Raw genomic sequence first — 144,179 nt, 5'->3', positions numbered from 1 at the left:
ACCAACCATCAAAAGCATGCAGCTGGACAACTTTGTCTAGACAGTAAAGTTGACCACTATCAAAATTTCCTCTCTCTTGTGAAACAATGGTACCTATTACAAAACAATCGCAGTCGATTAAGCTCCCCTGCCCCCAATTAGAGAATCAATAGTATATCATGTTTATACTGTATCGCAAGTACTATACCATATGTACTATACCACATGTACTATCATACGGGAAATAGTGCACTGACATTTGTCTATTTAGAAATGTCTCTCAAAAGAGTGAGAGAAATGAATGCAGATAATTAGTCCATATGCTTGAAAATCAATATCAATATACACTTGGCAGGAATATGAAATGTACTGCAGCTCAGCTGCAGCAAACATGTGATATCCCAGATTCTGACTTTCAGTTATACAATAGCAGGCCTACTTACTATCCAATGCATACATGTAGTTTTGTTTGTGCATGATAATATGTACATGTACCTGTCTGGGATTGTAGCATACATAATAAATAAATTATATAAAATATGCACACCAGAAATTAGCCTCAGGCATTGCATATCATGGAACAAAAACAAAATACAGGAATGAAATAAACTTACTCTGGATATATTCTTTACGCATATACTTCTGTTCATTTCCACTAATAAAATATATTGGGCCATGTTTTTGTCACCTTCGACAAAATAAGGTGCTTTAATACTGTTGCTACTTTTTGATGCCGCATATCTAACTGAATTTGGACATGAAAAAGAGCCTTAGCTTTGTTTTTTACTTTTTTGCACCATATCAGAACGAGCCTTTAAACATCAGTTCAAGGAATGAATGCTGATGAAAATATCAAGATGTGTTAAAGAATAATACAGTATTCCTGATATCAAAAGGAAACCCTTTCATGGTTTCTATTTCAGTTGTCAAAACCGGTGTGTATTTTGAGGAAAGCTTCCAATAGATGATGAAAATCTCTGTCACACTGTAAAATTTTCAGTTTATATCAAGACATTTTTTTATAAAACTCTTCCCTGGGATATATTTTCAGGGGAAATGTGTACAATCTACCGAGTATAAATTTAACGAAGGTTACGCTCCACTCTTAAACTGGCTAGCACCTCCTTAATTCAATCATCTCACGAGTCCCACACCACCAATTCTATTTGAACTTGCCCCTGATTCAATAGACTTTTGATTAGAGCTCCTATAGAGAGAGGTGGAACAGACCAAGATAGGAGAAAAATGAGAAGGGTCAAAATAAAATTTGAGCTTTTGTCTTTTGTAATGTGTAGTAGCTCTCATAAGGGGTGAGACAATATGCTCTGTGTATTTGGAGTAATGCAAGATTGTGTTTGACATGGATGGAAGATGTTTCTTCAATCGAAGAATTTGCTTGTTCTCTGGTTGATTTCTTTCTACTTCTCGTATCGACTGCAACTGATGCTTACTCTCTCTATCTCTCTTTTTAATGTTACTTTGTATCATTCTTTTTCTTTCCCTCCCCTTGTTCCTCTCTGCTACCTCTGTCTTCTCTTGTTGACCATGTAAAACTCATACTTCTAGTTTTCCTCTTCCTCTTTCTACTTCTTCCTTTCTCCTTCTTTCTCCTTCTTTCTCTTTCTCCTGTTCTTTCTCCTTCATTTTCTTCCCCTTCTTTCTCTTTCTCCTTCACTTTTTTCTCCTTATGTCTCTTTCTTCTCCTTCACTTCTCTATCTTATTCTCTTCACACATACATCTTCCAACAAATATTTATCATTACTTGAAAATGGCAATCAATCTACAAGTCCTTCTTGCAGCCTTTCTATCTCTTCTGCATAAGGATGAGACAGGAAAAAGAATATTATTATACTTATATCTCTACCCAACTTTTTAGAAAGGAAATCTAAATGACAACTGAAAGTTCTGTTCTGTGGTTAGAAAGCATAGCATTAAGGTGATTACCACCAGCAGACAAAAATCAAACCAGAGGCCCGTATAACACAAAGGTTAGCAATTAATTGGATGCTTGATTTTCACGATTGATTATACATTATAGTGCAATCAGTTGCAACAGAAATGTTTTACGATGATTGCTAAGCGCTGTGTTACGGACTCCAGGATCACCAAAGCCTTGAAATAGTAAGTGCCTTTCCTAGATAAATGATAACATGGCCTTTACATAACACTACAGTATAAACCATACACTGTATACAAAGCATAAACACAATGTAATAAACAATGGTTAATTCATGCAACTCTGGGATAAGGTCAAGGCTACAGAATATCAATACAGCATTAGGATGACTTTAATACACACACTCAGGCCATTGTAAAACCAGTCCCACAAGCCGCCTCATTCCAAGAAGTGATCAATGCCCATTAATGGACCTGAACTATTACATGTATGTACACAGAACTGAACACAGACAATTTTTCAACCATGGGAACTGAAAATTCAGACAAAAAAATGTATCAAACTTCCTACATACAATGTATTGCAATAAAGCGCTAGTTAATGCAGATGGTTTCATCATACACAGTGTAGTGCTTAGAGCTTTCAAGCTAAATAGGTTAGTGCTGGCAAGATGACCTAGATAATTTACAGATATTCTTCCAGCTACATCTCCCTTTTCTCTCGCTATTCGAATTAACATATCATCGCATTGCATGTATTGCTTGGAACTTGCATTAAAAGAGGAAAATGGAATTTAGACTGGTATTCTTAATAACAATATTTCTTACTCAAAGGGATGTGTTGTGCAGAATATATAGGCCTACCATTCAAACTTCAAGGGAAAAGGAAAATGAAAAGTGAAAAGAAAATTCCCATGACAGTTCAATGGACTCTCAAGAGAACTAGCCTGGAGAGCACTTCATAATTTTGCATCAATCATTTTTGCTGACAACTAACATAAGGGACTGAATTGATCTATATGCTGTGAGAACATTGGTACAGTAATACAAGGTGGTTTCAAACCGCATTGATCACAATCCCTGTTAAATTACGAGAACTTTTTTAGGCTAAAAAAATACCCATTATTATTCCTGCATTCACACCGCCCCGAAACATACCCTTCGGGATAAGTTCCTGAAGTTACGAGCATGCGCACTATATGGTCTGATAAGCAGGCAAAGCTCAAGATTCAAAGTCACTAGCCCAGCAGCCACCCACGGCTTCCGCGCCCAACGACACGCTAGGCTAAAAGTTCCCGTAAATTGCTTTCACATTGTCAAAATACCTGCGACCTTGGAAAAATCCCCGCAAAAGTTCTCGTAATTTCGCCAAGTACCTACCATTTAGCAGGTATTTTCGTTCGGGGAAATTATGCATAATTTGCTTTCACATTACCAAAATACCTGGTATTTTCTGATCAGGGTAAATTTCCCGATCAGAGAATACCTGGAACTGACGAACTTCGAGGCCGTCTGAAACCACCTTATGACAACTTTTTTAGACATTCTCCAGATCTACTATAGATATGAACTTCCTACGAAAAATACAGAGTACAATGAGTGACCTAGACCTCGACCCAGTGTCACAAAACTTGTTATGATTATGAATGACTTGATGCAATATTTTAAATAAGCTTGAGGAAGTATGGCATTTGATTGGTTGGAAGTACAGTTTCATAAATCAAGAATTTGTGACTGATAAATTCAAACCTGCTCAAACACACAGCAGTGTATAGGATCACCCATCTGCGAATTCCATAATTCCATTTCCTATAGAATGTTGGTAAAACCAGAAACATGTACAAAAAGACCATCTCCATATAATGACCACTGTTAATATCTCTTTAGATATTTATATACATAAACACTGCTTTAGTGACTACCAATACCATGAGCAGTCAATATGTGCATAATATGTAGATCACTGCATTGCTGAATATTACTGAACGTGATAGAGGACCAGGGGAGCGTTTCATCAACATTTTTGTCTGACAACTTTCTTTCATTCTGATTGGCTGAGAGGCACTGTTACTATGGTAATTGTCGGATGAAACAGGACTTGTCTGATAAAATCCTTTCATGAAACACTACCCAGGCCATAAAACCACCTGCCTTTGATGATTATGTTTCATGTCTACCCTGAGGTACATGTAGACCTTCAGTGTTTCCTTGGATGGAGTAATCTAAAGCAAGGTCCCATCACAGGTCATACAGGTGGCTGCAATGAGAAACAAAAAGGCTGGTGGGGAGACTAGTACCAAGTGCTGGTCCACCATCTGCATTCCACCCACAGAATTGCATCCAATCACATCATCAAGGAGCGGAAGCAACAACTCATCTCACAGGGAGCAATGTTTGAGACCTGCCAAAGACAGTCGAAACCCACGCATGCTAATACACCCATCTCCTTCATAATACTATAGCAGGATTCTCAAGAGGGGCTCATCTATCTTTAAGACTGAAAAACAATCGCATGATCAAGCTCAAATTACTTGAAATAAAAAGAGTTCCAATGGTCTGTTAAAGAGAGAAGTGGATTGGAAAGGGAAAGGTCTGTATTTGCATACAAGTGCAATAAATTACAAATGGCATATCATAGGCCTAAATGTTATTTTCCATGTAGCCTACATTATTCTAAAACTGTGGTTTGACAGTCAATATCATATACAGTATGTACTGCAATGATTAACTAGAGTAAAAAAAAATCAAAAAATCAAATGCCCTCATGTTTCTAAAAAGAGATGTAAAAATAAGGAAATAAAAATGAACCAACTGATAAAGAAAAAATGTGCAACATTTTGGAAATTATGGTGATATTATAATCTTTCATAGTGTTTGTTTTTTATCATTCAATTTTTGTCTTCCATACACCTGTATACCAATGTCAATTTCTTGATTTTCCAGCCACTTCCTCTTCTCTACTTTTCAATTCATCACATCTTCCTCAAGAAAATGTGATTATAACCTATCCAATGGACACCGGTAATGTGGCCTTTCAAACCCTTCACAAAGTCTAAACCTCTAGGCAATAATCATCCAATTTGAATTTTCCTGAAAAATAAAGAGTAAAAGATAAATTTACATTTTTCAAAATGCAAGAGGAAAATCAAATACCATTCAGTAGAAGAAGCAACACTGCATCAACTCAAGTTCTTGTAGGAAGGGCATTTTCAAGATCTTCTCTGCACAAAATGTTACAGACTCCAAACAGTTGGGCTGACTGTCCAGTCCATGGTACACAAAGGGTTAAAAAAAAGGGTGATCATTCATAGACAGACACTTGATGTAGCCGGTATGAAATACTTCATAACTATGTTTACTTCATCCTACTCTTACCTTTATTCCTCCTATATCACTCCTATTCCATCACTGACTACTTGTCTCATTCTCTTGCTAAGCACACATCTCTATTCACTGAGAGTAATGAGCTCATTCATGATCACAGTTTAACGACCTATCATCAGTCATCTGTATTTGAAACCCATTGGCTACCATCATGCTCTTTCCACTACCTGCACAAGCATGTAAATGCGGGCAGACAGTTGGGATTGCCCACCTCGACCACATAATTGAATGACGATTCCAACAATGAAACTCCCACAGCTCTCATGCAAAAGGTTGCTTACAGTAGTTCAGTCTAGATTTTGGTTGATGGATAAAACAAATATCATTATTGTGGGACAATGTGTGCAATTATGCAAAAAAGTGAATACTTCAACTTGTAATGTTATTAGAGCGACAAAGTCAAACGCAAAAGTTTGCAATTAGCTCTGCCCCTCAAATAGATCAAATCTACAATAGCAGACCTGCCAATCTCTGGGAATGAAAAACTGTATTCTGTAATAAAAAAAAAATATATCCCCCCCCCAAGAAAAAGTATTTCATAATAAAATGCTTGGCGCACTCCCTCATCGCAGTTAAAGCTAAAATGCTCTCTGCTGATTGCAGATGAAAAAAAAACATTGAAACATGTGTATATTTTCACCCTGTTTTTTTTTTTTAATACCAAAAACATATTTTTTAAAGAAAAAACGTACTGCCATATTTTGGTTGCAAAAACGTACTACATAATTTGCCTAAAACGTACTGGTTGGCAGTCCTGCAATAGTGAACAAAAATGCTGGCCAGAGCAGAAGTCCATAATTTTTTCAAAGACTATGAACCTTTCCATGATTAGTTTTAACAAACTAAAAATACATGTGATTAGGCCTAAATCGCTTAACTGATCCCACAATGTCCCAGTTCACAAGGAATTTATTCTGGATTTGGATCTACTGTCATTAATCATGCACATACTATCATTTGCATTCATGTCTTTCTCTTTAAAATTTGGGTAATACCATTCATTTTGTTTTCCAATTCCGCACAATCCGCCCATGTACAAACATACATGTATGAACTTGAGCTTCGTTTAAGGTATCAATTTTCTAACATTGAGTGAATTATCATGTGAACTCTCCTTCTTATTCATGTGGCCCCTGGACCCCTGAAGAGGCTGTCCTTCAAGTGTCAATTTATTGTCTTCCAGATCTCTAGCACGAAATATTAATACAAGGGTCAATTGTGACTGACTGGATGAATATATTCAAACATCAGTCTGCATTTAGATAAGACATTATGTCAACTAGTGAAGATGCTGGCTGAAACAAATTCTATGACAAAGTGAAATCAATCATCTAGTGGACGATGCACTTACATTTTGTGTCATACCGTTTGTCCAGGATAGTTATTTGGCATTTGCCAATGACAGGCCATGCTGCGCTGGACAGGTGCTTGAGAGATTAATGTATAAAATCAATGTGCAAGTTAACTTTTCAATGGCCTAAATTCGCAAGGTTGATTTTGCAATTGCATCTTGTACCTGTTCCTATTTTCACATTTGTTTTGCTTTTGTTGGTTATTTTTGTTGGAGGGGGGGGGGGGTTACATACATTTAAAGGCTACATGTAGGTGCATAATTCTGAGAATGTGTCATAGTGTACTGTTTTTAATACTATTATCAGTTTCCAACATGAACATGGTTGTACAGCAATGGCACCACTGGAAAACAGGCGGTCTCAGCTTTCACATGCTATCCTGTCAAGGATGGACAGAAGCATTCAATCTAAAAAAAAATGTATTAATAAAGTAACTTAAGTTATTACAATCTAAAACAAAGAGCAAAAAGCATTGCTTCTGTGGAGAATTCATGGTGATATCGGGGAGCGTTTCATGAAAGGACTTGTCGGACGTTTTATCCGACAAGTCCCATTTTATCAGACAGTTACCATAGTAACAGTGCCTCACACTCTCACAGCCAATCAGAGTCAGAGAAAGATGTCAGATCTGACAACTTGTCGGACAAAAATGTTGATGAAACACTCCCCAGGATCATACATTATGTGTGGATGTCTTCTATTAAAATTCATGTCACTGATGACACTCTCTCACTGCCATACTCCTAAAGCATACCCACGCTATCTCTTCAATTACAAAATTGTTTATAATGAACAATGTTTGGACACTAGTGTATTACATGTAGATACCATTAGATTTAAAATGTATGACATTCACAACTTTTCAAGAGCACTTTAAGCCAAGGTCGAACCCTCATGTAGATCAAAAATAATTTGTATGCTCCTTCATTCTATCATGGTTTGGAAGATTTTAAAACTACAAACTGTAGACAACGCAAATGAAAACAATTACACATACATGTCTACCCTCATAGATAGGATGAAAATGGAAGAGAAAATAAATCAAACAATCATGATTCTTCATAAGTCTGAACAGTTAAAGAAACTTCTGGAGCTAATATAATACATCTCTACCCTCATAGATAGGATGAAAATGGAAGAGAAAATAAATCAAACAATCATGATTCTTCATAAGTCTGAACAGTTAAAGAAACTTCTGGAGCTAATATAATACATGTATATCAAAGAAGAGATAAAATGACTGATGCATGCCACTTGAAGAGCACACACAATATTGCAAGTGGTAAAATGTTTGAGATTCTGGTAATATGAATCTCTTCACGTCATGCTAATGTGAGCTGAGAACTGAATTCAATTAAGAAGTGATACACCTGTAAGTGACATATTGAATTAAATTTTGAAAGAAGTGGCAAGTGCCATATTAAATTAATGTTAAAACAAAACAAAAATCAGATCGATGTAAATCAGTGATGCTTCACCAATGGTTTGAACAGTGCATAATATTTAAAGTATTATATTGAATTAAATCATAGTGAGAAGTGAAGTGAAATCCCTGTTAAGGTTATAATGAAATCAAATTAAAAGGTAGCGCTTGATAAATACTGCAAGGCTCGACATTAGCGGTGGCCCGGGGCCACCAAAAATTCATCTCGGGCAACCATTATTAAAAAAATGTTGAGGTTTGGTGGCCCGAATCAGGCAACCAATAATTTTCAAAGTAGCGCAATTTTTATCCCGATTTTGCATGCATTTATCAACTTTCTACAGTTCACCTTGCAAGCCAATTCGTCATGCGCCTTTTTTGTTAATCTACACACAAATACACACACACAAAGATTGCATAGTCATGACTGTATGTAGGCCTACGGCTAGCATACAGTAACTATTATTCAGCCGGCCGCGCCGGCTGTCTGGCTGAGCTTTGCATGCATGAAACCACTGCAGCCAGCTGTGCGCTAGCAGACTATTCAGACTCAGGGAGCTTCGATACGAAATGTTACTGCTAAGAAATCTTCCCCAGAACTTTGAAAATCTACGTCAAAGTTTCATTTTACACCAATGAAATGTCCTTCTACAGTCCGTATTACTGAAACCCGATTATTTGCAAGCATTAAAAGGAGGAATTATGACCTCTCTTTTGACTCAAAAAGACCGATTTCCAAATGCATTAATACACATAAAACACATAGGCTAGTACATCACAGTCCCACATGTGCATTTGTATGTATGTTGATAGTTGGTTTCTTTCGAAGCTGTGTCTCTTCTAGCCAAAAATAAATAGACAGCTTCTTTCTTTCTTGTTCAATGACTTCTTAAACCACTCTTAAGGAAGTAAATACTTTGGGAAGGCATTTCATTGATATGAAATATGAATTTTTCCATCATTTTGTCAAATATAGGGAAGGAATTTTCTCACTGTTTTTTTCCAGATAACTTTTGCTGTTTTCTTATTTTTTCCATTTTTTTTAGTGATTAAACCATTTATACACCTTCCCATTGAATATGCCTGATTAAAGAATATGTTTCTACTGAATACTGATAATAATAATTTTCCCCATTTTTTATAATTTTGTCTTATTCATTTTCTTAAATTTTCTTTTGTTTTTTTCTCAAATTTTGTTTCCTGTTCTTTGTTTTTTCTTTCTCCATTTTTTCTTTTGTTTCATTTCACTTATTCATTTTACAATTTTTGTTTTCTTTTTTTCAATATACTATTCTAAAAATTATTTTTGTTTATTTCCCCCTTTTATACATTGTTCTAATTCTGCAGCATATTTTTCTGTGATTTTCTCCTGCTATAATATGCTGGAAAAGAGAAAATAATCTGGATTTGGGGCCTGCACAATCTAGGTTTTACGATCAAAAAGGAAGAAAGGAAAAATCATTGTTTTGTAAATCTGAGTTTGCTATGTGCACTATTTATTTACTTTACCATTATGAGTGTGTGTCTATATGGAGATTAAAAGTCCACACAACCTGGGAACAATACAATTCTTTTATTCTCTTTCACTCATTTCATATTTACAATGATAGAACAATTTATATATTACCACAAAATAAGCAAAGAAAAATAATAGCAAGCACGATTTACATACAAGATGTACAAAGAATAGTGGTAGCGACTGCAGAATATTTCAGAAGTTTGTTTTATTCATTTTAATTAATGTTTTTCTTTATATTTTTCGGGCCACCAAACTTTACTGCTGGGCCACCAAAAAAAATTATTTGAAGGTTTTGGTGGCCCGAACGGGCCACCACCAAAAAAAGTTAATGTGGAGCCTTGAATACTGTATCAACTTTACGTTTTTTGAAGGATGAGAAACCAAATGCTCGACATCCAAGGTTATACACATGTAGCTTACAGGTTTAAAACAAAATGTTCTTTCTCCCGTAATGTATTGAATGGACCTCTTGTTTTATTTCTATAGTATCTACTATATTAATGTAGATGTAATCCATAATTCACATTGTGAGAATATAATACCAAACTCTGGATCTTAATCACATCAATCACTGTCAAACATTCAACAAACCGTGCATGCTTCACTAACATTCACATGTTAATGATTAATCCACTTTTCATTACGCATCTTGCACGATCCCAGGCCTGATTTCTACATCATGGATTTTCTTCCCCAAAAATAAGTATGCTAGAAAATCAGACAAGTTATTGCAGTGGCTTGCAGCCTACAGTGAATTTTTAATTGTTAGTCAATGAGACTGGATTATTTTATTTCTGTTGGAAATGATGATAGATGGCATCATACATGTATATTCATTGACAAAGTTTTCAATAAAAATAACCAGGACAAGTATATGTATTTTAGGCCAAATGTTAATTTAGATGTCATATGATCATGGATTGCATATACAGTTCACATGGATCAAAATGAATAGCAGGATTGGATCTGCAGCTAATCCACCATATTGAAAATTATGATATTTTATAGCAGTTTTAGCCATACTGAACATGAAATATGTATCATCCATCAAGATTCACTATAAAGAGAGTATTGGTTAGAGCAAGAAGAGTACAAGGGATATTGTTTAGTAACCTTGATCTGCTCGTAATTACCTCATACTGGGAATGACCTGCATATAAACCTAATTTCCTTTCCATCAAAACAATGGAGAATCCTGCTGTCTCATTATCATAGGACAAGCTCAAGAAGCCTCGTTCACACATGTAAACTAAACCTTTGGAGGAGAGTTCAATGAAGCATCTTGTAACTGATTGTCCCTGACAAATTTGCTATCAGCCAATCACAATAACATGCAAGCTTTTTAGTAGCTTTTAAATTTAATCGGTGAAAGTAACTGACAGAGAACTTTATGAAACAATTCCAAAGACCATCACAAAAAGCAATGAGTATTCAATGCTCAACAGGGCAGCTTACAATTACGACTGCAAAATTGCACGATGATACCATTATTATTACATCGACCTTTCCTGAAATCCCTTTGATCTTAATACTAGCAGTTCAGTTCAGCCATGTTACCCATCAGTATTAGCCAACAATGATGACAGTATTAACCAACAATGATGACAATATTAAGTGTTTTTTATGGACAGCTTGCTGCAGTAACTTCTTTTTTTTGTCTTTTATAAGTTAAGTGCAGGAAATAGTACAGTGATCTGTAAAGCTTTCTATTTCTTAGGAAGTGAAAGAGGCGGGAAGGTGGGATGGTCTAATATTTCCATATAGGGTCAAAAAGTTAGAGAGTTCATTCATTGTTGAAAGCTACAATACAATGTTTGCATAATCATTACTTCCCCTGGTTTGAGATAACAGGGAAACAACAATGCCTCATCACCATCATGGCAGGTGATCAAACCACTTGACTTTTTATCATTCATAGATAATTCAACGAGAATTCTAACCTATTAGAGTATGTCACATTTGTTGGTAAATATCGTCGCACGCACCACGAACCGTCCTCTCTGCGCACTTCGATGCGAAAGTTAGTTTTGCAGAAGACGCATTTAAAGAAAGACTTTTTTAAAACCAGCAATAAGTGCACCTACAGTACAAGGAGAGCAAATTATTTACCTGCATCTTTGTTCGACCTGTCAGGTTCCAAAGTTTCATCCCGTATCTTTATATTTTCTTGAAGTGAATTATTTACGCCACAGTGGGCATCGTAACAGAGAGGACGGTTCGTGGAATATATACAGTGCGCTATCACAATTCGCGATTTCACCACAAGAGGACGGTTCGTGGTGCGTGCGACGATATGATAATAAAATGACCATGAAAGTAGAACACCAAAGCTTATCATATACAGTAGCAGCAGAACAGGTTGAAAGTGGGTGGGGGTCTGACCATGGATGTAAAGAAAAATAACACACGATCTAATGGTCATTTTTACGTTATTGTACACACTTTAAAAGGGGGAAAAAAGAGGGAGGGCTGAACAATTCTGGAATTTTAACTATACAAGTGTGAGCATATATCATAAAGTTTGTGATGTAAGCACAAACGTCATGTGGGAGATTAATATGACCAAAAAGGTGAACATAATGTACGGAATAAAAGAAATGTTAAACAGAGCAACAGATTCCTTGTGAGATATCACTTTGGTAACATGAGTAATTCAATTACTACACCATGTGAGGCTAGACACATGTCAGAGGATAGCTGACACATCTCATCTTCAATAAAACATTCTGCTATCTCCTCTTCATATATTCATCTCTCTCCTCCTCCTCCTCTTCTTTTTCCTTGTCTCTCTCACTCTCTGATTCCTTCTTTCTATGTTTTCTTTTTCATTCCCATCCCCCATACAGTAACACACACATACACTTATAAACCCCCACATGCTTTCTTTTTCTCTTTAGTCTTTACTTCACTTCACTTTTTTCTTTGCTGTATTCAATATTGCAATGCATAGGCACACCTTTAAACTTCAATTCTACATGTATGCTTTAATTGCAAGAACAGTCAGAACAGTAATTGTTCATCTTTGTGCACATGCATTCTTCACCCCTATTAACATTTTTTTAAATGCTCGATAACATAACAATAATCTGTTCCACAGGAAATCAGGAGAAAAAAATCTTATCATAGCAAGAGTGGAAGTTTCAATGAATTACCTTTTAAATCCGAACAAAGAGACTGCCTAAATGCCGCATTTCATCTCTGCATCAAAATCTAGCATCAAAACGGCACTAGCAGAAATAAACAAGGTTGGTTTAGAAAGATATCCTTTTTACTACTCTATCTCTCCAGCCACATAAATCATCCAACATATATACTCGTCATATATCAAACAAATACTCTGTCATATTGTCATTCATTCATTCACTAAATTGGGTAGACCATCAACCACTCTCTCAAAGACCTCTTCTTCTGTTTATGATATATTTGGAATGACTCTACCCCGTGAACTGATGGTGGCACATCAGAGAAAGAGTGAAGGCATATTGTATACAGAGGGCAGCACTGCTTCACACAGATGAATCCAACTGCAGAGCACTGCAGTCATTTGCATATTTGGCTGCAATAACTGGAGGATTCCAAAGAAGATATACCCTTTCAATATGTGTTGCAATAAGCCAGGAGTGTGCTGCTATGTCAGAGCTTAAATCATCTTTTGTTATGTACCTATCTATTTGAATCCTAAACTGACAGGATGTGTTCATAATTTATCAAGACAAACTTTAGACCAAGAAAAACATTTGTCAGGGTGAACTTTTCTTTAAAGTGTTAAGAGCCGACTTCAAATCATTAGAGATTTAAAAACAAATACATTCAAATCAAATCCAGGTTTGGAATTCACTACCCACAGTCAATCCAAATATAAAGTCCCTGCACTTACAAGAGTAATTTTATAGTGGGCATGTCACAATTCACAAAGCTAAGCTGCAGGACAATTCACTTCCATTGGCTAAACCATACAGCCCTGCAAATATTCATGACATATGATATGATTTATTATTACCTACAAGTTTCCTGAAATATATGCAAAACTATTTTTCTTTTCAAAATTTCAATAAAAATATTCATGCAAAAAGGGGTAGTGTGCCCCTTGACATCCTCCTTTATCAGGCCAAAATCATGGATTTCCCCAAAGCAAAATTTATCATCCTTTTCATTTATCATCCTCTTCACTTTCATTTCTCATTTGTTTGGCAATACCTCAGAATGGCCATTTTTATGAGATATGAAATCCTGTATTACATGTATGTGCACAGGAAGAATATATAGGAAGTACTAGTCTATCTATTCAGACACTCCATTCTATCATAACCTCAGAGGTATGAGTACATGAATATTGGATATTTCAATGAGCAGGAATATTCAACCATGGCTGTACATGTATGCAGCACAGGGGAGGGGGGAGTTTCCCCAAAAAAATGAAAACCTACACTTTTTTTACTGAAAATTTACATAACATTGACTAAAAGAGTGCACGAAATCCTTTAATTTCACTTTGGAAAATGCAAAAACGTGTCCTGCCCCCAGGAAAAAAAAATTCTGTATACGGCCATGTATTCGTTCACAGTGAGATCTTAAATATTAAGTCTGTTCTCTGAAATTGAATTAAAAACTAGAATTTAATTCGTCATGCGGACGAATTAGGTGGTCTGTCATGATTTGTCATTCAGTGTCGGCTGATGTATGAAATAAATCATTTAGATATCATTGATAATCTTGATCGTAGACATCCTAAGAATAAGTTTTGACCATTACTAAATGTGATTATTGATGTGGTGATGACAATCGTCAGACATACATCAGAAAAAGTCATGTCCCATAGAGATTACACGCAAAATGAGGAAAAATGACATGCCTCTTTTCATCGCTGTTTTACGCAATGATGCGTTTCTCAAAACGAAAATTTATGTTAACTGAGGAGAAAGAGTACCTTCGAAACTACATCATATTAAAATCTGGGCGAAAAACGATCTCTATTCGAGAAGTTACAACCAAATTTGCATAAATTTGATGACGTCATTTTTGAAAAAATGAAATTTTTAGTTTAGGCGCCATTTTGATGACGTCACGATATAATTTAGGGACAATGGTGACATGAAATCAAATCTACAACTCATACTCTATCGATATATGAAAAAAAAATTGGGGGTCAATGGACTATTTAAAGAGCTACAGTGAATTTTCAATAGGCATGTTTTTGCCCATATATGGCCTATAGTGAGAGCTCGCGCGCACACGTGCTGCAAACTTTAACGGGTGTTAATTTCGTCATTAATGGTCGTAAAAGGTTGATCAAGGTATCAGATTGTTCAGAATTTTATTATCAATGCAATTATGTAAAGAAAACGGTGATTTCGCGTTGCGTTAAGGCGTTACGCGCGGAAACGCGCGCGCATGCTTGCGTGCGCGCAAAATTTTGAAATGCTTAAAATGACCTGAAACATACTCTCGTTTGGTCAAAAAGTGATTTTGAGCATTTTGAAATTTTGACGCACGCGTACGCGCGCGTCGTGACCTTCAGGTGACCTTTGATGACATGATTTGATGACCCTTGACCTGAACTTAGTGTGATGTTAATTTGATTGATTTTTGATGATTGATAATGGAGATATGATTGATAATGTGATTTTACAAAATGGCGCCTAGATGACGTCATCATGACCTGATGACCTTGAAAAGCTTCACTGCACGTGTCCATGACAGATCCTATAGATGACATGAAATTCAATGAAATTGACCCAGTCCATTTTCAGATAACTTGGCGACAAGAAAATCCGTAAAAATAAATAAATAAGAAAATTCTGACGAAATTAAGAGGTGATCTGTCATAGACAGACCACCTAAAAACAACTTGGTTACATATTTCAGGCTGTAGTGACTACAGATGGTGCATTTGGGGGTATTTGACAGCAAATTGTAAGCTTACTATCAGAATACTTGCTAAGGGATCTAACATTCAGTTTCAGCTGCCTTCATGCATGTAGCCTATATTTTTTTGCATTTCAATGAGAAATTTTCAACAAATATTTTTCTGCTGAATAAAAATCTTGATCAAAAAGAGCATTTCTCATCTGGCTACGAATAAAATGCCAGTTCATATATAGCCAAATATCGTAAAAATTAATTGAATAAAAATGAGTCACAAATCATTTACAGAATTTACTAAATACAAATTACATGTTTTTAAAATATAGAGGAAAAACAAATCTTGACACAATTCAACACATTGGCTTCTAAAATATCACAATCCCAATAGGTATACAAGAACATGGGATGAACAAGAGATTAAAAAAAGGAAACGGAAACATTGAATTGAAGTAAAATATGGAAGAAAAATCGAAAGAATTGTGTAGAAATCCAAAGGAAATATAAACAAATGGGAATGAAACCAAGATGGATAGCAGTGCAGCATCGTAAGATTGTGCAGTGATATCCTAAGAGGAGTAGAGAATTTCAAATAAAGCATTCTCTGAGATACCAGGTCATAAATCATCATAAGTGTATGATGCCAAGGAAAGGAAGACATCCTCAGAAACCAATGACTATAAGATGACATCAACAGAGCCAATACAGACTTTGATGAAGCTTGCATTTACAAATTAAAGATACATGTTACCTTCTAAAATTATATGATATAGAAATCAGTCAACTAATGATAAAAACAGGACAATGTCATTCACAGTGAACAGGAATATTTGGAAAACTCAATTACACATCTATATTCAAATCAAATACTTAAAAACTAAAATCTAAAATTCAATATTCAAGTTCATGTGCACTTCTTGCATCATTTGAATTTAAAGGTCAAGTCCACCCCAGAAAAATGCCAATTTAAATAGATAGAGAAAATTAAACTAGCATAATGCTGAAAATTTTGACATCAAAATCAGATGTAAAATAAGAAAGTTGTGATATTTTAAAGTTTTGCTTATTTTTCACAATACAGTGATATGCATAACACAGTGACATGCAAATGAGAAAGTCGATGATGTCCCTCACTATTTCTTTTGTTTTTTGTTTTCTATTACTTTGAATTATACAATATTTCATTTTTACGGATTTGGCAATAAGTACATGTACATGTACCAACTTGACTGAACCATATAGTACTAAGCAATGCTGATTCCACATGTTTAGGGAGGTATTAATATTTGTTTCACTTGAAATGAGGAAAAAAATAGAACATTTCATAAAATAAAATACAAAAAAAATGAGTGGATCTGTGGATGACATCATGATTCAGTCTTCTCATTTGCATACCGTCCAGGATGTGCATACAACTGTTTTGTGAAATTAAGCGAAATTTTAAAATGTCATAACTTTCTTATTTTACATCCGATTTTGATGAAGTTTTTTGTGTTATGCTTGTTGGATTTTTCTTGTTTTATTCAAATCAACTTTTTGTTGGGATGGACTTGTCCTTTAAGTAACTAGCTTGATGTGCATGCATTTTCAGCAGATAGTTTCATTTTGACTCACATTTTGGTAATATTTGAAAAACTATGAAAATTCCTCTAAAATTATTTTCCACAATAAATCATTTATGGGAAAAATATATATTCAAAAAAGCAAGGGGCCCCTACAGAAAACTAGTGAAATTACCTATTTCTTCAGAAACAAAACAGACATACATGTATGTAAATAAATAATTTTGTAAAACTGTATGTACATGTAATACCACATGAAATAAAACTGCATGTAGAGTTAATCGACTAACTGAAAATGCCTCTTGTTTATCAAGAAACTTTAGTTTGCAATTCAAAATAGGTAAACATTTCCCCCTCATGAATAATACACATGCTTTTGTATGCATACATTTACACATCATTTTTTTCTATAATATGCTAAATGAGTACAATACAGGAAGTATTTGACAGTTCCTACTACAAATATGAATGTAGGCCAACAACAGGTTGTTGAAGGGCATTCTTATCAGTTTGCCAAAAAACAGGTTAATGTTCAAATCCATTACATACATGTAGTATGATGCATATTAAAGATCCCTTCTAAATTTGCTAAATAGAGATCTTTCAAAGCAATTTTCTTGTATTTACATGGTACATGTACATGTACATGTAGCTTAGAATAAATGTAACCCTGGGCTTTTAAAGACCACAAACAAGAAACAACAAATACCATTGCCAAAGAAGTGGCAGCAGCCCCCAATATGCTACATAGCCAGCAAGTATAGTGATTGACAGAAATATAATTTCATATTTACCCCCAAAATATTTAAGTGCACCACATGACCTACATGTATGTATGCAAAACATGAACTTTGATGTACTTTTCACCCAGGTGAGCAAACTACATGTACACTTAATACATGTATATACATGTAGGGTACAATAATTATGCAGTAATAAATGAGTTTTGACTGATTTATTGCTGCTTCATTGTCAACTCTTGGTACTCCAGGGTCCAAATGAAGATCAAATCAAAAGCAAACCTTGAATGGATCCTTCTGATTTTATTTTTTAATTTTTCTATTTTTCATACTGCAGTTCCCCCCCCCCCCCCCCTCCTCTTCCAGATCTTAAATTCTAGTTTAAGCAATGATATTTAAGAGTAGGATGGAAGCACACATCTGGATATACAGGTCTCTGTACATCTTATGCTTGCATTGATCAACATTTTAGAAGACTCGGTTTTGAGCGTATGACAACGTTATACCTGTCTTGTTTTTGTTTGCTTTTTTCATTTTTAAGTTCCAAGGATTACAATCTAGGGGTCGATGCGTCTTGGGGCATTGGCTTAAAATAGGGCAGTATGCACCAGCCAAAGTTTTCAAATTAGCGCGCTATTTCTGATCGGGCAAATTATCGCGATCTGAACAATCTCGAGATTATTTGAAATGGAGACGCAAGTTCATAGGGTTAATCTTGAGATTGCAAACCCAAATCAACTTGGGATTATTTGTAAAATAGCGCGCTATTTTACAAATTATCTTGCTAATTCGCAGGTGCAAATGCACTCAGGATTATTTATTCACAGCGTCAGACCATAAAGCATAGCCTCGCTCGAGCAGGAATCGCTCTTCTTGCGATGGTGAAGACACGGTTTCTTGAATCTCGAGATAAATCACAAAAGGGCTGATCAAGCTAAAATCTCAAGATAAAGCAAACTTGGGCCGGTGCAGCACTACCTACATGTAATGAGCCATGACAACACATTGTTTAAAAGAGTGCGCAGGAGTGGAAAGAAATAAACTACCTTTTCTAAATTTTATCAGCTAACACTAAAAAGGTAAAGTGATAATTGTTTAGAACTTTTCAATTACAGAACCAAATTTGACAAATTTAGTGATTTGAGCTTATGGAAGGCAATAAAACTCCTTTTCGCTAAATAAGTCGACGCACACATAAATTCAAAAAGAGTAAAAAAAAAAAAGCACTTGAGAAAAGTGTGAGAATCGACAGGCTAAATGATTCAGTAGGATCCATAACAATAAATGACATTCAAAACTACAAACACATTTTAATATTGATGTTACAATGTGTAACCTGTGAATACATAATTAGGAATGTGAAAACATATTAGCATTATCATGTACACACGTCATCTCCAATTTTAAGCTCTAATTAGGACTCAGAATTGATTACCATATGCCACTGGTGCTGCATTTCCAAAGAGGATGTAATAATGATTTGAATGGCTTTGTACAGTAGGCCTACATTTCCCCAGGGGTAAAGGAAAAATGACAGATTCTACAACATACATATTTATCACAGAAATACATGTTACATTAGGTGGTTTCAGACCGCCTCGAAGTTCGCCAGTTCCAGGTATTCTCTGATCGGGAAATTTACCCCGATCAGAAAATACCAGGTATTTTGGTAATGTGAAAGCAAACTACGCGTAATCTCCCCAAAAGAAAATACCTGCTAAATAGTAGGTACATGTACTTGGCGAAATTACAAGAACTTTCGTGGGGATTTTTCCAAGGTCGCAGGTATTTTGGCGATGTGAAAGCAAATTACGGAACTTTTAGCCCAGCGTGTCGTTGGGCGCGGGAGCTGTGGGTAGCTGCTGGGCTAGTGATTTTGAATCTCGCGCCTTGCCTGCTTATCAGACCATACTATGCGCATGCTCGTAACTTCAGTAACTTATCCCGAAGGGTATGTTTCGGGGCGGTGTGAATGCAGGAATAATTAATGGGTATTTTTTAGCCGAAAACAGTTCCCGTAATTTAACGGGGATTCTTGTGATCGAGGCGGTTTGAAACCACCTATTGTGAAATAGGTGGGGGTCTCCATTTTTCTTATTGAAGCCAGGTACTGTTAGATTCAAAGGATATGAAATATGATGTGGCATATAAATTGTGGTATTTTGACAACTCACTGATCTGTGGTCCAGGTCTCTACTACAGCATTAATGGGTACCCTTAAGCAGGAAATTTATCTGCATATGCCAATCTATCAAGCAATGTTTACATGTAGGCCTACATGTACATATACGTACTAAAACTAAATCCACTTTTGTCTCACTGACTTAGAATTAGACTAATTTCTCACATACCGGGACCACTTGTTCCTATATTAAAGATTCACATTTCAACTGAAGATGAAAAAGGTAATAAACCTCTCAAGTTTGTTTCTAATTGATTTTCAAAGGCAGAATAATGCTACAAATGCACATTTCAAACCCACATAAAAATGCAACCAAAGAAATACGATGTTCAACATGCTTTAATCCTACCAAAGAATCAAGATCTAGAGTACTTACATTGCACAAATGTTAAGGTTTGCATGTAATGTACCAAAATCAGATAGTGAATATTGACATGAATGTTGCATCAATGTTGTTTGACCAAGGAGTAAAACTTTCAGAGAAGTGTCATCTCAAAAGCACCTTTATTTGAGATTACTATCAGCAATCTACATTGGTGTTTACACAAAATAATGTTTTGAACTTTTCACACATTTCAAATAATCCATTTTGAATTCCTGAAAAATGTACACTCTAAATTTAAAGGATTTTAAAAATCTAATTTGGCTGTGAATAGTGAACAGCTGAATATTGAATTTATATTCAAACCCTTTAGATTTAAATATAGTGCAAGAAGATTTGAATTAATTCATTTGAGATCTAACAGTTTACTGTTAAGGTTAAAAAAACAATCCAATATTCCGCTTGTCACTATTCAAAACCAATATTGATTCATTTCAAATCCTAATGTAGTGTATAAATATCCTATAATTCTAAAATGCGAAGACTTAACCCAAACTGAAAATTAAAATCTGGGTAATGCATACCTGCAACCCAACAGACGAATAATCACTACATGCATAATATTGACTCAGTGAATTGTATAGGTCTGACCTTTGAAACACCATTGTTCAGTTCATTCAACCTTTTCATTTAACCCTTGGATCAAGAGGTTAATTTCAGTCTACATATTGGATCAGTACTCTTTGATCAGGTCACTCCCATTGATGTACAGCACTCTGGTGTGTTGAGATCAATTTTGTGCCAAGTAAAACAAACGCTAATGATATTGATGATGATTTCTGCATGAAATAAATGCAATATCTTTTCAATGGGGAACTCCCTTTGAGCAGCATTACTGCACAGATTGACCTCACGAAGATGGGTCAAGTTTTACACATATATGCATTCCCCGCAAAACTTGCCACTACAGTACAAGCAAATGTAATATGATTGAGATACATTCTGCTTGCAACAGAAATTCCCTTCAAATCACTTCTTCTTTTTCCATGTCAAAGAAAAAAAATGCAGCTATTTCTCATGATTATAAAAAAAAAAATTGTAAGAACATAACTGTGGTTTCAACTTTTCAACTACAGTACTGGTATTTAAAAATATATGAGGGAGGGGGGCTCCAACACTTGAGCATGTACACTGAAGCTTAAATGCACATTTTATCTCAGAGATCATAGTAAATTACAAAAAGGTGTTCAAAAGCAACAAAGATATTATCCAATATCCATCCACAGAGGGCCAAAGTTACTGCTCTAATACATGTATCATGTACCAGTAGTGTATCACCCTTCAGAGCACCTCTTGCTCATAGCTCGCTCTCTATGTGTCCTAACAGTTGACTCATAATGCCTACCACTTGCTGTAAATTTAATTATACACCAAGAATTAGGCTTATATCTTGACTCAAGTCAATTAGCATTGAAATGACATCATTACGGGTAGAGTAAATGGCTATGACATGCACAGAGGGAGATAGCATAACATGATACATCTAATGTGCATGGACTTTTTCTTACAATGTATTTAATGAGGAAGGTTCTTTGGAGGATCAAGGCATGGATCCATGGGGAGGGGCAAAAGGTATAGGCACTCCCTGTAGAATTGGGGGGGGAACAAATCCCTTTCCCAAAAATTAAAAAATAAAAATGACATTCACATAAGACTGTGCCAATTCTCTTTTTATTTTTGCTTGTCAAGTAATTCAAGAGAAAAAAATCTCCATTTTGGACTGATAACCTTTTTATATATACTTGTCAAGTTTTTTAAAACAAAACGTGACCTTTAAAAAAAGAACCTACATGTAGTTCCATGTAGGGGAGGAAATATGGAAATCTAGCCAATTGTCTTGCATTACACAAGCACATGACACAGGTACTGTATTAAAAATAACCATAAATATCTCAGTGTAGTAAGTTTTTACAATACACCATGTATCTTTCATGTGCAAGTGGTGTACTGTGAAACCTACTACACTATTCTTCTTCCCCATGGAAACCTTCAGAAGTTACATCATATCTTCATTAATGCTTGCTGTATTAAGTTAACCCCCCCCCCCTTCAATGTACATGTAGGTTCTGATGAAGCAAGTGCATACACATAATGCTTGACTGAATTCCATTAAAGCATTCAACTTTCATCACTCCCTCTCTCATAAAGTCTCATAAAGAGTTGTCCACCATGCAAGGGATTAATCTTGATTGTTAATCCCTAAAAGACTTTGAATAGAATGTGGAACCATGATTCAAACTCTGGACAAGGATCCAAAAGGCTATTATTGATTTTGATTTGAATACTGATTTGACAACAACAATGACAATTTGATTAAAGTGCAAGACTGTGCATGTACACAGACATATTGAAGTATCATTTAACAACATTATACAAATATCCTAATTTGGAACATAATAATTTTAATTTACACCAATCACAACACTTGCCCACTGGATGAAAACATTTTTATATGATGATTCAGCTATTATTTGAAATGTATAATGTATGAATGAGTACAGAAATAATGTATTTTGAAATTTGGAGGATACTTGACATAAAAGCAGTTGTGGTAATAACCTAAACATTGCTTCTAAGTTCTAATCGAATGTTCGCCAGATGTCGACTACTGATTTGAGACATATTTGATTATCAAAAGTACATGGTTATAATCTTTGACATTTGATAACAAAATGCGGGATGAATTAATGTAGGACTGTTATTTTTACATTGGTTTCCTTTTAATAAGTTAAGTTGTTATTCAATGGTAATTATTTAAGTGCAGCTTTGGAATTTAGTTCAGCTTTATTTACATGAACACCCTTGATGCTTGTGTTGTCATCCATTTCAATTTGACTTTTAACATGCTTCTCTAGTCATTCATTTCCTATTGAGATGTGTCCATTCATTACATTCCCACATCTGGGCCCCATCTTACAAAGAATTGTGATTGATCCGAACAATCACAACTATGTATAGCCAGAAAGATCAACATCTATTATGCATGTTTGTTCAAAATATTTTCTGACTATGATTTATATTCATACATTTGTTGTTTTCTTGAAAATTCACTGTGCTTCTCTTTGTTTAAAAAGGACATTGTGCAAATTTCCTGTAGAAAAAGATTATGACACTGATGGATTTCCATAGAGTTACGACTGATTGGATCAATCATGACTCTTTGTAAGACGGGGCCCTGAATTTCTTGTTCAACATTATTCATTTTCATCCCAACATGGTATTCATCTCCATCCACTTGTCTTATTGATTATTTTTACAAACTGGGACTCTTATTAGTTAGCTCTTCCATTCTCTTTATTTTGATTGGATGATAATACCTAATTTGAATATACAGGGTATGTAAATTGTTGTATTATTTTAGCTCTGATGTGGCAAAGAAGTATGAGACTTCATAGATTTCAATTATGTTACTGTATGTTCCTGTGTCTCCCGAGTTACATGTAGTTCTTCTTTTTCTTCTCTGTTTGCTGATATGTGCCTAAGCTTGAGTTTCTAACCTTCTTCAGTTTAAATACCCGCAGGGGGCCACTTCCTTTGATGAGTTGATACCAGGGGAGCGTTTCATGAAAGTACTTGTCGGACGTTTTATCCGACAAGTCCTGTTTTATCCGACAGTTACCATGGTAACACTGCCTCTCAGCCAATCAAAATCAAGGAAAGATGTCAGATCTGACAACTTGTCGGACAAAAATGTTGATGAAACGTTCACCAGGAGCGACCAAAGAAATGTGTAAAGGGTCTCTTTTTCAAGATTTGGCATTTTGCGTATGTAACATAATATGGTGTCAAAAACACTAAAATACTGTAAAAAGGGTATACATTTTGCTAGAAAAGCTACGTGTTAACTGCCAAATTTTCGAGGGTATGAAAAAAACAAAATGCTTTATAAAGGATGTACTTTTTTCCCAAACACTACATGTTTAGAGTCTGATTTGAGCGAGGTGGGGCTATACTACACCCAATGTATATAAGGGAAAGCGGACATCTGTGACAGAACAATTTAGATGTAAATATCATTTTGCTTGTTTAGGAGGTCAATTCAATGAATACTTGTAAAGGGTATCGTTTTGTTTCCAATAATTGTTAAGGGTTTGGTTTCACATGCTAATACTTGTTAAAGCTAAATGAAAGTAGTTGCAGTAAAACACTGATTTCATGACAAAGTCTGTAAAACCAAAGTCAAGTATTACTATATCATCATGGATCTAGATCTGGTACAGTTACATAAACTGAACTTTGTGAAATCATAAAATCTAAGCTGAAAAACGATCACACTGAAGATCACCAACACAGATAGGCACATGTGGGACAATTCATACTAAACTTTAAATAATTCCAAGCATTCCAACTCTTTCAAGACATGACAATGATGCTTAGTGGCCTGATCTTTTCAAATGAAAAGTTTCTAAAGGTGCGCATTTACTATCTTGACTTTGCAGGCTTTTTTCCAACTTTTCTCGACTCCAATTGCAAGCCAGTTTGTATGCATTTTTTTCTTTGATCTACATCAAGACACACACAGTTGGTATACTTAGCAAAATACAATAATTCTGGCCGAACCTACCATTCTATTTCACAATAGAAACAAAGGACGTGAAACAGAGAATTTTGGCATGACGGGGTGGGGCCCATGTCTGCACTGTACCAAAAATTTAACTTATGATTTAACATGAATTTCTTTTTATTCCACAAAATTTTTCAATTGATATTTGATAATGTTCCTTATATTCTTATGAGTGTGCCAGAAATCTCATGAAAATTTGAAATATATGATTTTCTTGGAAAAAAAACTTTGAACAAAAAAAATGGTGTCCCATGTCTGCACACCTATTCATTGACATCTAATTTTAAACGTGATTATAGCACAAACATATAAGAAAAAAATTTCAGTCTTGTAGTCATTGACATTGTTTTTTTTTATAAACCGTACGGTACCTTCATTGAATATAGGCCTATCGGAACATTAAGGTTCCAAAAAAAAATGATCATTGTAAAATGTAAACCAACTCTCGTCGTCACACTCATCTGACACTGAATGTCTTAAACAGTCACAAGGTCAATTGTCAGTGTCACATCGCGTCAGTAATAAATAAATTTTAAATTTTAATGGCAAAATGCCACTCACTACTCAGTCAGACTCGCAATCATATTTCACTATCAAAATCTCACCTTCTCATCAAACCAAACCATGGAGCCACGGGGCAAGGCAAGGCAAAACAAAGCAAAGTTGAACCTTGTTCGTTTCGATTCCACTTTTTAGCCTACACACTCCCCACTCACAACAGCCTGAGGATGAGCTGAACTCCTAGTGGCGACTCCTTCTCAAATCCGCCCGCCTTCTCGGCGGCGAATTATCTCGCGTCTCGTTCCTTCTCTCTGTTTTGCCCGGCCGATGATAGATGCACTCGATCGAGCTCGCACTGGTAAAAACAATATTGTAAACGTTTCTTAGGAAATTTTCTTTGGAGTGGTACCTTTAGGCTTTCAATAAGAGCGGTATTCAAAGAGAGCGAAAAATTCACTGGGTCATTCGATACAATTTGAAGTTTCTTCCCTCAAAATTGATAGAGCTCGGACATGACAACTTGTTCGAGTTCGCAGCTGAACAGACGAGCGATCCGATCGAGCAATTTCGCGCAATTCACCAAATATGGCCTCATGCAATCCGTTGTCTTGTAAAGTTAAATCTTAGAAATCTCAATATGAAAAACATATCAACACTTTCCAAGAAAATTTTGTTTTTTTATATTTTTACGAAATATTAAATGATTTTTATGTATTTCAAGTAAACCAACATATTAGAATGTTGTAAACTTCAATCAAATAGGCTCAAATCATAATTTGGTTACTGAAATTAGACTAGATTCTAAAGTAGAGATCTTAATGGTAGGCCAGGGGCCTGTTGCATGAAATGGTCTTTCGTGGAACCATTCTACGTAAGAACGAGATATCGCTCAACTGTTTCACAAAGCCGATTTGAGCGATACGAAGAATGGTCCTTGGAAAGACACCTCCAGACATGTCCTACGTAGGCATGATCTTCTTTGCACACCGCCCGCCACCGTCGGCAATGAGAGAAAATGCGGTTACGGCAAGCCACACTGACATATCACCTTTAAACATATTTTTAGGGGGTTGATGCGTTTTATCTGGGATGGCGCCAAGTTATTTTTTTTTACATGGGGGCTAGTTGTGATCACTTTTCAGGTCGCCCGCCACCGTCGGCATTGAGAGAAAACGCGTTTACGGCAAGCCACTCTGACATATCCACTGATCTCTATATAGAGATCAGTGGACATATCACCTTAATTTTAAACATATTTTTAGGGGGTTGATGATGGATTTTATCTGGGATGGCGCCAAGTTATCTTTTATATGGGGGCTAGTTGTCATCAATTTCACGTCGACTAGACGACCAAAAACGGATGTCATTTTAACTTCTCCGGGGTAATGTAGGCCCAAATATTTTTTTAAATATGTTTTCTTTTATTCTCCCTCTGTCCTATATCCCCACCCCTTTTCCATAAAAAAATAAACTTGAAAGCTTGAACTATCGAAATGGGCGACACTATCTCTCTGACCCCTCATGCTTTCTCATAAATAATTCAACAACATGAAAACAAACTTCTTTAAAAGAAATAATATAAGGGAAAAGGGCATGTTTATAGCGTTAAGCAAAAAACAAAGAAAAAAAAACGATACAAAACTAAGATGTTAAACATTATTTTTTGATGAGATTAATTTTAATCAATGAAAATTAATTCTTGGATTTGGGATAACTTGAGATGTGAAACAGTGACACAAAACAAAAATCTGCAGTATCAAAATAGCTCATTCTAAGATACAGATTAGGCTTAGCTCACGAATCCATCACAATCGCTACAAAAATTAATGAAGATAAGTTCATCAAATAAAATATTATGGAAAATCCATACAAAGAAGCACATTTTAATCGTAGGGTGGCCCCTTTCGGCTCCTATGTCATGTTAAAAGGATCACGGTAGTCTCTACTCCTCCCTTACTTAACTTTGAAATATTGTACATATATATTTTGTATATTCTTAAACCTTATATAAACTTCAAAAAAATTAAGTGATCAACTTTAGATATGACCAACGTTAATATGATCGTTGTAATTTTTAGCATTGTTCCTGTTAATACTATTTTCTCCATTGTGGATTGCACAACTTTTTCTATGTTTTAGTTATTATTGCAAAGCACTACTTTATTTACTTGGCCATGTTTGCAGCAATTTTCATATTTTCCTTGTCTTCGGTTACTCTTCATGCATCTGAGGTACTCTATAAACACTCGCATTCCTTGCGTTATATCTGACAAATCAAATGAATAAATTAGATTTTTCACACGCAGCCTCTCATATTTTCCCTTTTAGTCTCGTACAATCAGACACTGTTGATATTGTTTACTCCATTCAAACCCTATATTTACCTCAACAAATAACATATTAACGCATAATTTGCAAAATTACAATTAAATGTAAGTATTCTATAAAAATACAAAATATTGAACTAATAAAATGTTGAAATTACTTCGTCAAATCAATTTTATACCGGACAAGGGTCTCTTTCGTTGAAATATCAATGAAAGGTGTCTCTAAAAGGACATCGTGTTCTAAATAAGGGAAATAATGAAAAATTCGATTTTATTCAGTTATGTTTGTGAATCTTTGAGGTTTTTTCTCTTTTTACCTCATAAAGTAAGCTCCATACATCAATTCTACAATCAGTAATAAATAAAACATCATTTGATCTCCTTTTATTGAAATAAATGATTTTATGAAAAGTCGTCATTCCGAAATAAAAGGTTCAGGTGACGATGAAGACTAAATATTTTTCCGATAATATCGATGTCAAACGATGTCGCGGACTTGGAAGACAAAATTGCCTTCGTGAAACGGAAAGCGCTGATTTGTCGCCAATCTTCCTATCTCGGAAGAATGGTCCTAGGACGTTCCTACGTATCGCTCATCTCGTCATGCAACAGGCCCCAGGGGCCTGTTGCATGAAATGGTCTTTCGTAGAACCATTCCACGTAAGAACGAGATATCGCTCAACTGTTTCACAAAGCCGATTTGGGCGATACGAAGAATGGTCCTTGGAAAGACACCTCCAGACATGTCCTACGTCAGGGGCGGATCCAGCCTTCGCCAATAGGGGGGGCCCGGAATTTTTTTTTCAGCCATATTTTCCCCGATCGGCCACTCGAATATGATATTTGCCGGGATTTTTGGTTTCTTTTAATGGGTAGTCCTAATAGTCACTTCTTAGCTTTATTCTTATGAATAAACATATATAATACCATAATCCTTATTTATATAATGCGAGCGCGAAGCGCGAGCTATTTTTTTTTGGGGGGAGGGGAATCTTATGTACTTTTTCCTAAAGTTTTGAACATTCTGGGCAATGTTTGTTATCCTGAAAAAAAGATGTGTATGCAAGTGAATAATTATTACGAACGTGAAGCGCGAGCAGAAATGAACTGATGGAAAAGGTACTGTTAAGGACTTGCTTGCAGTTAGCCATGATGAAGACGCTACATATTTTTTAAAAATCAAATAATGCGAGCGCTAAGCGCGAGCTGAAATTTTTTGACATTTTTACCTAAGGAATGGAATTCTAAGCACTTTTTTGTAACTTAACAGAATAGGTATATAATTAAACGATTGGTGCGAGCGCGTAGCGTGAGCAAAAAATTTCGAGATTTAGACCTACTGAACGAGACACTCTATTCAAGTTTTGTAAATCATGAAAAGGATGAGGAAGTGGGGATCTTCCTTACATTAATAATGCGAGCGCAGAGCGCGAGCGGAAAAGTTTTATATACGTTTTGAGCTGAGCGAAAACGTACCTGTTATGGACTGCTTGAACTTAGCCATGAAAGACGTTACATATTTGAACATTCAAATATTGCGAGCGCGAAGCGCGAGCTGAAATTTTTTTACATTTCTACCTGAATAATGGAAATTTTAAGCACTTTTTGTAATCGTGCAAAGGATAAGACAAAAACTTAACATTACTGATGCAAGAGCGAAGCGCGCGCGGAAAAATTCTGGACACTCTATTCATGTTTTGTAAATCATGAAAAGGTTAAGTTATTGGAAATTTTCATACATTAATAATGCGAGCAAAAAGCGCGAGCAGACAATTTTTTTATATTGTGATCTAAAACTGGATAATTGTTTAAATGGAGAACAAGCTGCGTATCTGAATAAACGTGTGCTTCAGGGGAGCGTTTCATCAATATTTTCATCCGACAAGTTGTCAGATCTGACATCTTTCTATGATTTTGATTGGCTGAGAGGCACTATTCCTATGGTAACTGTCGGATAAAATGGGGCTTGTCGGATAAAACCTCCGACAAGTCCTTTCATGAAACGCCCCCCTGATTTCGACCTATAGAATTTGGGTATTCTAAATACCTTTTTTTATCATGATAACCAATAAAGCGAGCGCAAAGCGCGAGCTAAAAATATATGATATTCCGATCTGAAAAGGGGTCACTTTAAGCTCTGTATTGCAAGCACTTTGTTGAAAAATTGTGAGGTGTAAAAGGATCACAGTTAAAACAGAGCTGATATTTTTCATTATTGTTACTTTGAGTTTATGACATAGGACCGGGATATTCTATAAGGACAATATGTCATCATCGGATGAATATCTTCGTATTTCTCTTCCTAAGCATGACAGCGCGAAATCTATCAAAATAAAACTGGACATTTAAAGCACTTTTGTAATATGCATAAGATGCATGAGTTTAATATCTATCAATGCGAGCGCAAATTGCGAGCAGAAATTTATGATTAATTGTCATCAAATGGTGATTTTAAGTAGTTTGTTTTAGAATTAATATTGAGATATACATAACTCACTAATCAAAATGCAAGCGTGCAGCGCTAGCTGATACGTTTTGAAAATCTGACCTAAATAGGGATATTTTGAGAACTTTATGAAATACAGGAAAATAATAGGTACCTGACAAATCGAATTTTGCGAGCGCGCAGCGCAAGCAGAAATTGTTAATATTCAGACCATAAAACAGAAATTTTTACACTTTTAAAAAATCAATTTGTAAATAAAACAGAATAATGAAAGTTCAATTTCCCAGCTGAAATATGTTTTGTATATTGACTTCAAAATTCGACATTTTAAGGTCCATATTGAGCAAGATATCACCTAAAAGGCAATGCGAGCGCGAAGCGCGAGCGAAAAATTTATATCCCAACATGAAAGATTTTGTTAAAAATTGTTTTCAAAGTCTTCCCCTCATCGTATTTTATTCACTCATCTTCCTCCTCTTATGCTTGTCTTCCTTCTTTTCTCCTCTCTTTTCCCTTCTTTTTCTTTTTTCCTTTCTTTTCCCTTTTTTTCTTTTTTTTGCTCCGCCAATAGGGGGGGCCCGGGCCCCTCGGGCCCCCCTGGATCCGCCTAAGTACGTAGGCATGATCTTCTTTGCACACCGCCCGCCACCGTCGGCATTGAGAGAAAATGCGTTTACGGCAAGCCACTCTGACATATCACCTTTAAACATATTTTTAGGGGTTGATGATGCATTTTATCTGGGATGGCGCCAAGTTATTCTTTGTGTGGGGGCTAGTTGTCATCAATTTCAGGTCGAAAAGACGACCAAAACGGATGTCATTTTAACTTCTTCGGGGGTAATGTCAGAGGCCCAATTTTTTTAAAATATGTTTTCTTTTATTCTCCCTCCGCCCTATCCCCACCCCTATTCCATTAAAAAAGAAAATAAACTTGAACTATCGAAATGGGCAGCACTTCACTATCTCTCTGACCGCTCATGCTTTCTCATTGTAGACAATTAAACAACATGAAAACAATGATTTAAAAGAAATTATGTAAGGAAAAAAAGTATTTATAACGTTCAGCTAAAAAAAAGGAACAATACAAAATTAAGATGTTAAACATGCTAAATCATTTATTTATTTTTGTTTCATTTTCATTATGATTATTATTTTTTTATGAGGTAAATTTTAATCAATGAAAATGGATTCTTGGATTTGGGATACAGTGAAACAAACAAAATCTGCAGTAACAAAAAAGCTAATTGAATTTAAGATACAGATTAGACGCTTACGAATCCATCACAATAATTACAAATGAAGATAAGTTCATCAAATAAAATATTATGGAAAGTCCATGCGAATAGGCGCATTTAAAATCGTAGGGTAGCAGCCTTTCGGCTCTTTTTTTATGTCATGTTAAAACAATTGAAATGTTGAACATATTTTGTATGTTCTTAAATCTTATATTATTATAATCATAAGCTTCCATAAATTAAGTGATCAACTTTAAATATGACCAACGTGTATGATCGTTGTAATTTTAAGCATTATTTCTGTTAATAGTATTTTTTCCATTGCGGATTGCACAACTTTTTCTATGTTTTCATTATTATTGCAAGGCACAACTTTATTCACTTAGACATGTTTGCAGCAATGTTCATGTTCCTTGTCTTCGGTTAGTTATCATGCAACTGAGGTATGTCATACTCTAAACATTTGTATTTCTTGCGTTATATCTAACAAATAAAATAAATAAATTTGTTTTTTCACATGCAGCCTCTCATATTTTCCTTTTTAGTCTCATACAATCAGACACTGTTTATTTTGTTTACTCCATTAAAACCCTGTTTTTACCTCTACAAATAACATATTAACACATTATTTACAAAATTATCGCTATATATAAGTATTCTATAAAGATACAGAACACTGAACAAATAAAATGTCGAAATTACTTAGTAAAATCAATTTTTATATCGGACAAGGGTCTCTTTCGTTGAAATATCAATGAAAGGTGTCTCTAAAAGGACACCGTGTTATAAATAAGGGAAATAATGACAATTTCGATTTTATTCAGTTATGTTTGTGAATCTTCATTTTTTTTCTCTTTTTACCTCATAAAGTAAGCTCCATACATCAATTCAACAATCAGTAATAAATAAAACATAATTTGATCTCCTTTTGTTGAAATAAATGATTTTATGAAAAGTCGTCATTCCAAAATAAAAGGTTCAGGTGACGATGAAGACTAATTATTTTTTCGATACTATCGATATTAAACGATGTCGCGGACTTAGAAGACAACATTGCCTTCGTGAAACGGAAAACGCTGATTTGTCGCCAATCTTCCTATCTCGGAAGAATGGTCCTAGGACGTTCCTACGTACGTATCGCTCATCTCGTCATGCAACAGGCCCCTTGTTATTCAGTCATCTCAATTTGAGTGACTTGACAATTCTTTTTTCTCACGCCCTGCTCCTGAGTCCTGTTCCAGATCCAACGAGCCTCCATATTTTATAGCTTGTACAGTTAAAGTCTTGATCTACTTATACAGGTGAAAAATTTCCAATTGCATTACGTTATTTTCATGAAGTATTTCTTTGATAAATCAATAAATCAAGCCAAAAGCTACGAATACGAATAGTCGCTACTACTCAGTCTCAGTCCCACTAACCGAGATTCATGTTATGTTAGGCAAAAGTTAGTCTAGATGTAGGGCCTAAAGCCCCTCTAATCCCATCCTGTAACTATTTTCACAAACTATTTTGTTCCATATATATAGGACTGAAGGTAGATCTACTTAGACAGCTGGCAGCCGACGTCTGTTTTGAGGAGTTTTCGGACTTGCCTTTTTTATCGTAAAAATTGGCTGAGTGATTCTCAAAAGTCAAATCATGGCTAGCCAGGAGGCTTCTAACTAAATCATTTACTGACGTATGCTTACTCTCAATGAAGCCACGTATACCTTCCCATTCATCTGCGTGTACCGCCAAAAAACCTGAAACTTTCACCCCCCACAGACGAGGCGCACGGCCAATATGGGAGGGGAGACAATCTCCCATATTGGAGACTTGCTTCACAAAAGAACAAATGAAACAACACCAACAAAAGTGTATTTTTTTCCTCCCAATATTTTGTCTCACTGAGGTCAGAAGCCCATTTGTTTTGTGTGTGGATGAGAACAAAAATCCTTATCAAAACAAAAGTAGACGGTGAATTTTTAAAGTACATGTAGACGGTGAAAAGGGGTAGGCCTAGGCCTAATTTTTCATGAGGAATCTGCTTATCACATTTTTATTTGCCGCCAAGGTAATCCTTTTGCAGCAAATAGAAACATAGAAAATTGGTCTCCCAAACTAGAGACTGTCTCTGAAATTGGATACCCAAATTCTTTACAAAAGTCTCTGATGTTGGAGATAATCTCTCTCATGGGAGACAGTCTCCCATATTTGCTGTGCGCCTCTACTGCCCGAGATTTCTACTTTCCTTCTAAAAGATCTAGCCCTAAATCATGTACATGGGAAAGAGACTTGCCCGATGTTTACGCTGCCATCTTGTTTCCTATTGTTCTTCCCATAACGTTACATGACGCACTCTCCTGTTCGGGCTGCCCTGATTCCGGTGCGAGGTACGATGGACAATTCTTATGGCACTCCTGCGAGCTTTGTGAGGCAGCTGCAATTTGCTTCTAAATGGTGTGCGAACACTGCTAAGCCTAACTCCTAAGTAAGAGCGCAGGGGCCTGTTGCATGAAAGGGTCTTTCGTAGAACCGTTCTACGGGGGTAATGTAGGCTCAAATATTTTTTTGACATGTTTTCTTTTATTCTCACTCCGTCCTATCCCCACCCCTTTTCCATTAAAAGAATTAAACTTGAAATATTGAAATGGGCGGCACTATCTCTCTGACCCCTCATGCTTTCTCATAGATAATTAAACAACATGAAAACAAATTTCTTTAAAAGAAATTATGTAAGGTAAAAACATGTTTATAACTAAAACGTGAATAAAAGGTGGATATGTGCGCAATATTAATACCCTATATTATTATTATTTATTAGTATTATTATTACGTTCTGCAAAAAAAACACGATACAAAGCTAAGATGATAAATATGCTAAATCATTATTTTTATTTCATTTTCATTATAATTATTTTTTGTTTTAGTCAATGAAAATTAATTGTTGGATTTGGGCTTACTTGCGATGTGAAACAGTGAAACCGAAAACAAAAAATCTGCAGTAACAAAATAGCTAATTGAATTTAAGATACAGATTAGGCCTATAGCTTACGAATCCATCACAATCATTACAAATGAAGATAAGTTCATTAAATAAAAGATTATGGAAAGTCCATATGAAGAGGCACATTTTAAATCGTAGGGTAGGCCCCTATGTCATGTTAAATCAATAATGTACTGTACACGCTGTTATTTTCGCGGGATTAATTTTTTTTTGCGCTTGGCGGCTTCACAACATATTCGCGGGTTCTTAAATTCGTGCTGCACACTCAGTAATCACAAAGTCACTTCCTTCTTGCCCATCAGTGAATGGTTTTAATAAAAATTTCAGCAACAAGATTGTACTTTCTGATCATAAGTCTAGCTGTAGGTCGGCATAATTCAGCATTGTTTTGAGCTTTTGTGACATTTAGCACTACTTTTCTTTGCCGGGCGGACATCGGTGAAGGCAAAAAGGAGGCGCTGCTAGCTGCTGGCCTGGTATGGACGGCCGAGCACCGGGAAGGACCGGGGGGATTACGGCTATTCAAAGTGCATGGGATCAATCAACAAACATGGGCGATCGACCCAACGTCTTCTCAAAAACTAGACAGATCTAAACACTCACCAATCAAACAGCAAAAGCAATTTATATTTCAACCAAAATCATATTTTTTAATACCGATCTGCGACTGTTAAAAAAATGATCGCATTGCTTTGGAACAAATTATCGCGATGCATTATGAATTCGGAGCTCAAAATTGGTTGCATAAATGCTGCCCTCTTTAGGTCAAATTGTGCAATCTCTTTGCCAAAACATTACACGCAATTGAACCGCGGTTCAAAACTTGCATTAAAATCCGTGTGTTTTTAAATTCGCGCTCGCCGATCTTGCCGCGAAATACCGAAAATTTCCACACCGCGAAAAATTCCACTTTTACAGTAGTCTCTACTCCTTAACCCTATCTAGGCCGGGGTATTTTTTATATATTTGGGAGTTCATATGGCCGGGGGGGTTGGGCCCCCCTTGAGATCTCGGCCGTCAACCTTGCGATCGCCCCGAAAATTGGCACGCAGGTTGTCTGGGATGTAATCTCCAAACTTGTATAGTAATTTTTTTTCATGCGAATTGTTATTACGTAATTATGCTAATTTATGCGTAATTAGTATGCAAATCATACTTTTTCCTCTAACTCCATAAATAAAGCTCCAAATGTTCTAATTTTTGGCATAGAAACTCTTTGTGATGCTCTTGGCAAGTGTACATGAAAAAAATTGCGATATCAGATCAATTTCTTATGTATTATATTGTTTTTTGCAATTTCTTATGTATTTCTATGTTTTTTGGACCTTTTGTTTTTCATTGTTTTTTCTATGAAATTCGTTGGAGACTCTTCTAAGATCATAAACAGCATAAAGTACATACATTTAGGCCAGCAAAACTAAGAATAATCATACATTTATAATTTTTGGTTGAAAACACAATTTCCATTGACTTTGTACACAAAATCATGTTTTTGAGCAATTTTGGGTCTGACATGCACTTACATAACCTTGCGTAACTTCGGAACCGCTTACCCGGGTGACGCAAAATTGGTCTCAAAAGTTGTGCAAGACTTTAAAGCAAAAAGCGAGAAGCGCGGTCAAAAAATTTTGTGCGGCGAAAAATATCGCGGGACTCATTGAGGGAGGCCTCGGAGGCCCCCCCCCCCCCCGGCCTAGATAGGGTTAACTTTGAAATGTTGAACATATATATTTTTTTATATTCTTATATAAACTTCCATAAATTTAGTGATCAACTTTAAATATGACCAACGTAACCTTTATGATCGTTGTAATTTTTAGCATTATTTCTGTAAATAGTATTTTTTCCATTGCAGATTGCACACCTTTTTCTATGTTTTAATTATTGCAAAGCACTACTTTATCCACTTGGACATGTTTGCAGCAATTTTCATATTTTCCTTGTATTCGGTTACTCATCATGCAACTGAGGTATGTTTATACTCTAAACACTCACATTTGTACGTCTTGCGTTATATCAGACAAATGAAATAAATAAATTTGATTTTTTTTTTCACACGCAGCCTCTCATATTTTCCCTTTTAGTCTCATACAATCAGACACTGTTGATTTTGTTTACTCCATTCAAACGCTATTTTTACCTCAACAAATAATATATAAACACATAATTTGCAAAATTATCATGATATATAAGTATTCTACAAAGATACAGAATATTGAACTAATAAAATGTTGAAATTACTTAGTTAAATCAAGTTTTGTGTCGGACAAGGGTCTCTTTCATTGAAATATCAATGAAAGGTGTCTCTATAAGGACACCGTGTTCTAAATGAGGGAAATAATGAAAATTTCATTTTTATCCGTTTATGTTTATAAATCTTTAAAGTTTTTTCTCTTTTTACCTCATAAAGTAAGCTCCATACATTAATTCTACGATCAGTAACAAATAAGTCATTATTTGACCTCCTTTTATTGAAATATATGATTTTATGAAAAGTTGTCATTCCGAAATTAAAGGTTCAGGTGACGATGAAGACTAAATATTATTCCGATACTATCGATATCAAACAATGTCGGGGACTTAAAAGACAAAATTGCCTTCTTGAAATGGACAGCGCTGATTTGTTGCCAATCTTCCTATCTCGGAAGAATGGTCCTAGGACGTTCCTATGTATCGCTCATCTCGTCATGCAACAGGCCCCAGTTCCATTGCAAACGCACATGAAAATGGAAAGCATACACGAAAACGGCCGCATTTAGGGGACTGCATTTTGAGGTGTTGTCGTATTTTTATGGTTTTTATCATTTTTTTTTATCATAGGATTTAGTGAGGACATGTTTTCAAAATCCACGAACATGGGAAAACCATGAAAATCCACTTTTTTAGACCTCTGGCCTGGGGCCTGTTTCATGAAATGGTCTTTGGTAGAACTGCACTACGTAAGAATGAGATATCGCTCAACTGTTTCACAAAGCCGATTTGGGCGATACGAAGAATGGTCCTTGGAAAGACACCTCCAGACATGTCCTACGTAGGCATGATCTTTTTTGCACACCGCCCGCCACCGTCGGCATTGAGAGAAAATGCGTTTAGGCAAGCCAAACTGACATATCACCTTTAAACATTTTGGGGGGTCATTCAAGGGCACTCTAATGCATTTTAATATATCAGGGATGATATGACTGTCATCAATTCCAGATCGTCTTGCTGTGCAAGACGACCCATATTAAACAGATGTCATTTTAACTTCTACGGGGTAATTTACATGTAGGCCCAACTGATTTTTTTTTTAATATGTTTTCTTTCTTTTTTCTCACATTTTCTCCCTCTTTTCCCAACCCTTTTTCCATTTTTTTTCCAACCAACCTTGAAACATCGAAATGGGCAGCAATCTTTCTGACTCCCCTTGCTTTAAAAACATGAAAAAAAAATTTTTTAAAGAAATTATTTATTGTAAAGAAAACATGTTTAAAATGTTCAGCCCCCCCAAAAAAAAAAAACAATACAAAACTAAGATGTTTCTAAACATTTATTTGTTATTACTTCATTTTTATTATCATTGTTTTTTTTTTGGCTGAGATTAATTTTAATTAATGGAAATTGTTGGATTTGTGGTAACTTGAGATGATGGATGAAACAAAAAAAAAAATCAGTGGTAATAAAATAGCTAATTGAATTTGAATTATAGATTAGGCCTATAGCTAACAAATCCATCACATTACACATGAAGATAAGTTCATTTTACCTTATAGAAAGTTCACAAGAAAAGGAACATTTGAAATCATAGGGTATGCTCTATATGTTAAAGCAATGATGTACGTCTCGAACATATATATTTGTTTATATTCTTGAAGCTTATGTTAATAGTTCTTATATAAGCTTCCTTAAAGTTATCAATTTTAATTATGACCAACGTTTATGATCATCATCATAGTAGGCCTATTTTTCCCCATTGCAGATTGATTTCAGACATAAATTTCATATTGTTTTGTGATAGCATATAAATAATACTTCATTTATTTCTGGTATTATAACTATACACTGGACAATTTAATTCTAAAATGTTACATAAATTATGAGGTAGTATACCTATCCTATGTTTAAACAGAAATATTGCATTACAGTAATTATTTAATTTAAAAATGTTCAATATAACTAAATCTTTAAATAAAGGTTTTGTATGTGCAAGATATGCTATTCTCACACATCTCTTCTGTAATAAATAGAGTAATTCCAATTTAGAATGATGTGTATTATCCAATTCTATGTTACAATAAGATAAGTTCTTAATGATATCTACTGCAAATCTCTTTACAGGTCTGTAGTATTTCAGTAGTCGGTATTCAGATGTCTGCCTTTCCTGAGTCCTGTTATTGGGCTGATAGATAGAGAACTAGTCTCTGGAATCCAGGTCTGATACCACCCACCTAGGTCCAGGCCTTTTGAAAGCAGAGCCATTGGTGGTCCAATAAGATCCCTGTTCTATGCTTGATACATGAAAGTATAGTCCTTTTTAAAGCTAACAAGGTCTAACAGAATTTCACTATGGATCAGTCTCTAAACACTACCACAACCAGCAACAGTGGTGTGAACGTCACTGTCGTTGGCAAACAAGGGGTAAGCTCTTTCTCTTATTTCATTTTTTATTTCTGAATAGTAATCTCAAGTTGTTCCATTGTTCTCTTTGCTTAATCTATTAATTCATGAGGAATAAGTAAGTTTAAATGAGATGTTAAACCCATAGAACTGATGCCTAAGATACTCTTGCTGGTTCTATGGAAATTGTGTTTTACATGTACGTGTTAACTTTTGTTATGACATAGATGTTTTGTAATTGTTAATTTGTTTTTCATTGAGTTTATGCCTTATGGTAGTTTTTATAATAGAATATGGTCAAAGAGTCCTGCAGGTCATTTGCATGTTTTTACTGGGTCAGTGTCCTGTTGACCTTGTTACTTTTCTCACACATTTTATATTTTTATAATATTTGTTATAGCCTTCATAACCCAATTTATTTGACCATTCATTCACTTAGGAAAATGAAACTTGGATATGAAGTGTTTGCTGAGGTTAAAGTTCACTCTTCTCTTGAAGTGAATGGACAAGGAGCTAAATCAAAAGTTGAACAAACAAGAAATTAAAGGAGTGTGCTCAATAAATATATTCTCTACACCAAATTATTACATTCTTGACATGGTACATGTACATGTAAAAACAAAAACATAAATGGAATTTATATTTAGAATAGAATATCAATTACATTTATTGTGATCATTTTTAGAATGAGACTTGGTATTTTTTTGTTTTTCCAACATTTAACTTTTTCTACAGGAATCCTACATTTTTATAAATGCAGGTAACAGAAAAATATATAAAGGTTGACTATAACCAGTACTTCTATTTCATAGGACTACAGCCCAGCAACGATAGTGGGGGCTATTCGCGCCCCCTCTCCTGCTCCAAGTGAGGCTAGTACCAGCTCCAGCAACCATTCCCTGGATTTGATGCGTTGCAAGAAGTGCAGTGTTGAGACGTGTCAAGAGATGCTGGTAGTGTCTGGGAAGCGACGGAAAGGTCCATGGATGTGCAACTACCACCGTAACAAGACTTATAAGGCCAAGAAGAAACAAAAGGATCAGATGGCTTCTGACATTCAAATGTTCAAGAAAAAGGTGCATGTCCATTTCATACCTTAGTTGGATTGTAATTATTATCAACATATTTGAAGATGAATGGTGGTGGTGGTGGATGGTGGCATTGTGGATGAAAGTGATGGCAGTGGTTATGACGATGATGTGGTTATGGTGATGATGAAAATAATGGTAGTAACGATGATGAGAAAGATGAGGAGAAAAATGACAATGATGATGGTGCTTGGTATGGTCATGGTGTATGTTGTGATGATAGCGTTATGGTGATTGGTGATTGTTCAGGTGATAAGGATGGTAATAATGAATATTACAATGACCGTAATCATGAAGAAAGAAGCTGAGGGTTATAGTTTTGTTGTGTTTTGGCAAAGATAATGGCGATGATGAAATTGTTGACAGAAGTGTTTATTATGCTGATGACAACATTATGGTGGAATGATGATGAAGATGATGTTGATGACAGTTACTGTGATAGTGATGTAATGTGATTCTGATAACATTGATGGTAATAAATGTAAACTAACACAATTTCCTCTATCAACAGGAGGAAGAGGTCATACCCAAGCCATCCAGCCTTCAGTCAGTCCCTAGCGAAAAGAAGTCCACACTTGATGATGGACTACCAAGACTAGACCAGGTCCTCAATGAGAAGAAACTGGTAAGTGGCCACAGGTTCTAAGTTCATAACATCATTCTGAAAAGTAACAGAAGTACCTGTAGTTGCATGTTTTGGAGTCATCTAATTGTGCTGTCCTAGTAGCAGATGGTCTTTAAGCCTGCTTCTGGCATTATCAGTTTGTGAAAGTGAGATGTTGGGGGATGGATGGAATTATACAGAACATTAAGCCCGCCTCACACTATACGATTCATTGCGATTTGAATTTCAAATTAATTGTGATAACATTTAACATGGATATTCCAACTTATAAAATATTACTGATCAGAGTTCAAAATAGTGGTAGGACTACTGAAATCGAAATTCAGTCCAGTTAGAGCCTCCCTGAATTAATAAAAACAAATTCAATTCCAAATCGTAATGACATCATCATTGGCTGCGACTTGAAGCTGATTTGGACTTGACTCAGACCATAGGGCTTGCTGCAAAGTAAAAATATGATTTTAGTTTTCCTAACAATATGCCAAACTTTAAACAAAATAATTTTACTTCTTGGAACTTTCATATTTAATGTAAAATGCAATTTCTTGAAAAATCGCATCGCACCGGATTACATAGTGTGAGCGGGCTTTACAGTTCGTGATCCCACTTTGGTTGATGTATAACTAGCAGGGAAAAAAATTACGAGGGGGCTTGCAGGGAATAAAATAGCCCCTGAATATTCTTATTCACTAAAAGGTGAAAGCCTATAGATTCAATCTTGCACATTTACATGTGAGCAATCGGTTGTGAAAAGTAGACCCAAAAAATCTAAAAAAAAAAAAAAAAAATTGGCCTGATCACAAGATAATATCTGTTGATTGTTGGATATCAGTATTAGATTTCTTGTAAAAGCTTAATAAATATTGGATATTTCTTACACGTATGCATGTCATTTATATTGAACAATCCACTATTTTCATTATTTCACTTCTTGTATAGATTCACTTATCTCACTATAATTTTATGATTACTTTGTAACCTTTGTTTGTATCAGTTTCCTGACTGTTTTAATGAGGATTTTTTGCAATAAACCGAAATGAATCTGAATCTAAATATGTCATGTAGTAGAAAATTTCTGAAATTTCAGAGGTCACATAACTCTTTTTCAAAAAAATCAAGTGCGAATAAAGCAACTGTAAAACATAATTCCACACCCCACCCCCTCCCCCAAATATATCACTAATGTGAAAACTTGAGTAGTGGAAGTTTTGTTAGCATAACATTGAAAGTAAATAGCAAGAAAGAGAGATGTGGATGGAACCTACATGTTCTATTGTAAAATGTGTTTGATTTTCATTTTTATTTCAAAGTTAAAACAAAAGGTTTGTGCAACAGCTTTTCATTGCATAAAAGTTACCTTTAATACTTTTTTTCATCCAATGGAACTTCAATGGAATGCTTAATTTTAATTGGCTGTTGAGCATCATTTCTATATTACATGTACTTATCACCAACTGCAAAGTTAACTGTTTGTAGTGTTTTTGCAACCAGGCCCTGGATAGCAGGTCTACGTCTGTGGCAGCTTTCTTGTACTATTATTTGTGCACTGCCATGCAGTGGGAGAGACAATGATAATAATAACAAAAACAATGAGAGGAGGGAAAGCCACTCCTATCATATCAATCCAGTTGTGATGACTCAAGCAGAATATGACTGGAAAGGAAATGAATATGCCTTTTATGATGTGATAGTCCATGATACTATACTTTTCTTGTGTTGGGAAGGAGAGGGGGGTCATGATGTTATAATGGCAGGCAGGTACACAGTCTCTCAACAAAATGTACATGTATGTAGGATGATCTACAAATAATATATTTTTTTAAACCTGTAGTTTGAATGAGAAAAGACATTATGCACCCACCCCCTCTTGCTACAGTATTATTAATTTCAAAAAGTCTAATGTCGTTAATGTTATTATTATTAATAGACTACATGTAATTTGCGAACTTGAGAACTTGAAGAAACAAAAGTATTCCATTGATTGAAATGTTGTTTTTTTCCTCAAAGAAAACCACCAGAAATGATAACAGCAAACAGAGAGCATGATATACATAATCTGTCACTGTTAATATTCAATCAACCTATCTTTGTAATAAAAATAAAATACATTTCCAGGTTGGAAGACTGGACGGGGTCTTTGGACTAGGTAACAGGTTATCTAGCATCAGATCTTTTTTAATGTTTCGATCTATCCCTTTGCATGTGTTAGTGAAAATATTAGAAGTAAAACTGGATAAATACTCCTCAGGAAATGAGATAATGCCTCTTATGGACAATACAAACAAAACAGGTGATTCAGCAATGCATTCATGTGTCTAGGGAAATCTAAATAAGCATCCTGAAAATATGCATCTGTCATTATCTTCCTCTCTATCACTCTCTTTATCACTCTCTCTCTCTCTCTCTCTCTCTATCTTTCTTCTCCCCCTTTTCTTAGTAAATCACCTCAGTTTCCATTTCCTTTTCTGTTTCTCATCATTTTGTTGTTGATTGATGAGACTTTTCCCTTGAGAAATAGAAGAAATATAGGTCTTAAGCACTTCCCCAGGATTCGTAGTCTTTGTTTATTTTATGCCCTCAATCCCTGATCAGTTTACAATTAATCAAAATAATATGCAATATGTAACATTTCTATGCACTGCATAATACTACCCCAGCAAAGGTACTCTCAACAGATGCATCCAAGGAATTCCTTCCTACCAGTTGCCCATTTACTAGATTTCAACTCATATTTCCTATATTGTTTTAATTCTTAACATTTATTTTATATTTTTTTTTTCAGGCTCTGTTGAGATCACCAGCTATCATCAAGTTCCTTCAAGAAAGCCAGAAGCAGCTGTCACATCCAGACCAGCATGGTGCCTCAGGGACACCAGGGTGTTCCTCAGGATCTTCCAGAGATGAACGCTTCCAGCATGCATCTCCTCCAAAGATAGCAAAAGGAGGACCGATATGAACATATGTGCAACCTGCATCCCTGGACATGCTTTCACTGACGAAAACTGGACACTTCTTCAAGTCTTTTGTCATTCACCGACAATTTCTATGAAATTGATTGGGTTGTCTGTGATGATGGTTGTTAAAGATGACTAAGATTATGAAATGCTGCCCATAATACTTCCCGATGAAGGAAGGGGATAGGATTTGTCAAGGTAGGAGAAATGTGATTCTGATGATAAATGTGAATGGAGAAAAGCCTTCACATTATGTCACATGAATATCAGCAGAAGATGCTTCCAAGTTTTCGCTCAACTACACAGAATGAATCCTACAGTACTGCAAATGCATTGAAAATATTAAAGACAAATCACCATGAAGTCTTTGTAGAGGATCCATGAATTGGAACAGTAGTTTTATCCATTTCAGAGCTGACGGAAAAAGCAATATTTTCCAGAATCACGGACGAAACTTCACTGACCCTCGACAAAGACATCATTGTCATGAACTGCATTTGACAATAGATTCTCTTTGTTCCGGAAAGCATGTGCATATCTGTTGCAAACCTCCCTATTCATGTATGTGGCAAGAAATAGTTGACATGTTGTCATTATACTCCATCAGAAAGTTTATCAAGGAATTGGATGATGTTAGCTCTGGCACTTAATCTAGTTGGGCTGATCTAGATTTGGTCCAGATTAGTACCCAGGTCAGGTACAGATTAATTAGCACTAGACACATTCTGTGGTCCTAATGAAAAGAATGGATACAAATATACCCTGCCATTAAAAAAAAGTATAGTGGGAAATCAATCATCCTCACATGGACTGGCAATATTACTATTGAATATCTCATGCATAAATTTCAAAAGGGTCTGGAGCAAAAACTGCTTAGAGTTAGGCTTTGAATTTTTAATGTTTGTTTGTTTTTTAATTTAAAACCTTACCTTTCCTTCCAGATCAATTTTTAATTCATGTATAAACATGTACTAACAATGTATGGAAAAGTCTAACAAACTATAAATCAATATTCCATAGAATTTGTACATGATTTTGGAAAAGCTCTGAAGCATAGACTACTTGCAGTTAGACTCAACTTTGATCTTAATCTTAAACCAAAAACTGACAGTTTGACAATGTCTGATATCTAAATAAAGCACCTTCCTTCCAACAGCTTTCTAAGATATTTGCCACCAAGCTAAAGCCAGGGCAATAATATCCAAGTTCTTTTGAAGCACATAGAGTTTTTATATCATGTGATATGCACTCTACAAGAACTGTATTGTTATTACTATTATATATTACCAATGTAAATTCTAAAAATGGCTGAGAACAATCTGACCATTGAAGCTCAAAGCCTGGCCTCACACTCATGTCCTTAGCTTTACATATTATCTACATTTCTCTTTCATGTCTTTTGTATGGTGATGTTAAAGGTCAAGCATAGTAAAAAATAATATATCTTATTGATACATGTCTATAAAATCCCAAACACACATATATTGAAATTGAAGTTATCTTTTCTGTATCTCACATAACAGATCTGGTCCCTGGAAAACCACTTATTTATATATCTTTCCATGCTTATGCACTCTTAGAGTGTAGAGGGTTGTGTCTTAAATATCACTGACATTTATTAATTTTTTTAACTGTCCTGTGTATTGACCTTAGCATATCTTTTCCAGAAGTTCTGACATGCCATCTATATACTTCTTGAAAAGACCTTCGCATTGTCTGAGCTTTGTCCCAAGACTTTATAGTCTCCTTTGTGTCAGCCATTGGTCGTTCTTGGAGGAGGGCTGGACAGACCAATCACCGGACATCTCGACCCGCTACCCTGGACAACTGTTGAATAAAATCAAAATTACAAGGGAAATTCATTTATTCATTTTGAATTATACAACATTCAGGTTATTTAAATATATTGAAATAAAACACAGAAATACATGAAAAATATTCTTTTCACATAAATATAATACACAATCAGAAGAATCTACCAACACTTGATATTTCGTTTGTCATAATATCAATCTAATATTTTAAGCAAAATTGATTTTGCAGTTGCTATGCTACAACATTCCCGTGAATATGGGAACACACCCTCAGAAGCTCTTCTGTAGACTTTGGCCCTTCTCTGTGCTGCTCCACAGGATGAATACATGTCCTTGTGCTGTCGCTGCCTTTTTCTTCTGCCTTTTGGTGAGTTTCTTCAAGTTGATGAGGCATACTGTAAGGTCCACAACCTCTGCCTCTGTGTGGAGCAGTCCCATCAGTCCATAGACACCTAAAGACTTTCCCCCTGCCTTTAGTTTACCCGATGATGCCACCCCTTGCAGTCGTTGTTTGTTCTCACTGCCCGTCAATAGGCTGACCATGCTTCAACTGGGTAACTAGGATTATTAGCCTTGAACTTTGTGCAAATTCGATGATCTTTGAGTCTTATACTGAGTAAGAAATCTCTTCATGAAATTTATGCAGCCATTATATTTCTTGATTGTTCTAACTAGATCTAGCCCCTCAAAATGAAACTTGCTTCGTCCTTCCAGCTGCAGATCAGTGTTGTCACTCTTTGGATTATCCTTGATACAGTGGCCTTACTGCAACCATGTATCGTTGCCGCACTATCCAGCACACTGCCCGTTGCAAAGTTGCGGAGGGCTGTAAAGACCTGTAAATGGGCTGGAATTGCACAACTCCTCATTGTTGAAGGTTCAACTTCATTTCTAAAGAAATTGATGAGTTCTAGAATGCCTCTCCTATCAAATCTGTATTTCTTGAACATTTGTTGGTCATCGAAACTATCGAGTGGATCGAGACGGTCATGGAAAATCCACTCCTTTCTTATTGCAGCACCTCCAAGGACCTCTAGTACTGCTGCCGTTTTTGGTTGCCAAGGTAGCAAACTTTTTCTTTAGGGTTAACTTCCCCTTTAATAAAGATGGAAATTCATTTAATTAATTCTCAAAGAAAATCCAAGTGGTCGAGTTGTCTGAAGTGCCCCCAACCTGTGGACAATGTGACCCTGCCAAGTTGTCCAGGGTAGTGAGTCAAGTTGTCCAGGGTTGGGCTGTCCAGTGGTTGGGCTGTCCTGGATTCTTCCTGGAGATCTCTTCTTAAAAGATAGGGAGCTGGCAATGGCTGTGCTCTACGCAGATGCCTTGAAAAGGCCTTTCCATCATTCTTTGACATTCCTTATTCCTTCTTGATAAGTTCGAGGGTCCCAAGCTTCCGAAATAGCTCCAACTGTCTCTCAAGGAAGATGTTGGAAGTATATGCTTGATGGTGATGAAACTGGATGTCCTGACACATGTTAGGCCATGCTTCCTTTGTGACCAAACTGGATTTCTTTAGAGACTTGTTAGTGGATGTTCAACTTTCCAAAGTCAACAGGGAAGCTGAACAATTCCATTTGTGTATTTTGTTGCACCTTGGCACATGAGGGCCAGGAGTATACCAATTATGTTTTTTGCCTGGTAGAAAAAGTGAAAAATTTATCTTTTTGTTCGAGTAAAATGATTGACTGTTCATCTTGGATGAGTATCGTACATAGGTTGGAAGTACCTCCACATTTGGGAGAGAAGTGCTGTATAGATATTCACTGATGAGCTTGGTGGGGCAGTCAATTGTAGAGACAATAGGACTCCCAGGATTCCCCACCTTATGTATCTTTGGAAGCATATAGAAGATAACAGATTTAGGGTTCTTCTGAACAAGATGGCCACCTTCCTTTTCATTAACATGTTGATGATCATCTGTTGGATCATGATATATCTCTTCTTGGGATGTTGAATCGATGAGCTATCTTAGACCTCCTTCAATGTACACATTTTTTTTCCAAAGAAGGTTAGCACCTCTAGCTGGTTTAATAATGAAATCTCGTTGTTGTGAAGAGTGTTGACTACTGCTTTCTCTGAGGAGCTGATATTGGACGAAATCGCTACTTCATTAGTGATGATTGAGTTCAAATTATTTTTGCAGTTGCTATGCTGCAACATTCCCATGAGTATGGGAACACACCCTCAGAGGCTCTTCTGTAGACTTTGGCCCTTCTCTGTGCTGCTCCCACAGGATGAACACATGTCCTTGTGCTGTCGCTGCCTTTTTCTTCTGTCTTTGGTGAGTTTCTTCAAGTTGATGAGGCATACTGTAAGGTCCACAACCTCTGCCTCTCTGTGGAGCAGTCCCATCAGTCCATAGACACCTAAAGACTTTCCACCTTCCCTTCAGTTTATCCTATGATGCCACCCCTCGCAGTCGTTGTTTGTCCTCACTGCCGGTCAATAGGCTGACCATGCTTCTACTGGTTAACTAAGATTAGTTATCCAAAGTGTCAGACTTGTACTGGAATACGTTAGTATAGAAATGGAAAGAGAAGAAAAAGCACATAAGAAAAATCAGATGTATTTCAAAATTGATTGATTTCTAGTAGATTATTTTCAATTACAAACAGTGCTCCTTCTGATGCTTAGTTGATGATTTTGTAAGTCTTCCCAAAAGCACTTGTTATTATTAATCAATTTCTTAAGGATTTGGAGATCATGATATGTGGAGGATATATGATCAAAAGTTTGCTAAAAAAATTTAAGAGGCGACGGCTATAACAGTGTAGCTACATGTTTGAATTTAAAACCACTCTTTGTATCTTTTTGTTATACAGTCATTTCAGTCACCTTTAAAGCCAGCTCTTAATCCACTTTTGTTAAGAAGAATTAAGATTGCATTAGATATTTGAATATCCTAATTTAGAATTGAATTAAGAATCAATGAATAAATAAAAAAAGACTTTCGAGCATGATTTTAAAGTAACCTTTTTGAGAGGATTGATTGTGAAACCAAGGCCTAATAAAAGGATTGATACATGATTAGTTTTTCAAAATCGGTTATAAAATGAGAGAGCTCTGAGAGTTTGAAGAGCTTTGAACTTTGTGCCAATTCGATGGACTGAGTCTTACACTGAGTAAGATATGTCTTCGTGAAATTTATGCAGCCATTATATTTCTTGATTGTTCTAACTAGATCTAGCCCCTCAAAATGAAACTTGCTTCGTCCTTCCGGCTGCAGATCAGTGTTGTCACTCTTTGGATTATCCTTGATACAGAGGCATTACTGCAACCATGTATCGTTGCGGCACTATCCAGCACACTGCCCGTTGCAAAGTTGCGGAGGGCTGTAAAGACCTGTAAATGGGCTGGAATTGCACAACTCCTCATTGTTGAAGGTTCAACTTCATTTCTAAAGAAATTGATGAGTTCTAGAATGCCTCTCCTATCAAATCTGTATTTCTTGAACATTTGTTGGTCATCGAAACTATCGAGTGGATCGAGACGGTCATGGAAAATCCACTCCTTTCTTATTGCAGCACCTCCAAGGACCTCTAGTACTGCTGCCGTTTTTGGTTGCCAAGGTAGCAAACTTTTTCTTTAGGGTTAACTTCCCCTTTAATAAAGATGGGAAATTCATTTGATTAATTCTCAAAGAAAATCCAAGTGGTCGAGTTGTCCGAAGTGCCCCCAACCTGTGGACAATGTGATCCTGCTAAGTTGTCCAGGGTAGTGGGTCAAGTTGTCCAGGGTTGGGCTGTCCAGTGGTCGGGCTGTCCTGGATTCTTCTTGGAGATCTCTTCTTAAAAGATAGGGAGCTGGCAATGGCTGTGCTCTACGCATATGCCTTGAAAAGGCCTTTGCATCATTCTTTGACATTCCTTATTCCTTCTTGATAAGTTCGAGGGTCCCAAGCTTCCGAAATAGCTCCAACTGTCTCTCAAGGAAGATGTTGGAAGTATATGCTTGATGGTGATGAAACTGGATGTCCTGACACATGTTAGGCCATGCTTCCTTTGTGACCAAACTGGATTTCTTTAGAGACTTGTTAGTGGATGTTCAACTTTCCAAAGTCAACAGGGAAGCTGAACAATTCCATTTGTGTATTTTGTTGCACCTTGGCACATGAGGGCCAGGAGTATACCAATTATGTTTTTTGCCTGGTAGAAAAAGTGAAAAATTTATCTTTTTGTTCGAGTAAAATGATTGACTGTTCATCTTGGATGAGTATCGTACATAGGTTGGAAGTACCTCCACATTTGGGAGAGAAGTGCTGTATAGATATTCACTGATGAGCTTGGTGGGGCAGTCAATTGTAGAGACAATAGGACTCCCAGGATTCCCCACCTTATGTATCTTTGGAAGCATATAGAAGATAACAGATTTAGGGTTCTTCTGAACAAGATGGCCACCTTCCTTTTCATTAACATGTTGATGATCATCTGTTGGATCATGATATATCTCTTCTTGGGATGTTGAATCGATGAGCTATCTTAGACCTCCTTCAATGTACACATTTTTTTTCCAAAGAAGGTTAGCACCTCTAGCTGGTTTAATAATGAAATCTCGTTGTTGTGAAGAGTGTTGACTACTGCTTTCTCTGAGGAGCTGATATTGGACGAAATCGCTACTTCATTAGTGATGATTGAGTTCAAATTATTTTTGCAGTTGCTATGCTGCAACATTCCCATGAGTATGGGAACACACCCTCAGAGGCTCTTCTGTAGACTTTGGCCCTTCTCTGTGCTGCTCCCACAGGATGAACACATGTCCTTGTGCTGTCGCTGCCTTTTTCTTCTGTCTTTTGGTGAGTTTCTTCAAGTTGATGAGGCATACTGTAAGGTCCACAACCTCTGCCTCTCTGTGGAGCAGTCCCATCAGTCCATAGACACCTAAAGACTTTCCACCTTCCCTTCAGTTTATCCTATGATGCCACCCCTCGCAGTCGTTGTTTGTCCTCACTGCCGGTCAATAGGCTGACCATGCTTCTACTGGTTAACTAAGATTAGTTATCCAAAGTGTCAGACTTGTACTGGAATACGTTAGTATAGAAATGGAAAGAGAAGAAAAAGCACATAAGAAAAATCAGATGTATTTCAAAATTGATTGATTTCTAGTAGATGATTTTCAATTACAAACAGTGCTCCTTCTGATGCTTAGTTGATGATTTTGTAAGTCTTCCCAAAAGCACTTGTTATTATTAATCAATTTCTTAAGGATTTGGAGATCATGATATGTGGAGGATATATGATCAAAAGTTTGCTAAAAAAATTTAAGAGGCGACGGCTATAACAGTGTAGCTACATGTTTGAATTTAAAACCACTCTTTGTATCTTTTTGTTATACAGTCATTTCAGTCACCTTTAAAGCCAGCTCTTAATCCACTTTTGTTAAGAAGAAATAAATTCATTGATTAAGATTGCATTAGATATTTGAATATCCTAATTCAGAATTGAATTAAGAATCAATGAATAAATAAAAAAAGACTTTCGAGCATGATTTTAAAGTAACTTTTTTGAGAGCATTGATTGTGAAACCAAGGCCCAATAAAAGGATTGATACATGATTAGTTTTTCAAAATCGGTTATAAAATGAGAGAGCTCTGAGAGTTTGAAGAGCTTTGAACTTTGTGCCAATTCGATGGACTGAGTCTTACACTGAGTAAGATATGTCTTCGTGAAATTTATGCAGCCATTATATTTCTTGATTGTTCTAACTAGATCTAGCCCCTCAAAATGAAACTTGCTTCGTCCTTCCGGCTGCAAATCAGTGTTGTTACTCTTCGGATTATCCTTGATACAGTGGCATTACTGCTACCATGTATCGTTGCCGCACTATCCAGCACACTGCCCGTTGCAAAGTAGCGGAGTTCTGTGAAGATCTGTAGATGGGCTGGAATGGCACAACTCCTCATTGTTGAAGGTTCAAGTTCATTTTCAAAGAAATTGATGAGTTCTAGAATGCTTCTATCAAATCTGTATTTCTTGAACATCTGTTTGTCATCAAAACTATCAAGTGGATCGAGACGGTCACGGAAAATCAACTCCCTTCTAATTGTAGCACCACCAAGGACCTCTAGTACTGCTGCCATTTTTGGTTGCCAAGGTAGCAAACTTTTTCTTCAGGGTTAACTTCCCCTTTAATAAAGATGGGAAATTCATTTAATTAATTCTCAAAGAAAATCCAAGTGGTCGAGTTGTCCGAAGTGCCCCCAACCTGTGGACAATGTGACCCTGCCAAGTTGTCCAGGGTAGTGGGTCAAGTTGTCCAGGGTTGGGCTGTCCAGTGGTCGGGCTGTCCTGGATTCTTCTTGGAGATCTCTTCTTAAAAGATAGGGAGCTGGCAATGGCTGTGCTCTACGCAGATGCCTTGAAAAGGCCTTTGCATCATTCTTTGACATTCCTTATTCCTTCTTGATAAGTTCAAGGGTCCCAAGCTTCCGAAATTGCTCCAACTGTCTCTCAAGGAAGATGTTGGAAGTATATACTTGATGGTGATGAAACTGTATGGCCTGACACATGTTAGGCCATGCTTCCTTTGTGACCAAACTGGATTTCTTTAAAGACTTGTTAGTGGATGTTCAACTTGCCAAATTTGACAGGGAAGCTGAACAATTCCATTTTGTGTGTTTTGTTGCACCTTGGCACATGAGGGCCAGGAGTAGAGCAATTGTGGTTTTTTGCCTGGTAGAAAAAGTGAACATTTTATCTTCTTGTTCTGGTAAAATGATGGACTGATCATCTCGTATGAGTCTCGTACGTAGGTTGAAGGTACCTTCACAGTTGGGAGAGAAGATACTGTATAGATATTCACTGATGAGCTCGGTGGGGCAGTTAATTGTAGAGACAATAGGACTCCCAGGATTCCCCACCTTATGTATCTTTGGAAGCATATAGCAGATAATAGATTTCGGGTTCTTCTGAACGAGATGGTTTCCTTCCTTGGGTAGCTTCTGGCTTTTTAGTACAATGACATTTTCATTAACATGTTGATGATTATCTGTAGGATCATGATTAGGATGTTTAATCATTGTGCTGTCTGAGATTGTGTTTCCAAAGAATGATAGCACCTCTAGCTGGTTTAATATTGAAATATTCATTGTTGTGAAGAGTGTTGATTACTGCCTTCTCTGAGGAGCTGATATTGGACAAAATCGCTACTTCATTAGTGATGATTGAGTTCAAATTAATTTTGCAGTTGCTATGCTACAACATTCCCGTGAGTATGGGAACACACCCTCAGAGGCTCTTCTGTAGACTTGAGTCCTTCTCTGTGCTGCTCCCACAGGATGAATGCATGTCCTTGTGCTGTCGCTGCCTTTTTCTTCTGTCTTTTGGTGAGTTTCTTCAAGTTGATGAGGCATACTGTAAGGTCCACAATCTCTGCCTCTCTGTGGAGCAGTCCCATCAGTCCATAGACACCTAAATACTTTCCACCTTCCCTTCAGTTTATCCTATGATGCCACCCCTCGCAGTCTTTGTTTGTCCTCACTGCCCATCCATAGGCTGACCATGCTTCTACTGGTTAACTAAGATTAGTTATTCAAAGTGTCAGACTTGTACTGGAATACCTAAGTATAGAAATGGAAAGAGAAGAAAAACAACATACGAAAAATAAAAATATATTTCAAAATTGATTTATTTCCAGTAGATGGTATTTAATTACAAACAGTGCTCCTTAAAGGAGAATGAAACTATTGGAACAAGATAGCTTGTGTGAAAACAGAAAAATCAAAGAAACAGATCAAAAAAAGTTTGAGAAAAATCAGACCAATAATGAGAAAGTTATGAGCATTTGAAAATTGCAATCACTATTGGTATGGAGATAGCAAATTGGCAATGCGATAAAGATGTGTGATGTCACTTGTGAACAACTCTCCCATTACTTAAGTATATATTTCACTTGAATTGCCTCTTTTTATCACATCTACCCATAGACCAAGTGTTTTTTCTACATAAAGGCATGTAATACATATTTTTTTAGGAATACATCATGGATAAAGAGTTTGTATCATCATAAGAAAAAGCAAAAAGAGACATTTTGATGTTATTTTATTGTCCACCAAAGGGAAAGTTGTTCATCAGTGACATCACACATCCTTGTCGCATTGCCAATGGGAGAATCTCTATAGCATTTAGTGATTGCAATATTCAAATGCTCATAACTTTCTCATTATTTGTCTGATTTTTCTTAAATTTTCTTTATTCTTATTCCGATTTTTTCTGTTTCTACACAAGCCTATTTGTTCCAAAGGTTTCATTCCCCTTTAAGCTTAGCTGATGATTGTGTAAGTCCTCCCAAAAGTGCATGTCATTATTAATTTTATTAAAGATTTAGAGGATGTGATACATGGAGAATATATGATCAAAAGTTAGCAAAAATAAAATCAAAAGGTGGTGGCTATAACAGTGTAGCTACATGTTTACATTTAAAACCACTCTTTGTATCTGTTATACAGTCCTTTCAGTCACCTTCAAAGCCAGCTCTTCATCCACTTTTTTTTAAGAAGAAATAAATTCATTAATTAAGATTGCATTAGATATTTGAATATCCTAATTCAGAATTGAATTAAGAATCAATGAATGAATAAAAATGACGGAGCATGATTTTAAAGTAACTTTTTTTGAGAGCATTGATTGTGAAACCAATGCCCAATAAAAGGATTGATACATGATTAGTTTTTTCAAAATCGGTTATAAAATGAGAGTTCTAAGAGTTTGAAAAGCCTTGAACTTTGTGCCAATTCGATGGACCTTGAGTCTGACACTAAATCACAAATGTCTTCATGAAATTTATGCTGCCATTATATTTCCAGATCGTTCTAACTATATCTAGCCCCCCAAAATGAAACTTAATTTGTCCTTCTGGCTGCAGATCAGTGTTGTTACTCTTCGGATTATCCGTGATACAGTGGCATTACTGCAACCATGTATTGTTGCCGCACTAACCAGCAAACTGCCCGTTGCAAAGTATCAGAGGGCTGTGAAGATCTGTAGAGGGCTGGAATGGCACAACTCCACATTGTTGAAGGTTCAAGTTCATTTCCAAAGAAATTAATGAGTTCTAGAATGCCTCTCCTATCAAATCTATATTTCTTGAACATCTGTTTGTCATCAAAGAGGCCTTCACATCATTCCTTGACATTCCTTATTCCTCAATAGGATCAAGGGTCTCAAGCTTCCAAAACTGCTCCAACTGCTCTTTGTACAGCCAATGAGTTACTTCTTGGTAGAGCTTTATGCTCATTTTTTACGTAATTTTACCTCGGCTTGATAGTCTCAAACTTGATTTTTCTTTTATGCCGCTACACCCCCTAATTATAAGTGTAAGAATAACACGAGCAGTTTCACATAATTTTATTCGCACTTGATAGTCTAATGAAAAAGCAAGTTTTGTGTTCCCTTGTTCTCCTGTGACGCAGGAAGAGGTGTCGCCTCTCCCTGAGAGGCTGCCACACGTTCTTTACTGTTTTCCACTGTTTTATCTCCTCCCAAAACCCACACCTTTTACTGCTTCAGTTTGCTAGCGAAACTGATGTTACATGTTTTATGGGAATGACATGTCATACAAGCCAACTCCTTACAGGCACTCGCAACATGTCTTTCGAAGGTACTTAAAGATGCGGCACTCCTAGGCTTCATGTCCTCTCTTCCCCCAACAATTATGGGGATGCCCATCTTGTCTCATCCAGTAATCTCTTCCTCTGACCCTTATAGATGATGTGATGCTACCCCTCTCTATCTCCATTCTGTATTGACGGATAATGTCCGGGATCATTCTTTAGGGTTAAGAATCTCCCTGCAAGCACCTTCCCATAATTTTTCAAATCAAAACGCAAAACATCATCCACTGCATGGGAACATTTAACAGACACAATCTTGATAAACTTGAAACAACTACTCACACCAATGTCCTCATCTTTCTCCAACTTTACAGCAAACTCCTGTCTTATATTTAAGTTCTTGAAAGTGAAATAACTTTAATATTCCTTGGGAGTATTTGCACAGCACTCAATCATTCAGCTTGTGTAATTCCACACTTTTTTAAGAAATCAAAGATATTTTAATAGAAATCTCAGCTCCTCTTTCCAGTTTGCTCCCTTGAGCTTGCCGGTACTCGACATCTTGAAACAAATTATGATATTGAAGAAAATTCATAAAATCTATACCGTGATTGAACTAGCTAAGGATAGAAATCACCATACATGTGCAGAAAGTATTACGGTATTTGCATACAATTGTGTCACACGTCTACTGTAATCCAGCAAAAACCTAGGGAGCGCACTTCGTGCCCTATAAGTGTTGGCATGCTTCGCGTGCACTTCCAGCCCCATCAAAAAATTAAATCCTGGCTACACGGTTTTGCAGTGATTGCGTCATTTCCACACGAAGGTTTCTTTTTAAAACAAATTCCTCTGATATCTTTCTAAAATTAAACAAAGATACCACTTGATTGTCTTGATCAGATATAGATTTGTGTGTTATTGGAATTTTGGATGTTAATTCTTTACCAATGTTTGCAAAGCACTCTTAAATTTTTAATTTTTTTGGAACAAACTTTCTCCGTTTGAAATGTATTTTCATTACTATTAGTACGTGGTAATTAGGATGTCAGTACCTTCCAGATATTACCAGAAATTTTTTTATTTTTTTAAATTTGAGTGAATGATATTTCTTCTCAAATCAAGTTATATTTCTTTATAAACCGTCAAAAAATGGCATGGATCACTTACATGAGAATTGAAGTTCAAGTGAAAGCCAAAGCAACTAAAGATAATGTAGTTCTATCCATTACAGTAGAAAAATAGATTTAAAATGAACCAAACACAAATACTGCCATAAAAGAAAACTTTTGATGTATGTAATGTCACCAAGACGTTAATTTTGTTACAATAACACAATTTTGCGTTGAAAACTAGTATAAGAAAGGATGATCTCAAGAAATATGTCCTCCCGTATCGCTGTATGAATTCCGGAATTCCGAACCAGTGCATTGACTGTACATAGCAATATCTCTATTGCTCAAAGAATTCGATTTGAAAACCAACTTTAACTCTTCTGCCTTTGAGAACTTGACGAGACAATGAAATATATAGGAAATCAACACAATGAGATAAATCTAATGTCGACCCCGCTTTCATGTGCCCCTCCACCATGATTGGTCCATCTCTTAGGGCTTGAACATGAAGTACTATCTGCTCTACTTGCAGGATAGATAGTTGAATGTCTACAAATCTTCTCACCTTTGCTCTTTTCTCCACCATTACTCCATGATTTTGTCCATTACTGTGAGATTGATATCATAAAATTGTTTTGGTCCAAAAAAGTTTGAACTTTGCAAAGTTTGATGAAATGAAATTTGGAGAATAGGAGCAATGAAAAAAACACATCTCTGTTGTCCTTTTCATGTTCAAAGTAGGCTAGATTGAAATTGATTTATTTTTGTGATTGAGGTTTACAGACATGTATCAATCAGATATAAATATTTGTCATCTGTCAAATAATAATTAGTCTTCCTTCCAGCTGTTTTTTTTTAAGTATGTATATACAATACTTATGGAATTTAAAATGGCTGGACAAAATGTAGTTTGAATTAAAGTTTGAAAATAGACATAAAACCTATTTCAAGTTTTAGCTATAACTTGTTTTTACATACTAACCCTCACCCTTCTGCTTTACCTCATGAAAAAAAAGATGATTGCCAGACCAATTTCAGATATTACCCACTATACTTGATTTCTTGCAGTTTGGTAAATTTGTACTGCCTCTTGATAATAAAGATGATCAAATATGCAATCAGTAGGAATTCTTTAGAATATTTACATGCATGTAATACATGAAGATTGATCTACCATTTATGATTATGATACAATACAAGGCATAGATGTAAAGTTCTGTACTGTCTGTGGTTTATATCATAAGGAACAACAAACATGGCCATATACAGCCAAGATAAAGATGTATCTTCTGAAATATTAAGAGAAAGTGTAATAATTTTTTTTGTTGATGAAAAAAAAATTAGTATGTAAAAAGTTTACCATTTTAACTTGTAACATAAGTGATGTTATTTTTGTCAATGTTCAGATTGTGCAATGTATTTTTCAATTAAAATATTGAAGAAATCAACAGTTTGTCACATCATGTTTGAATTCTTTTCATTAAGTGTTATTCATTTGATAATTAGCTCTTCATAAGAGCAGCTAACTTTGTTCATTTATTACAAGCAAACTCACTGATTAAGCTAATTCAATGAAAATTGTCCCTTTTGGTGTGTCAAAAAGGAATGACCACGGCAATACAAAGCCAAACATATTTTTCAGTTATTTATCAAGATAACTGCAATTATGTTAATTCTTCAAGCAGGCATGGCCTTCATGTAGCACATGCTGTTTGTCACCATTTTGTACTGAAAGACTTCCATTTCAATCAGGAATTGTTGATTATACCTAAGAAGAAATGTATTCCTTTCCTTCCATCATAGAGATATCTATTTCTATTTTAAAACAAATTTACTTCTATGCCTTTATTTGCTCATAGAAAAAAAAATATTTGTTAGCAAAGTTGCAAAAGAGAATAGGGATAATGGTTAATGGTGGAAGGTGGACTTGGAGATGATGGATAATGTTGAAGATGATGGTGGTGGTGATATGATGGTGACGATATGGTGATGGATGATTATGATGGTGATGGCAGTAATGATAGTAATAATGGTGGTAATGATGATCATGATAAGGATGATGATGGACTATGATCATGATGACAATGATGGAATGTGAAGATTTGTGATGGTGATAGTGATAATCATACAGTCGAGGGGGCTCCTGAAACCTTACACATCAAAATTGTTCTGGAAAGCTCTGAAAACAATCTATTTGACATAAGTAGCAACCTTGATTTTCCTAAAAAGAGTTCTCTACAGAAATTTGGAGACTAATGTTAGACCATAGAGCTATTACAGAGCTCCATGGTCAGACAATATGAGGTTGCTAACATTGCTGTAATTCCAAATACGGCTTTCCTGAGCTTTCCTCAGATTTTTAAAGGTCAAGTCTACCTCAGAAAAATGTTTGAATCAATATAGAAAAATCAGACAAGCACAATGCTGGAAATTTCATCAAAATCGGATGTAAAATAAGTTATGACATTTCAAATTTTCGCTTATTCTTAACAAAATAGTTGTATGAACGAGCCAGTTACATCAAAATGAGAGAGTCAATGATGTCACTATTTCTTTTGTTTTTTTTATTGTTTGAATTATACAATTTTTCAATTTTTATGAATTTGACGAATAGGACCTCCTTGCCGGAACCACAAAATGTTAAGATAATGGAATTCCATGTGTTAAGGGAGGAATGAAACTTCATTTCACATGACCATGACGAGAAAATCAAAATATTTCATATAATAAAATACAAAAGAAATAGTGATGTCATCAGTTCCCTCATTTGAATACCGACCAAGATGTGCATTAACTGTTTTGTGAAATGAAGCAAAACTTTAAAATGTCATAACTTTCTTATTTTAAATCCGATTTTGATGAAAATTTCAGTGCTATGCTTATTGAATTTGATCTCTTTTTATTCAAATCAAGTTTTTGTTGGGGTGGATTTGTCCTTTACATACAGTTTTAACAGCCCAAATTGTAATATTACAAAATCTATGGACAATATTGATGATAAAAATCTGGGTAAGTCTCAAATTTGTGAGATGAATATCAATTTAAAAAAAAACTCTACTAGAAACACATAGAAACAAAACATCAAGCAAGATTCTGGCTTTCCTAAAAGATGAGATTTAATAAGAAGCCAACTTCTCTTTTCTTACAAATAAATCACAATTATCTTACGACATATAGCAGAAATATTCTTCACATCTAGCCAATGCAATTATTTTGCATTCAGAGGCATTTGACACAAAAAATATATCTAATACTGAAATATGTGTATGAAGCTTTGCATTTGACACTGCTGATTATGTCACTTTGGGTTTCTCACATGTAGTAAATAACAATGAATTCAAGTTTTTAAACTAATATTATTCCCTCACTGACCAAAAGTATCTTGTGTAAATTGCAGTGAAAAGAAAATTGAAAATAAAATGTAGGGTATGCCAATATAGCAAATTACAAACGAATGCAAATAACATTACTATGGGTTATGAATGGAGAAAAACACATGTTTTTGCAGTTTCCATGTGTGAGTCCACAATTACTTTCAGAATTGATAGGGCTACAGATTTATCAGTATCAGTTAAAATTACTCATGTCAAATGTTTATGCAAGTTGTAGGAACAAAACTACATTTCAGTTGGGTTTTGGTTACAAACAGGATTGAATGATATTGTAGGATTACGTACCGATCCTGATAGCAGTTCATCAATAAATAACAAAGAATTTTAAAGGACGCAACAACCATTTTTTGCAATATCAATGAAGACAATGAGACACCCACTGTAGTATTAGTGCATCAAAAGTAGCTCAAAGTAATTCTTCTTTGGGCACTAGATAAGCTTTTGGGCAATTCCTTCAAATAACCAATATTTATTGTATGTCCAGCCTCCATTTTTTTTTTCATCTCATGAACTGCTCCAACCATGAACATTTAAAAGCAAATTTTTATAGGAACTAGAAGAAAGAGATATATCATCTCTGGAGGGTCAAAAGCGTTTGAAATATATTGGATACTTTGCCTTCAGGCAAAAAGTAATTTCATTTGAAAAAAAATCATGCAACTTGTACTTGATCAAGTACTTCATAATTCTATGCATTACTGCCACATTTGAGATTGAATAAAGTCTTTTCATTTTCTTCTATTACAACCAAAGTATTGAGAAAACTCTGTCAAACTCTTTCATATTTTAAACACATCTAGCTTTTCTAATAAGCAGTAACAGTTCATGTTTTTGGTTACTACAATGTGTTTGAACTTATTTGACCCCTGGCTGGTATAAGAACATTAGGAGTTACGAGAACGCCAAATCCCATTCTTGTTAGTCAGGCAGACGGGTGCTAACTTGCTAACTCTCGCACGAAAATGTAAATAACGCATGCTTAAGCTAAAATTGAAAATGACCACACATGCACTCAAGCATCCTACTGCCATTCTGCTAGCCAAGCAACGAGTTATCAAATTAAAATCTTTCACAAAAGTACAAATAAAGAATCTCCATTTCATTTCTTTCTATGCTCTTCAACAAGTCCACTTTTTCTGAAAAAAAAATCTTTCTCAACTTGCAACATACAAAAAAAAATTGATTGATTCCTTTCAAAGATTTATATCTAACAAAACATATGGAGATCAGCAGGTTAAAAAAATTCTTTGCTGCATCACTTAAAAATATGATTATATTAGTCTATAAAATGAGTAATATGTTATCATTTAAGCAGACGCAGATTGTAAAAAAATCAATTGGGAATGTAGAGATATTGAAATCTAAATGAATTATCTGATAATCATAAGTGTCTCAAGAATACACACATCAGCTGAATAACAACATTCCATATACATGTACAAAAAGAATGACGTAGATGGCAACATGTTAAGATGATCTATGACTCTGATTGCAAATAATTCTTTCTTTAAAGATCACCAACATATCCCAGGTTGTTCAGAAAATCACAAAATCAGCATTTAAAAAATTGCAATATTTACACTGTACAGTATGTACAACATACACATATCAAATTCTTTATATAGAATTTAGTGTTAGAATCCTTTCCTAAAGGAATTCTGCTATATCTTACAGTATAGATGCATGTGAAAATACAATATCTATCTATCCTGAATTCAAATTGCCATACCCTTCTAGCAGGTACAGTACATGAGAAGATGTAAAGTGATGTTATTAGAAAGGGTTGAAGAGGAATGTAAACCTATGGCACAGAATAGCTTGTGAATCATCACAAGAAAAAAGGAAAGATCACACAGGGGCCCCATTTCACATAACTGTCAGAAGTTGACCTTGATGGTCATCCAATAAAGACAAATATTAATTGCTTTGTAATATTATAGGACTTTTATGTAGCACTTATTACACTTTGTTTCTAAGCACTTAAAACTGTGATTTTTATTACCCAGTCATCGGATCCTGACATGCCTGCACACAATGTATGCACTTTCTCCACTCCCTGGGGAGCATTCCAACAAGAATTCCGAGACTCAATTGCTAAGGCATACTACATAGGCTTTCGCATCCTACCGGGTACCCATTTAACACCTGGGTGGAGAGTGGCAAAGTGTGGATTGACGTCTTGCCAAAGGACGATCGGTCGTAGTGGGATTCCAACACACAACCCTTGAGCAAGGTGTTTCATTAGGATTTTTATAAGTTATGCATGACTTTTTGCACAACCAACAAATGTCATTGTGCTGAATGAGATACTCTACATTTCCTCTGGTGTCTTACAAAGTTAAAACGAGTTTTCCTTATAAACATTTTTTAGGAAAAATAGTCAACTGTGCAATGAAATGCCTGTTAAGAACAAATTTAATCTACAAAGATTATTCATATTTCATTTTTTGGCAATGGGAAGTGAAATTATTGAGAATCTGATATAGCACCTAAGAATGTAACCCAATCTTATATAAAGTCATGGATAACTTTACAAAGTAAAAATATAGTAATAATAATCCGATTTTACATAGCGTTTATTACATCAGAACAACGTCTCTTAACGCTTTGCAGATATATTACCCTGGTCACAGGATACTGTTATGCCTGCATACAATGTATGAACCTTATCCACTCCCTGGGGAGCATTTCAACAAGAGTTCCAAGACTTGATTGCTAAACATACTAAATAGGCTTTTGCATCCTACCGGGTACCTATTTCACAACTGGGTGAAGAGTGGCAAAGGGTGGATTGACATCTTGCCAAAGGACGCTAGGCCATGGTGGAATTAAAACACATGACCCTCTGATTGCAAGGCGAGAATCACGAACCGCTACACCTAGACACTGTTCTGTTTCCCACCCCTACAAGGCATACTTCCCATAGCCATCATAACTTGTCTTTAAAGAGCAGGGCATGGGATTCACAAGGGTTACGTTTATAGCAACATTTTCAGGAGAAACACATCTTTTTATTTCAAATGTTTTGAAACAAGAATTTACGCAGTAGCTTATATTTATCACAATTTCTGGCACTAAGATGTTGATGCTGCATCTGCACAGCTTTCTCTTGCCAAATAACCCAAAATGTATGTGCTTTTCACTTGTAATGCCATTGAACACATATTTTATATGTTACTTTATAAGAAACAAGGTCCTGAATGGTACCTTTTGGCAAATTTTGAAAGTTTCTTTCAAAACCAGTTTTGTGAATACAAAATATATCATCCATACCAACATGGTTTTGAAACCATGTTCTTTCCTGATAGTGTTGCTTTAAATACTATTCTAAGTGCATCTATTTTATAGTTCCTACACTCCTGTCTAGTCTGAATGGTATGCATCGCCTACAAGAGATGGGTTAAGATCTTCTCCTCCACTGGCAGGGTTTTCCATCTCAAATTCTTCACCCCCATCTTTATCCCGATCCCGACGGGAGTGTCTGTGCCTGTGACGTGAGCTGTACCTGTCATCCTCTTCGTCTCGTTTCCTGTATAACGGGGTGTACAAAGAGAGGGGTGAAAATGAGAGACACAAAGAAAATGGGTGTCAAATATCATTGATCCTTTCAGCCAAACTGCAAAAAAAAAGTATATACCAGTACTGGTATACACATCTATAATTAATTTCCCTGGGGCCCACGCATAAAGAGATGCAATCAAGTGCAACTAAAAAAATTTAAAAATCAACTTGATTTCAACCAATGAAACCCACATATTATGGACGTGTTTTAAAACAGATGTCTTTCTGTAATGGGCTCGTAACGCAAAGCTTAGCAATCGTCTGAATTTTTATTACAATTGATTGCATTTACTACAATGTACAATTAATTGTGAAAGTCAAGGTACAATAAATGGCTAACCTTTGTGTTATGGGGCCAAGATCTATTTGGAGGACGAGGACAGCCAGATGCATCACAAAGGGCCCCCACGGCACACCAATATGGTTTCAAACCCCATGCCCTGAGAAACAAAGATCCCTGATCAACTGCCAACTTCAAACAATGGCTATTAGGGGTTCGTGGTGGGTATTTTGAGGAATATACGACCACAACTGCAAGTGTGTTTGGCCATTGCAAAGTTTGCGATGAATTGCTATTTTCATGCTATCTACAAATCACAAACATGGAATTCTTTCATGTTTTTCACAATACATGCAGAGTTTTGTCAGCCATTTTCACTAACTAATTTCCTCTCAGCCAATCAGAAAGAATGATTTCCAGTAGCTTATAACATTCTGTTGATGAAAGTCACTGACAAGAAAAATCATGACACAAATCCTTGGCCTACCTTCTTGATGATTTATGCCTAGAATCCTTGTATCGATCTCGAACTCTGTCATCTTTGTCTTCACTCTTTTCTTTAACCCGTTTGTCTCTCTCTTTCTCCTTATCACGATCTCTATCGCGATCACGATCACGGTCTCTACTGCGGCTTTCATGATCACGATCACGATCCCTGTCTCTGGTTTCCCGGTCCCTATCTCTACCTTCTCTATCACGATCACGATCCCGATCACGGTCCCTATCCCGATCACGATCTCTATCACGATCGCGGTCTCTGTCTCTGTCACGATCGCGATCTCGCTCCCTAGTTCTATCTCTACTCCTATCCCTGCTACGGTCTCTGCTGGGTCTATCCCGTCTTTCTCTGCTGTATTCTCTTGCTCTGTCTTCCTCAGCTTTACTGTAAATAAAATTGATATAAACTTTAGATTGTTTTTTCATACACATTCAATTATATGTTTATTCTCTTCAGCATATCACCCCAGCTTTGAATGGCAAATAAATTGTCAAAAATATGCATCAAACAAGACATTCACGTCTTATGACATGAAAATACTTCTTTGACAAATTTGAAAAGGATTTCGATTATCAATTACACACTATCATCGTTGTTATCATCTGATCATCATCACTTTCATCATTACTTTCATAATTTTGATCATCGTCATCATCATTACCACCATCATCATCATCAACTTCATCATCGTCATCATTACCAACATCACCATCATCATCACCACCACTACCATCATCATCATCATCATCAATCAATCAATCAACAACGATGAATTCAAACCTACCTGCTGAGAAATTTACTGAATTCCCTGTAGTCTCTGTCATAGTCTGACTCTTTATTATTATCTTCACTTCCACTATAATCAAAAGAGAAGAATAAAAATCAATAATTTCCCCCAATCACATCTTGCAATCAAGAAGCTTAATCCAACAACGCTCTTTTTGTGAGTTTTCAATGAATAAACAGGAAAATGAAAAAGGTCAAAATATCTTTTAAACTTAATGATTTTTAAATTTCTCTGTGTTGTTGAAAAGAAAAAAAAATAATTTTAAGGACTATCTAGCATCAATTTTTATAGGAAATTTGACACCAATGACACCATCGACAGGTGTTCTACAAGGTGTTCTACATCATCCCAAGTAGAATCAAGATTACTTCACCAATAGATGTTATGTACAACCCAATGCATATTCACCCTTAACTTATATGATACAATCATTTTCTCACTACCTGTGTTCCTATTTCACCAGAATCAGTCAAAAGAATATATTTGATTCAATTTAATGATTTAATTTGCTGAGCCATAAGATACAGCTTATATTACAGAAATTTATATCGCTTCTCAATAAGTCTGGTGTTAGCAAATTTTGATCTAAGACAAACTTTTAAGATAGAAAATACACACAACTACATCAACCCACCTGCTGATGTCACTTTCTGAATCACTACCTCTGGTAGCCCAGTTAGACTTAAACTGAGAGTAGGTCTTGGAATCCCCAGACTTGGGTGGCATACCCATAGGAGGTGGTCCAGACCCAATAGGTGGAGGACCACCAGGACCGGGTCCCATTCCTGGTCCACCCATGGGTGGGGGCTGGTCATAGAAAGGAGGTGGAGGTCCATCTAGGATTGAAAAATAAAAAAATTGCACATTGAGGGAGATTAAACAATAACTGATGCAGGGAATGGTATGAAATAAAAATACAGGTGATGATACCACTTGTTACAATTAAATCAGATTTTCAGATTAATTCACCCTGAAACCACTGCTAACCACTTCTACTGTCTGGTTAAATAAATAGCCACAGCTTCTAGTTCTAACTTCCCCTGAAAAGCAGCATCCCAATCAATGCTAAGACCTGTAACATCTAGAGTTACAACTGATATTTACAACCAATTGTAATTTATCTCTTTTACTTGGTTTTCAATGTATTCAGTTACACTTAAATGGTATAATTGATTGCATATATCATGCTTCAGGGTCCTGTGATAATACAAATTCCATCAAGACACATGTTTGACTTTCCCATCCCACTTAACAGGTATATCCTCTCCTGTAAGTTGGTTTTATATATCGAGACAAGTCTACATATGTAACATACCTGGTCTCCCAAAGGGTGGAGGTGGTCTGTTCCAGTTACCACCAGGAGGCATTCCCATCGGCGGGGGTCCATGCGGGCCTGGTGGAGGACCTCCCATTCCTGGTGGGGGACCTTGCATACCCATATGGGGTGGTGGACCCCCCATGGGTGGGGGTGGTCCTCTAACCATGCCCATAGGTGGTGGGCCCATGTTAGGTGGTGGAGGACCACCATGCATTCCCATAGGGGGTGGTGGGCCTGACATTGGTGGGCCACCAGGCTGGTTGGGTGGTGGAGGGTAATTACCATCTAGAAAGGATACAAGCAAATTAGTTTAATTCACACCCAACCAAAAAATCTGTGAGTTTATATAAAATATAGGCAAAGTAAAGTTTACTCAATTAATTGAAATCTGACAAAGAGTTTCAGCTGGAATATCATGTGATATTATACAACTTCTAAGCTAAATATCAGGAAAAATAAATTTGTTTAGTGTTTCAATGAGTGCATCAATGTAGGTGGCAGTATACTTATCATGAAACAACAGTGTTGTCATCAGCCATTTTATCGTAGTGGATATTCATACAGAGCATACATTCAAAACTAAGTTGTCTCGAAACCTAAGCATATACAGCTGAACAGTGGTAAATCTCTTGGCCAATGGGTCAGTGAGAGTTATCATTTTGGAAAATCTACATTTGCTCACATAAATGTATATTATATTTTTCTCTGAATCTATCTGATGAATTTATTTGCAACTACGTATTGTTCACAACCACATATTCTGTCTCCTATAATTTGATGGCATTACATCTTTCAAAATGAATCATAAAGCAGAGACATACATCATTGTAGGAAGGTCCTCAAATCTACATACTTTATGGGATTCCCATCATTCAATATGCAAAAGGAGAGAGCAGATGAAGGTACTTACCTCCAAACATCGGTGGTGGCCCTGAAAAGTTAGGAGGGGGTCCTCCCATGTTGGGAGGTGGCCCGGTCATATGAGGAGGAGGGGGCCCTTGAGGAGGGGGACCCTGAGGAGGAGGACCTTGAGGGGGAGGACCTGGTAAATTACAAACAAGCATTAAATTAATGTTACATAGTCTTAATACATTGATCCTGTGATATACAAATGGCATTTTATGCATTCTTCCAGTAAACATTTGCCCTTTCAAAGACACCAAAAGTTATACTGAATGTTATTAAGTGCATGTTAAGCGTTTAAAGTAATAATTAATGAGATCTCAAGAATTGACGTAAATCAAGTACAGTGCTCTAACATTTGTTAAATATCAACATCTATATATCCTAATGATACTCACTGAAACATCAAGATTCAGTATCATTTACATCCCAAGTCTTAAATACAATCACCCAATCATCCAACCATCCTTCTATCCCTCCATCAATCTATTCATCCATCTATCAATTCATCCCACTATTAAACAATCCATTCATCAACCAATCCATTCACCCATCTCTCCATCCCTCACCCATAACTCACCCTGCATTGATGGTGGTGGCTTAGAGAAGTCTGGCATGTTAGGTGGTGGTAGGGTAGCTGAGGGAGGCCCTTGAGGGATTGGATTGCTTGGTTGACTATAAGTTGATTGTATAGGTTGTCCTGTAGGTGCTGGGCTAGGGGTACTGTTGATGCTACCGATGGAACTAATTGTGCTGATATTATTCACTCCCGGACTACTGCTGCTGGTGGCACTACTACTAGGGCTGTGAAAGATAAAGGAAACAAAATGTCACCTTCAATAATATCACAACAACCTTCTTGGTGAGCTTCTATTACTTCAAACAACTTATGGATCAACATATTTATTGTTCAGTCTTTTGTATAAAACATATACCAGTGCATTATCCAAGGCGGCTGGTGGTAACTGATTCTTTGGTACATGCTATGATTAGAAACAGCATTCAAATTCAAACATAAATTCAGCTACAAACCCCAAAGTAACCACCAAGTGGTTTAATAGTATGTATGAATTCAAATTTGGCGCAAAAATAGTTTTGTAAAAAGATAATGATTGCTCGGCAGTGGGCAAAGTTTGACATTCAAGTAGTAGACAGGTCTTTTATCTGACTGATAACAACACACATGCCCATGAGTGCTTAAACTATATACAAGTAATTGCAAGGAGCGATTATCACAAGAGAGAAGCTTCCAAATAATGATAAATAGTGATTCAGGTCGCTTTTTACCTCCTATGCACAGATGACGCCAACCAAATGATAATAATAATAATAATAAATTGTTGCCCAATCCATGAGGCTATAGCAATCAAAGTATTCCTCTTTACATCACTATAGAAAGGTGATCATTATGGCTAGGAGGTTGCCTAAAATACGTTTTACTGAAGTCGGCAATACAAAATTCCATATTTAAAATGATCTTACAACATGGATTAACAAGACAAAACGTTCAACTCACTATTCTGATCATTATGGATAGGAGGTCGCCTAAAATAAGTTTTACTGAAGTCGGCAATATACAATTCCATATCAAAAAAATGATCTTACAACATGGATTAACGAGACAAATCAGGTTTTTGCCCCATCAAAACATTCAACTCACTATTCTGGTGTTGCCGTGCTGGTTGCTCCTAACACAGTGATCGAACCTCCCATATTTTCCTTGTTATCTTTATGTACTCCTCTGCCACCAACAGTAGAGATGGAGGAGTAAGATGGCTTGGTTGTAGTTCCTGAGCTAGCCAAGTAAGACGACTCTCTCTCCTTTATTGATTTGTAGCTTGATGTGCTACCCATGCTGTCCCTCCGACGGAACTGACTTCTTGGCGGCTGAGATACTTCTGTTGCAGCAGGGAAATAAAGTAAAATTTTCTATTCATGAGCTATTTCATTTCTTTTTGCTTCTTTTCACTCCAAAAAATGATGAAGGGGGGGGGGGTTGCTACAATTTTCATTATTATTAATATCTTATTTTATTGATATAATCTTTTAGGGGTATATAGGCCAGATTGAAAGAATCTAAAGGTGACCTTCACCTTCTCATAGAGAAATTTAAAGAACTTAAACACATAACAAACTTCTATTTTATTACAAAAGGTGAAAAGAATGATGGAAACCTCCCTCATTGATACTGATCTTATTCTTTAATTCATAAATGATATAAACTTTCTCATAAACTCATCAAATTCATGAACTCATTTCCACAAGTAATCAAGTATGTTCTGTACAGAAGCTGTGCTTGGCCATTATCCATCCCCTCCATTTTCATTAACACTTCAGTTGAGGTATTAAAATGACTGCTGATGTCTTTGAAAGCACATAAACATTGACATTGGTATCAATGATTTGTAACAATAATAGCTGATGATATAGATAACTTACGACCATCAGGCGAAGTAGGCTCCCTAGAAACTGGGGTTGGTGTGTATGGCATCTGTGATGTAGAGAGAAAAAAAAAGGAAATAGATACGCATCTTAAACAATTTAATACAGTGTGCCCCTGACGCGTATAACAAATGACAGATCTGTTAATACTAAATTGTGATATATTTATTGCCTCCAAAAAAATTTCAATACATGTACTTAATTACAGTTGTTGAGGAACATGAAAATCCATTATTTTTTTTCAAGAGTTCAGGTTTCTGAAATCCATCAATCAGAATGCCTGATTTGGACTGGTAAGATTCCATCAGAATCTTAAAAAGAGAAATTTCTGACATGACTTATTCCTTCTTAAAAAATATGAGAAATAAAGATGAATAACTGATAAAAAAGATTCACCTGATTGGAGATGAAATCTGAAATTCAATTCCACTATTTAAAAACAATGTTTGTTTTTTTCAAAGAGTGGTTATGCTGAAAGCCTTGATCATCTAATTAATTCCAAGATGGCCAACACATACAAACTGTGAAGAGGGGACTAGTCCTCAAATAACAATGATTAACAGTGATTGAAAACTTACAAAATTCTTAACTGGTAATGAAACTCCACCAGTTTCTGATCTTATTCTCCTCTGCTTCTCACAATACGCTACCCACGATTCCTCATTGAAACCATAGTTGAAATAATCTGTCAGATCAGCACCTGTAGTAAAGGGGTCAAAGGTCAGAGGTCAGGGGGTATGTTCAGGTATTGCAGATCTAGTATATTATATTTGGTTATAAAATCATTATAATAATAATAATGTTTTATTTACCCAGGGTAGCCACTTCAGTTAGGAAACTGCTCTACCAGCGGGCCCTGCATAACATAACATGTTATCATTACCCTTCTCCAATCTAAATGCTGAGCGCCTAGCAAGAAGGCAGAAGGTCCCATTTTTATAAGTCTTTGGTATGACTCGGCCGAGGATCAAACCCACGACCTCCCGTTCATGAGGCAGACGCTCTACAGCTGAGCCACCAGCGGTAGAGCCCGGTTACATTACATTAAGTAGATAATAGCAATGAAATTGTTTCACATTGAGGGGAAAATTTTCTGTGAAAAGTAACAAAAAACGGATAAATAAACAAGTGGTATTTCACAGAGAAATTATGCTTCAGTTCACACCAAAATTCCTAGTACATATGTGCCGTAAAATTGGTCAGGTTATGCTTTCATACTTGATAATTGGACATTCATTATTGGTGGCCTACCAATGAATTATATATAAATCATTATCATTCAAACTTAAATAAATTAATAATGAATAATAATAAATCAATAAATTAAAGTCATAGTTATTTTATATGTGAAACATCTAAAGAACTATGAAGAAAATTATAAACTGTATTTGAAAGTGTACTGTCAAGCATGTACATGGAATACAATAATCAATTTTGAAATAAACTGACTACAAGATGGACAAAAAAAATTCCAATCAAGGTTTTATGAATCTAATAAAATGATAAAGCCAAATAAAGCCTATAGTTTATAAGCCACAGAAATCAATTTTCATTTGATTTCATTAATCTAGATACAAGAGCCAGTTTGTATTTAAATGTTTAAAGTTGACTTACCTGGTTTTCTCCATGGTTTCTCCTCCTGTGCTTCAAGCTCATAAGAATACAAACCAACCCCATTGATGTTGCTCTCTGCCTCTATATCCAGACCTTTTCCTACTGGTTTAGGATGAGATGCAGCTGGTGTTGATGCTGAAATGGAATAACACACATATAAGTCAATTAGAATTTATAAAAATAGGAAATCTACTTATAATTTGCATATTTCATGAGAAAAAAAACATATATTTTGAAAGCATCCCTTAACTATTGATGTCAGAAATACTTAAATGTTGTAGTTTGATTCTAATGGTCACTACATATATTCTGCCACACATAGTGATGTAAATAGAGAATGCATTAATATTTAGCACATTTGAGGGTACCCATTAAACTTGTCAACAATGGCTTTCAATAAATAATAAATAAATGCAGACCAATTGATTTCCATATATAGCTTCTATAATCTGAAATATTCAAATATTCAAAAAGGTAAATGTTCAGAAACGTTTATACTTACATGGTTGAGTAGTTGGTGTTGCAACCTTCGTGTAAGGGGAATGTTTCGCCACAGTTTGTCCATATGGGCTGAAAGAGAAAAGACAATTTAATGTAATCGGGCAATTAGTACATGAAAGCAAGGTCAACATGATAAAAAAAAGATCTATGACTTCGACTAGGGCTATCTACACATTCTTAGTCCTTAGTCCTACAATATCAAGATAAAATCAACGAAAAATATATCAAATAAATCATATACATTCAATCAACTAGAAAACATACTGATTTATCATTGGAGCAGACAATTTATTTTATTACTTCATTTTCAATCACTATCACATTATACTCACAGGAGAGCTTGATTCTCTCCAGCTTACTTATTTGATTAAAGGCATTTTACTTTCATTTTTCTTGACTTTACTATCCCTTTCAAAGAGTGCAAGAGGGATGATTTTGGCTTTGATATCTGCTATATAAGCATATTGGTATTTTTATTATTATCAAGAATTTACTTAAAATCATAGTTTCTACTTTCTACATCTGTGTCCTGTAATATAAAGATACAATAGGTCATACAACTAACTGTAGATGAAAGAATAAAGCAATCCATGTCAAATTATAAAATTATATTAAACAGAGTGTAAGTAATGATTGCATCTCAAAAACAAGACCCAGGTACAACTCTACACCAGTACTACCTCAGTCACATTTTCTCTACGGTGGCCATTTTATTCAACTTTAACCAAACTACCTATACGTAGCTGGTACATGATTGATTGATTGATTGGTTAGGGTTTAACGACACTACCAACACAACGTGTCATATAAGTGTCAAGCTAGATATTACTTTAATGCGTATACTGAGTTAGTTGGGTGGCTACTTTCCCGGGAAAAAATTCCCTACTCTTTTCGAATAGGAAAGCAGTTTCTTTAACGTGCAAGTGGGGTTGCTCTCCATCACACGGGACCGACAGCTTTAAGTCTCCTCCGAAAGACTATAGTTAATTTTTAATGTCTTAATAAATGTCATAGTTGCTTTGATAATCTTCAATGTTATTTTTTTTAATCTGAGAAAAAGATTTATTTCTTTAAGGAAATCCACAATTCTTGAGTGTGAAACGTCACAAAATAACGTTTTTAAATCCGGTACGTCATAAAAATTAGTACGTATGTGGCTAAATTCAACACATTCAATAAGGATATGCTTAACTGATAAAACACAATCACACGATACACAACAGGGCAGTTCCTCCGCTGCGAGCAAATAAGAGTGTGTCAAATGAGAATGACCGATTCTAACCCTGGTCAGAACAATATCATCACGTCGTTTAGTTAAGGGGATTGTATTATGTGGTTTGATTACTGATTGGTGCTGGTATAGTTTATTGACAGGGTTTAAATCCCATGACGTTTGCCATTTTCTTCTAATGTAAATATTAATTTTCGACTTTAGATCTGTATATGGGATCTGTATTTTAGTTACCTCTAATTTGAGAGCTTCTTTAGCTAACTTGTCAGCTTTTTCATTTCCTTTGATACCTGTATGGCTCGGTATCCATGCGAAAACCACCTTTTTGCATAGTACATCAAGTTTATAGAGAGATTCTAGCAACTGTACAACAAAGGGGTGTTTAAGGTTTCTGCACTGCAAAGCCATTAAACTAGATAAGGAATCTGTAAAAATTACAAAGTGTCTTTTATTTGTGTTTTCAACAATGTGTAAGGCCATTTTCAAGGCCAACAATTCTGCAGTGTATATAGACGCACTGTCCGGTAATCTAACCTGGTCCTGTACATTGTTGCTAATACAGGCTGATCCAACTTTATTCTCATCTTTTGACCCATCGGTATAGATAGCCTGGAAGTTTCTGTATTTATGCCTGATCTCACCGAATTTATCTAAATAGACAAGGTCACTAGTGAAGCCCTTTTTGAAAGTTTTTAATGTAAGGTCAATTACTGGCTCAAAAATCATCCAAGGTGGTATTTTAGGTACAAGAAAAGGAGAAATACTAGTGTTATTTAGTATGTGTATTAGAGCTCCTTGAATACGAAGTCCAAAAGATTTTATTGAAGATGGTTTAAGGTTATAAAAACCAACATGTCGCGGTCTGAAAGTAATATCATATGTTGGGTTTGATGTGTTATTTTTTAATTTAATCGCATAGCTAAGAGAAAGCTTCTCGTATCGTAAATGCAGAGGTGGTTCATTAGCCTCCACATAAAGGCTTTCCATGGGAGAAGTACGGAAAGCCCCAAGACAGATTCGAAGGCCTTGATTCTGTATTGGTTTTAATTTTTCGAGATAGGATTTTCTTGCGGAGCTATATACTGCACTGCCATAGTCAAGTTTCGATCTGATCAAAGATCTATAGAGGCGCAGTAGAACAATGCGATCTGCACCCCAATCCATTCTGGAGACGACCTTTAAAAGGTTTAACGATTTAATGCACCTTTCCCTTAGATAATCAATATGAGCTTTGAAATTAAGTCTGTTATCAAATATCAGTCCAAGATATTTAGCTTGCTGGGATATGGGTATGATAGAACCATTTATTTTAAGTTCAGGATCAGGGTGTAAAGATCGCTTATTACAGAAATGTACGCATACAGTCTTAGTTTTTGAAAAACGAAAACCGTTTTCATCTGCCCATTTTTCGATTCTATGTAGACAATTTTGTAGAGTTGTTTCTATAGTGTCCATATTTTCCGATGAACAAGATAAGCAAAAGTCATCGACAAATAGAGATCTATCAAACCGCGGCGTAACAACATCTACGATGCTGTTTATCTTCAACAAGAATAAGGTAACAGAGAGAATGCTCCCTTGAGGTACACCCATTTCTTGATTATGTAGTTCTGATAAGCTGGATCCGAGGCGAACCCTAAAAACTCGGTTGGACAGGAAATTTCTGATAAAAATGGGCAATTTGCCCCTCAACCCAACATTATAAAGATCTCTCATAATGCCATACTTCCAAGTAGTATCATACGCCTTCTCCAAGTCGAAAAAGATAGACACCACATGGTGTCCCCGAATAATGCCATCACGAATATAAGACTCTAGGCGAATGAGTTGATCAATAGTACTTCGATTTTGATGAAAACCACTTTGAAATCTGGTAATAAGTCCCTTCTTTTCTAGAAGCCACACCAATCTAGTATTGATCATTCTCTCCATTGTTTTGCACAAACAACTAGTCAAGGAAATGGGTCGGTAATTTGTTGGTTTAGAAGCATCCTTTCCAGGTTTTGGAATGGGGATAATGGTAGCCTCCCTCCAAGAATCTGGGAAAACACCTGTCCTCCAAATACTATTGAAAATATCCAGAACGACAAGAAGAGATTCATCTGGTAAACGTTTTAAAAACTGGTAGTGGATATCATCCGGACCAGTTGCTGTATCATGAGACTTGTTGAGGGAATGGTACAAAAAAATGTAAAAACGACTTTCTTGGACTTGCCGTATGGCCGCCGTAGAACAAATATGACTGAGGTATAAGGAATTAAATTGAGTCATGTCTAGACTTACACATGAGGAGTTGTTGGACCAGTCTTGATAGGACCAATGGTGACTTCCACCTGGTCTTCATCACTATCTTCATCGCTATCATCCTCATCATCTTCATCATCATCATCATCCCCATCATCGGCTTTACTGGTCGGTATCTCAGCAGGTCTCTCCTCAGGTTGAGCATCAACTTGCATAGGCTCCTAAAGAAAAATATGAATAAATGGGCAAGCTCACCTTGACAGGCCTGACATATATTTGGTTTTAATATAATCAGAAATAAGAGACACATTTAAGTTTTTTTTTTAGGATTTTTACTAATTTGCAAGAGGCAAGAGCTTTTGATTGTTAAAGATTTTGATAACATGACATGATATGCAAGTGGCTACGACTCCACAATATTTTAATTTTGTATGTTCCATGAAAAGCGAATATACATATACTTCCAACAAAGCTTGTATGAACTAGTTTGATTACATCCTTCATGCAAATACAAAATCATATCAAATTTCAGAAAAAGTGAATTTTTGCCAAGCAATATGTTTCTTCATTTATCTGCTTTTATCAAAATTAACTTGATATCAAAGTGGACTCCTCCTTTAAACATGTTCTTGTTGGTTATATGTACATTAACTCCACAGGGAGCAATATTACTGATGGTATCTACTACCATTGGAGTAAGTTGAAAGTTGAAACAAAATCACAGTTCCATGGAATCAAGCAATGATGGAAAATTGCTATCTATATGGGCATAGGGAATGATCTTTATTTCTGCACAGGGGAGGGGTCAATGTTAATATTCTTTGAACTTCAGAAAATATTAAAAGAGATCAAATGTTCACTCGAACCAACCCCCCACCCTCCAAACCCTGTGTCCCTTTATTTCCCTTCCTTTTGTTATATTCATTTTTATGACAATTCAATACTGCAGATTTCATATCAATAGACTTGAATTTTAATTTCCTCATCCACCGTCCCCAAGCTCTTCCCCCCCCCCCCCCCTCTAGATCCCCAATCTCTGGCCTCTTTCCCTCAACACCCTACTTTATGAATCATTACCTGTGGTTCCTTTCCCGGGTCTTCAGCAGTAGACACCTTGCTCATAAATGGAGGAGCATCAGCTGACAGTGAACTGGGTTTGGCCACCACACTGAATGAAACGATAGTATCAACATGATTAGATAATATCAATGATACTGCGGACCATGCTGCTAGCCCAGCAACAAAGTAAAGAGAATATTACTTTTAGAGCAAATTAACAGCTGTTACATGTATTCTCCCATACACTACAATACCCATCTCCATCATTGTTTACACTTTTCTATTAGTTCCTCCTTGGTAAAGTCAACTACAATTATTAAACAGAGTGTGCATGGATGACAATTCAATTTTTGTTGATCAAAATAATAAAAAAGGTGATATTTTCAAAGGATATACATGTAAAACAAAGTACTTATACAAGAAAAAAGTTCCATCTCATCCTATAGAACAACACTAAAATAGAATCTATTTGCAACATAAACTCCTCAAAAAAAGTTTGGAAATCTGACTTTGATCGATAATCCCTCCTCGATTTTAGTAAATGTCAATGCGTAATTGATATCAATGAATAGAACATTTAATTTTCTTTAAAATGATACACTACATTATATGATTATGGTTCACATGGATGTGCAGTGCCTTGAAATGTGGGGCAAGGTCAAAATTCAAAAGCTGCAAAATGACACAATATTGAATGTCACTGTTCTTTTTTCAGTGATGATGAGTGAGTTTCTCGGCGGTTTCTTTTAATTATTCTCATGCACCTTTACATCAACATTAACATGGACTCAAACACACCTCTGCAAAAGCAAACACATAACATGTATTTCAAACCATGTTATCTCACAGAACCATCACTACAGAAGCAGGGGCTTGATTTGAATAGATTTTCATCTGTATTGACAGGCAAAAGAATCATGTTCTGTATTGACCCTTCATGACTATTTCTGCTCGTTTTGCAGCTTTTCAGTTCAGACCTCATCCCAAACTTTTCAATCCTGCTCTTTTCGTGATAGCATGATCTTAAAAAGCATGGTATCATTTTAAAGGAAATTAAATGATCTTTTGTATGATATAAAATATGCATTGTGTAAAATTGGAAGTTGGGAGAAATTAATGGCCAAAGTCCGATTTCTAAACTTTTTTTTAGCTTGTTTTGCAGCTTTTCAATTCAGACCTCATCCATCACTTTTGAATCCTCCTCTTTTCGTGATGGCATGATCATAACCAGCATGGTATCATTTTAAAGAAAATTAAATTATCTTTTGAATGATGTCAAATATGCATTGTGTAAAATTGGGAGTTGGGAGAAATTAGCGGCCACACTCAGATATCCAAACTTTTTTTGAGGAGTTTATAACTTAATACATACAAGAACATAAAACTCTGTTACACTCATTAATGAACTTACGTTGGGGAAGTTGCACTCGGGGCATCTTCCTCATTGCCATCTAAAAAGAGAAGAGAAAATTAATGTAAACATTTTTATGGAAGATTTGTTCACCAGTTTTAATAACTAGCAGAAACATAAAATGAATATAAGCAAATGATGTAAAATAACCTCATATTTCTACAATCAGATGTAGATCTCTTTCATATTTTCAAGAATACGGACTATATATGGTTGCTAACTTCAAACTATATCAAAATTACGGTGAAGCCAAGCAGGTAAAGCGATGTCTGACTGAGAATTTGCACGATGACACCGAGATCGAAATCAAAATACAGCCGTTTCCAAACATGATAATCAGAAAGGCGGTAGTCCTAACTTCAGACTTCAGCTTAGGGAGATCGAGGATAGTTGGAACGTGGGGGAAGTTGAAACATTGTCATTTTCTTTAACGCCTTTAAGTAAATTTATGCAATACTGCCCTCAATCTATTGCTATTATCAACAGCCATCTACCATACTACCGACAACACATGTGCAACAAACTTGGTGAAGTTAGAGAAGAATTTTTGCTTTTTAACTCTTCATGCGTTACGTTCGCATTATTGCACATCCGTAGGCGTGTTTCGTTCGCATTTTTGCACAACCACACATTTCCCATAGACGTCCCCTGCCCCATTGTTTTTCGAACAATTGCATGCCCCAGAGCGTGCCTAGCTACAATGTATAGCCTGGCGTTTGTGTATACCGTACCTGTGTACCGATCGATCGATCACGCGTGCGACATTAGTTTAGCGTTCGACGGATTATCGCAGTTTAAAAATTACAGAATCGTTGACTTTTCCCAAAAAATCAATACATCCTGATCACAGCCAGGAAGTTCATTGAAAAAGGAGAGGAGAAAATCAATAAAACCCTCCTCACAAACAATACCATCATGACCATGGCAAGGTTTATTGTTAGGAGTATGTGACTCATGGCACGAATGTGAATGAGACCCTTTCAATACCTTGACCAGGCAAAAATTTACTCTCTTTTATTTTCCACTATATATGGGCTATTTTTATCAGATTATCATGATTTTGGTATCAATACAAAGCTTATGTAATGAACAGTCCAAGTGGATAAATAAAAATCATGCCACTAACACAAGAACCAAAGTAAAAGGGGGGCTATATTTTGTTGGAAGTATTAGGAGAAAGCATTTAGAAAATGTAATTTACTATACATTTTTCCATAATTTATCCAATAAATTTATATACGATAAGAAAGCCCAGGAAACACTCTACAAGTTTGCTACACAACATTTTCTTTCAAAATGATCAGATAAAAAGTTATGGCACTCTAAATAACAGAGTGTATTATACTGCATAGAGGGGATCACTGCTAAAATAATGCAACACACAGGGGGTTTACAGGTGAACGCATGAAGAGTTAACCTTCTAAGTAATTTTTTTCTCTTTCAGAAATTTGTTATTATCTCAGAGAAGTTTATAGATCAAGTTGGCCTGCTTGGGGGTATAATGGACACTTGTACCAAGCTACGTAATAAAGTTATTAATATGCCATGGTAAAGTTATTAATATGCCATGGTGAAGAGCCTTTTTTGTGCTGTAAGCTTATAATTGTCAAATAGGCCTCTGGGGTTAGTTGGAACAAAATTGAAGGGGATAGTTGGAACATATTCCAACTTACCCCAAACATAATTATACATAAAAACATTGGATATGAGAAAAAACAATGTATACAGTATGAACATGTAGTGTATATCATGCTTGTTTTGTTTCTCAGCTAGGTCTGAGGGTGCATTTAAGGCTTATTGTAGGCCCCTAATGCAATATTAACCCTTATCAAACGGTTACAGCCCGATAGACCGCGGGTCCGATAGACCGCGGGTCCGTTAGACCGCGGGTCCGATAGTCCGCGGGTCCGTTAGACCGCGGGTCCGATAAACCGCGGGTCCGATAGACCGCGGGCCCGATAGACCGCGGGTCCGATAGTCCGCGGTGTGTGTAAAATTATGATCAGGACAACCTAGTGAAATCCATGTCATCAAGAGGTCAAAAGGTCATTGATACAAGTCCATGGGGTTCTATAACAATGACCTACAGGACAAATCGCCCCCTGACATTTACTTCAAGGACAATATTATCTCCATATTTTTATCGTCGGGGACTGTTACACCCCCCCCCCCCCCCCCCCCGGAAATATGCCCTCTAGACGCCATACGGAGCCTCTAAAATGCCATCGACTTGACGACATGGCGAGATACTTTATCTTGCCATGTCGACTAAATAAGCTTATTATGTCCGCATGACGAGATACGTTATCCTGCCAAGTCAGTCCACTTATAAAACGTTATATGTCAACATGGCAAGATATTGTATCTTGCCAAGTCGACTTAAATAATACATGTCAACATGGCGGTATATCGGGATTCTTGCCGGGACTTGTACACTTCATATCTCGCCATGTGGACATATCGACTTGACAAGATAGAATATATCGCTATGTCGAAATAATAAGCTTATTAATTACTTTAATAGGCGGCGGAAGCGGGGGGGGGGGGCTTTCCCCCCTAAATTTGAGGTGGGAGGACGGTCCCCCCTAAATTTTTAGTCTTTTCTACGTCCCCCCCCCTAAATTGAGGTAGACCACCCGAGAATATTTTTGCCCCCCCCTAATTTTGGTTGATAACCTTCTTTTTTTTCTTGTCAAAATATTTTGGTGGTCCCTCCTAAAATTTTGGTTGATTTGCTTGTCAATTTTTTACCTGTGTCCATCCCAAAATCTCAGGTGGATCCCCCTAAATGTTTTGCCTTCGGCCGCCAATGATTAATTAAGACATGGTAAGATAAAGTACCACGCCATGTCGTCACGTTAAGGCATTTTCACAATTATTATTTTCATAATTATCTGGGGTAATTGTCTGGAGAGTAAATTTCCGGGGGGGGGGGGGGTAACAGTCCCCGGCGGTAAAAAATATGGGTTAATATTTTCCTTGAAGTAGTTGTCAGGGGGTGATTGCCCTAATTGGGTTATTGTTATAGAACCCAGGCGCGGATCCGGGATTTCAAGGGGAGGGAGGGGGAGCAAATTTGACCTGATGTTTGGCGCCCATGTGCAGGGGCGGATCCAGCCTTCGCCAATAGGGGGGGGCCCGGAATTTTTTTTCAGCCATATTTTCCCCGATCGGCCACTCAAATATGATATTTGCCGGGATATTTGGTTTCTTTAAATGGGTAGTCCTAATAGTCACTTCTTAGCTTTATTCTTATGAATAAACATATATAATACCATAATCCTTATTTATATAATGCGAGCGCGAAGCGCGAGCTATTTTTTTTTTTTGGGGGGGGTCTTATGTACTTTTTCCTAAAGTTTTGAACATTCTGGGCAATGTTTGTTATCATGAAAAAAGATGTGTATGAAAGTGAATAATTATTACGAACGTGAAGCGCGAGTAGAAATGAACTGATGGGAAAGGTACTGTTAAGGACTTGCTTGCAGTTAGCCATGATGAAGAAGCTACTTATTTTGAAAAATCAAATAATGCGAGCGCGAAGCGCGAGCTGAAATTTTTTGACATTTTTACGTAAGGAATGGAAATTCTAAGCACTTTTTGTAACTTAACAGAATAGGTATATAATTAAACGATTGGTGCGAACGCGAAGCGTGAGCAAAAAAATTTGAGATTTAGACCTACTGAACGAGACACTATTCAAGTTTTGTAAATCATGAAAAGGATGAGGAAGTAGGGATCTTCCTTACATTATTAATGCGAGCGCGATCGGAATTTTTTTATATACGTTTTGAGCTGATAAAAAACGAATACCTGTTATGGACTGCTTAAACTTAACCATGAAAGACGTTACATATTTCAACATTCAAATATTGCGAAGCGCGAGCTGAAATTTTTTGACATTTCTACCTGAATAATGAAAATTTTAAGCACTTTTTGTAATCGTGGAAAGGATAAGACAAAAACTTAACATTACTGATGCGAGAGCGAAGCGCGAGCGGAAAAATTCTGGACACTCTATTCATGTTTTGTAAATCATGAAAAGGTTAAGTTATTGGAAATTTTCATACATTAATAATGCAAACAAAAAGCGCGAGCAGACATTTTTTTTATATTGTGATCTAAAACTGGATAATTATTTAAATGGAGAACAAGCTGCGTATCTGAATAAACGTGTGTTTTAGATTTCGACCTAGAATTTGGGTATTCTAAATACCTTTTTTTATAATGAAAATCAATAAAGCGAGCGCAAAGCGCGAGCTAAAAATATATGATATTGCGATCTGAGAAGGAGTCACTTTAAGCTCTGTATTGCAAGCACTTTGTGGAAAAATTGTGAGGTGAAAAAGGATAACAGTTAAACAGAGCTGATATTTTTCATTATTGTTACTTTGAGTTTATGACATAGGACCGGGATATTCTATAAGGACATTATGTCATCATAAGAAAATGATGAATATCTTCCTATTACTCTTGAATGAGAGCATGAGAGCGCGAAATCTATATTAAAGGGGAAGTTCACCCTGACAAAAGTTTATTGTAAAAATAGCAGAAAAAATAATAAGAAATATTGCAAAGGTTTGAGAAAAATTCATCAAATAATTAAAAAGTTATTAGAATTTCAATTATTTGATTTGTGACGTCATATGCGAGCAGCATTCCTACATAGCAAATGGTAAAAAATCAATGAAATTTCATTTTCTCAGAAAATTGAAAATTGTTTTCACAGTAACTTTTGTATATCAATAGACAAATCATTTCACACCCGATCATGAAAAGAAAACAAAATTAAGTCATCAGGAACCATGCAAAATTTGAAATTCATACATTTTATATTACATAACACATGGGGCAGCTGCTCGTTTATGACGTCACAAATCCCAAATTTTGAACTCTAATAACTTTCTTACTCTTTAACAGATTTTCCTCAAACCTTCACCAATATTTTTTAATATTTTTTTCTGCTATTTTACAACAAAGTTTTCTTCAGGGTGAACTTCCCCTTTAATATTATGGCCTGAAAACTGGACATTTAAAGCACTTTTGTAATATGCATAAGATGCATGAGTTTAATGTCTATCAATGCGAGCGCAAATCGCGAGCAGAAATTTATGATTAATTGTCATCAAATGGTGATTTTAAGTAGTTTGTTTTAAAATTAATATTGAGATATAAATAACTCACTAATCAAAATGCAAGCGTGCAGCGCTAGCTAATACGTTTTGAAAATCTGACCTAAATAAGGATATTTTGAGAACTTTATGAAATACAGGAAAAAAAATAATAGATACCTGACAAATCAAATTTTGCGAGCGCGCAGCGCAAGCAGAAATTGTTAATATTCAGATCATAAAACAGAATTTTTTACACTTTTAAAAATTTAATTTGTAAATAAAACAGAATAATGAAAGTTCAATTTCCCAGCTGAAATATGTTCTGTATATTGACTTTAAAATTTGATATTTTAAGGTCCATATTGAGCAAGATATCACCTAAAAGGCAATGCGAGCGCGAAGCGCGAGCGAAAAATTTATATCCCAACATGAAAGATTTTGTTAAAAATTATTTTCCAAGTCTTCCCCTCATCGTATTTTATTCACTCATCTTCCTCCTCTTATGCTTGTCTTCCTTCTTTTCTCCTCTCTTTTCCCTTCTTTTTCTTTTTTCCTTTCTTTTCCCCTTTTTTTCTTTTTTTTTGCTCCGCCAATAGGGGGGGGGGGGGGCCCGGGCCCCTCGGGCCCCCCTGGATCCGCCTATGCATGTGTACTTTTCGAAAAATGGCGCCCACTCCCTCCCGGCCAGGCTAAATTAAATTATCTTATAATCACATTAAAAAAAAATAGACCACTTTTTAATGTGCTCTTGAAAAAAAAATCCATGAATACATAAATACCAAAAGGTAGGGGGACACAGAGGCGGTTCCAGCCTTCGCCAATAGGGAGGGGGGGGGGATGGGCGGAAATTAGTTTCAGCCATATTTTCCCCGATCGGCAGCTCGAAGATAATTTTTGTTTGTTTCTTTTGGGGAAATTTTATGTATTTTTTTCCTAAAATTTGAACTGATTCTGGGCAATGTTTGTTATCCTGAAAAAGACATGTATGCAACTTAATAATTACTACGAACGCAAAGCGCGAGGGGAAATGAACTGATGAAAAAGATACCTGTTAAAATAGCATTTAACAATCAAATAATGCGAGCGCGAAGCGCGAGCTGAATCTTTTTGAAATTTTCACCCAAAGAAAGGAAATTCTAAGCACCTTTTTTAACTCAAGCAGAATAGGTATATGAGTAAAAAAAGCAAGCGCGAAGCGCGAGCGGAAAATTTCTAGATTTAGTCCTATAATATTTACTGAACGAGACACTCTATTCATGATTTTTTAACTTTTTTAAAGAAAGAATGGAAAATTTCAATCAGTTTTTGTAATCGTGAACAGGATAGCTATGTAATTTAACGATTGATGCGAGCGCGAAGCGCGAGGAGAAAAAAAAATCGAGATTTAGACCTAAAAGTGGGCCACTCTGATCATGTTTTGTAAATCATCAAAAGGATGAGTAATATGGCGTCTTCCTACATTAATAATGCGAGCACAAAGCGCGAGCAGAATTTTTTTTATATTGTGATCTGAAACTAGATAATGATTAAAATTAGAGAACAAGTTGGGTATCTGAATAAACATGCGCGAGCGTGTTTCATATTTAGACCTAGAATCTAGGCATTCTAAATACAACTTTAATCATGAAAATCATGAAACTTTGATAGTCCGATCTGACCAAAAAGAGTCAATTTCAGCTTTATAATGCTAGCACTTTGTAGAAAAATTGTAAGGTGGATATGGACCGCACTTAAAAAAGAGCTGATATTATTATTACTTTGAGTTTTGACATAGGACCGGGACATCCTTACGACATGCCATCATATGAAAATGATGACTATCTTCCTATTCATCTTGACAAGCGCGAGATGAAACAAAGGGACAATTTAATTATTAAATTGATATTCATTTAATGCCTAATGAGGGCGCGAAATCTGATGATATCATGGCATAAAACTGGACATTTCACTTTTGTGATTATGAATAGGATGCATCAGTTTATATATTTTTAACCATTAATGCGAGCGCAAGTCGCGAGCTATAATTTTTGATAAACTGTCATGAAAAGGGGATTTTAAGTACTTTGTTGTATAAACAATATTGAAACATTTATATAACTCGCCAATCAAAATGCGAGCGTGCAGCGCTCCAGCTGATGAGGCTTAACAATGACAATCAGACCAGAAAAGGGATATTTTGAAAACTTTATGGAATACACGAAAATATAGGTACCTGATAAATCAAAATTTGCGAGCGCGAAGTGCAAGCAGCAAATGTTAACATTCAAACCATAAAATTGACATTTTTACAGAGCATTTTTTAAAAACCAATTTTAAATTACACAAAATAATGAAAGTTCGATTTCCGAGGTGAAATATGTGTTGTTTATTGACTTCCAAACTTGATATTCGAACTCCATATTGAACAAGATATTTAAATCACGTAATAGGCAATGTGAGCGCGAAGCGCGAGCGAAAGTTTTATATAGTTGCACGAAAGATTCTTTTTATTTTCCAAGTCTTCCCCTCATCTTATTTTATGCCTTCGTCTTCCTTCTCTTCCTATTCTCCTCTCTTTTTCCTCCATTTTCCTTCTTTCTTTCCTTTTTTTTCTTTTTTTGCTCCGCCAAGAGGGGGGGGGGAACTCGCCCCCCTGGATCCGCCTATGGGGACAAGGGGCGGGGAAAAAAAGGTTATCATCGCTTAAGTCCCAGAATACATGCTTTATTTCGATTTAGAATGATGTATTTCTATGATTATCAAAGACCAAAATAGTAGGGGGACATTTGATATTGTGTCCCCCCTACTATTTTGAGTAGGTGGGACACGTCCCCCCTGGGATTTCCGCCCATGATGTAATATCAATGGGAGCGCGAAGCACAAGTGATTTGGGGGGAGGGTTCAATTTGGTTTAACTTCTCACCAGAGTAGGCCCTACTAGAATATTGTGAACGGGAGCTGTAGTTTCTGTACTGTTGTTTTAGTATACCCTTCAATATTATCAATGATAACCTCTAGGAAATATGCAATCTCGACTAATTATCCTCATCAGTGGCGTATTTATTCAGCATGGGTGCAGGGGGGGGGGGGCCAAGGGCACCAAGATATAAAAATAAATGAAATGGGGGGGGGGGTAGACGTTAAAGAAAATCTGAGATTTTATTCTTGAAAACACATTGAGGTATCTCACAAGGCCTAAATAAATAATCAGAAGGCGAAGCGCGATCTGATTTTTTAAAAAGAAATTTCCTGTATTTTATCTTGAAAGCCTAAGTCAGGGGCGGACCCAGCTTCCGCCAATAGGGGGAGGGGCCTTTTTTTCACCCATATTTTCCCCAATCGGCAGCTCAAAGTAGATTTGTCCAAGTGCCGTAATGAGCCAACAATTTCGAGGGGGCTCGATATGGCGTATCACATAAAATTAATAAGAAGTTGGCAGTGAGCGAAGCGAGCAAGCAAATATGTTGACACTTTTATTACAAAAATACAAGGTTGTGATAGATTTTGACATAATATTTGGAAAATAATAGTATATTTCATCCTAATCCCTTTCCTTTTCTCTCTATTTTTTCTTAGCCTTGATTCTCTCTTTTTTGTTGGGGGGGGGCAAACGCCCATGTCCTAACAGTCATTTCCTAGATTTACTTTATAAGCAACATAAATGTGTTATAATCTCATAAGCCATATGCAAGCTAAAACTTAAATTTCATGTATATTGTCCTGAAAATTTAACATTCTGGGCAACGTTTGAGAACCTGAACAGGACGCGTATGTAACTAGATAATTACCATGAGCGCGATTCGCGAGCAGAAATGTTGAATAATATGGACTGGTCGAAAAGTTAGTCATCAAGACGATACATATTTCAACGATTAAACTGAAATTTTTTGATATTCCAACCTAAAAAGATGAGATTTCAAATCCCCCAATGGGACATTCGACATTTATTTCCATCTCTCCTTTTCTTATCTTTCTTCCCATCTTTCTCTCTTTTTAATATAATTCTCTTCCTATTTTTTTCTTCTTTTCCTTTCTTTTCTTTTCTTTCTTTTCCCTCTTCCTCTTTTTTCTCTTTCCCCCATTACTTATCCCTCTTTCATTTTCTTTCCTTTCCCCTTTTTTCTCTTAATTTTTTCCTTCTCTCCCTCCCCCTTCCACTCTCTCTCTTTTTATTCTCTTCTTTTCCCCTCTTCCTCTATCTCTCTTTTTTCTTATCTTTCTTCCCATCTTCCTCTCTATTTAAATATTCTTCTCTTCCTTCCTCTTTTTTTCTTCTTCTTTTTCTCCTTTTCCTTTCTCCTAGCTTTCTTTTCTTCTCTTCCTTTTCCCTCCTCTCTTTTTTCTCTTCTTTCCCCCTGTTCTTCTCCCTTTTTCTTTGTCTTTCCTTTCCCCCTCTTACTCTCTTTTCTATTATCTTCTTTTTCCATCTTCCTTCTCTCTTTTTACTCTCCTTTTCCCCTCTCCCCCTCTTTTTTTGAGCGGGGGGTGGGTGAGGCAGTTTCCCCTCGCCCCCCATGGATCCGCACCTGATAGAACCCCATGGTCTCGTATTATTTGACCTTTGGACCTCTCGATGACATTTGATATATCTGATCATAATTTTACACGCACTGCGGACTATCGGACCCGCGGTCTATCGGACCCGCGGTCTAACGGACCCGCGGTCTATCGGACCCGCGGTCTAACGGACCCGCGGTCTATCGGACCCGCGGACTATCGGACCCGCGGTCTATCGGACCCGCGGTCTATCGGGATGTCCCCTATCAAACTGGGGGGGAGGGTCAATTTGAGCCCCCCCCCATACCTGGACAAATTTTGTCACGCAAAAATTTTTGACCGCACCGCTCGCTGACTTTTTACTTTCAAGTCTTGCGCATCTTTTGAGACCAAATTTGCGATGCCTGGGTGCGCGGTTTCGAAATTACGCAACTATGTACGTGTATGTCAGACCCAAATTGCTCAAAAACATGATTCCATGTACAAGTTCAATGCAAATTGGGTATTTCAACCAAAAAGAGTCCCCAACAAAGTTCATCTGAAAAAACGAAGGTTAAAACAAAACAAAGAAATACAAATTTTAAAAACATAAAATACTTAAATTATAATTTTTGCAATTTTTTGTGGATATTTGTTATAAAGATAAAAATTTATACCCTCAACAAAAATTAGCATTCTACTAGCTTAATGATATATAGAGTTAAAGGTAAAAATATACAATTGTCGAAGTTTCTGTGAGGCAGCTGCAATCCACTTCTGAACGGCATGAAAATGCAGCTAGCTGCACAGTTCCATTGCAAACACATGTGAAAAGAGCGAGCGTACATGTACACGCACGTCCGCACTTAGGGTGCTACATGAAGTGCTGTCGTATGGTTTTTATTATTTTTTCAATCTTAGCAGCAGTGACTTTCGGAAAAAAATGGCGGCCAACATCGGCTCGCGAAAGTGCTAGTTCTTACAGAGGACATTTTCAAAATCCACGAACATCGGGAAAATCGTGAAAAATCCACTTTTTTAGACCCCTTGTTTCTTAACTACGATGTTAAGAAGTACCCATGGTGATATTTTTTATGCGAGATATGGTGATTTAGGTAAGAAAATTTCACTTTTTATTCCAAATTTTGCACATATCACTTGATGATTTTGTAGTGTGGGAGTGAGCTGAGTTAGTGAATGTGTACTGTACATGTCTAGAGTGGGTTGGTGATTTCAGTGGAATATTGCCGAGTCTGCTGGGCGGCCGCACACCAACCCCCAGCTGCACACAGATGCAGTTACTTGTCTTATCTTTCAGTTAATGCCCACAATCATTATATTGATTATTATGGCATTTGAACATCAAGATTGACTTGACCTGAATTTTTGCCGGGACCGGCAGGTGCAATACACCGGGTGATCACCCTACTCTTAGATGAATAGTGTATTGATTTTAACGTGCATAGGTTGTGACTCTCCTACACACGGGACCAACATATGCATCCTTTCCGATGGACGGAATGTTTACCAACTGGGGGAGGCAGCATAGCTCAGTCGATTAGAGTGAATGTTTCGGATAAGATCGTAGATCACAACTTGAGGGGTTCGAGTCCCGCTCATGCCGAAACACGCCTAACAAAAAAATCTGATGCTATAGCCTTGTGTGTTAGCATGCCTCACCACTGTATTCAGTGCAGGTGTGGATACAGTTTGAAAACACTCCGTCCATCGGAAAGGACGCAAAATGTTGGTCCCGTGTATAGGAGAGTCACAACCTATGCACCTTAAAACCAATCCACTAATGTCACAGAGTAGGGTGTTCACCCGGTGAATTGCACCTGCCGGTCCCAGCAAAATTCAGGTCAAGTCAATCTTGACGTTCACATGCCATAATAATCAATATAATGATTGTGGGCATTAATGGCAAGACAAGACATTCACACCTGCACTGAATACAGTGGTGAGGGCGTGAGGCACGCTAACACACAAGGCTATAGGCTATAGCATCAGATTTTTTTGTCAGACGCGTTTCGGCATGAGCGGGACTCAAACCCCTCACGTTGAGATCTACGATCTTATACGAAACATGCGCTCTAACCGACTGAGCTACGCTGCCTCCCCAGTTACTGTTTTATGAAATTAGGACTAGCCTAGCTAAGCTAAGCCTAAGTGAAGTTTTAAAATGTCATAACTTCCTTATTTTACATCCGACTTTGATGAAATTTTCACTGTTATGCTTGTTGGATTTTTCTCTTTTTATTTCAAATCATTTTTTATTTTTGTTGGGGTGGACTTGTCCTTTAATAAGTGTCCGATACTTGAGCACTTTACTCTAGACTAACTACTGTTACACTTATAGCAAGGCTCCACATTAACTTTTTTTGGTGGTGGCCCGTTCGGGCCACCAAAACCTTCAAATAATTTTTTTTGGTGGCCCATTAGTAAAGTTTGGTGGCCCGAAAAATATAAAGAAAAACATTAATTTAAAATGAATTTAAATTGAAATATTCTGCAGTCACTAACACGTACCACTATTCTTTGTACATCTTGTATGTAAATCGTGCTTGCTGTTATTTTACTTTGCTTATTTTGTGGTAATATATAAATTGTTCTATCATTGTAAATATGAAATGATTGAAAGAGAATAAAAGAATTGTATTGTTCCCAGGTTGTGGACTTTTAATCTCCGTATCGACACACACTCATAATGGTAAAGTAAATAAATAGTGCATATAGCAAACTCAGATAGATTTACAAAACAATTATTTTTCCTTTCTTCCTTTTTGATCATAAAACCTAGATTATGCAGGCCCCAAATCCAGTTTATTTTCTCTTTTCCAGCATATTATAGCAGGAGAAAATCACAGAAAAATATGCTGCAGAATTAGAACAATGTGTAAAAGGGGAAATAAACGAAAATCATTTTTAGAACAGTAAAAAAAGAAATCAAAAATTGTAAAAAATGAATAAGTGAAATAAAACAAGAGAAAAATGAAGAAAGAAAAAACAAACAGGAAAAAAACATTTGAGATAAAACAAATTATCATAAAATGGGGAAAATTATTATTATTATTCAGTAGAAACATGTTCTTTAATCAGGCATATTCAATGGGAAGGGGTATAAATGGTTTAATCACTGTAAAAAAATTGAAAGAAAAAAAATGAGAAAACGGCAAAAATTATCTGGAAAAAACAGTGAGAAAAAATTCCTTCCCTATATTTGACAAAATGATGGAAAAATTCACATTTCATATCAATGAAATGCCTTCCCAAAGTATTTACTTCCTTAAGAGTGGTTTAAGAAGTCATTTGTAAACAAGAAAGAAAGAAGCTGCCTATTTATTTTTGGCTAGAAGAGACACAGCTTCGAAATAAACCAAATATCAACATACATACAAATGCACATATGGGACTGTGATGTACTCACCTATGTGTTTTATGTGTATTAATGCATTTGGAAATCGGTCTTTTTGAGTCAAAAGAGAGGTCATAATTCCTCCTTTTAATGCTTGCAGATAATCAGGTTTCAGTAATACGGACTGTAGAAGGGCATTTCATTGGTGTAAAATGTGACTTTGACGTAGATTTTCAGAGTTCTGGGGAAGATTTCTTAGCAGTAACATTTCGTATCGCAGCTCCCTGAGTCTGAATAGTCTGCTCGCGCACAGCTAGCTGCAGTGGTTTCATGCACGCAAAGCTCAGCCAGACAGCCGGCGTGGCCGGCTGAATAATAGTTACTGTATGCTAGCGGTAGGCCTACGTACTGTCATGACTATGCAATCTTTGTGTGTAGATTAACAAAAAAGGCGCATGACGAATTGGCTTGCAATTTGAACTGTAGAAAGTTGATAAATACATGCAAAATCGGGAGAAAAATTGCGCTACTTTGAAAATTATTGGTTGCCCGATTCGGGCCACCAAAACTTAACATTTTTTCAATAATGGTTGCCCGAGATGAATTTTTGGTGGCCCCGGGCCACCGCTAATGTCGAGCCTTGCTTACAGTCTTTTTTTCTCTCACTTCTCAGTCTCACATCATCGCAATAGCACTCTTTCTTTCCTTGCGTAGGGACAGTGATTTTCCGCGATCGCGGAAAACAGACGGAATTCACGGAAAGGGCCTTTTGAAACGGAAAGTAGCATTTCAAATGGAAAATCACGGAAAACGTATTTTCCCTCAAAATACACAGAATAGCAACACAAATTACTTCAAAATCATAACAAAATGAGAATATTAAATGGCCACAAAACCCCAGAAAACACGATCTCACTTCGCTACAATCATGATAATTCACACATCGTGACTGCACTCGACATCAGCACTCCATTGTACCCCGCGCCCGTACCCGGCCGACCGGCCGGGTTGGGCTTCACTGCACTGAACACATATCATATCGTTCCAACTACACGGTCGTGTTTTGCTGCCCTCTACGTGTGAAGATGTAACAGCCTGATATCGTGGTCTTAAAATCAAAGATGGCGGATTCGCAAAAGCCGTTGACTGATAACGATGTAAAAAAAAAACAAAATTATCGATGAAATATCATTTCACCGTGAAATAATGCTAATAATGTGAAAGGTGAGGATGTACATGTATGCATGCTAAATATCTTTGTAAAAATATTATATAGGCCTACACCCGCATAGATCCGATTAGAACGGATTCTATTGGTGTTGTTGGTACAGTAGCAGATACAATTTTGACCAGTGCAAGTGTAGATCTACGTGTAATTTTGCTATTCAATGTGGAAACGGAATTGTCACTTTTCCGTGTGTACAAAGTCTGTAGTATGGGGAAACGGAATTTCCGTTTTCTGACATGCTGAAACGGAATTTGAGATTTTCTGAAACGGAAAAGGCAATTTTTTGAAACGGAAAATCACTGTCCCTAAACTTGCGACAGCATTGTCTTTGATAGACCAAAAGCTTCGGTCTCTGTAATGTTGGTTGTTCAGCTGAACTTCGTTGGCTTCACTCACCAAATACATAGACCGAAGTTAAACCGTCGTTTGTACGGGGGCTCAATGGCCACGGCTAATTTCTTGTTTTTCTCCTCAATACCGTGATATTTTACACAAACAGTGCATTCATATGCACCTTTAGGTGATAATGTTTAAGTGACGACAGTTTCTTACCCTAAATTCCCGCTTTGAAACTGGCATTCAGAGGATTGTCTCTAAAAGTTGACTCGGAGAGTGGGCAGCCATCTTGGTAATGAATTATTCATGAAAAGTGGCAGGCGAAAGTTAGACTCCGCCCCATGACCTTTACGTCACACATATACCACGTATACAGTGCCCGGGCGAGCAAACGTTGAAAAGGAAAAGAAAATTAATATTCATAAGCCTGACGTAAGAGATGATCTTATTGGCCAACGGTTTCGATAAGCAGTTGACCCGGAAGTTCATCCCACCTCATATGTTTGTGTACATTATCGACTGTTTTTGTTCCTTTTCAATTGAATTTTAACCACTTAAATGCCAATCAAAGCCTAGAGCACTCATTCAATGAACAAGGTTATAATATAACCTTGTTCTCAGTTATATCTCCATGTGTGACAAAATAAGGGTGGCAATGTTTGGCTTATTTTCTCTTTTTCTTTGGGGCAAATGCTTGATTTTTTACACTGACAGTTTCCATTAGACCTTTTAATTCATACTGCCTGGCTCTTATTTAAATTTCTTTATATCATTTTTTCTTAATTAAAAATAGAGATCAAAAAATGAAAATTTTCTTGCCATATTACTTTCCACCAATAGAGGGCGTACACAAAAATATGCCCAAAATTCAAGTTTTTGAGCGCTCTGGTGAATACAAAAATGATTCCCAACTTACTAATGATAAATAAATTTAAACTGTACGAAAATTAGTAATTTTGGTCACAAAAGTGATATTTGAATGATTTTTTAGAGTGTGTGCTCTATACAGCATTGGCATACCATAGTCCTACCTGTAGATTCTCCACAGGCCAGATGGTAGCAGTGAACAAGTGGCCTAGAGGAAATAACAAGCTGCATTTTGGTAAGCTTCTTTTTATATATTGTAATGTATTTAAGAAAATATTAGATGAGCCCCGCCGGGGGGATTTTGCGTTGTACCTCCCCTAATGACGAGGAGAAATTAAAAAATTAAAAAATGTTAAAAAAACTCCTCGAAACAGACGGCTGCCAGCTGTCTATGTCTTTGACATCTCTCGGCCTTGTGAATCAGCTTTGTTTCTCTCAGTCTCACCTCATCGCAATTCAGGCCGAGTGCAACGAATCAGGGGCCGATTTAGTCCAGATTGGACCTTGTTGTTTGGAAGTGCCCTTTCCCAAAAGCTAACATAGAGGGCACATGTCTCCCAATCTCTAATCAGCGACAATCCACTCATCTTCGCTCTTGGTGGGGAGCGAAGATGAGTGGATTGTCGCTGATTAGAGATTGGGAGACATGTGCCCTCTATGTTAGCTTTTGGGAAAGGGCACTTCCAACCAACAAGGTCCAATCTGGACTAGGGCCGATTGCACAAAAGGGTCTTTCCAAGGCACATAGAACTTTCCCCATAGACACACAGTAGACGGAATCCCTGCACGCTGATTGGCTGATCGCGCGACCCTCTTCCCTTCCTCGCCCAGCGCTGTGTGTGAGAATCTTTACACCACGCGATCTGCTCACTCACGGAGCACAACACTCTGTCGGGTAAAGATGCCAGCGTGTAGATTTCGGGCGCATTTTCGGATGATATCGGCACTTCGGCAGGCAGTGTCCGAAGTCTAAAGATAAACATGTGGTTTTCATCGGGTTACGCAATGCTGAAGGCCGCTTGCATAAATTGTATTTGCGTTGAGTACAGTGCACAGCGTATCTATAATGTACATGTATACTTGTCTGTACTGAATTCTGCGTTGCCCCAGCGATAAGTGAATTTCCTGGTAGACTGCCTTATGATTAGATGCTCGGCGCAGACTTCATACATGCATATTAATGTCATATAAATTAACTTTGTTTTTTTAATAGAATAATTAGATGTTCAAAAAGAGTGTACATGTATATTTGAACCTTGAAAGGCAGTACATTTTAACTGTTGGAGCATATAATTTATATTTTCTGTGTGCAAACGAGAGTTCATGTACTTGTGACATATTGTCTGGAGTGTGGGAGTGCTTCTAGACTAGCATGAGCTGAATCTACCCAGTTGTATGTCTGGACAGGTTGTGTGTCCGGACGATCAATTTTAGAAAGTCATTTGGAGAAATAATACAAGCAAAGTTTCATCAATTTTTACTTCAAGATATTAGGAAATACTATCGAGAACTAGATGATTACAACCATTGAATTCATACTTTTAGTGTAATGCAAAGACAAAAAAGAATGCTTCAAAAATATAGTGTCCGGACGCCTGACCCCCCCCCCCCCATCCTGCAACTACGAGAGTGAGAACGAATGTGACGTGATTGTATTCTGTGTTATATAAATTTTCATATTCCCTTTGACTCGATTGTTTGTTTATAATTCAATTATTTTTCATTAACTATTTGACATTTTTTTTTGGTGGACAATATCATTATAAGAGTTTGAGTTTATTCATTTATCTTTGTATTATGCACTTCTACTCGAGCTAGAGTATTCCATCAATTTTTAGACATGATCTTAGAAATCGATTTTAACAGAAAATCTTAAATTTATTTTACAGGAGATTTCAAAGTGATTGTTTTCAGAAAGGTGTTTTAATATACATGTACGATCTAAAATGGGATTATTTCAAATTCACAATAGTCATATAAAATACATTTTCTATATTAAAAAATCATTTCTATTGTCAATATATTGACATTGATGAAACACATGTAATAACAATGATAACTGAAATGTTTTAACATTGTTAAAGCTAGTATTGTTCTATTGAACAATGCAATATGAATATTGTGCATTTAACATTTTGTTTATTTTGTTCGTGTTCATGAAAATATTGTACTTTTGCACTTTATTGGAAAATGAAATACTCTCCCTCCCCATACCCTCTCCCCCAATTCCCTCAGTCCTAAACGTGATTATCATTTAATACCAATATAGGGTTTTGGTATTGTTTTTTCCTCACTTCGATGTGCTGAAAAAAAAAGAAATTCCCCCCCCAAAAAAAAAAGGAGTAGACTCCGATGATCCTGGTCTAATCATGGACTCATTATCTGGATACCGATGGTAATGTAATTTTCTTACCCATTTTGAAACATGTTGCACAATGGAATGTTTATATTAGATGACAAGAATATCTGACCTCTATATCAAAGTGCAAAAACTGTTTTATGTCAAAGCTTTCAGGCTTGTCATAGCCACGGCAATGGTGACATTTCATGGAATAATTGTGAATATATTTATGAAGATGTCGTCGATCATTAATACATGGGTATGTGACCGTATGTTATGTATGGTGATTGGGAAATCTACCTGGATCGGGAGGGGTACGTGATTCAATAAATTCCAATAGAAGTTCACATTCAACAGTCTGAAAAGACTTCATGAAGAATATTTCTGATGGAATTGAACAATTAATCGAAAGTTACATTTAATTGGTTTGTCTGTTTCATCCCTAGAGATCTACACGAGTTGATACTATTTTTATTTGAATATCGTCTCGATTAATTGTTCAATTTCAATTGTCTTTATATATTTTATATCTGAATAACACTTAAAAAATAGTCATCACAACGACATCGGCCTAATTTGTAAGAGTGCTTATTTATGAAATGATATTTGGAATGTGAACGAGAACACTCGGCCCTAAAGCCGATGGCACGTGATCGAATTGTATTGCTTGAAAATGGTGTTTCCCGAATTCCCGTCATTGGGTGAATCCTCTTCTGTAACTTTAAAACTGCACTTCTATGGAAATTTACTGAATCACTCACCTCTCCCCACCCATGATACAAGAAAACCGAAATCCCCTTAATTTTGGTTGAAACCCTTTTCCATTTTTTTGTTTGTCAAAATTCCCAAATCGCCCAAATTAAGATGTAAAGATTAATCAACCATCGTCGTAATCAGCAGTGACAACATTCGCTTCGAATACCCCCCCCCCCCTCCCAACACTGATCTCAATTCTCAACATCCCCTCTTCATAACCCCTTCGTCTAATGCTCGATCGCTCTTTGCGACCATCCCCCCCCCCCCTCCCCTTTCTCTCTCGTGCATTACACGCTGATGCAGACTGCAGAGTGCAGAGTATATAGCAACAGTAACTCCATATGAGTGTGGTATATTAAAAAAGAATTAGGCCTTTCGAACTACTTCCTAACATTTAGAATCGTCTTTAAAAAATCGTGAGGTAAATGTAAGCATTTTGAAAACCTTCGAGATCATGGGTGAACAAACAATAAAAATCACTGGCGGATCCGGGGCGGGGTCACAGCCGGCCCGTGCGCCCCCCTCCACCATTGAGAGGCACAAGTAAAATTTGTAATGTAAAATGTTGTTGAAACAGAAGCGTGCCCCCCCCCCTAGAAAATGAAGACTAAAATCCTCTCAATTATTTTGGGTTGAATTTTTTACTTTTTTTGCTTGTAAAATTTTCCACGGGTAAACGTGCCCCCCTCCTTTAAAAAAAATCCTGGATCCGCCCCTGATACAAATGAAAATACTGATAATTCATGTTGAAAATGAAATAATTGGATACGAATTATAAACTTTAACAGACAGCTATTAATTATGAAAGTTATAATTTATCCGAAAATCAAAAATATTCAATTTATACGGAGAGGTTTGGGACCCCGTCTAATGAATGCAGATGTCCATTAATTATTTGGAAGCCTCAGAACAATTAATCTTAGGATTTCACGGACGGGACCAAGGGGCTATGGTCCTTATATATCGGTCACATTTGCTCTATGGCGGCCGTACGGCGAGTCGAAAACAGTCGGTTTAATATTGTTTTTGTACCAGCTACATTTGTGGTTTGTACATGTATAAAAATGAATAATAATGTTGTTTTCGACTCGACGTGCGGCAAAAATATGACCGAGGTACAAGTCTGTCAAAGACGTGAAAAACAATGGTTGACAGAACCAAAACACGCATTCGGAAAATTAAATCACAATATCAAAAGATGTAGAAAGTATGTGGTAAATTTATTGATCAATATGTGAATAAATCTGGCTTTAAGTAACTTTGTTGGACTTCATATCGATCTTTTCCAGTTTTCCATTAAAAGATGTTCTACAAATTTTGATGCACGGGCTTAATTAGTGTAGTATTCACATTTGCTCTACGCCGGTTGTACGGTGAGTTGAAAACAGCCGTTGCCGTTTTATTCATTTTTATTCAAACCATGTATAAACAGATAAAAAAAATATTTCTAAACTGCTGTTTTCGACTTGCCGTAAGGCCGCGGTAGGGGAAATGTGACTGGGGTATTATAATGACATAAAATGATATAGTTGTTGCACTTTGCAAATTGTTAAATCTTTATTAAAGAAATCATGATATAGGGGTTGGCTTACACTTTACAGTTTGGCTTTAATTTATTATGATGATCTTCATTTTAGTTACCATGATAGTTTTTAGTTATAACAGTGTTTTGCATGTATTCCGTGAAAGGGAATGTCCTTCAAGAATTCCATGTTTTTTATAATTCATACTGAACTGGAAACTCTTAGTAAAGGCAAATTTAATGCATAATATGTTCAAATAATTTAAACAATGCTGTATACTAAAACATTTAAAACAAGTGTTTAAAATCTGAAACAACCATGCTTTATTTATTGATAATTAAATATTAGAGTTTAAACTTTGTTGTTTATAAAGTTCTTAAACACTTGTTTAAAATGTTTAAACTAATATTCAATTCACATATTAAACAACGTTGTTTGAATTATTTACAACAGTGAAACAACATATTAATTAAAAATAAATCACAAGAATATTATGACTATACATAATAGTATTTTTACAGTGCATCATTGTTGACAGAAAATGGTTTTACTCTTCTCAGCATCATATTCATAATTTTTAAAAAAAAAATCTCTTCCACAATAGTAAGTAAAAATAAAGTTGAAAGATTATCTCATAAAATAAAATTGTTTCTATATCCGACGGTCTTGTTTTAGTGATCCCCAAATCCTTCACCTTCTTGAGTAGAATGTGATATGAACTTGTAGCTCTCAACCTTTGTCCTTTGGGTCTTGTGAACAACAGTGTTTCAACCAGTGTCAGTCAGTCATCTTCGGATTTATGCTGTAGATTATACAATGAAAATAGACCATAGTTTGAACTTTTGAGTTTGATTTATTGCTAATGACATAATTGGTCATTCAAAGATTTAAAAAAATAGATAAGAAAAAGAACAGAGCAGGAAGATATTTATGATTTTTGTAAAAAAATACTGAAGGTAACAAAATCAAAACCAATCTCCATCCATATCAATTTGGTACACTTCCACACTTCAGTGATTGTAAATTGCATTATTTTTTCAATTTAATTTCCACTATTTCTATAGGGTCTGTAATTGTTGATGTTAAATGTCAATTCCATTGATTTTCCCTGGCCTTACCGAAAAAAAACTAAAATCAGTGTCCAGTTTAGAAGTTAGATCAGTATCACATCAGTATAAAAGTTCCAACAAATAAAATGCCCAAACTTATATTCCTAAAACATAAACACTACATTCGAGAGAGAGCTTCGATTTCAGAGGCATACAAAACAACAGCTGCAGCTGCCACTCATATTACATTCACGCCCCAAGGCCGCATGGCCGAGCGCCACACACACACATTCCACGGCCGTTCACGAACACCCGAGCGAAGCCCGATTACAACTCACCGCTCCCACGCTTTATATACACCAAATGCGGACTAGCACTAACACCACCGCAAAGCAGTCCACAAACTCAACATCGGTGGAGACAGTTTTCACTATGTCGCTCTGTACATACACATGTCGCTCACATATACTTTGCACACATTGATACACAGTAAACAACGAACACAGTCATGCGATTTTCACTTCTCGACGGTAAATATCTTCAAAAATATGACTTACCAAATGACGAGAAGTCCGCAAAATATCATCAGATTTTCCGAGGTAATGTAGCTACACCTTACGAAGAAAATGAGATTTTCAACTCGAAATCTTGAAGGAAATATGTCGTGTTTAGTATGAGGTTTAGTTGTTGGTGGAAAATCGTCATCTTGGGGAGAAGTACTGAGCGGCGTACCGCAAGGTAGTGTGTTGGGTCCGACCCTCTTTTTGGTTTTTGTAAATGATCTGCCAAGTGTTGTTAAGTCTAATATTGTAATGTTTGCTGATGATACAAAGATGTATGTACGTTCTGATAGTGCTGTCGGTGTCAAACAACTCCAAAAAGATATCTCCCTTTTAGAAGAATGGGCTAAAACATGGCAGCTACGATTCCATCCGGATAAATGCACCGTCTTAAAGCTAGGAAAAAACAGTACAGAAGAGCAGACCCAGTATTACATGAAAGGAGAGTCTAATCTAATTACTCTTAAGGAGGTACAAGCTGAAAAAGACCTAGGGATATTAATTGACTCAAAGCTGTCTTTTAAAGACCAAGTGTCACAAGCAGCATTAAAGGGAAACAGAGTCCTAGGAATCATTAGAAGATCTTTTGTTCATCTGGATGCAGTTACAATGTCATATTTGTTTAAAGGTCTTATCAGACCCCTATTAGAGTATGGACAAGCTGCATGGTCACCATATAAATTGAGTGAACGAAGAAAGTTAGAAAGTGTACAGAGGCGAGCCACAAAAATGATTCCAGGTTTTAGAAATCTGTCTTATATGGAACGTCTCATGAAACTAAAATTACCGAGTCTTGCTCATAGGCGAAGGAGAGGTGACATGATTGATGTCTACAAGTACATGACTGGAATATATTACACACAACACAACCCTTTCACTAAGTCACAGAGGAGGTCTAGAGGTCATAGGTTGAAGTTGGAGAAGAAATTTTCTAGGCTTGATATTAGAAAGTACTTTTTCAGTAACAGGGTTGTAGATGTGTGGAATAGTCTTCCTGACAGTGTTATTTCAGCCCCTTCAGTCAACTCCTTCAAAATTCGTCTAGATAGGCACTGGTCAAGGAATTATGATTTGCTCTATAAGCCAGTGTAGGCAGTATTGTCTTTGTCTTTCCACGGTTTCTAGCATACATGTACACACTTCTGTCAGTCCTTTCTCGTCTTAAGTACCGGTATATATATTTTGTTTTAATACAATGGATACTGTACTACCACCAGAGGAGATACTCCGATCGATGAACAGGCACTCAACTCAAGCCTACAGCATCGAGGACTTAAAGTAAAGTAAAGTAAGTAAAGGTTGATCGGTGGTTCGCAGAGAATCTTCTCGCACTACATAGGTTTTGTATTATGGGAAAATATGCAAATGAGAGCCAAAACACCCAATGAGATCACAGCTCAAGATTTGTGAATGAAACATGACGTCACGCACTACGCTGGCGATCGAACGATCGTACTGCGCATGCGCGGGTTTCCTGTACAATTCTTCTTTGTGGTGCAAGGACCGTCTTTCGCGTCGCCCATCTTTTATGATACGCTATAAGCGGGGGTGTTTCTTAAATTTAAGATAAAGATTATTTAAGATTCTTTAGCTTGCTTTTAAATCAAATTTTATATAATTTCATATGTCACATCATTTCATAAACAAATATTTTGTTTATTTTAACGGACGAATGAAATATGTTTGCAGATGATTTATTTAAAATGCGTTTCACATGGCGCATCATAAAAGATGGGCGACACGAAAGACGGTCCTTGCAAAGACCCTTTCGTGCAATCGGCCCCTGCTTGCGCTTCACAGACAGTTACAGGGATTGTGACTTTGTCTTTACTTTCGCGTAGCGATCTGTGGTCCCACTCGTCCTTTTTGGCGAGGTAAACATTTCATTCATCCACACATCGAAGCATTCAATCCTTTGTAAAATTGCAATCAAAAGTCAATCAACAAATAGTTAACTACCCAAATATGAGCATTTTACATTTAGGTTTAGAACAGTATTAATATGCTAAAGATATTTCAACAAAAAAGGGTAATTTTTACCTCCATACAACCACGAATCTTCGTCTTCTTCTGCCATGTTGAACAAATATGACTGTAAAGATTTAACCGCAGATGGCAGTAATGTGCGAAGGCATTTTTATTTTTGTTAGCTCGCTCTCTCACAGACTCATCTGAGTGCAAAATTTCAAAATAGAAAGAAAGATAGATAGATAGATAGACAGACAGACAGACAGACAGACAGACAGACAGACAGACAGACAGACAGACAGATAGACAGACAGACAGACAGACAGATAGACAGACAGACAGACAGACAGACAGACAGACAGACAGACAGACAGATAGATAGATAGATAGATAGATAGATAGATAGATAGATAGATAGATAGATAGATAGAACTTTTGGTAAAATTGATGGAAGAGAATAGAACAAAGGTAAAGAATAATAAATACGTGCTCTAATTTCATTATGTTTTGAGCGGGAATTAAGACATTGTTTTTATGATAATGACGAATTTATAAACCCTCTATAAATTACTCTATACTTTTTTGGACCCGGGGCACGTGGGAAAATAATTATGCATGAAAACTACCGTGAAAACTAGTCTATTCTTGATCTGTTTGATCATGCTAATGGTGGCTAATATACAAATAACATACTTCAATATTATTTTTCATTCTGTTTGAATAGTTACATATACTCAGAATTTGAAGATAAACGGAGCAAAGTGCATCCGTTTATTAGTGCTATGCAATAAGCTCCGAGGAATACGTGCGTATTCAATAGAAATGAGTCAGTTGACACCATCTTGTTTGGTACATGAAGGAGGTCGAGTTTCATCCTCTACAAGAATTGTAAGGAATGTAAGTATGAATGGGTCATGGGTATATGGGAATAAAAAAAACAATTTTTTTTGACGAAATCTACACGCTCATTTATATATTACCACGTTCTTATATAGATCTTTATACGATTCAAAGCAGACTTCTAAACAGGCTTTTGGGCTAATTAAATAGGAATGATTTAAAAGTTGAAGAGACAGAACATGTCATACACCAAATTCTCAAGCAAATGAAGCGATCGAGTGAATAAAAATGTGATTCTTTTTAAGTGAAAAATATCATCATGAACAGATTATAAAATAATATTCAAAAATAATTTTAACACTTTTAAAACAATTTCGATCCTTCGCACAGTGTCTCTCTCCTTTTTGTTTCATGGAACGTCAGGTGTGCCTGTGTGTGTGTGGGGGGGGGGTCCCAATTCCCCTATCCGTGTGTCATTGGTTTGCCTATATACGCATATCATCTTTTATTTCATTATAGTTATGAATCTCTCCCTCTTATTTTCCTCACCTCTCTGATTCTTTCTTCCAGACCCATACCCATAGTTGGAATATTAATTTGTAAGAGTATAAGAGCATGCATGAGACTTGATGATCATGGACTACTCATTGCCACGCCTGCCCTTGAGTAGAACTAACCTGTACTCCAACAAATAAATAACTCAAACTCACATTTTTGACAATGAGCTCAGAAGAACATACAGGGGGTGATAAGAGTAAGACATCACCCGAATCGTTTGCAGCTGATGAGACTAAATCTGGGAACGGTGAGAAAGACCCTGGAGAGTCTCCTGTAAGAACAGCATTGCTCCTGGACTCCCAACCAGTCAGACAAACAGATGCTGACATGGATGGTGCACAATGTTCCACTCAGACATTGACAAGAAAGTCAGAATTGAAACCACTCTTGCCAATAGGTAAGTAAAATGTCATCTTCCGTTCTTTCCTGTCACCACCACCACCACCACAGCCGCCACCATCATCATCATTTCATCATCACCACCACCATCACCATCATTACCACCCCACCACCACCATCATCATCATCATCATCATAATCATCATCATATCATCATCACCACCACCACCACCACCATCATACCACCACCACCATCATCATCATCATTTTATTCGACTTGATGGGATTCATTAAGATTTCCAATTCCTATTTTTCTTCAGATTTCTTCCTATTCTCTTTGGTCTGCCCATCCCAGTGTTCTTTGTTTCCTTTCTTGCCCCTCTTTTCTGTCCTTTGATTGTCTCTGTCCTTCTTACAATTATTTCTTCTTCTATTTACTCCAATAATAAATCATGGCCCTATACGGAAGATTAAGCGCGTACCAGACCCCCAGACAACGCAATGAAAAAAAAACAAAAACGAGAAGTTGAGTTGTCTAAACGGCAAGTCGACTTTTGCGGGACATGAAATTGTTGAGTTTTGAGACAAGTTCCCCAAATAATTCGACTTGCAGTCGAGTTCCAACAACTCGTCTTTGTATCTCATCATGTGGTTGGCCCCTTTTTTCGACAATGAATATTTACTAAGGAAAAGAAGAAAAGTCAGGCGCTTGATACATCCCTCCCCTTCTTTACTAATTACTAGTTTTAAATATCCGTCTTTATGATCGCTTAATTCAATTGTCCACAATAAGTTCATACATGGGAGAATTATCAGACATTGGTCAAATGCCTTTATCATATTTTTTTTTCAAGTGAAATCAAGAGAGAGAGAGAGAGGGGGGGCGGCGTATTGTAACGGAAGGGCTAGCCGCTAAATCGGATAACTTTGTGCACACCAATACTGAGGAAAACAATGCGTGGCGTCGACCACCTCTATTTTCTTTTGCCCCATCTTCTTTCAAAACACCCCGACACCGCCCATGAGTTAATTTCATGATTAGATCTGATAAACATAAATATTCAGAGCATTCCAACCTGTCCCTATTTACTTAAGTCCGTTTCAAATATTTACGATTTACATGTACGTATTTACTAGGCTTGTATTGAAAATATAAATAAATCTATACATAGAATATGTGTAATGCATTGATCACTGTATGAAACCCTGTTTCCGTCATTTGCAGACAGGGTGCCAATGAATGCAATAGTCACAGACGTCGGTTTATTACATGTATCGTCGACAGTCGGAAACGATTCCAAGCTTATAAACCTGGGTATTTATCTTGGATTCACCTACCAGGAGGTACGTGAATATAAACAGACGAATTATACTGGTGGAGAAGTGGGTCATCAAGGAACAACCAAGATGCTCTTTGATTGGAAGATGAAACACACGGGATACATTCGAGACCTTTACGCAGCCTTGGAGAAGTCAGAATTGGTCGCTGTTGCTGAAGCGGTCCTCTTACAAGAAGGTATACTGGAGAGGTCAAAGGATATTTCTGTTTTACATTTTTACAATGAACCGTAACCAACATAAAAATGCTTGTAACTTTTGGGGAGTGTATACATCAGGTTTATAAAGACTTTGGGAAAATGATTTATTTTATAATTTTTTTTTAGTTTGCTTGGATTTGGTAAAAATAATCTATAGCATAAGCCTGAAATTATTAAAATTTCTACGCTTTGTTGTTGCAGAAGGGTCCTATACTTATCTGGAAGTACCCTTGTCTGGCAGTGAGGACCCTTTCATCACGATGTTTAAAGAGGAATTGACACAGTACTACCTTGACGACTACTGCTGCGTGAAAACAGACCCATGGGATGAAAGAGAGTTCAAGCTCAACCAATACTTCATCAACATGGCGCTATGTCAGGAAAACACTAGCACAGGTAAAGTCACAAAGATTCCTCTCAAAGGAGGACACAACGATCTATTTGATCTCAAGGTCGATGAGCGGTTACGCAATCGTATCCTTGTCTTTGGTGAGGGAGGCATGGGAAAAACCACACTGTGTAAAAAGCTAGCTTACGACTGGGCAACCAAAAAAGAGCAATCGCCACTTCGGAATATCCCCATCGTTTGCGCTCTGGAATTTCAAAAGCTGCAGGAATCGGACAATGTAGCCGATGCCATCCACAATCAACTCCTGTGCAAGGACAGTGACATCACTCCTAAAAAGATTAGGCAGTTCATCAAGGCCAATCCGGAAAAGATTGCCATTGTGCTTGATGGCTATGACGAGTTTGATCCTGGGAGTCACAAGGGCGACATCAATGACTTGCTGTCTTGCAAGATCATGTACCAGGTGATAACATTAATCACCACACGTCCATGGCATGCTTGTTTATTGCGGCAGAAGACACATATGTATGCTCAAGTCAGTCTCGATGGCTTTGATGCTGATGGAATCAAAGCCTATGTCAGTCAATACTTTGAAGATGAACCAGTAGCAAACAGGTGCTATGAGAGCATTCTGGCAAATGGGATCATGCTACAACTCTCAAGAACGCCGATCCTACTCTCAATGATTTGTTATCTGAAGAAGGTTTGTTCTGAAGACATTGATCATCTCGACACCCTAAACTCTCTCTTTGCCAAGTTCCTCCGGGCTCTCTTTGTCAATAACATTGACAGAGTTGGCGAAACACAGCGACCACTCTATCATGAAATGGTCACAGAAGTTATTGATATGGCTAAGCTTGAAGAATTTTGGGACAATCTTGGTGAAATAGCACTGAGAGGGGTGTTAGTCCCAGGAAAGAAATTGATGTTTTCAATGGAAGTCTTTCAAGGAAGAGAGTACATCTGTGAAGTAGGATTGAAATTGGGAATCCTCGTCCGGCAGAAATTGAAAGTAACACAAGATAACGTGTTTGAATCGATGAAGATTGTCTACTCCTTTCCGCACCTTCTCTTCCAAGAAAAGTGTGCAGGTGATTTCTTAGCGGCTCATCCTGACGTCTTAGACTCAACTTTGCAAGGTGTAGACGGTGTCGGAGAGGCTATTTCTTTACAGTATGCTCTGGCTTTTACTTGTGGAAGAAGACCACGAGAAGAGTATTGCCAGAGCCGTTTACGTTCAAAGAAAATCATCAAGCGTCTTTCAGAGATGCAAGACATTTCTGGAGATACCACCTCGTTCTTGTCTGAGACACAACATCTTGGCAACATCATTCCAGACATTTTGGACGACATGCTCGCCATAAAGTCCTACCATTTCGCAAGATCTCTCTTTCTGCTCAGCATTGTACTTAATCATGAAAGTCAAGCTGGTTCCGAGCTTCTTGAGGAAATCACTAGCCTAGATAAAGATCGCCCTGTTCATTCTCCTGATCAGGACTATGATGGTAGACTCTGTGATTGTCTTCTTTATTTTTTGAAGTCCGCCTCCTTAAACAACTGTCTCCTACAGCCCTGTGGCTCCTTAACGTTGACCAACAGCATAAACAAGATACCATTATTTGATTTCTTGTCGATGGCAATGAAGGTATTCACAGAATTACGGAATGTATCCATGATGAAATACTCTGCTGACTTTAGCCTCCCAAGAGGGTACACGGATGACGGAAATAGTTCGTCTAAAAAAACAATGCTTCAGGAACTTCACCTGAGTTATGGTCTAGAGCCTGTAAATCTCTCAGATCTACTGAATCTCATGGTTGGGTTGGATTTCGATGCACTAGCGTTGAGTATTTCAAACTGTCAGATGGATATGATCTCTCATGCTTCAGAAATTTCACAGTCAATGAATCCTGGTTTTCGACAGTACAATGGCATAAGAAAGATCGAGCTTACCAGCATTGAAACTCCTGTTGAAATGACTTATCTTCTAGAGACCGCTGCAAGGTTTTGTCCGATGTTGATGGACTTAAATCTAAATTTTATGGCACTGAATATGCCAACCTATGCTTCATTAGAGGATTGGCCTATTGATTTTCTTGGAAAGACGTCTCTCAAAAGGCTTAACATCGGGTACACCGACAATCCTATCCAAGCCATAGACCTCATAAAAGTCCTTTCACTGTATTGCACCTGCCTAAAGAGGTGCTATCTGACTGATGTTGAGGTGGAAATACCTTCTCCAATGGACATAGAGTTCGTTGACTTTGCTGAGAAGTTAGCCGTAGAGGAGTTTGAGCTGAATAATTTGCATTCCACCGTGAACTTCGCTGATATCATGTGCCTTGTGGGAAAGACATGTTCAGGAGTGAAGTTGATATCCCTCAACAGATTTAAGTTGTCAATCCCAAACTTGGTCGAAATAAGAAGAATTGGTTTGTTTGAAAACCCAGAGCTTGAAGATATCCGCATCCGAATGACAAAGAGCGCCTCTACTACTCCCCTTAGTGGTCAAGGTGGAGAATCAACTGGTAATGTGAGTGATTCTCCAAAGGATCAAAGTTCGGCAGGTGCTTCTGCAAAGAAGTTTGACAGTCCTGACGATGAGATCAAGACAGGAGTAAAGACAGATAAGAGGGATTCACTTTCAATACCTTCTATCACATGCCAAAGTAATACGATGGCTCGTGATTTTGCAGATGAGAGGAGACTCTCCTCTTTTGATAACAGGACACATATCCCTTTGAAAACTTCCTCCAAACTCAGCACTAATGTCATATCGACAAGCAGAACTATTTCTAAACCCATGGATGTGAGTTGTGACACTCCTAATCTCCATCAGCACACCCATTCCGCAACAGAGAACAGGGTGCAGGTAAACACGTCACAAGTGCATGGAAACGTCATCCCGAATGCAAATGAAATCAAAAGATTACTGAAACATTTCTCTCCTTATGTCATGCCTGAGAGTGGACCACTACCAACAACAGACAGAGAGGTTTCGCTCATATTTTTGAATAAGAACATACCCCAAAACTGGTTTTCTCTGTTAGATTTGCTAGCTCTCACAGCTACAACGAGCTCAAATCTGAAGAGATTGCGACTACTCGACGTGAATGTCGAAATACCATCACTCTCTCTATTAAAGAGCTACCCTTTCAGAGTTGGGATCAAGCATCTCATTATGGCAAAGACCAGATTTCGTAATGCTTCACTGGTGCAGGTTCTGAACGTTGTTGCTGCAGTGTGTCCAAATTTGCAGTTGTTGGGTCTGTCTGATTGGCTAGAAGACATAGGTCCAAATATTAACGTCGACTACGAGTCACCTTGTAATTTGAACTTGACAGAGATAAGAGTAGAGTTTCTCCACAACTCTGTTTCGTTGCATGGCATGTTGTCTCTAACTTCTGCCATCTGTCCAAGTTTGAGAATTCTTTCCATTGCTAATATAAAAGGATCAATGTCCACGCCATCAGAAGAATCTACCCAAAGCAGAAAATGCCATACACCACCACCGAGATTTCAACTTAGTTTAATACGGTGCTGGAGTCCCATCAGTATACCTGAGTTGCTGTCTTTAATGAGGAGATTCTACCAAGTTGCTATTCTGAAGGTAGCACTATGGGACTGCCAATTAGCCGTTCCTCCAGAAAGGAGTGACTATTCCTGGTATTCTGAAAGACATCAGTATCAAGTGCACTTGACGAAATGTAGAGCACGTCTTGTTGGAATGACTGTCCAGAACACCATGTCTAAAACCTGCCCTTTCTTTGCCCGGGTTGTCAATGATGATGATAAAGATGAGCCGTTGAAATATCAGACTCCTGGTCAGACCAACCTCTTTGATGAGGCTTCATTCTTTGATGATAGACGGCGACTCATGCATTATGCATTTCTCCAGCATGAAATTGATGCAATCGAATCTCCTAATTCTCCTAGAGATGTGTACTAACACACAGGTGCAGAGAATGTAGGCCTACATATATGCAGACTCGAATAAACTTGATGGGGATATTACTAAAAATTTTACATTGGTTTTCAGAAGGTGGATTCAGATAATCTGCCTTCTGATAGAAACAAATTCTTTGTTGGCAAAGGCTCATGACTCCCATACAGGAGCTACCCAGGAGGTCCACGAGTTCACAGGTCTTCAAAAGGTAGGACGACTGTGGACCCTATTTAACAGATCTGTAAAACCCGGCCTCCCAAAACTCTGTTCAAATGTATTCAGCTATACTTTAGTTACTATTTTGTGAGTCTCCCCCCCCCACTGGATCTGGCAGTGTACTTGGACAAAATCCTTTGCCATCATTTATTACTTCATGCATATACCACAGCATACTGAGGGCAATGCGATCTAGCTTTTTTCTTTTGTAAAAGACATGAGAATTGACAAACTTGAAATGTAAGAGAAAATGGTCCTTTTGCTTTGATTGGGAATGACAATAAATATCCTTCAGCTTTAACATTGACATTCCACATAGATACATGATCTATGTACAAGTGATATATTTCTAATTATTTTTTTTTAAAGATTCATCCCAATACAATTACCATTTTTGTGAAATACAAAATGATGTAAATTAGCTTAAGACCAATAAAGTTATTAAAATTGTAGATATACTGTACATTTCTATTTTTACAAATGATACCAGACATTAAATTCTTTAAGTATGGAAATTAAATGTTAGAAATTATGTTAGTTTAGATATTCATTAATTGAACTTTTGTTTACTATTGTTTATAGGTTCAGTGTATATTATATTGTCAAGAAGCATACAAGCAATGTCATTCCTGTAAAAAAAAATTGGCAAATCGTGGCAATACTACAGGCTGGCTCCAGGGCCCTGGGAAATTTTTTTAAGTGGGGTGCTGATGTAAATTTGAAAAGCAAAAAAAAGGTTTCAATACAAAATGAAGATCATTGGCCGTTAAGGTTACATTTTTCAATTTTAACACATCTTCCAGAATACCCGAAGGTGCTGCCTATGGAGAATAAATTATCAACCACAAGGAAATGTTCGGGGAGTGTTTCTTAGGGCCATGGCTAGCTCTAAAATTAAGAAAGAAAAAACCTAAAACCTCTCCAAGTTGGACGACATGATCGTACACCTATTTATCTATCTCATATTTCCTTAGTATATATTCTCTTTGTGCAGAAAATTAGTTTTGAGATCTTTAACATCATTCTTCTTATGTTGATATTATTCATTTATCATGCATTGTTTAAGATTTTTTTTTTTCTTAGTGCCATGACTCTTTCCAAATTATTACTATTTAATCAAGCCAATGGAAGCACAGTATAATTCTGCAAAAGTTAATATATTTTCTTTTTGACTTGTTAGACCTGTGGATATGATATGGTACATATCTGGGGATGATACTGTAGTTTCATTAAACAGTTAAAGTGTTTAAGTCTTAGATGATCTAAATCCTCAGTAGAATGCATGCTGAATAACAGTTGTTACATTTCATTTGATGCAATTGAAAGTTGGTAATATCAATTATTAACTTGTAAAAAGTAATTACACCAACATAAGTGGTAGTGTATCTGAAATATGTTTCAGCAGTGCAGATAGTGTGTTGGAAGTATTGTTTGTGAACACCTCAGTTCACATTTTGACAAAAGATTGATATTCTGGAATGGAAATAAAATGGATGTCTTTCAGTTTTCTAATTTAAATTTAATTTTACATTTTGACCACATTCTTTTACACTAGCTAAATTGAACTAGGAAATAAGTAGTACTTCAGGTATTGGTATTTTAAAAATATGATCACCATTTTCAAAAGACATTTAAAGATCGTCTATCATTTTTCTCAATAGTGACACTATCTGTAAGCTTGTTTTGACTTTCTGTTACATGATTTATGTGCTTTTTACTACATACTTATTAGTACATGAATTAACTTCTATTAAATCATACATTTTGAAACAATCTAAATATCTTGATGTAAAATGTAAATTGTTACTTTATAATAAAGTAGACAAAAATGAGGAGACAAAAAGGTGGTCTACACAAGGAGCCATGTAAAAATTTTAAATCCTGACACTATTTCTGATTTATTTGGTGTTCAACATCAAATTATGTATTGATCAATATTCCTCCTCGTTTTTTGAAGAATGTCAATGCTTCTCCATCAGAGACTGTATGCTGTAAAGTCTTGTCTATAACTGATAAAAGGTTAATAATGAGAATGTCAAATCACTTTTCATTATTCAAGTCTTTATGAATATGGGAAGATAATCACATCTCTTGGTAAGCTCTTTATTTTGTTAACATAAAGACACTAAACAATGATCTTTGTGATTGCATATCAGAAATTGCTAAATGAAGATTGTCCCCTCACCTTTTTATCAAAATCCTTGCTGTACAGTGCGTATCATAAAACGGGACAGCTATGAAAAGTCTATAAAAAATTTTGTTTCAAAATATTATATCTAAATTTTAATGTTAATAGATGCTCTTAGATCTTTTCTTTCAAATGCCAATATAAAAAATAAATTTTGTTCATGCTTGAGTGAGCACGGGACGTTTTTGTCGGAGGTTCAAAAAGAGGCTTGCGCCAAAATGGCAGAAATTAGAAATTTGATGGATAGACCTTTGGCTGATCAGCAGACTTTCTCTTAATCTTTTCATCATCTTTGCCACAATTTTTTAATTATGCTGTCAAATTTCAAATTTTTACCTGAATTATTTTGTTTTTCATTTAAACTTCTTTTACCTTTGAATTTTCCTTCATAAGTAAGATAAGAAGACTTTGTCAACCCAAGTAGAAGATTTGCATTATTAATTGGGAGAATTTGCAATTATTTAATCATTTTATTATGTGAAACGAATTATGTTATGGTACCTATAAAAGACATGAATCCTATTTTTACGGGGTTATTGATTCATTGACCAAGTTTAATTATTTTCTTGACAGGACAAACAGGAAAGGATTCATGTCTTTCAATGGCAATGGTGTATTGAGTCAATTTTGTAGGAGCAAGATATGGCAAATCGGGTAAAATGAATTAAAAAGTTGTGAAGCGGGCAAGCAAACATTTCCACTTTTTATCAAAATATCAAATTTTTTTCTTTTGAAATAATATTCAGAAAATGATATCATATTTCGCTTTCTATGTTTTCTGTTATTTTTCTCTCCAATTTTTTCTTGGTCATGATTTTTTTATTTGGTGGGGGGGGGGGCACCCCAAGCCCCCACCCATCAGTATGCCACTGTTCAAAGGCACCATAACCTTAACATACTTCTGATTAAAAAAATTGTTCTTGCCTAAAGGAATATACAAAGTTAAAAGAGAACATATTAAAAAGGAACAACATAAATATTCAAGCAAATAAGAAGATTTGGAAATGAATTTTGACCGGATAAATCGAAAATTATGGCAAAGATAATAAAAAGGTTAAGAGGAAGTCTGCTGATTAGCAAGAAGTCCGACCATCCTATTTATCATTTTATGCCATTTTGGCGCAAGCCTCCTTTTTAACCCCAGACAAAAACATTTCGTGTTCACTTAAGCATGGACGAAACTAAATTATCTTAATGGCATTTGAAGGATAAGACCTCAGAGCACCTATTGACACCAAAATATAGAGATCATAATTTGAAACAAAAATTTTGTAGACTTTTCAAATCTGTCCCATTTTTTTTATACGCACCGTATAGCCTAATGTATAATCTCCCCTCCCCCCAAAATACCTGAAAACAAATTGGTAGGGGCCAATCTATATTTAAAATTTCCATGCATTGATTACAAACTTTATCAATATACATTTGAATCTTTCACACAAATACGTTTTAAGATAACCATGTGCTCTTTCATTTTATCTGACAATAAATTCAAACTACATCATTGATAGATTTACCAAAATGTAATTAATATTTTCAGTGATACAGAAACATGTAACAATATGAACATCAATTCCCACTCTGTAATTTAAAAACAATAAAATAAAGGCACTATTCTTCAAACATAACTCATCAAAATGGCATGAAGATGATTTATTGATCAAATTACGAAAATCCCTTGTTCTGTAAAAACACAGAAATAAATCATATCATTCTTGACAATGAATGATTCTTCAAGGATATAACAATTCACAACAAATGTACAGGATGTATCATAAATACAGTGTGAACATTTTCAAAAATATAATATGATAAGATATTCATAATCTTTCACCATCTTTGACTTAAACACATAGATATAGTACATCAGAGATTTACTGAATGAAGACATTCAAAATCTGGGCTAGTCAAACCTGAATGACGAAGATCAATTAAAAAAAAACTTGATGAATTATGTTGTGATTCTAATGTATGGATAATGCTATAAAATGGAAAGACAGTGACTATGATATCATTGCTTTTCAAATGATTGATCGCACATCAGTAAATTGCCATGTCATTATGACAGATCTTATAATCCAATCTAAAGTTGGTGGATCTCTTTGGGTCAATACAACTACATCAGGGAAGATTTTTCCTCTCCTTTTGAGGGCTTATGACACAAAAGCAATCACATTATTGAAGGCTGCCTCAAGAAGAACTTCTCTTGAAACTTTTCCAAAAACAACATTGTTTACAGAAACTCAAAAATGATGAGGTGCAACCTACATGCCTGTACTTGATGCGACTGCAAACAAAATGCAGTAATTCTGAAATAACTATCTCGTTCCTCCATATCATTCAGGTTTGAGCAGCCCGATAAGATTCAAATGTACATAATATGAAAGAAAACCTTTTTGGAATGGCAAGAAGAATGTTATTGCTAAAGACTCTCAATGGTCAATATCAAACAACTAGGATTCCTCCTGAGATACAAACACTACAGGCTCAAGCTTCATTAAACTTGTTATCAATTACAAGTTACTGGCAATTATTACATGTTACTGTGATGGTGTCATTTGACTGGCTGAGAGCAAACTTGTGAAGAAAATTCTACCCGACATTGATTATTGATAAAAAATTCATGATACATGGCCTAGAAATCCATCACACTCACAGCATACACACTCTCTACATATTAAAACATCTTCACCATACCATAAATTCCTGTTAAAATCTTATCCGAGACTTACATATTCCTTGATTAAAATGTGAAATTCACAACATTAAAACTGATAAGAATCACATTACTGTCATGGGGTTTATGAGATGTAAAACTTACATAACTTTTCTTATTTCTCAATAAAAGGGTGAAATATAAGAAAAAGTGATTATGCAGTGCAACATACCATAAAATTAAATTAAATATCTATTACTATCTAATTCTAAACCATTGTCAAAAAAAATTCTCACAGAAAGAAACCTACCTTTAAAAGATTACACATATTGCATGGTGTATAGTAAAAAGAAATAAGTGCATAAAATGGAAATGATTTTATGGAAATAAATGAATGAGAATGTGCATAAAAATACAAAATGTGCTCAGCTAAATAACATAAAGAATGAAAATAATATATTCTTAAATTTTGAAAAAGAAGAGCGAGAGAAAAAAAAAACAAGTGGAGCACCTCTGACAGTCTCGCTTGCATTCAATATAGCCAACAACAACAACAAAAATAAATTTAAAAAATAACACAATGCATATGATAATAAAATACTCTGTTCATTGGCAATAAATGACCTTTGACCTTGGTCATGTGACCTGAAGCTCAAGCAGGATGTTCAATGACACTTCATTACTCTTATGTCTAAGTTTCATGAACTAGATCTATAAACTTTCAAAGTTATGATGGCAAAGTTTGTTGACTCAAGATGACCTTTGACCTTTGTCATGTGGCTTGAAACTCAGGCAGGTTGTTAAGTGTTATACCATTACCCTTATGTCAAAGTTTTATGAACTAGATTCATAAACTATCAAAGTTATGACGACATTTCAAAAACTTAACCTTGGTTAAGATTTCAGTGTTGATTCTCCTAACATGGTGTAAGTTCATTGACCCTAAATGACCTTTGACTTTGGTCAAGTGACCTGAAACTCATTGAGGATGTTGAGTAATACTTGATTACCCTTATGTCCAAGTTTCATGAACTGGGTTCATATACTTCCTAAATTATGATGACAGTTCAAAAACTTAACCTTGGTAAAGATTTCAATGTTGACAACGCCGTTGTCACTGCCGTCGCCTATAGTCTTGCTCTGCTATGCAGGCGAGACAAAAGCCAAACAAGACAACTAAGAATCAAACAAGACTTGGAGCTGACACAAACCAATGCCCTTAACGGGGAGCATTTCATGAAACAAGTAGTCAGTGATATTTACAGACTCTTTGTTATAAGCTATAAACAATCCTTGTATCTGATTGGCTCAGAGCTAATTTGTTACTAAAAATCCCTGATAAGATGAAACTCTCCCCTGATCTTATACAGACAGTAATTCATGGAAAGAGCAGGAATAAGACGTCATTTTGAAATCTGGATATTTTGCACACATCTTGAAATATATATTAATTTGAATGACATTATAAATAATAAAAATATTACCATTAATAATAATATATTGCAGAGATACACAATAATATTATGTTGACGATACCAATGGTACACATATTTACATTACGAATTAATGATTTCATACTTATTACTTAGTGTTAGATTTCAAGAAGAATTTAAAAAAAATGCTGACATGGGAAATAAAATATTTCTTTGATTTACTTGAGTATATCAGACAACATATCAACATCAAAACTAGTAATTTAAAAAATGTTTACTCTCTTCACCAATAATTCACTTTTTATATCTTTTTACAGATACCATAGTATTAAACAGATTCTGTCTATATATATCAGACAAATGACATCAAATGAATAAACAGTAATGGTAAAAATAATACCGTGACAAATGATACAGAATTTTCATATACACCAGTCATCATTAGCTTGAAAGCTATTTCATAAAAAAATACATGGTAAGAAGATATAACTAGAAAAATCATTTCAGAATGATCAAGAATAGTGTATCATCTTAAAACGATGTACTTAAAAAATAAAATGCATAGAAAGTTTGAAGGCTCTAAAAATCAAGATGTGAAAGTGAAAGTTTGATTAGAATATCAATATTATTCACATGCCAATATGAAAAACAGACAAAGCATGCAAAATAAGCAAAATGGTTTTACGGTAAAGCTTCTACTTATTTTCTGAGAAGAAGCTGAAAAAATATTGTACCATAAGAAAATATATTTTTGATAGTCTAAATTACCAAGAAATAAAGGCAGTTAAGAAATGATGTTAAGTAAAATGCATATCAATATTCAGACTCTTTGAAAACATAGCAGCTGTTAGTGACTCTCTAATTCTTTTTCTGAAAATAAAGCGATAGCTTAATGGAACAAATGATGCCCATGACTCAATTCTCACACTTGAAAGTCAACAACAACAAAAGAATGTAAAGAGTTACTACAAAAGAGTCAATTTGTAAATTTAAAATGTAAAGGTTTAGAGATGTGACCAGCACATTTAAAAGTTTAGAAGAGAAATTGCGGCCTTCAATATAAAGGCACTAATGAAGAAAGTTTATTTTCCGACACATTGACAAGTACTCACAGTGTCAGTATAATAGCACACAGGGCAACATTCAATTCTTTTAGGAGTAATTACATTTTTGCCTGTGCATGCATGACGAAAAACTTCCATTTGAGATCACAATACCCTGGTTTCCCTTCTCATCAATTCTCTTCTCCAAATACGACAAACCCTAACATGCCCCAAGCAAGCAATTTAAGTTTCAAAACACCTGTTTCTTGACGTCGGTCCGAAGATAACGCAAGAGCCCGGCATATACAGTCACAGTAGGGGGCCACACACAACGGGATGCATGCGCAGCGCTGAGCTCGGTTTCTGCAAAACATGCCGTCATTTTTATTCGCTTACTTTCCTTATTTCGAGGTCGATTTTCTTCGTTCGAAATTGAAAATGGACTAGTATTGGATGTCTGAATGTAATATGCCTTTGAAAACGTGATTAATATCGAATACAATAATTTCATTCCGAAGATCCTTCTACAGGCAGACAAGTCTTACGTAATAGCACAGCTAATGTTTATCATTTCGTCCTTGGCTCAACGCTCGTTTGGCTGGCCTGTGGTGGTGAAATTGAGACAAGGGGATTACCTGGCCAAGATGGGTTTATCGGGGTTGGAAATGTTGTTTGAGAGTTTCCAAACGAAAAACGGGGTATCCGACCGCAGTTTGCAGTCCGAAGTGAGGTCGACAATCAAACGGGAAATTTTCGTAATGTGATCAACAGATAAGACACGATCATCACACTATTCACACTGATGTACAATATGTCTTTAACTATAAAACAATGTGACTCACTATCAAATGGCGCATACAAAATATCAATTAGTTTAACAGTGAGAGAGAGTGGTGAATAATCACTTGGTCTATTCCCAATATGATCAGTTCTCATGTGGTCTAATACCGCTCAGTCTAGCTGGCTGACAAAATAGTAATAGTTCATTTGATGAAATGTGGAAATCACAGCAGCCCAAATGGAATAAAAACAACCTAATCCTGATTGGGTATTAGATAAAGTGATTAGACCAAACAGGAATTCATGAAATTCATAGTGGACTAACTGGCTAAGTCAAGTGAAAAATAGACCAACTAGTTTTAGACCATGTGGATATGAACAAAGACAGAGAGCTGTCTGAACGAATGAAATACACAATATAGCTACACCATCTCAATCAAATCTCCATTTCAGAGGTAATAAACTTTTTGGGAGGCAAAATGTGAAAACCGTACCAGGTTGGGCAAGCATCAACATTTCTTGCAGACTCACTCATAAGGTATCCCATTTCAGTAACATCACAAGTACAGGTCAAGGATATAATCTACTGATCTACATGCTGCCACATGATGTCTTAATCTGCTCAATCGATTCTGTTGGTGTATCAAGTAAGTTTAGTCATCCTAGAGGGAGAATGGTAAATGAATAGAGAAAAACACTGGTATCATTTTGGGTTCTTTTCATGTCAGATATATAATCAGAATTAAACAATGACACTAAATCATACTTAATTCAAATTACCATTTCTTCCTCCTGATATCAAATCCACATAATTCTTTCAAAATACATAAATAGTCTGTCCAGATTCACTGTATCCTGTATCACAGGATCATCAATAGGCGCTCACACCACCAACACAATGAAAACAGGGATATTAATCGACACACATGTAAACAAGAAATACATGAAAAAAATAATGAAAGAAGAGAAAAATATAAAATAAAAACTAAAATACTCAAAAAATTTTCAACAAAAGGAATGTAATCTTATTTGCCATTTTTTCCTCCATTATTGATATAATATTTATGTGTCACACTGTATTAGCATCTGCAATCTGGCCAGAAAAGATATATTTTTAGTAAATAAAAAATCCAAGGAATGAAATAAAAATAAACTTACCCATTCATCATCATCAACACCTTCAAACTCATCCTGAGGTAGAGGCTCAGACTTCAGAGATAGCTTGTCATTCATTGCAGCCATGATCTGAAATATAAATGATAAACTAATGTAATTGCAGAAACAATGATTTCAAGTGAGTTTTGGAAATCAAGATAAATTCTCCATAACATTGTAGTATTAGATCTAGTACAAACTTAAGTTTGTGAAATCTTGAAATTCTAGCTTGCAAAAACTAACATACATTACTTTAAAAAAAATTGACTTTTGATGTTGTTTCCCTACACACCCCTTGCACCCTCTTCCTCTCCTCTATCTCCTTCTCCCTGCTCTTCCTTTTCTTCATCTATCTTTTTCTAGTTTCCATTCTTCTTTGAATAATCTATTTGAAAAGTACATTCAATATTTTGTATATTCTACAACACACAGATACAGACTAATATGATAATTTAATAACAGATAGATCCTGATCTTTTGATGTATCATTCAGTAATAATAATATTCTGCTTTAACATAATGCTGATCATATCTAAACAATTGTCTCTAAGTGCTTTACAGTGCTTTATTATTATTATTACATATATACTATACAATAGGTTTTTAGAAGAGCAAGCAATACTTACCTCCTCTCTCTTCTGTGCATCAGTTTTATAAGTAAGCTCCTTTTCGCTGGAGTATTTCTTAGGTGCTGGTCCAGCCTTGGGTATTGAGCTCACTGTAGCAATATGAGAGAAACAAAATATTAATATCTATTGACAATTATAATGATAGTGATGATGATGATGGTCATGATAGTGATTATGATGATGATAATGTTGATGATTTATGATTGTAATCATGGTGAATATAACATGATGATGTTGATAATAATGATGACAATGATGATGACGGTGATAATGACGATCGTGATGATAATGGGGGTGGTGATTATAACATGTAACATCACATAGCATTTAACAACACTTTAAGGAAACAGCATGAAGAAAAAGTGAAGAGCAATACATGAGGGTCTCTTGGGAGAAAAGTAATGACATAATGGCCGAATGGAAAATAGAGAAGGAAAATGAAAGGGAGAGATGAATAGAGATAGAAATCAAGAGAGAGAAAGGGGGAGGAAGAGGGCGGAGAGAGAGGAGAGGGTACAGATCAAACAGAAAAAGAGAAAGGAGAGGGATTTATGAACTGAAAGAAAAAGAATGGGAGAGAGATAGATGTGGAGGCATGGTGAGAAGAGAGGTAGAGATAAAAAGAGGAAGTTAACACATCCGGGGCCCATTGCAGAAAGATTGGCATTTACATGGAACTAAAATCAAGTGCAAGTCCCAAATACACCCGTTTCATTGGTTGAAATCAAGTTGCGTTTGAATTTTTGGGTTGCATTTGATCGCAACTCTTTCTGCAACAGGCAGAAATACTTACAGTATTTCATTCCATCTGGACAAAGGCTGATAGTTCTAGATTGTCCATTCTTGCCACTGAACCAGTCAGAACCAGTAAGAACCGGTTCCCATGTCACCTTCGTATCAGGAAAGACATCATCTTGGAAATATTCTTTCTACAAATGAACAATCAGAGAGAAACATAGGGATAAATAAGAGATTGTATTCCTTATTCAAGCCTGATCTTCCAACCTGGTGACTGATCTTAAAAGACCCCTTTTCTCAAAATCATATTAAAGTCTGGGTTCATGGACATCCCGCAAAAGTGGTAAAGCAATCCGCGCATTGTCATTGAGAAGTCAAACATGTTTAAAGACAAATGGCAATATCAGGAAACGGGCTCCATGGTCTAAGACCTCGGGGCCATTTCACAAAGAATTGAAATCACTGAAAGCGATGCTTCTGCAAAAATGCACATACAGTATCAAACAAGTAATCTACGTGATGATTTTGCACTGAAAACAACCCCTGATTATAACCTGCCTATCACTGCAAATATGGAAACTCTTAATGAAATGCTCCCCAGGGAGTGGAGAAGGTCCATACATTGTGAGCAGGCAAACCAGAATCCAATAACAGGAGTATAAACATATCTGTAAAGCTTTGAAGATGTCATACCGTTGTATTTAGCGCTATATAACAGCAAAATATTCCAGCAAACAACTCTGAATTTGCGAGTGGCTTTAGTCACACTAACTCTCTGTGAAGTAGTCCCCTAGGTAATGAAATCTTCCTTACCTTCACTCTGGGTAATGTAAAGTGAACTGGTTCTATGGTGGTCTTGGAGAGCTTGAGAGCTCTCATGAATTCAACATCTTTGACAACACAACACGTCTTGGGAAGGAAAGAGAAGGCCTGGTGGTGAAAAAGAAAATTCAATGAAAGAGAATATATTTAGGATTTCTTTTTGTACAGGAAGAAGGTATAAGAAGAATGAACAATTAACACTACCTTGCTTTAGTATTAAACTAATTAAGGCTAGTAAACCTTGTCTTAAAAACAGTGAAATCATTAGAGTATAAACAATTTGGTTGCAATAGACACTAGAAAAGGGAATTGTCTTCCCTTTGACAAAGAATATTGGCTTTGAGTAAGGGAGGAGCTTAGATTCAGACATATCACTTTTATTTGATAATGTAGAGAATAATTATCTAAAACAACCATGAATAATTTTGATAGAAAGTCTCATCACCATCACAAAGTATATATCAAAGATAATCCAATTAACCCTACTTACATTATAACACTTGAAAGTAATCAAATTAAAAGTTTATAAAATACTTTTCAGAGAGAGAAAACTTTTAAAATGCATGAAAGGACTGATAGACACTTTGTGTGTGTGTTTGCACACAACCTTAGATCTATCCAAGTTTATCAGTTTACAAGGTTCCCATACAAATTTGAAAACAGAATTCCATGACAAAATTGCTGCTTTCCATGACTTCCTTTCTGGCATCATTTTAAAAATCAGACACATTTTGATGACCCCCCACATCAGAGTTGCGAGACACGACAAACTAGAAAGCTGCCATAGCCAAGAGGTAAATGGAATCCCATGACTTTTCACAAATTTTCCAAATTCCCTGACTTTCGATGACCACAATTTTTTTTCCAGGATTTTCCATGACTGGTTTATCAACAAAATATCTTTCCATCTCTGTAAACTTGCGCTAATTCACATTCATTATTGCTATCAATACCCCACATAAAATGAATTTCATGTTATTTTTTAGAGAATGTTCTTCTGAAATACTTACTTGATGTCCTTCAGGTGATGAATAGTTAGATAGTGTAAAGAAGTATGGTTCCTCCTTCAAAATCTCTACACATGAAACTAAACGTTCTCCCTGAAATACAAGAAGAATATCAGAAGAATGTGAATATTAAATCTATGTTAGGTTCTTTCTTTTAGAATTGAACGAAATATAAATTCCACAGTCTAAAGAGTATTGCTAAACAACATATATTATGTTTCTCTTCCTTCTTGAATTGGCTCTTGCAAGATGAAAAATTATGAGCAAGTCTTTATTCAGCACCATTTTGGAAAACAATTTTGGCTAGTATTTCATATTGATAAGATATCATGTCGCTCAACTCCTTTCTTCCAGCAATGTATTGAAACTTCACTAAAATTTTAGAAAGGTGGTCTAACATCGTGGAGGCGAAAAAGCTCAGTCGATAGAGCAGGGGTTTTAGATGCCGGTGATCCTTGTTCAATTCCGACTTGGTGCGCTAGTGCCCTTTGGTAAGGCATTAATCCGCATTACCAGGTCCCTTGGAGAAGACCTTAAGCCATCAGTCCTCCGGTTGCTAGCTTACAAGCATTCATGCTTTCGTAGCAATCAGGTAAAAAATCACCATCACCACCACCAACTTTAACCAATGGATTCAACATGTCATGAGCTTAATCTTATCCCTGGGGTGGTATTTTAGAAGAGAGAGAGAGAGAAAAAGGAAACACATTGAAGGGCATCAAAGCTTGACAAAATAAGGCACTGGGTGGACATAAAACACCTTTGTGAAATGCAAATACAATGTCCTGTTTTAAAAGTAGCAAATGTTTTGATTTAATAAATTGTATAGAGTCAACCCACATTTGTGAATGTTTTTCATGATGTAGAAAATTTGTTACTAAATATAAGCTAAAAGATGGATAGATAATGATGATGAACTAACCTTGGCTGTCATCCAAACAACATGTGTATCCGGGTCATAATAAGGTATCAGCGTGGCTGGACTCTTATCTATGGTTAATGTTTCTAATGCTTTAGAGAGATCCTTTGGATCATGTAGTGATAGTGATCTCTCAGAACTCCTGTGGGTTAATTAGAAAAGGAAAATCATGAATCATAATAAACCTGGGCCCAGTCTTACAAAGTGTTGTAATAGTTTTGAATCAAACTCAAATTGAGATTGATCTGAATTTCCTATCTCTTAATTACACAATTTAAGATCAATCTAAGTTTGAATTTGATTCAAGACTCAATTGCAACACTTTGAAAGACAATCCCCAGGTCTGTGACGAGAGTGGTGTTTAATCGCAGAAGTGCTTTACAGTTCACCATGTGTAAAGTCCAGGAGAGACTGAGATAAAAGTGAATAGAAATGGAAGGTGAGAAATTAAAGGTTTGGAAGTAAAATATTCTTTTCAAAAAGAAGACCAGCAGTCAACCTACCGGAAACATCAAGTCTACTCCCCTGCTACTGCTACTACTCCATTTGTTGACTCAAGCCAGCCTTCCCTCATCTACTAAAGCCTCTCATCCTGCCTACTACTAAGCATTCCACTCTTGGTTTACAGTCCTTTAAAGGACTACATTCATTTGTAAAAGAATACTCTACTTCTCAACCTTCACTTTCTTGCATTTCATTTCACCTCCATTTCTATCCACTTTTAACTTAGTCCCTCCTAGTCTTTACACATGGTGTACCATTAACCACATTCCAATTGATCTTACCACCATTCAAACCTTCAAACATCATCAGAGTGGTGTTTCATCACATACAACATCTTTTGAGAAAGACTGTAATCTATCACTCTTAAAGCTCATTACGGTATCTCATTACTTGAAGTAATAACTTTTGGAACATAGGCTCCCATTAATAAGAGCAGGCCGGACACACTTGAGAGGTAACTGAGAGACAAAAATGATTATCAAGATCTATCGGCAGTGCCAAAGAAGAGACAAAATGCTATCTCTGTGGAAAACAGGTGACTCTGCCTTAATCAAATATTTTAGGATCACAGAAATCTATTCCTCTTTGGTGAAACTGCCTCGACCTACATGTAGGAGATGTCATCAACACATATTTTGGTCTCCAATAATGATCCAAGTGAGACACTTATTGGACTTCTGGAAGGTCCACATGAGCAGGGTCTACTGTAATTATAAACATCTTTGAAGGGTCACTGGGATTACAAAACAAACAACAACAGTTCTTTCACGGGAAAACTCTTGGGTATAATCACAAATCTTAACAACCTGGGTACATGCAAACAAGACATGGTGGAAGTATGACGACATAAAGTTTGTAAACACAAGTTATGTTTTACTTACTTCTCAAAGCCAGACACAGCAAGAAGTTCTCCATTGTGGACCCAGAATATTCTAGCACCACGTGATCCTTCTGGACCTGGTCCTTGCTGAAATAATAATCAATGCCAAGAACATAGATTCACTGGTCTTGAAATGTTCGCATTGGGGGCAGTCAACTATCGATATTTAGTTTTTCCCCTATTGTTACTGGCAGGGCTCCCAACCTTGTAAACACAATTAGAGTATTTGAAAACATAATATTTTTGTTAAAAAGCATTTTGTGAATTAAATGTGTTACTTACATGACACAACTGAATATATTTTTTTTTTGGGGGAAAAAAGGGGGTATCTTTGTAACTGGAAAGGTGGCAGCAGTGGGATTTGCCCAAAGAACGTTCATATGACTGGTGCTTCATTCTGTAGTTATTCCTTTGTACTTACAGCAACAGGTGTCTTTGATGACCTTGGTTCATATACCCTAATGAATCCATCCTTGCAGACTGTGGCTATTCTCTTTCCATCAGGGCTCCATGCTGCACTGAATATCTACATTATATCAATATAAAAGAGAAATATAGGATATATATGATACAGTATTGATCTGATTGAAAATTAAGACAAAGGAGCCAATAGACTTAATTACGGAAGAAAAACAACCCAAAAATACACAATAACGATGCATCACACTTGACTACACAACACTCTAGAGAGCTATCTAAAATGAAATGATAAAATGATATTACAACACTACAGCACAATGTCTTACAAAATACACGTATCTACAAGTAACCACACTAAGCACACAGGGCTCATTCAAGGATAATACCACAATCTACCACATGGCACATAAAGACATACCACACTGCACTACAAACCAACAGATTTTACTCCATAAGGTTACACCATGATGACAAACTACATCTAAACCGACAACAAGACCCAAACTCTAAGAAAGAAAACCCTGATCACATAACGATACCCCCTAGCTAATAGTCAACGAAATAACAAAATTACACAATACTGTACATAACAAACACCAAGTTCTGCAAAATAAACCAGGTTGGTGTTTCATAAAGCTTTTTGTAAGTTAAGAGCGACTTTGAGAACAACTGGAGAACCTTTCGTGTGGTAAAATATATTCACCATTAATGTCCATTGGTGATTATTTACCGCTTAAGGTTAACCAGTCGTTCTTAAAGTCGCTCTTAACTTACGAACAGCTTTATGACTTTGAGAACAACTGGAGAACCTTCTTGTGGTAAAATATATTCACCATTAATGTCCATTGGTGATTATTTAGCGCTTAAGGTTAACCAGTCGTTCTTAAAGTTGCTCTTAACTTATGAACAGCTTTATGAAACACCCACCAGGTCACACAATACTACACTTTGCAACGACCTAACACTCCACACAATCCTAACCTGATCAGTATGTCCCTCCAAGGAGATCACATCCTCTCCTGTCGTCAGGTTCCAGATCTTTAGCAACATGTCATAGGATGCCGATAGAAGTACATCGCTTGCCAACGGATGGAACTTTATAAAGTAGATTTTTTCTTGATGACCTAGAAGAAGAAATCAGATATCACAAAGGTAGCGGGACATTTACTCTTTCGAAAATTGCTCCTCCACTAATTTATCAGAAGATATGAGGTGAGGATTAGGTTGTGAAGGGACTTTTTTAGTTTAGAATCGTTTGAAGGTAGAAATTAGGGTTATGTTTGATGTTGGGGTTAAAGTTTGGCATACAGTATTATGAATTTTCAGATGGTCAAGTATCAAAGGAGCAAATGCCAGGGAACCATCCTATAATTTCTGTTAGAGAAGAGTGAAATTAACAAAAAATATTCTACAACAGGATAATAACCATTCACCGGTTCTATTTAGTTGAATACAATGCATATTTGATGAACCATGGTATAAATTTATAATGTTTATCTCACAGGGGTCAGAATTTACCAGTAGCACAAAGTGAAGTGACTTTGTGATTTGTCAAAGTAGAAACTGTGGTGTTACGCTACCTTGGACAATTAATCATTCAATTTATTAAGATACAAGGTTGTATAACCCAATCAGTGACACGATCTCTGACATAATGCACTAACCTCTAAGATAGAAATCAGGTTCAGTTAGGGTTCCTTCAAACCCTTCCTCAGGGAAGCTCCAGAGCCGGATCTTAGCATCATCACAAGCGACAGCCAGTCTACAGTCATTGAATGGATCCCAGGTAAAGTCGGTCATAGTGGAACTGTTTTGAATGGTAGGTACTCCTGTCTCTGGAAGCTTGCCTGGTTTGTTGATCTGTAGCAAGGGGGGATAGATGAGATAAAATTGGTTCACCAGTCTAGTATGCACGATAAAATATCACAATTTATATAAATGTTAGAGAATGCAAAATAATATTAATTTTCATTCAAGCTCATTTAATCCAATCCAATACATTGAGTGTTTTATTAAGTAAAGTGCTTTTTCTTTGTGGCTACAAAGCATATGTTCATCACTTAACAGAGATAAAAATTGTCAAAAGATACCATCTGAGCAATAAAAATAGTCAAATAACATAATTTACTTGTATTCTGTAATTATAGCATTACTGCTAAGGAATGGTAATTAGATTTGTAAGACATTTATAATAAAGTCTAGTGCTTACATAAATCATTTCCCTTGTCATCAGATTGTATAATGCAAAATTTTTTTCTTGAGTTTGCATATTTTGTCACTCTATTGGGGGAATATTCCAGCCAGTCATTGTGTTAAACATTTATGATTCTGAGATAATTTTTTTGTTGTCCTCCCGTTAAATGAATTAACACCATGGTAGAGAGTATCAAATGCAAATAACAATCAATTATCTATTATCATCAAAATGATCAGCCTTGCTTAATAAAAATTAAGCCACTAATTACTTACATCAATGATAGTGATGAGGCCTCCACTACCAGCTAATGGAAGAGCAGCCCATCTCTTGTTGGCATGGAAACCATCACATTCTCCAAAAACGTTGATGCTTGCATTCCTGATGTTGTATATATGTTGGCTTCTCTGACCAAGTGTTCCCTGCAACGACAGACACCAAGTTCACATTCCATCTCAGCTATATCATTTTTATTTTGTTTTACCTAAAACACTTAACATTAGCAACTAGCTGTTCCACTATTGAAATATTTAATTGGAAACATGTTGGTGATGACAATCTGATGTTTTACATGCATTAGTTCCTTTACTGAAGTGCTCCGTACTAAAGCAGATGTAGCAGTACACTTTGTACTAATATTGATCAATAGTTGTTGTTATTATAGTGGTGATAATGATGATGCTGATGCTGATGATAATTATAATGATAATTGAGATGATAATACAAATGATAACAAATTACACTTAGGCTGAATTTTTACTCTAGAAGAAATTTAAACAAATTAAGAGAGATCAAACATTACATTACAAAAATGATTTGAATAGTTTAAAAGTGCATTCTAATTGTTCTAATAGCTGGTGAATGGAATGAGTCATTTAAAAACACTTTACAAAAAGGAATACATTCAAACTAATTTGTAGGATCATTACCTCACAACAATCATTGATCAAGATCACATCTCTGACAAAACAATAAAGATGCTGCTACTTACCTGTAAATGTCTGAACTTTGATGTCTGTGCCATGGTGAATTTCTTCTTAGGTGATGTGTTGTTGGTTGCTGAGTCTGAAGGTGCACTGGAGGCATTCGCTGTAGAGGACACTGCTGAAACTGATGATGCTGTTGCTGTGGATGGTGAACTGGTAAAGGCTTGTAGTGATTGTGTAGCTGGTGACTGTGACAAACTTGCTTTGGCATTCTATGGAAAAGTAGATTGATGGGTTCAAAAATTAAGCAAATCAATCTCAACAAGCCATTCATCCTGTAATTTACAATCTTACAGGAATACACATTGTCCATTTGTAAGCAGAAAATGAGCACATTACCACTTCAACTATGTTCTAGAGTGCATCATCTCTTTACAGCAATATCCTTGATCATAAAATGTTCTAGATAATGATTTATGACATTCATGGTTTTCCATAAGTGAAACAATACTGTCTTTGTGAATTAGGGCACTGGTTTTTAAATGTTAATGTAGTCACCATTAAATGTTTATTTTTATCAGTCATGAAAGAGTCCAGAAAGAGCAATTTTAGTAACTAATTCCAAAATGCTTACACTCAGGTGTAGGAAAGTAATCATAAAGTGCAATATATTCATTTATAGAAAAATAAAGATATAGTTAATACTTGGTATTGCAATACAAAATAGCCCACAAACCAATAATAGAGATAATCCTATCACACATTTCAAACACTTCTCTATAGTATTAAATCAAAACTTCACCATGAAACCTAGTCAGACTAAGAAGAAAAGATGGAAAAAGAGACAGAAAGACTGGCAGAGATTTGACAAAAGTGGAAGAGATAGAAAAGAGGTGAAAAAGTGGAAAGGAAAGAAAATTATGAAAATTTAGATGCAATACAGAAAGACGGAACAAAAAACAATTTCATATTTATATATATATGTCATCACACCTGTTTCTGTGTTGATGGAGCATCTCCCCCTGCTTGTATCTGATTGGATGAAGGAGGCACAGCTGATTGCTGATTGGCTGGTTTACTTGGTTTCTTGTCCTTCCTCTTGGCTGGATCAAGGCTAATTTTGGCAACCTTGGACAGTCAAAGAATATACCAATATTTCATATTTAAGATCATTCTTAGAGATAATAATCATTTACAGTTGCAGTGCATTGGACAAACCAGGACACTCTCCATTAGGTGAAATTTACAATTATGTTTTTTTCCTTTTATGTGACAGTCAGTATTAGATACAAAGCATTACAATGTTGATGCTCTCTCCAATTCTCACTTAGCGGTAATGTGGCATTTTGGTGACCCTTTTGATCTTAAAAGTAAGGCATTATAAGCAGGAGACAAATTTACAATCTACAATATTACATATTTACAATATAATGGTAGTACATCATTACTGAAATAAGTAAAATAACAATTTTTCTTCTTTGGCAAATATAATTAATTTCAATCATGTAATCACAATTTTTTTCACCAAATCATTTAAAGAGGAAACATATGAAAATGGATGCCAATTTGAGGACTGAAAAGGGGCCTTGTTGCTATGTGAACGCTCTCAGTGGGGGTGACATGTTTCACCCAAAATTCAAGCGACAGCATAGAAATTCTACACAGTGTGTGGAGTAGCGTGCTCACTAACACTCTAACCAGTTTAACAAGGCAAAGCTACATCATGAGGTGGTTTTCTGAACTGGTTTGGAAGATTGCTTTCAAGATCGCTTTGACTGTTCTCACGACACGTTAAGCTAGTTTTCACTTAATTAGTTTCTACTAAACTAGTTTTAGGGCGGTAATGAGAATGAAGTCTATGATCCATTATTTGTAGTGCACTTTATAAGCAGGTATACTACTATTGCTATCATTATTATTGACTTACTTGTTCATTCTTTCCTTGAAGCCATTGAGTGGATGACAGAGCTGGCTCATCTCCTGCTGTCTCTGGGAAAAGTTCTGGGTAAAAGTTCCTATGACTCTGTCAAGAAAATGGGCAAAATCTAAACAATCGTACAGCACTTGACCCAGATGAGTACTGACAAGAGGAACTTTGAGAAAGATTGTTCAACATATGTTTTGGATTATATTCTTCCCTATGAACTTTTGCATACAACTTATCCCATGTAAAATGAAGAGTTCTGTTTGATTTTAAATCTGCACATGCTGGTATGAATTCACACAGCTTCCCTGAGGTATTCCCTAAACCTTCCATCAGTTTTCTTTACATCAACTCATAGAGGAAAGAATAGCTTATAGAATTTACTTCCGTCTTAATTAACTTAACATACACAAATCTCAATAAAAGATTATGAGAGCTTATCAAAATCAGAATTGGCATTCAAAAGGGTATTTAGGCTTAACTACTACACCAACTGAATTGAAATAACTTACAAATTCACTTAATGGTACTAGTCTTACTAACTCAGATGACTTTCTACATTTAAAACTAACTTCAAGAGAGCACTTACCGTTCGAGGTACTTCAACTTTGATAGGAATGATGCCTTGCTTGGTGAGCTGGAGAAGCCGTCCAACCTCACAAGACATCACATCTAAGATTTTCTTAGGAACCAGACATATTCCCTTCTGCTGCTGATCACTGCTGTATACAGAACCTAAATGCAATCATTGGTTAAGATTCAAATTGTTACGAATGGCAAATAACCCATTCTGACAAGATATATGCTTTTAAATGAATTATGACAATATATGACTTGAATTGATGCTGAAAAGCATTGTACATGATATCAATTACCTCAAAAAATTTAGCTAGAATATCAAACAGGCTTTCTTAAAAATGAGACATATTTCTCATTTTGGTAATCATCATTACCATGAGAACAAATTGAAAACAAATCATGAGTTACAATGCAAAAATGAAACTTCTTGATAGTGAGTATGTTAGTAACACGTACCAAATGAACCTCACATTGTTTAAATACCAAAATTGCACATAAAAGGTTGAAGCAACATGCAACGGTTTTTATATCAAAATGGTTGAACAAAAACACTCAAAGTATTTTCTTACATTCAGAGATTCTTGATTGTCCTTCAAGATATTCAAAAATTCCTACCCTCTGATCGCCCTGCAAAAAAATAAAGCAAAAATAATAATTGAGTGAGTTATTTATGAACACAGCTGTACAATAATCATATCAAATACAAACACATTGCTACAGACAACATTCAGTTATCCTGAACATATTCCTTGCTTTATTTAACACAAAATTTATGTAATGTCCATCTATGGACTACTGATTTCAGAGAATGTATTTTATTTTTTTTACAAAATATTCACATTTTCTTAATTCAAAATGACAAAGAAGAAATTAGGTACAAGGAACTAATTCATATGCTATATCTTCATTTTATATAATTGTTGAATATGCTACTGTACCTGTACACTTAAAGCCACTCAGAGTATGTTTCATTTTTTGCAAAATAATCATTAAAGATTGAGAATATCAAATGTAAAATCAAACTATATACATCGCAAGCAGAATCCAAGTGAGTTTAAACAAGATGAAGTGATTTATGTTACCTTGCCAGCCAGAAAGACGAGTTGCGTATCTGGGTCATACATTGGCATCAGGGTTCTGGATTAAATAAGTGAGAAAAAAAATTATATGATAATCCATGAGATATGAAGTACGTACTACATATCCTTAACTTCTTCAATGATTTACATCTTTGATTGGTTTGTGTAACCGATTAATTAAATTCATTTTACTTATTTATTTCATAAAATATGAAGCAGTTGTAATTAATAAAATGTTGCTGTGAAATCAAAATAAAAGCCTATAGCTTGCAAAATAGTGATTCCCCTTACATAAAAAAATATACAACATAGTCAATCAAATATAAAAACAACAATCAAATCTACAATAAGTCAATTAATACAACCTCCAGACAACAACAGTTAGAAACAAGAAAGAGTATACCCCAAAGTTCTTTATCTTTGTGGTAAAGTAATAGTATCAATCAGTTAAGCAATGCCCTATTCACTTGATCATATTAAACCAGAAGAATGGTAAAGAGAAACAGAAGAGATCAGTTGATGAATGGATCTGGGGAGAGTTTCATCAACATTTCTGACAACTTTCTTTGATTTTGATTGGCTGACAAGCAGTGCTACGATAGTAACTGTCAGATAAAACAGCACTTGTCAAATTAAACATCAGACAAAGTGTTTCATGAAACACTCCTTTGATGACATTTTGCTACGTCAGCATTGCCAAATCATCTACACCTACATCATAAATAGCTTGTATGTTTGGCGATTACATGTATATTCTGAAAATGTTGTAGAACCTGTCGATGGAAATCAAATTTCTGTCCAAACGTGTGTAGAGACCAAACAAACCATCTTGCATTTGTAAACATGGTCACCGAACACAGAAGAAATATGGGTGTACAGGAGGATTATGGAGAAGTGTGGGGATGGTTAAGAAGAAAGGATCTTACCCTGTTGCTGTTCCCATATCCATAGAGGCACAGGACAATCCAAAGTTACGGGTATCATAAATCTTTACTTCCCTTCCTCTACACTGGAAAAAAAAATACCCCAAAACACTCAATAACAGATATATAAAGAAATTTGTCAATAAAACCTACTTAACCCTATCTAGGCCGGGGTATTTTGGGAGTTTCTATGGCCGGGGGGGGGCTCCCAGGCCCCCCTAAGTTCTCGGCCTTCGACCGCACGATTGCGCCGAAAATTGGCACGCGGGTTGCCAGGGACATAATCTACAAGTAATATATTTCATGCTAATCGCTATTAAGTGATTATGCTAATTTATGCGTAATTAGTATGCGAAATCATACTTTTCCCTCTTACTCCCTAAATAAAGCTCCAAATGTACTAATTTTGGTATAGAAACTCTTTGTGGTGTCCTTAGCAAGTGTACATGAAACAAATTGTGATATCAAATCATTTTCTTATGTATTATATTGTTTTTTGCAATTTCTTATGTATTTCTTTGTTTTTTTGACCTTTTGTTTTTCATTGTTTTTTCAATGAAATTTGTTGGGGCTCTTCTGTGATCATAAAAGCATAAAATGAATACATTTAGACCAGAAAAACTAAAAATAATCATACATTTATGAATTTTGGTTGAAAACACAATTTGTATTGACTTTGTACACGAAAACACGTTTTTGAGCAATTTTCGGTCTGACATGCACTTACATAATGTTGCGTAATTTCGGAACCACATACCCGGGTGACGCAAAATTGGTCTCAAAAGTTGCGCAAGACTTGAAAGTAAAAAGTCAGCGAGCGGCGCGGTCAAAAAATTTCGCACGGCAAAAATATCGCGCAATTCGTTGAGGGGGGGCCTTGGAGGCCCCCCCCCGGCCTAGATAGGGTTAAGGAAAACAAGAAAATTGGTCTTCAAGTGGTATTTGCAAAGAATTTTAAATATAGATAATTCAATATTTAAGGAAAAACAACTAAAATAGACAATTCAAGGACAGATAACAATCATATGATATAGAATCTAATTATTGCTCTTCTTACAGATAAAAAGTCGAGCGCCTCTGGCAGTCTCACCTGCATTATGCAATTCAATATAGCAGCAGTGCTGACTTTGAAAAAAACTATAAAATAAAATACTATGTTCATTGACCCTAAATGACATTTGACCTTGATCATGTGACCTAAAACTTGTCACTGATTCTTGATTACCCCTATGTCCACAATTCATAAACTATATCCATAATCTGTGAAAGTTGTGGTAGCAATTCAATAATTACCTCCCATGGCCAAAGTTCATTAACCTTAATGACCTTTGACTTGGTCAAAGGCCGGATGTTCAGTAATATTTGATTACCCTTATGGCCAAGTTTCATGAGGTAGGTCCATATATTTTCTAAGTTATAATGGTAATTCAACAAATACCCCCTACTTGACCAAAGTCCATTGACCCTCAATAACCTTTTACCTTGGTCATGTGACTTGAAACTCACATAGGATGTTCAGTAATTATTATTACGCTTATGGCCAAGTTTCATGAACAAAGTCAATATACTTTCTAAGTTATGATGACATTCCAAAAACTTGACCATAGGTTAAGATTTTGATATTGACTCCCCCAACATGGTCTAAGTTCATTGACCCTAAATGACCTTTGACCTTGGTCATGTAACCTGAAACTCGAACAGGATGTTCAGTTATACTTGATGTCCAAGTTTCATGAACTAGGTTTGTACTAGTTATGCTGTCATTTCCAAAACTTAACCTTTGGTTAAGATTTGATGTAGACTCCGCCGCTGTTGGAAAAGCAGAAGCTACTTGTATTGTCTCACTCTGCTATGCAGGTGAGACAAAAATCAATCTTATGTTCAATATGAGTTCTATGTGTATGACAAGCCATGCACTAAACAGTTGCAACTGATCATAAGATGAATTGTTTAGGATTTGAAATAATGAAACTTCAATTCACATGAAGCAAAATGATGACATGTCAAATTCATTTTAAAAATTTCTCATTATTTCTAAGATTCTTTAGGGAAGTGGTAGAAGTGAGGAGTAGGAAAGGGGATAGGGGCTGAAGGGGATAACCAGGGGAATGGGTGGGGAGGGAGGAGTAGAAGAGGAGGGGGACATGGAGAGGGGCAAACTTACATTGTTAAAGCCAGTAGATAGAATGTAATCTCTATCCCCAAGCCAGCATACACGGGAATCACGAATGTTGTCATGTCCATTCGTTTCCTGAGAAGTAAAAGAAGGAATACACATTCAGGAACTAAGAACAGCATGTATGTGAACTGTTAAAACCATGGTAAAATAACTAACACAGATACAGAATATATGAATTTTGGTTGAATACTTGTGATCATTAGGAAGAGATAATATGGGAAGGTACAAGAGAGAACTATTCATCTATTTCAAACTGATTAAGCTCTAAATTTGACATTGAGTTCCAGTAAAGAGTAGGTCCCATATTCTTAAAACCTCAATAAACCTAGTACACATTTCTTTGTGTACTGTTGCCTTTGTGACTAGGTGATCACTAGACTAATTCAGGTTTCATTAATATGGGCCCAGGAATATATATATGCAGGCCTAGATATATACTAATACACAGACTGTACATCTTAACTTTAATAATCTGAATTAATGGATAGTTCTAATTGTTGGTAACAGATCGAAACTGGAAATCAATCAAAACTCTAAACTAAAAGATCATTTATGGGGAATCTGAGCCATTAATTTAAAAAGTTGTCTATTGAATACACAACAATAGAAACTATTAATATAGTCCCAGGAAAAAAAAGTGCTTTACTAGAAAATTAATTAAAATGTATGTACATGGTCTCTTCATGCACAATGACAACTTTTAATCAGCCAAACTGAAATCTGAAATCATAAAATACAAGCATTTTTCCAAAGCCTATTTAGCTCATTATCAAGTGATAAATTGAGTGCAGGTTCACGAGCAAGGCATCTCTTTAGGATGGTAATATTTACATTAAAGATTAGCCACCAGATATAAAGTATTGATTGAAATGATATAAAGGCATCAATTATTCTGAACCAGAATTCTTTTACAAAACCTAACTCTAACCATATGCCCTCTGAGATATAAAGACTGGAGCAAATGAGGTGTCATCGAATTGATATAAAAAGTAGCAAAATATGTTTTTGGCAGAATGAGAGGTAATGAGATAACAATATCTATTCCTAATGTCTAATCAACAATACCTAAAAGTTCTAGACTACAAAGCTTAGGCACTTCCTGTTTGACCTAAATGTTTACAATAAGTTACATTAACTGGAAAAGTTTAGTCCTGGAAAAAATGACTGCCAAGTACACATGTCTCTAATCACCCAAACAATACACATATCAATGTGATGCACAACAGTGAAACTATCAAATATTCAGTACTGTTCAGGATATTTATTCTATGAGTTCAATGATTAAGTGTCTTATTACTGATACTCAAACAATTAAAAGCAAATTAATCATATCCTACTGTAGTGGAGGAAAACATGTATGTATGGTACTTCATGTAAGTATCTAGAAGCACTTCTGAAATGAAGCTAAGATTTCAAATATTGCTTAGGGAGTACTTCTCCCCTTCTTCAAGTTTCTCAATTTCTCTGACTGTCTGTCTCATCTCCCCCCCTCTCCCTCTTTCTTTTTTCTTTCTCTCACTATACACACAAAAAATATATATACAATGTAAACTCGCTCATAAACTCCCTTCTTCCTTTTCTTTCCTCACCTCTCTTTTCCTTGCTGAAACCTTTCTCTAATTATCTGTCTCTCTTTCTCAATCTCACATCTACATGTACAACTCCACACCCTCTCACACACAGCTCTTCCTCCCTTTCTTCTCTCTTTCTTTCACGCATACTGACTTGCATGCTCCCCCCCCCCCCCCCCTATGACTTACTAATGAAACACTGTTGGCTCTTGGATCCACTATTCTAATCTTCTTATCTTTGGAGGTAGTTGCTAGGAGGGTCCCATCAAGCTTCCAACTGATACCTTGAAGTTGGTCCTCTGATACCTCAACAGCTGTCAATAATAATAATAGTAATAATTGATATTCATAAAGCACTTTGCACAAAGTGCTGTTTACAAAAAGAAATATTCAAATAGGATTGAAAATATATGAATTATAAATAATATACAGAATGATAAGAAAACAAATTTGAAAACAATAACTATGTGTGCTGATAATATTCAAATGTTAATCATTACAAGGGAACATACCAAAGAATGTGCCCTAATGTCAGAATGTATAATTTCATGATGTACATGTACTGTTTTTACTATAATTTTTTTACGTACCCACCATCTCCTCCTCTCCAAGACTGAAGAAGAGATATTGATTTATCATTTATGTACTCATGAATACATTATTTTGAAAATGCATATTATATCTTCTTACATGCTCTTCGATGATTAAGATAATGCTGTCCCTTGCGAAAAATTTCATTTATTACTCCACTGACTTAAAACACATGATCAGGTATCTATGAGACATAACATAGCCCAAGTATACAATTTGATCAACTGCAACAATTGCTTCACCTGGAGCACAAACTTCCTTCCTGAATAATTCTATTTACACTCTATACAAAGTTCTCTTCACCATCACATACATGTTTGATAAATTCATCACTTAGAGACTCTTGTGAATTTTCATGGGATGAAATTAGAATATAGTCACCCCTCTTAACCCCCCCCCCCCCCACCCACAACAACAACGGGATCACAATCTCTGGTTCTGTATACAGAATGTAATATTGAGGAAATGATTAATTAGGGAAACTGTGAGCAAATGCAACAACACAGTGTGACATCAATTACTAATGAGTGTATGGTGATACAGGCCATGTACAATGTGAGTCATTGACTATCTAATGAACAGATGCTTGGCATGAGGACAACAAAGGTTATGAATCAATTCAAAGATATTTCAATAATACATTTAGGATGCACACTTCCACAACACACAATTTATGTATGGTGACAAAGTTGAGCTATATATGTCAAACATTTGTATCTATTACAGATATGTATAAGGGGAATGCATGCATGGTAAAGACTCTTTTTTTCTGGAATACAAAAATATGATATTAATCATAGCAATCAAACCAAAGCACTACGATGCAGTCATACACACCAGATACATGTACAATGATTTAGCTCATAAAAATTGTTAGATATTTATTTGACTTACATGTATTTGGCTGGGCTATGTAAGTATGGAACTGACTTTTGGTCAGATTATTTTGTATTTTTGGTATTTGGTTCCTCAGAATCCAATCAATCAAATCCAATATCATCATGAGGCAGTTTTAAAATTGTCATAACAGTCTTTTGTTAGTTAGCTATATGGGGCAGGAACACAATGAGTCATAAAGTATTTATGGAATATACTTTTGGCAAGAGGACAATAAAGTCAATGAGAGCAATCAATGGAAACAAAATGAGACAAACTTCATGCATGCCAAGTATCCCCCCCCCCCTTTATTTTTCACAAAAGGGTAACAGAATTACAGGTTTTTATTTCTTACCTAATGCTTCCTGTTCACAAGTTAAATCGTACATCTTTACTGTTGTAAACACTGAAGCAGTCAATAGATCACTGGCTGTAGGGTGGAACAACACATTCTCTACTCTGCGCTCTCCACCTTGGAATGAACACACAGGACCTGATACACCATCTGCAAACCCTCCCTCTGGAAGATCCCATATTTTGATCTGTATACATACAAATGAGGAAATAAAATCACATTAAAAAAGGGTTACAGAGTTTCAATATTTCGTTTTTAATGGTACAGACCATACATTTGGTAAATATGAAATTGTTTCCTTGTAGAAAAGGGAACTATCAAGTAATACTAGAGCAATAAATATATTTGTATTCGATCAATATTGTATCAGAACATACATGTATCAACTCCCTAATACTGTATTTTCATAATCTAGCAAATTATGATATCCAATTTGTACTCCTAAACCTTGAAGACGAGGTGCATACAAATTCGACTGCAATGTTCATGGATAAAAGATGAACAAAATAAAAATAGTCCTACCGTTTTGTCTTGTGAGCATGTTGCTAGGAGATAATCATTGAAAGGAGAGAAATCTAGATCTGTGACGAGGGACGAATGGGCATGGTGCAGGTACAAGTTCTGTGATTGACGACCAACAGTATTCACATCCAAGAGTCCTAAAACGCCTCCACCTACAAAGATAGGGTTAGAATATCAAAACAAAATAGAAAAGCCACAAACGCACAATTACTCTTAATGTTCGCAAAATCATAAATTTAAGTGAATCTTGATGAGTCCTTTAAAATTACAAAATGTTATACATATTTAATAGATTTATTGCACAATTTCATTCTTCGTTAAATTATTTATGGTTTATTTTCTCCCCCCCCCCCTCCTCCCTTTTCTGTTCCTCATTTATAGACTTACTTGGTGAGTCAGCATTGTATGCCATGTATGCCCCGCTTGCTTTGATGTGATTCCCACATGATGAAGGGGATCCAACACGAACATCACTTATCCAAGTCTAATTGGAAAGAGAATCAGATTGAGAGAGAGAGAGAAATGGACGGGAGACAGGGAGGCAGAGACAGAAGAGAAATTAATATTACAAAGCAGGATATAGATAAGAAGAAAAAAAACATTAAACAAGAGAAAAAGAAACAACAGAAAGAGACTGATTTGATGCATTTTCATTTTTTTTCACCTCACTATTATCATCATTGACATTGAAATAATTATTATATCTTTCACTAATATCAATTCACTGGTAATTGTTATAATCAATAGACAATAATAATATACTTGCTTTGCCTCGCACAACAAGACATAAATGTTGGAGTCATTCTAAGTGTATCATAATAATGCTGTATTATAAACCCTGGCTTATTACGCTGCCTCATAATTATCACTACCATCATCATATTACCGGTACATGTATATGAACATCATATCAAAATTCTGTTGTTATCAAACTATTATTACTATTACTATTATCATCATTGTTATCATCATCATTATTATCAGTATACTTATCATCATCATCATTACCACCACCACCACCACAAGTATAAGAAACTAATTTAGATAAATACAAGTTTCTTACCTCTCTCTTTGGATTAACACAGAATGCATTCTTGAACTTAGAAACCTTGAAGCGACTCATCCTGAGAGTGGAGTATCAAACCTGTATAAAAGGATACAGATCAGTGTTGTTGGCACTTGGCAGAGACTCCACTCAGAGATAAAGAACATTACTATCTCTAAACTCAGTTAAGCCATAAATTATCAGAATTTTGAAAACTCAACTCTACAAATTGACAGTACTATTCTTTCAGTGCTCCATTTATTTTTAGAGCCTGCCTAAACCGTTGGCACAGGTTCAAAATAAGAATTATATTGGTCTATCATTCTAATATTCAAATCTTGCAAAAGCAGAGAGACCATCAAATCATCTTTCACTAAATGATTCTTCAAGAAAATTTGTGTTTGCCATATTTCGTTTCATACATGTATGATGTCAGAAGCAGAGAGTGTAATGATTTAGTTGTGTGAGGGTGCTTTAGAAGTGCCAGCGCAAATTTTAATGAGTTGTTGCTAGAAATCCAATTATTTTAGCATTAATGTACACAGTTTCATATATTTTTGTTGTTAATTATGATTTATATTTATATTCTATGTCTGACAATTGTAAGTGATGTGATACTTTTGTGCGATGTGATACATAGCGCATATATATATTATATACAAGTGAATAATAAAATAACCATTATTATCATCATCATTATAAGCCCAAAGTTATAATTCTTGAATATTATCGTAGTTCAATTATTCATAATGATGTTGTATTATGATGGATTTATATAATTATGATGTATCTGCTGTTAATATGAGACACTTTTCAATCAGTGTGAGAATGGGTCAGGGCATTACAGCATGTAGACTTTGGATATACATTGTAGACTAGAATCTGTCTTGTTAATTGTGCTTCATGTACATGTATAACTCTGTCAACTTGTAATACACCTTTCACTTTCAGGCATTAATTAGATAAAATTCCCGCTCTCAGTATTATTCTGTTAAATGTATCAATTTTCTGAAGAACTTGGGTTCTTCAAAACCCTACTGTTTCATGTACATGTACAATTTGACTCCAAGTTTTTCATTTCGAAAGAAATATAAATTATCAAATCTTAGATTGTATCTTTCACTTCACATGAGTTTTTGAGAAATACTTTCTCTTCTCCTGACAATGAATCAAAATCTTGAAAATTAACCATTCTGAGATTTATAAGTCAGGCTATAAAATTTCATGAATCAGAAATATTTAGACAGTAGATATTGGTAAGTTAAGATGATAATTGTTAACTACTGAACATCAGTGACTTTAGCAATCCAACATGTATTTCCCTTCTGATCTTTTAACTCTTTCCAAGTGTACTTTGCACCAATGTACACTCAGTGCTGAGCGAACTTCGCATTTCACGCCATAACAAACAATCCATTGTACACCAGAATAATAATACTACATATGTGTGAAATTAGGCATTATTTACCAAATTTCTGATCATTATTTTCAAATAAATATACAGTCAGAAAGCTTGTGATATTCTCTTGCTGTGAAATATTTCGCCTCAAAATGTTGCAGTAAAAAGTTATAGCGAGTTGAATTAAGTAAGTCCATTTCATTAACAGCTCCTGATCCCTTCCTGAAAATAATTCAGCACAGATAGGTTCATGGCCCAGTGCACAAAGAGTTAATAAAAGTGGGCACAGTATGTATGGATAACATACTACCTTTTCTCTGTTATTGGATCAAACCTTAAAAATAAGGTCATGATCACCAAAGGCTAACACTATGATGTACAAAAAAAATATTAAGCATGAAAAATAAACATTAAGTGTGAACTATGAATTGATTCTGTCAATGTAATGAATCTCTTTTCTTTTGCTGACCTTGAGATCCTTACAACACCTACCGGTAATTCATTAACTTCTCCAGTTTCAGAGATATTTATCTTCTTTGATCATATAATAGGTCTAAAGTAAAAGAATATTTTATTCAGACTTATTGGCTGCATGGCCATGGTCGTGTCTGATTCACAACATATGAATACAAATTGACTTTTGCTCAGATACCCATCTCAACATCTATGTCATTTCTTGCTTATTCCTTGTGAAAATAATCCTGATAGCAGATCGTTATTAATGCCCCAGACCAGAGCTAAAAGTGAAATTGACAAATTTAAACTCTAAGAGCTAAAAAGTGTGATGATACACCAACCTGGTGGACTGTACTTTATGAACTACCCTATGAAGACAGGCTCGCCAGACTAAACCTCACTACGTTAGAAAGAAGGAGAGAAAGGGGAGACTTCATTCAAACATACCGAATTATTACACAAATGGACAAATCAAACCTGGACAATTATATCAAGAGAGTAGAATGTGCCAGAACAAGAGGACACTCTCTTAAATTTGCTAAGCAACGATCTAGACTGGATATAAGGTAAAGGAAACACTTCTTTAGCCAAAGGGTTGTCAATCAATGGAATAAACTCCCACAGTCCACAATTGAGGCACCAACACTCCTGCAATTTAAGACACAATTATCAAAATTGGGTTTTTAAATGGGCTCTAAGAGCCTCCTTAACCCTGCCACACTCATCTGTACACCTTCGTCGTGAAGACAGTGAGATGTGGCCATCAAGGTAACTTTAAGGTAACTTCAAGGTAACAGATGATGATGATGAAAGCACAGCAATATTCTTAAGCAAAATACACTTGTACATGTACTCAGCTGGCAGGGTCTTTAGGGATAGTTGACCCAGAAGAAGTTTGTTGTAAAAATAGCTGAAAAGATAATAAACATATTGGTGAAGGTTTAAGGGAAATCGGTTAAGATGAAGTTTAAGTTTTAGATTTGTGACGTCACAAACGAGCAGGTGCCCCATGTAAAATGCAGGATTTTCATATTTTTAATGGTTCCTGACAACTTTTTTTGTTTTCATGATCAGGTGTGAAATCATTTTCAATTTTCAGAGAAAATAACATAAACATTTCATTGATTTTTTACCATTAGCTATGTAGGAATACAAAACTCTGTTCTTATGCACTTTTTATTGCAGAATATTTCACAATTCACATGACAGTGCAAACACATAAACCGACCTGATCAAACGTCCCGCCCCTCTGCACCGCACTGCGGCAGACAGTGCTGGCTCGATCGCTACCCGGCACTGACGTGATCGACTGCCTGTACCACTGCCGAGCTCAGCTCAACGGCCACACTCGGGCAGAACGAACCCAGCAAGAGGGGCGGTGTCCGACCGATTCATGTTCACTCGGACTTTGCATGCCGGTTTGTCTCGTTAATTTAGGCCATCCAACACATTAACTACTGTATATAAATTGTGAGAGCATCCACTGATCACAGAATAAACATATAAGGCCACAAATATAATAACATGAACAGTAACTCACCGATTTCCTGTGAAATGATGTTTCTTGTGCCAGAAGTAATCCACTCGCGATAGGCCGGCTGGAGATCAAGAATTCACGTTAAATCCGGAAATAAAGTTTGGGTTGCGACTTGCGCTAGTCTTGGACCGGTCACGTACGTACCGGTACCGGTACGTCAAGCGAGGAATCCAGTGGCGAATCAAGATGGGGGCGTTTCATCAATATTTTCATCCGACAAGTTGTCAGATTTGACATCTTTCCATGATTTTGATTGGCTGAGAGGCACTGTTCCTATGGTAACTGTCGGATAAAACTGCCTAAAATGGGACTTGTCGGATAAAACGTCCGACAAGTCCTTTCATGAAACTATGGTAACTGCATGAATTTATGAATGCATCAAATATATCTAGATTTTTTTTAAAAAACAAACATGCATTTTATATGTTGAGTTGCTGGCTTTCCATAGTTGCGCCTTGATCGGATCAATCGCAACTCTGTATAAAACGGACCCCTGACCCCTATCATAATGTTCTCTACATTTTTTTGGGGGGGGGCAGGGCCAAATACTTCAAAGAATGAACTTAGTGCTGTGTCCCACGGCCCCCGGCCTTATCCGCCGCTTGCCTAATCTCCATAATGTTACAACTTTCCGTACGAGTCACATCTTTATAGAGAATGTAATGGAACTTTAGAGCTGTATAGGGTTAAGCCTGCATTCTTCAGAACTTCAGAAGCACCGTAGTATCGATTACTAAGTGAAGAAATCAGATCAGTGCCCAATAATGTACATTGTTGATCATAATATGAAAGTGAATTAGGCCTAAAACGGGGCCTAAAAGAGGTTTGATGAGTTTCTAAAAGACAGGTCATGTTATTGTAATTCAAATAATCTTACAAAATGAATAACACGAGAACATAACTGAGGCGGGTGATTAAAAGGCTCACTATATAGCTGGCTAAAAATTTCTATGGTTATTAAAGGGATGGTCCGGGCCGAAAAATAAATAGATTAAAATTCACAGAGCATGCTGAATATTTCATCAAAATCGGATAGGAAATAACGAAGTTATGTGAATTTTAAAGTTTATCAATATTTTGTGAAAACCGTAGTTATATGCTCATCGTCATGAATATCAGGTGGGCTGATGATATCACATCCTTTTTCTCATGTAATCATAATTGTTTCATTTTTTATACATGTGTGAATGATATATCTCCTTTATAATGAAATTGAAGTTGCAGCAATAAATAACCAATGTACTTAATCAGTTGTCAATCCAACTTTTTTTAGTTCTTGGTATAGAAATAAACCTAATGTCATCTACAAAAGAACAAGTGGGGATATGACATCATCAGCCCATGCACCTAATAAGACATGCCTAGAACTGTTTCACCAGAATAATGCATTTTTTTATCCGATTTTCAGCATTTTGCTGTGTAAATTTTACTCTATTTATTGAGATATAAATATATCTCCAGCATGGAGATATCCCTTTAAGGTTCCATCCCCAGTTTCATGCACTATATGGAACTCGGGTCCAGTCAGTTTATACTGGCGGCTCTTATGGAATTCGTAGTTCCTGATGTATCTCAGATTATCCCAGTGGCCAATAAATTTGGGATATTCAGACATGACAACTTACGCACTTTTTGAACATGATGTGTATCTCGCTTACAAAAAAATACAGGGTAATGAAAACTATATAATCACGTGCATATGACTTGAAAACGGCATGGGACGGATGGGGCCCAATGGGCCCATCATTCTATTTTTTTTTATAATCCTTCATTCTATTTTCATATAGTGACTTGATCTTTTTGAAATTTCCAAAATTGTTCTTTCTTTCCCCTCATTTGTTCCTTCTCTTCTTTTCTTTCTTCGGCTCAATTTTCTCTTCCCCTCCTTTCCCATTTTCTCCTAGTATTTTGCGCCGCCAAGTAGGGTGTTTTGGGCGACAGCTTCACCCCATGCACCCATTTATGTCTATGTTTTGCAAAAACGAATATTTTTAGTGGAAAGAATATAGTCGCTGTTACCTCTTTCATTGCGTATCGTTTCCAAGTAGGGGAAGGCGGGGTAAGTTGTGACAGTTTTTGCTTTTTGCATGTTAGAATTGATATGATTAATAATCTTGTCGAAATAAGTACCTTGCCTTGAAATTTAATTCATCTGAAATATTTTCCACCTATATATAACTTTC

The 144,179-nt window shown here is 36.1% G+C and overlaps 4 protein-coding genes and 1 long non-coding RNA gene across 8 annotated transcripts; 2 read left to right on the top strand and 3 right to left on the bottom strand.

Annotated features, from left to right (window-relative positions):
* Positions 1 to 32,556: 32,556 nt before the first annotated feature.
* On the top strand, positions 32,557 to 45,081 carry LOC121407589 (regulatory factor X-associated protein-like). The gene is made up of 5 exons (XM_041598739.1): positions 32,557 to 32,656; positions 38,662 to 38,961; positions 39,753 to 40,016; positions 40,540 to 40,653; positions 43,436 to 45,081. The coding sequence occupies exons 2-5, from the start codon at positions 38,890 to 38,892 to the stop codon at positions 43,607 to 43,609; spliced, it is 624 nt and encodes a 207-aa protein (XP_041454673.1). The 5' UTR covers positions 32,557 to 32,656; positions 38,662 to 38,889; the 3' UTR covers positions 43,610 to 45,081.
* A 14,098-nt stretch (positions 45,082 to 59,179) lies between these two features.
* LOC121407562 (formin-2-like) lies at positions 59,180 to 101,025 on the bottom strand. 3 transcript variants are annotated; one of them, XM_041598704.1, is made up of 16 exons: positions 100,953 to 101,025; positions 77,329 to 77,368; positions 75,936 to 76,026; positions 74,898 to 75,079; positions 71,385 to 71,452; positions 70,883 to 71,017; positions 69,847 to 69,968; positions 69,266 to 69,317; positions 68,487 to 68,724; positions 67,407 to 67,630; positions 66,834 to 66,965; positions 65,921 to 66,208; positions 65,240 to 65,441; positions 64,603 to 64,674; positions 63,807 to 64,202; positions 59,180 to 63,007 (listed from the first exon to the last, which is right to left on the bottom strand). In XM_041598704.1, the coding sequence occupies exons 1-16, from the start codon at positions 100,987 to 100,989 to the stop codon at positions 62,842 to 62,844; spliced, it is 2,445 nt and encodes an 814-aa protein (XP_041454638.1). In that variant the 5' UTR covers positions 100,990 to 101,025; the 3' UTR covers positions 59,180 to 62,841. The 3 variants fall into 3 exon arrangements, with proteins under 3 accessions (XP_041454638.1, XP_041454653.1, XP_041454647.1); XM_041598719.1 differs by having other exon boundaries at positions 66,834 to 66,950; XM_041598713.1 differs by having other exon boundaries at positions 68,487 to 68,721.
* Positions 97,893 to 98,968, bottom strand: LOC121407584. The gene is made up of 2 exons (XR_005968930.1): positions 98,910 to 98,968; positions 97,893 to 98,105 (listed from the first exon to the last, which is right to left on the bottom strand). It is a non-coding gene; the product is annotated as an uncharacterized LOC121407584 (long non-coding RNA).
* A 1,271-nt stretch (positions 101,026 to 102,296) lies between the features above and the next one.
* LOC121407553 lies at positions 102,297 to 110,927 on the top strand. The gene is made up of 3 exons (XM_041598692.1): positions 102,297 to 102,675; positions 103,843 to 104,133; positions 104,357 to 110,927. The coding sequence occupies exons 1-3, from the start codon at positions 102,441 to 102,443 to the stop codon at positions 108,451 to 108,453; spliced, it is 4,623 nt and encodes a 1,540-aa protein (XP_041454626.1). The 5' UTR covers positions 102,297 to 102,440; the 3' UTR covers positions 108,454 to 110,927.
* A 3,762-nt stretch (positions 110,928 to 114,689) lies between these two features.
* Positions 114,690 to 142,130, bottom strand: LOC121407526 (coronin-7-like). Of its 2 annotated transcripts, XM_041598667.1 has the most exons (27): positions 142,000 to 142,130; positions 140,801 to 140,859; positions 138,623 to 138,703; positions 137,947 to 138,043; positions 137,560 to 137,711; positions 137,038 to 137,224; positions 135,405 to 135,529; positions 133,630 to 133,716; positions 131,469 to 131,551; positions 130,546 to 130,600; positions 130,033 to 130,090; positions 129,474 to 129,619; positions 128,888 to 128,983; positions 127,954 to 128,088; positions 127,026 to 127,232; positions 126,310 to 126,456; positions 125,505 to 125,700; positions 124,822 to 124,964; positions 123,842 to 123,946; positions 123,422 to 123,507; positions 122,040 to 122,178; positions 121,121 to 121,210; positions 120,102 to 120,218; positions 119,344 to 119,479; positions 118,548 to 118,639; positions 117,925 to 118,011; positions 114,690 to 117,428 (listed from the first exon to the last, which is right to left on the bottom strand). In XM_041598667.1, the coding sequence occupies exons 3-27, from the start codon at positions 138,680 to 138,682 to the stop codon at positions 117,420 to 117,422; spliced, it is 2,835 nt and encodes a 944-aa protein (XP_041454601.1). In that variant the 5' UTR covers positions 138,683 to 138,703; positions 140,801 to 140,859; positions 142,000 to 142,130; the 3' UTR covers positions 114,690 to 117,419. The 2 variants fall into 2 exon arrangements, with proteins under 2 accessions (XP_041454601.1, XP_041454592.1); XM_041598658.1 differs by lacking the exon at positions 140,801 to 140,859 and having other exon boundaries at positions 142,000 to 142,129.
* Positions 142,131 to 144,179: the final 2,049 nt, after the last annotated feature.

The sequence above is a fragment of the Lytechinus variegatus genome, chromosome 1 (genome assembly GCF_018143015.1).
Source record: "Lytechinus variegatus isolate NC3 chromosome 1, Lvar_3.0, whole genome shotgun sequence".
Taxonomy (NCBI): Eukaryota; Metazoa; Echinodermata; class Echinoidea; order Temnopleuroida; family Toxopneustidae; genus Lytechinus; species Lytechinus variegatus.
This window is presented reverse-complemented; position numbering and strand designations above follow the sequence as displayed.

Bases quoted from the DNA above. Each gene is read 5' to 3' on its own strand.
- LOC121407589 (XM_041598739.1), top strand. From the start codon at position 38,890: ATGGATCAGTCTCTAAACACTACCACAACCAGCAACAGTGGTGTGAAC. The intron at 38,962-39,752 runs GTAAGCTCTTTC...TCTATTTCATAG, and splicing joins CTGTCGTTGGCAAACAAGGG to GACTACAGCCCAGCAACGAT. The intron at 40,654-43,435 runs GTAAGTGGCCAC...TTTTTTTTTCAG, and splicing joins TCCTCAATGAGAAGAAACTG to GCTCTGTTGAGATCACCAGC.
- LOC121407562 (XM_041598704.1), bottom strand. From the start codon at position 100,989: ATGGCAGAAGAAGACGAAGATTCGTGGTTGTATGGAG. The intron at 69,318-69,846 runs GTAAGTTTTCAA...TCTACATCACAG, and splicing joins CATTACCAGTTAAGAATTTT to ATGCCATACACACCAACCCC. The intron at 66,966-67,406 runs GTGAGTTATGGG...GTAATTTACCAG, and splicing joins GCCACCACCATCAATGCAGG to GTCCTCCCCCTCAAGGTCCT.
- LOC121407553 (XM_041598692.1), top strand. From the start codon at position 102,441: ATGAGCTCAGAAGAACATACAGGGGGTGATAAGAGTAAGACATCACCC. The intron at 102,676-103,842 runs GTAAGTAAAATG...CGTCATTTGCAG, and splicing joins GAAACCACTCTTGCCAATAG to ACAGGGTGCCAATGAATGCA. The intron at 104,134-104,356 runs GTATACTGGAGA...TTGTTGTTGCAG, and splicing joins AGCGGTCCTCTTACAAGAAG to AAGGGTCCTATACTTATCTG.
- LOC121407526 (XM_041598667.1), bottom strand. From the start codon at position 138,682: ATGAGTCGCTTCAAGGTTTCTAAGTTCAAGAATGCATTCTGTGTTAAT. The intron at 126,457-127,025 runs GTAAGTAGCAGC...CTGTCGTTGCAG, and splicing joins CAAAGTTCAGACATTTACAG to GGAACACTTGGTCAGAGAAG. The intron at 123,947-124,821 runs GTTAGGATTGTG...GATATAATGTAG, and splicing joins TGGAGGGACATACTGATCAG to ATATTCAGTGCAGCATGGAG.